A 136,967-nucleotide genomic window follows, 5' to 3' on the forward strand; every position below is an offset into this window, starting at 1 on the left:
TGGAATGATGATATTCTGGTGCTAATTAGTCTTCCTCCAAATCAAAACATCTCCAAAATCACAGAATGCCTGCCAAGCCTTTAGATTTCATTACAACGGTGTTTTCTTACGGTCAGCAACCTGTCTTCATCTACTCATTTCCTATCTCCATAAACCACACTTCCTCCTTATGATTAGATTCACTTTCTGAATAATCAGTTTTCCACTTGTGTGGAATTTTTTTTCTAAAATGCTCTGCTGCTGCACTTAGTTTTTAGTATACCTAGAGGGAAATTTAGATTACCTGAATTTAGTGTCCGTTTCAGATATAGCCAAAGGTTCAGTTAGGTTTCAAACCACCAAGAAAAGAGTCCATAGGCTTGAATTTTCCTTTTTTTCTTTTTTTTTTTATTTAAGGTTTAATGCTGTGCTTATGCCTGTGCAGGCAGATTTGTGTCCCTGGAGACCTTGGTTATTGGAGGAGATTACAGGACTGGCCTTTTTTGTGATACTCCAGGGGGAAAATGCATGCCTCTGGTCTACAAATAGAACTGATTAAAATGAACCCTGAGCTCAGGAAGAAACAGGGAGTAATGTTGAGCTCATATGTTTGCTCACCCTAATAAAATGCAGTCTTTTTTCTTACAATACTTCTCTACAAATCACATCAGTGAATAACTACTGCTTACTCTGACTTGTGGATGAGAGTTTCTTCACTCAGTGGTTTTCATGAAGACTACTGAGAACAGATTAACTGCACTAAATTTTACAGTAAAATGGCTGTTCTATTACAGTCACATGAAAAATTACAAGTGAAACTCCTGAGTCTAAGAAAAAGGCTGTGTGCTGTTTTAACCACTGAGTTTGCATTTAATTTGAGAGATTTCCATCCTTTAGAGCACACTTTGTGAAACAGAGCACTGAGTGTTGAGGTATGTGGTACCATTCCTGCTGCACTCAGCAAACTTCCTGTGTGTTCAGCACTTCTTACACTGAAGCAGTATTTCGTTACGAGGGGCACAAATCCCCGAAACAGAATTTGTAATGTGAAAGTAGGAAAAAAAAGAGAGGACTATATGTTTACTGTTTTGGTACTTTATGTAAACCTTATCACAGGAGAAACTGTAGTACTTCAGACTTGAGGGTAAATGGGGACATTATTATAACTTCGAATGAAAATACATTTTGCTGACAAGCTGCAGAATACTAGATATTCTCCAATTCTTCTGGATAATAAAATATATCTGCCACACAATTCTTTACTGTGTTTAATGTATGTCTCTTCTTAACTCACAGATATGAAAATAGGCAAGAAAAAGAAAAGATAATAATGTAAAGGTAGGCTTATTTCTGGGACAAATGTTACATGCAATCATTTGTTTCTTCCCAGCTAAGACAGTACTTATATAATTGGAAGGAAAAACGTCATAATGGGGCTAACTGGCTCCTGCTACTGAAGCCTGTGCTGGAACTGTCGTGGTGGTGCTGCTCGTGCCATGGTGTTTCCACTTTCTAGTTCAGTCAGCCAACATAACTCTACATTACAATAATAAAAAATATAACAATAAAGACCAGGGAACAAGGTCTGTTCCCTTAGCCATGGTTTACCCAAACCTCCTGCTGAAGGCAGTGACCTTTCGAAAAAGGCAGAGTTAGCAGGATGGCGGAGTGTGAAACCCTTGATCTGTCAAGGACATGTTTATATTTGGAAATAGGCCAGGGATGAAGATGAGTTCCTCCCCTATTCTGCTACATCCACTTTTAGAAGGTGGATAACTCTTAAGTGTTTCCTGAACTGCAGAGTTCTAGTTCAAACAGACCACCATAGGAAAAAGCTGGTGTGTTCCAAGGCATTAATCATTATTTGCCTGAGTTAGTCTGTGCCCTGTAGGAGCTGTTATTCAGGGCTGGTAACTCCTGCAGTGCAGCCTCTTCCCTGGTTGAACAGCTGTGGTACATAAGCCTTGTTCTGTTTTGTGCAGAGTTCCCTCAATGAGCAGTTCTGCTGAGAGCTACTGGTTCTTACAGAAAGGTTTCAGAGTTTGTCAAAACTGTTTTCCAACAAGAAAATAATTCCCTTAAATTTTTTGGCCAAAACTATTTTCAAGATGGCAGGGACAGCACAACAGTCCAGCTGGGGGAAACACTGAACCAGACAAAGAGTGTCTAAATGATGCTGGTGACTTTTTTTCATGTGTAGCTTTCCCCAGTTTAAAGCTTAGGTGTGAACTAATGATTAATCACAGATGCAAGACTTTGTGCTTTGACAGCACCTTTCCCAGAGGATGTTCTTAAAGTAATCTGTACAGAATGAGTTCACTCATAATTAACCCACATATTTCGCAGATGAGGTGCAGAAACACCACTCAAACCCATGCAGAATTCTGCAGCAAGGATAAAATCCAGGTTTCCTGAATGTCTCAAGGTTCCTTCTCTTTTCTGGTTGCCGCAAAAGAGAGTAAGTTTCAAGGCAGAGCACACAAAGAGGGAATAAACTCTAAGATACAGCTTTCACATCTTTATGCTCCTCGGACGTTCTCCACACTTGGGGGTGTAATTGTTTTGTGACTAAACTTGCAGCGAATCTACAAAAGCTTGGGGCTAACCAAGGCTAATTTTAAACTCTCCCTCGTTATCTCTGTCATCGGGAGGGTGAGTTTTAGAAGGTGCTATTTTATTTGATAGAGGGAGCAGATACAGCTCTGTTGTCAACAACCAGCTTGGTCAGAATCAATTAATCATTGTAATTACCTGCCTCAGGACTCCTTTTTGACTCGCTTTGCCTTTCTGGCTAACAAGATGCGTTACCTCAGCACAGCTTAATAACGTGCCCACTGTTGATTTACTGCTGCTTGAGGCTAGACAATTCCTGCCTGACAGCAGTTCCTAAGCCTTGCCTGTAAAACCTGTATGGCAGCCAAGCCACACATCTGCACAAAGAAAACAGGCAGACGTGTGCAGAAATGGATAGGGCAGAAACTGCTGCTAGTCCCGCTTAAGAGTGGTGTCTAAAGGACATGGTCTTCTTCTCTAGCTACTGCTATGGGAAGGGAGAAGGTTTCCATATAGGAAGTGCTCATAACAAAACTCTTCAATGCCCTTAAAACGGCCAAAACAACACAGCTTGCTGACCAGATGACTCTGCTGATGGAAGGAGGCAAAGTGGTTCATTTAAGCCTTCGGAGCAGGTGTCCCAAGTCCGAGAAAAGAGATTAATTATCTTTGGAAGACAAAGCAAAGATTCCCCAAATTAAATCTTCAAGATGTCCGGCTTTCCTTAATATTGAGGATTGTTTTTACTGATCCCTAGGGAAGGAGGAGTTGAAGGACAGACTGTTTCCTCAGACAAAGAACAAAAGTGCTAAAGTGCTTCCCTTTAATTAGGCTTTTCTTTCACAAACCCATTAGCAGAGAGTTGCAGCTTTAGCATTAAATAGCAGTTTAGCAAGGTTAGGATGACAAAGAATGGAGTATGTTTTACCTCAGAATCCACCCTCACTAATAACCCTACAGTTCTCTCTTGTCTACCATGGTTTCAATCCCAATGGGCTCTATTTATTGTAGAACTAAGTAATTCCAAAGCACTAGAGATATGTCTACCTCAGATCAAAGCAGAATGCTGCCATGAGGTTTGTCTGCCACAAATAAACAGTGAATACTGAGACCAAAGAGCTCTTAGGCTAAATAAATTTAAGTAAGTCATGATGAAAGCAAGTAGCAAATATTAGCTAGTGCTAAGCAGGTTGATATCTACTTTGATGAGGGTAAAATGCTTTATAAATGCATGTGTTTAGTTATTCTACACTTAGCACTGTAGCCATGTCTTTTTATGCAGCATAGCTGGCCTTTCATGGTTTGCAGGGAATTAAATGAAAACAAGTTATAAAGTAGACAAATAATCTTAATTTTCTACAGAAGGTGATTTGAATTCAGAAAAATGCATATTCAAGGTTGTTGAAAAAATTTCTAGGTAGAAACCTGGAGAAAACAGGTGCTTCACTGCTTCTGATTTTTGCATTTCAACAAGAAGTTTGCACTTAAACTAAAACAAAGCTTTCAGTTTCTCAGTGTTTCGAGGGTTTTAACACAGTCCTAGTAGCAACCAGGTTTATGCAGAATGTCCTGTTAGTTTCAGTGGAGCTAGAGGGGTGAGAGGAGAGAGAAGAGATTTCACATGCAGTTGGAAAATTCTTTCTGTGCAGTGTACAAGCACATATGTATTATGCTAAGCAAACTATCCTAACAGTCATTTAGGCAGGTCAGGTCCCAAAACTATTCCACGCTTGGGCTTTTCATCAGACCTGCTGAAGCTCTGCAGTATGCTGAAGGTCCTGTGGCCCAAGATGGAGAGCTGAGGTTGTAAAACATCCAGCTCTCTGTAAAATGTTTCCTACAGACACACACTAAAGTGTGATCTCTCCCGTGTTGTCCCATCAATACGTATTTACCAGGTGCTCACTGACTATCTTAGAGGGTATCTAAATGCTACTGTGGATAGGTAAACAATACTGCCCCTGAAGAACATTTCACTACATCTCGTCTATAGGCAAAGGAGAAAAAAACAAAAAATACATGAGTGTTATCAAGAAAACAGAGCTCCTATCTCTGCCTGTGTAGCAAGTGCAATTTTCTCAAGTTATCTTCCTGCACAGCCTGGAAAGCATAATTGTGGAAAAGCTGAGCAAGCAAACCTCTTCATAAATTGACTTGGAATAGTTTCACAGATCTTTTTCTCTTGCTCAGAAGGGAAAAAAATCCATTTATTCTTATCAGGGAAAATGAAATTATAACAAGGAAATAAAAGCATTAGAAGATGTCTTCCACAGGCCTGATATGAAAAAGGTTGGGTTGCAGGAGAGCTGGGGGAAAAACATGAAACAGACTGTCTTGCCAATCTAAATTAGGAGATTAAAGTTTAAACCAGACAAGAATTTCCTGACAAGAGACATCATCTGCTCACGTAACTTGGATATAAATGCTGTGCTTTAAAGTCTAAAGGGAAGAAGGATGCTAATAGCTGGAGCTGTTGAACTGGGAATGGAGGGAATGGAAGAACTTCTTTTTGGCTTTGTAATAAGGGGCCTGGAAGACCAGGAGAATCTCCTTCATTCTTTGGGTGTCTTTCTTAATCCTTTTCCACCAGTGTGACTGTGCACTGTGTGTACCAGGGTACCTGTCAAGTATCTTATGAAGGTAAAATGAGGGAGTGGCAGGAGCTGGGGAGAGCCTAAGAAGGACAGGAGTAAGTGGGGATCCACTTAATGCAATGCCTCTTACTGGAGCCTTGGGAGCTGTCAACTGCTGCACTAATGGCTCCATCATAGGGCTGTTGCAACTCCCACTTTCAATCAAGAAATTTAGCTGTAGGTAAACATAAATGCACTCTTACAAGGTTTAGGTTCAGTATTAAAACATCTCTTGTTATCATCATCCTCTTGTTCCCTCACTCTTACAAGTACGGCTCTTGTCTTGTCAATCATGGATTCCTCTTTATAGTATATATACTCTTTATAGTCCACTGGGACTTCTCCAGCAACACAGTATGTAATTTTTAATTAAACAAAAATTACTTGGGCAGGTGATGTAACCGTTCATTAATATGTGGGAGAGTTAATCTTGCTACAGCAGCGCTTTTGAACACATAATGCAAGAGTGCCACAGGCCAGATGTGCCTCAGCCTGGGAGGACGTGAGATCACATACTCCCCCTCACCTTTAGCAGCAGCTCCAAAATGCTCTACTGTGTATCTCCCTCGCAAATTAAGCTGATTAATCAATTTATTTACAAATAATTAAAGTTACTATTGTAACTTGAAACAGTTTTTATATATTTTTATATATATACATATATCAGCCCACAGGTTGGCACTAGACATTAACCACTGCACTGGTGGGCAGCACAAGAGAACTGCTTTGGAGACATGAAAGAAAAGCAAATGCACGCACCTTGTTAGTCAGAGCTGGACCATCAGCACACCTCTGCATGGAGGGTGGCACCTGGTAAATATCTTGTCCCACTAGACCATGACCAGTGGGTATTTGGTAAATTCCCTGATTCTGATGGGAAGGTGGCACTTGGTAGACAGGGTCCCGTGCTACAGCATGTGAGCTTGGCACTTGGTAGATCTTTTGATGGTTGAAAGACTGATTCATCAGTCCTGAACTGGGCATATCCTGGCCAGACAGATTGTCCTGTACCACCGGACCTATCAGGAGTTTCACACGGTTGCCTGGGACGATGCCTTGCCGGCCGTGTAAGGAGCAGAGCCACCATCCTTCAAGACCTTTGGTGTTCTGTTCTATCACCGTCAAAATGTCTCCTTTGCGGAAGGCCAACTCTTCTGCACATTCGGGGACGTTATCGTACAGGGCTCTTGCCATAAGATTCTGTGAAGAAAGAAGGGCAAGAACAGCAAATGAACAAACAAGCTAGAATTTTTCTAAATTTTCAAGCACATTCTGGGTGACATGAAAAAAAGAACAGAATTTGAAAAAGGAGTGTGCAGTAAATCAAAATAACATGGAAAATAATGCAGCAGAGGATTTTTCTGTCCCAGTAGTAACTGTAGGTCAGATAGAATCTCTTTCATTGGCCTAAACAGACAAGAAGTCAGGAGAGTTCTGCACCTAGCGTTGAGGTGCTCTTCTTGTGAATGAGGGCTTGTCCCTTCATCTCTTGACACTGATTTCCATGTAAGTGTTCTCTGTGCACTGCTACAGCTAACTAGCTGCTATTTAAAATAAAACTCAAACAAGACTCTCAGGGACATAATCCAGAGCAATTTTTCCCAAACATTTTTACATTTGCAGCATCCTTAAAGACTTTCCATGGGGGTGCAGATCCCATAAAGACAGTGGGCTGGTTTTTCTTAGCTGACATCTGCAGGCTTCTTAAAGTCAGGGATCTGTAGACCACCTGGTGAGAAAAAACTGTCCTAAAATATAAACTGACAAAATGTCACAGGTTTTGAACTACAAGGCTCCTGTTTGCACATGGCTTTGTGCCTTCTCACTCTTTCTGTGAACTTCCTTGGTGGCACAGTACAGCACAGCATCAGCTTAACAGGTAAAGAGCTTCCTCCCCCCCACAGCCTCCAAACCACCACCGCATAAAAATCCCTCCAAAATAACCTCAAAGGGCATGGTTCCTCTCAGTCCCACTTTCTGTAGAAAGATCTTGAAGAGAATACTATTTAAAAAAAAAGAATGTGCCCAGTGATCCCAAGTGTTGTGGCTGTGCTACCAGCAGTACCCCTGCTAAGAAGTTTTAAGCCAACTCTGAGTTGATGTAAGACTGTGGTCGGTGATGTTACTAATGTATTACTACTAATAATAAGCACCACCTCCTATCACAGATGGAACCAGCTCTCTCTCCCCTTCCTTTGCAGGCTGGAATGGCACATCTAGTTCTGAGTAACTGGCCAAGGTATTCAGTGGAAAGTAGGCAGACTGTCTGTACTAACATTCTTGGACCCTTCAAAAAACCTATGAACATTTAATTTCTTGGCTCTCGTGATATTTCCAAGAGTGTTGGAAACAACTGCTCCATGACTGCCTGATTTTCAGTGAAGGCATTCAGCAGAGATGGTTATAAACTAATCGTAAGCACTTGAAAAAATATACAGAGCCCTGGATTTGAAGTGCTCAAGTTGAAATTTTTGGATGCAGTACACAAACTGAAATAGTGCTAATCTACCAAAAAGGATATGCAGCTGTCTTAAACATTCATCTTTCCTCTGTTAAAGGGATAGTGTCGAGTACAGCTTAGTGTTTTTATCTGTCATATTTATCCTCTTCCTTGGACATATCAAAACTTTTTTTCTTATCCCTCACTTGCTATATCTTTCCCTATTGACACACACTTATGCTTTCCCATCATCTCTGTGCTTCATCAAGACAGCGGACTTCCATTTGACCTTGCTCAGTCAGGAGGCTGTATGCAGGGCTGACTGGTGGATGGAAAAAGGGTAAGCTCAGATGTCACATAAAAGGTAGGCGGACATGCTTCTTCCAAGACATTTAGTGTTGAAACGGGGTGCATGAGATCAGTTTCCTCTTCTCTAAATGGAGGATCAGCTTTCAAATGTATGAGAAACGCTGGCTTTGCCTTTCATCAGCATCATTAATGAGGTCAGTATAAATTAAGCTCTGGCTTGGAAAACCAGGATTGCCATTTCAAACTCCCCTGCAAACAGCAGCACTGAGGCCCACCATTCTCTCTGATGTACGTCTACTCAGCTCATCAGTAACAAAACACTAAGAAACAGGAATATGGATAAAGCAGAAAGAGATTTTTGTCCATGCCTTGGCAGGACTGTAAAACTATTAGGAATGGTCAAAACCAGAGGTCTCTTCTTGAACACTACGTCTATGCTCTTGCCTTGTTGACCTGGCTGCTTAGCTGACTCCCCAGAGCTCATAAAGCAAAAGCCCCTGCCTAGCATGAATATTCCAAGTTAATCTCTTATCTTTCTACATTTCCTTCTCGTGTGTCTTTCCAAGGGGAAATCTACGAACTTGACTAGTTGAGCCTGTGCAACTCACTATTTAAAGAAGATTTCACAAAGGAGTTGTTTAAAGGAGGAAGATAATGGCTGGGTTGGGGAGGCCCAAACCAAGCAGGCTAAATCAATGATAAACGCATTTTCTTCTACACTTTGGTGATTAAAGGTATTTGAAAAGCTTGATTAGCTTTTACAGCAAAGCAATTCTCAGAACAAAGCTGGAATGGTGGTAGAATTAGAGCAGATAAAAGTTCCCATGTGAATTTTTCCCAGTTGCTCATTATCTCTGTCCCAGTGACCTTCTCACCACCTGGCACGCAGCATGTTAATACTTTCTGGATGTGCTTCAAGAACTTCTTTGCTGCAAACAGCTTCAGATTCTCATTGTCAGTGTTAACTCAGGCACCAGTATGTGAATCATACTAATTGGTTGCCACTTGTTTCACAGCAATTTCCCCAAGGCCTTTTAAACAGCCCCGAGCCATGCCACCAGCACCAGTCATTGATGGAGCAGTGAACCAGGCAAAATATTCCGCCAAATAAGGACTAGGACCAGAAACAGTATGCCTGTTGCTTGGAGCCAGCAGCAAAGGCACTGATCCTGCTAAGCAAATCTGCGTTTTGGGCTTTTCCCTGACTTCCTTCTTCCTTCACAGGATTGCTCCATATGAGCTTCAGAAACATTGTCACAGTTACTTTCATGAAACAGCAGAGTCAGCCTGGAGAAAAATGAAACTGTCACCACAGAGGCCATCAGGAAAGCTTTTGAAAACCACAGAGGTACCTTCAACCTGCTGTGGTGATCAAAACAGTAGTCTTTACTTTTCCACACATGGAAAGAAGCTCCAATCAGAGACATCTCTCAACAGTTGTGGGCTTTATCTCAACTGATTTGACAAATTTGAATATTTTTTTGATTCTGTGGGCATCACAGCCCATACCTCAATAGTCCCTGTCCTTGGTCTCATCAGCTCAGAGACTGGGGAGCATTATACAGAATTAATTTGACTTGCTCTAAAGACGTATGGATCTGTCACTCACCTGTCTGTGAAGCAGGCATCAAATAAGAACTAAAATCTGATATGAGAAGACAAAGGCACAGCAGTGACCTTTTTGTGTACGTGCTAAAAAAACCTTGGACATTTTCTAAACAAATCAGCAATAGAGAAAGGACAATGAGAAAATTATCCCGGAACTTTTCACAACTGCCAAGTTGCACAGACGTCCCTTTACATTTCTAATACAGCAAGAAAAAAGGAGGGCAACAAATTGAGAACTACAAATTCAAGTTCTGTGACAGCAGGAAGAAATTACCTGATGCTAGATAGGGGAAAAAATTTTGGTTTGTCATAGAAATAAGCTCTGCTTCATAAAATGAACATACTGACAGCTACCACCTTCTTTTAATAAGATTAAGGATGGAAGTCTCTGTTGCAGTTAAATTAACTGCATGATAGGTCTTTTCCAACCTAGTTGATTCTGTGATAGGTACAGTGGTGCCGTCCTCAAAATCCAAAAGTACTTATGGTCTCTATGCAGCTCCATTCTCCTGAGCCCCCTGTGTTATAGCAGCCATGCTTCAATTAAGGAGCACTTCTCTACAATTAATGGTTGACTGGAAAGATTCACTTCAGCTTTTGTGTCCTCAAGCCTTGCTAGCAATACTTAGGATGTCTGGAAGTGGAAGCTACAGTCAGGCCCCCACTGTGTTAATACTCTGTTACAGGCAAAACAAAAAAACCCACATTCGTTCTCAAGAGGCTTGAATTCCTCTTAACCTTGGACTCATGAGTGCAGTAGAAAGCATCTTATGTAAAATCACTGAAAAACGGAAGTTTTTCTGTCTTCTGTTAAACAAAGTGCTATCTCACTTGTCAGCAGGTCAAAGTGAAAGGGAGTCTGACCCCAGTGACTATTGCCCCAGGGATTTTAGCTTGAACATGCTGCAGCAAAAGGCTCAGTTGACTTTGCTGATGCCTTGTGTCAGAAACTCTGTCTAAAAGAACTGAAACTGAAATGGATACTCTCTAGATTAAATGCAGATTACAGTGCCCGTGGTCCCAACTTTCTACACTGGTTGAGACAAAAGTAAAGCTTTCAAGCCCTCTCTAGGTAAAGTGAACCTGGGATTTGAAACTTCTGAGTTTTCCTTTAATGTCAGTTGCAAGTCCATTAGACAAACCCTGGAAAGGTGCAATTTGTATTCTCTGCACACCTTAGATTTTTCTTTCTTTTGCATCCAGGATGCATGTCATAGAGAAACCTGACTGAGAGCAAAAGATGCCACTCTGAAAACTGTCAGTTGTTCCACTTGCAGAACCCAAACGAAAAAAAAAAGACTCTATAAACTATTTTTCTTCTCAGACGTTGAAAGAACTACATGCCAAATTTAGATGCATAAATGAGGCTTATCATAGAACAGTCAAAGGTATCTACTCTCTGCTTAGCCTACTGCAATTGATGGTTAACATGTCTGCAGATGGATAAAGACACATGAAAATACTTTGAAGAACACGATCTGATTCAGTTGGCTTTCTCTGCAGTGAAGGGAACTGACAGAATTCTCTAACGTGTAGTTTGGAGGACGAAGAGGTTGTTTGCTGATGAGGCAGAGTGGCAGAAGAGGGAAGAGGCAAGAGTTAAAGAGTGGTGGAAATATCTACTATTTCTGTTAGAGTAAACACACCCAGTGACGTGGGTAACAAGAGTGTGTGAGGTGCCCACAGCCATGGAAGCAAACACAGGAATAATAAATTACATGCTATGAGATTAAATACAATGGACTCTTTAAGGGTTGAGTGTTGCGGTGCCAAGCTCTTATGCAGGGCTGCCGACTTGACTCCTCAGCCAGCTCCACAATGAATGAATCCTCGAGGAAAAGGTTCAACCAGCCGTAAGCTCAAAGAATTTCTGTCGCATCCCTCAGAGGTGCAATATGAGGATACTGACCCCCCGCTCTGAGCTTGGCTGATGACGTGTATTGTTTTGTTCCGCTTTATCTTGTTTTTAAATATTGCTTCCTATGTGTAGAGAGTTTATGTGCAAAACAGAGCTAGGAAAAGTGCCTGTGCTCTCCACTTGAAAAAGGGTGGGACCCCTTTTTTCTATTACTGGACAAACTGTTTCTTAAAATGACAAACAGCTTCTCTTCTATGTTTAGCTAGCTTGGGAGTAGGAAGAGAGAAACAAAGGAAGGAAAGGTGGGGGGAGACACCCCAAAGGAGTGTCTGTGAACAAACCAGTAGCTTAATTTTTGTTGGGTCCCTTTTAATTACCCATCACATAATATTTTTTATATAGATTCACATCTTTTAGGTTTCTTTAAAATTAATCACTTCCACTCCAGAGTAAGGTTAAGCATTTACATATACTTGTATGATTGCAGTAGGCCCAACAGTAATGATTTGCCTGAGACTAAAGAACCGATCTGAAAACCCAGTGAAGAGTTTTATTTTGAGAGAAATGGTTTTACTACAAGCAGTACTGGTAGAAGGGAGGGAAGTTTGTGCTTCTCTTGCCTTCTGACACAAGTGCTTCAGTGCAAGACCCATTGGACAGTTTAACTTCAGTGCTTTTGAGCTCTCATCTCCTTTTCCGTTTCTCACTGTCACTGCCCCTGAAATAAAGAATTTATTGTGCTGTGCTGGCAGGGAAAGCAACTACTGAGGCACAGTAGGTAACAGGTCTATCTATAACAAGCAACTTATCATGAAGGCTACTTAATACAAGCTGACAGAGGTCACTGAACAAGACATTCAGCTTTGAAAAACATCTTTTGCTGGTCTCCTCAAAGCTGGAAGAAGACAGTGTGAACAGCAAAGGCAGTATCCGGTACACACAAAGCTGCACTGGCATGTTCTTACATATGTCCCCGTGGGCAGTGACACGGGGCACGGACTAGGAAATGGCACTGCTTGGCCATAACAGCCCCTGTACACATGCAGACCTTGAACAACTCATCACCAGCAACAATCTGTGTGCTTTTTATCTCAAGTTGATGCCTACGCAGAGAAGGCAGGAAGTGCTACCACAGCATGTATGAAAGAGCCCGCTGCACTAGCAGGGTGGCACAGTGACCGCAGACTCAGAGGGAGGACTCCGAGAGGCCCTTAGCCTGCGCCTGGCTCTGGGAACTGTGAACTTCTTTGGCTCACTGCTAATGGCAAAATAAGGAGCCTGGTCACAAATGCTCAGCACAATAATGTTTCAGTTTGCTCCTCAGGCAAAGTTCCACTTTTCAGGCCCTCTCTTACTTTCTTCCACCAAAAACAAATTTAGTGAAGATACTTCTCTGGTCAAGCGTTGCTAGGCCAAATAATTACAATTCTGGGTGGAAACTAAAGCAGTTTTCCATGCACAGATTTGGAAGGCTAGCTTTACAGCTAATGAGAGACCGATGAGCTAACAGCCTGAGCAGAGCCCTAAGGAGGACAGGTCTTCATCCACCCTAATATCCTTGCATCCTGTACATCTCTGCAACAGAGGCTGTCAGTCATGCTAAAGCACATCATGCTGCTGCACAGAGGTTGTGATGTGGAAAACCCTGGGTTTGGAGGGCAGAAAGGTGTCTTATTTCAGTGTTCCACTGAGCTGTCCCAGCCTGCCTGTCTGGCCTGAGGGGCCTGAATTTCAGAGTTTGTTCTGGCTGGGGTTTCTTTGGTAGTGAGACAAGTTACACAGAAAGTTAAAGATGAAGAATGGGAATATCCCCTCCTTAATGGATCACACTTGGGTAAGCCAAAGTAGGCACTATGGCTGTCAAGCTCTGGAATATTCACTTACAGTTTCTGCAGGCACAATAGTCCACCAGGCAGAGGGGGCAGACAGGCAGGCAGCGAGTGGACCAGCAAGGGCCCAGGCACTTCACACTCCTGCTCAAGATGTTGACGTGGTCCACTGATTCACCCAAATCTGGGATTCAAATGTGATGTAATTATGAGAGACTGAAAGCTCTCTGGTCTGAAAACACTTTTCATTTCAGCATATCTGCTCCATTTTAAGTAAATAGGAGATATTTGTGTCTCCATTTTTTTTGTAGGCAGTTGGCAAAGTAGTTTGCAAAACTGAGGCACAGCAGTGAACCTGCAAATTGGGAGGGAATCCACATGCATGACCCTGAAAGAAAGAATTACAAGGATAGAAGAGGTGTGTGTGGGGAAGTAAAAAAAGGAAAAACATGAAAATGAAGGTTAGAGCTAAGATCCTAACTGAAGCTTTGGCCTGTGTGAATAAAATACTTCATTATTCTGCATTATGTGCATCAGCTTTTTGCCATGCATGAAGTTTCAAAATGGATAGCTGAGTTGAAAAGAAAGTTTTCTGGCTCTATATCTATTAAGATATAGAACAGCAAAAGGATAATTTCTATATTAGCTGGAAGGAAAATAAGCCAGGCTTTCTTTGTTTGTTCACGTGATATTCTTTTCTCACTTGATTTGAGTTTTGGGGTTTGGGTTGTCCAGTTTTATTTTATTTTAGTTAGAGAGGATGAGAGGCATTGCAAAGGTAATCACAGAAATATAATATCACAGATGTTAAACAAGGAGTTGATTTACCCCTTCTGTTTCTGATGTGGTGAATGCTGGATGTGTTGTACCACAAAAGCTCCGAGGTGCCTGGTGAGCACGTAGGAGGAGTTTATGAGGAGCGCCAACTCCCATAGCAACCCTGTGTTTGGCGTCTGTGCAGTGAGACCCAGCGGGTCACAGCTACGCGGGAAAAGGGCATTTCTGAGGTAATGCTCCTTCGCTCAGCCATGGGGAACACCTCTGAGATTAATGCACACAGCTTGTGCTGTCAGACCACCCACCCTGTTTGGGGCTATCACCGAAGTCCCATAGGATTTGTGACAGTAACATTTACAGTGAAGCAGAGTACTGATACGCTGATGACATATCCTGATCTCACTCCCCTGCCCTCTGAGTTCTGGGAGTTTACAGGAGTGCCCAAAATATAATTTTCTTTCTGGGAACACAAACCACATCCCCTGATTTACCTTCAAGACCTATTAATATTTTGGGAAATTCCACCACACTTAACTCACTAAGTTTTCTGTATATGTTTCACCCTCGTAACCGGTTTCCTTTCCCCCCACCCAAGGAAGGGTGTGATCTAGTTCCATGACTTTAAAAGGCCTTTTCAAATCCGTCTGAGGGCTGTGTGCTTTTGTGACATCAACAGGGAGTTAAAAAAAAAAAAAAATCAAGCTTGCAAACAATAGCCTTAGAGCAAATATGATCTCACTGTGATTAAACCACAGTACATCAAAATCAAAAGGCAGATGGAAAACCTAACCTCTTTCCCTCAGGCAGGCAATTAAAAACTTAATGAGAGGAGATCGGATGTTAAATGCTTTAAGAACTGAAGAAGCAGAGCAGAAGGTGGGGGGGGGGGAAAGACAGAAAGAAAGAATCCCGAAACGTGTGTTTCGAGTTCTCCGTTTTCCATTTTCTGGCATTTGTGAGCAGTCTTCTCTCCCAGACAAAGTTTCCTTTAGAAACAACCACACCCTCTATCCAAATTTAACCCTTTCTGTGCGGCTCGGGGGAAACAATTACAACAATTACAACTTGTCAAGAAACCATAGCTGGGTAGACACTGACCCTCAGTATTGACGGCAACTTACTTATCTGATGTCTTCAGCTTTGAAAAATATGACTTTTTTTTAAATTATTTTTTAAAATCTAGAACTTAAGTGAACTGGGACATGCTCTTCTTGCCCCAAGTTTCTCAAAAAATATTCTAATAGTAGGGAAAGCCACCCTTCTCTAGCTAGTTTAGTGTCACCATCTGGGATACTATACAGCAACTACAACTTGGGCTGAGCTGAGAGCTCAGCTTACTAAAGAAAAACAAGCTTGGGAACTGGTATTTCCAAGCTCCTACCAGCCCTCAGCAGGCTGGTGGAAAGAAAAGATAGCATGTTGCCAGTGAATCAGACTTCCAGGAGAGCCAAGCCTGGCCGGCAGATGATGCCTGCCAGGTCCGGTCAGAGCCATTTCCATTCTACAGGGCAGCAGCCAGAAGTCAACAAGCCTCCCAGAACAGCTCAATTTTTGCAAGCTGATGTTTTCTGGGTAAGCATACCCCCGGAGAAGGGAGGTGGTGAGTGCATCTTAACCACCAGTGCTTAGTCCCAGGCTGAAACACAACTTTAAACTGTATTCCCGATCACTTGAGACCAGTTGGTGCAGTTTCTGGGCTGCAAACAAGATAAAGCACTATAAACAGAGAGAGAAAACAAAAGAAGGCATCTGCTTGTAAACTAGGCCATTCTATAGCAGTAAAAATTGGTTTATTACCTTAAACATTTTAAGTGGATGCAAAGTCCACAGGATAAGGGCATTCATGACCCTACCTTACTGTAAGCTGTTATGTTCAAGTCAGCGTGCTTCTAGTTATTTTGTACTTAACCCTTTGGATCAAAAATTTCCTTAAAATCACTGAATTTTCATGGTCCGTATCTTCCTCTCACTGTCTGCAACTAAGCACAACATTCATTGGAAGAACTGAGATTTACTCTTCAGATCTTTCAGCATTTTCTAAGACTTTTATCTTCATTATCATTCTGACCAAATGAATCATAGAACTGCTACTGCTAAAATTTTCAACCTTGCTGTCAATGAGGCCTGCTGAAGAAGAGGCTTCTGATGTGCTGATTACATTCCTGTAGAGTAAACCCATTCTTAAACCCACTCTTCCTTTTCCAGGCAGGCTAATCCACTCTGATTGTGAACAAAGCGTTTTTAAAACAAACACAAAAATCAAAAGGCAAGAATTTTCCTCATCCCTATTGAGAAAAAAAAAAAAATTCAATTTTTTCATGCTACGCACTTGTGTTTCTAGGACTGCAAACTAAAACTTTGGCAGTCCTGTTTCATGTCAAATGCAAGCTACATCCAACTCTGCTGTGGAAAAATGAACTCCTTTAAATTAAGACAGTTTCCACTACTGCAATGTCTAGACCAAAAGGCAAAAGAAAATGGTCACTTGCCAAGAGCAGCCTGTGATAATCAGGCAGTAATAGGCAAAGGCCGCACTCTGAGCTGCTATAAAGTGACCCAGCTTCACTGATGCTGAAAGCTGCAGCCATTTACAGGCAGGAGAACCTCTAAATGCAGCTTTACTTAGCAGTAGCCTGACCTAATAAATATTGCTGAATACATGCCATAAATATTCTTTTTGCAGTAAAATCCCAGATGACTGTCTGATCAAGCCTACTGAAGACTTGGCATAAAGAATTTTTCAGGGGTCAGAGTACTGTTCTAACACGTAAATGTCCACTGCTTTCATGGATGCTAAGAGAACATTACATAAAGAAGCATCTTGTAAAGTGATTTGCACATTTACAATTCCAAGTGTCACTGAATGTGGGCTCTTACAGAGATGTGTGGACTCTCACATTCTAATAGGTTCAGCTACTTGTCTCCATCAAGTGCAGCCAGAAATGGGAGCAGTAGAAGATAAGGGTTCCCTACAAGTGCTGCAGCTAAGGCAGACTTGTGTGTGCTCCTTTTAAGCGTTTACGATGTCATTTCAAAAATGGAATTAAACTCTAGATCTTGGGAGACAGGTGAGTTTGAGTTCCAAAATACTTACGGTATGAATGGGATTTAAGTACTTAAATGTCTGTGATAAGCTATTCCAAATAAAATAAGTAGAAATGAAAGTGACTTGACTTGGGCCCTGAAGTTACCTAAGCCCATCTATTGTATGCAGAAGGCATTCCCATGCCTCTGACATCTTTGATAACAGCAATATGACAAGTAGGAACCTCTATGCTCCTGGTTTTCTGCTTTTTTGTATGCAGAGAGACACAAGGCTGTTTGCTGTTTCCAGATACTGAGGGAACATCCTCGTCTCCCGTACTTCTGTGCAAGACCAGGACCTCATGATTGACTGAGGACTACCATGAATGCAAGCTCCTTGCAGGAAATAGGCTTCTTGCCTCCTGCTGTTTCTAGCATTGGCCAAAGCAGTCAGTAGGTACACCCACTCCAGTTTTGGTGCATGGAAGTATGATTCGTGAGAATTTCCCCTCACTTTCACTCGGGTCATTAGACGTACTTGGTCCTGCTGCAAGGACTCTGGTATTTATAATGGAGCACAGGCATTCCAGTAATACAAATGTTTCCCAAGACACTAGCATTTCAATGTTCACTGATCAGATACCAATGCAAGTATCTTTTCTAACCCCCTTTGTTGCTGTGCTTGAGACTGTAAGAGTCCAAAGACGAGTTTGTATGGGGGAACTGTGCTTCAACACTTAACGAGTTCACAATAATGCTTCTCCAAAGTCTCTATCATACATTCTGCAAAGTAGTGGTTATTGGTTTAGAAAGGCTGCAGAACTCTCCTGAAAAGTGCTTGCATTTTCCCTTTGCAGAAGACGTGTCCATGAAGTCTTACTACTAGGAATTTTTCCTGCTATCTGATCTGGTAGGTCCCCCTTGATGAGGTCTTTTGACAGTTTAGCACTGTTTGGAAATAGCAGTGTTGAATCAAGAAACCTCAAGGCCAAGTAAGAGTCTAATGTGCCTGTAACCTCAAAAGCATGAGTAAACCCCCCTAGATAAGTATCTAATGCCTCTTGTACTATTTAGAGACAAACTGAATTGGAACTATCAAAGAAATAAGGAAGACTGATAGTTCTGCTTCCCCATCGAATACTAGGAACTAGTGGACAGAGACAAATTAGGCTACCAGCTTCTCAATTTTTACATGGTCCAACACTCAAAAGCAGTAGGTAGCATAAAAACACATAAGTTTAGAAATCATGCAAAAAACTTGCATGCTGTTAAGTCTAATGCTTTGTGATGGCTCTTCTTCCTCTAAAACAAGTCTTATAATATCCCTAAACCTGAGCACCTCCATCTGTAAAACAGAATTAACAGCACTTTGCTATCCTACAAGACTTTGGGAGGGCAAATGAATACTATTGTGGGAGTTTCTCAAATACCCAGGGGTACTGAGGCACTTACCTCTATTGAGGATACAAATACATAAATCTCCGGGGGGGATGGGTGGAAGGGGAGGGAGGGGAACACAGAGGCCACAGTGGGGAAGAATGGGAATCCAAAAATGACAGTGGCCCTCCAAGCTTTGTGAAGGAGACAGTCATTCTGCTACATCTTACTAGTGCTGATGCTGATTTAGGCCTGAGCCTACCAGACTCTGGCCACCTCACTTCGTACACAGCAGATGAGAGAAAAATCATGAAGCTTTCATTGTAAGAGAGACAGCACAAACTTGGACAGTTTTTCCCCTTGTTGGTTTGTTCCTCTAGTACTACATTTTACAAGGTTTTACAGTTCCTATTTACTTTTAAGTTTGATTGTCTCCCTGTGATTGATGGGATACTGAAAAAAATGAAAACTAACAGGAGTGAGGAATAAACGAAGCAGAGAGGATTTGGTTAATAAAGTACAGACAGTTCTTTTCCCTTTACATGGTCCAACACTCAAAGTCTTTCATTGCCAGGGTTACAAGCAGCTTTTCACAAGCATTTCTGGTTGGGAATATTGTATTTCTTCCCAGGGACACTATTTTGTTTGTCTTGGCGTGCAGACATTGTAATCAAGTCTATATATTACAGGACTGTGCCTTAGCACAAATGGCAAGCATTTCAAACCCTATTTAGGTTTCTTCCTTGCCCAACAAATTATCTAAAAATAGATAATCAAGACCTCATACTTTACATCTACGTCATTCCTTTTGGCTTAAATGAGGTAAGGAATGCAGGGTTTTTTTCCTCTTCTCTTTCACTAACAGTCTGAATGTTTTAGTAAACAGATAAGTCCCCCTTTCTTCCTCCCCCCTCTTATTTTGTCTTGCTTGTGAACAGCCAACAAGCTACAAAAGCCCTGTTATGATAATGTCTTCTTCCTTTTTCTTCTGTTGCACTTTTACTTTTATGGCCTGAGATAAGAGCATTGGAATTGCTGGCCAGATATATCCTCTCCAATCCATGTTCTTCTCTGATCATGATAACCCACTCGTATTTCTGTTCCTACAGAGTATATTATAGCTATAACTGTTCCATCCTTGGAATCACAGTCTGGGATTGGTTTCAGAAAAGGATGACCCTACCTTCTGGATCACAGAACACTGGAATGGCATCCTGTGAGAACTTGATGGGATGCAGTTTCGTGGTACATGGAGATTTAGCACAAAAGCAAGCTGTTGTCATTAAAGAACTGAGGTGTTGTCCTATTACAACCACACCCCTACAGCAACTAGTTTCTCAAAGTAGCTTTTAGACAATTAGTACTGAAACATGCTAACAAACAACATAAATATTTGTTATGCTTAACCTTCCCTATCTATCCATAGCTTAGTTAGAATCACTTTTGTGTTCTCCAATATTTAACTAGTACACGAATGGTAGATTAGACCTAACCTGGGGTCAAATTTGTTTTTGCTTTAAACAGTCATGTCAATTCTGAACTTGCCTAAATCCTTGAGGATTTTCCTATGGCTTTCAGAGGGTTCAGATTTGAGTATTAAGTTGGAAGAATGTGTAAAGAGTGAGATGGACAAAAGAAGCAACTTAGGTGAAGGAACAGAGAAAGGGAATAAGTTTTGAAAATGTTTGAATAAAAAATGGGTAGATTACGTAGCAGAAAGGATTTCTACACCAGAAATGACCTCGGATTTAGTCACGCTGAAAGCAACACCATGAGTGATGGAGAGACGTATTCAGGGTCTCACCCATGAATCAGTTTCGGTTCTGTCATACTGTTAATACTCTAAACTATAGTAAGAATGTCAATTATTTCATTAAAGAAGGCCTTATGGACTATCACAGTGAAAGTAAAGAATGACAGGCCCCAGCATAACACCTGGAGCAGTTAAATAGAGTTGAATCTGCACCTGGATGCTAAGCCTCTGAAGTGATGGTATGTCCCCAGGCATCATGTGTGCCATGAGCGCTCTCTGTTCCTTTATTTCATGTATGAAATATAAAAAATAACATTTTTGTTTTCCTATAGGAAGATGAAAGAAAGAAAATACAGAAAGAACAAATACTGAATGAGCAGGTATTTTCTTTACATAATTCTCCAGGGATAAGAAATAAATCTAAGGATGTTTGTTACCGTTCAACAGTGTAAATAACTACTTCACATTTACCAGGGAAAGCAAACACTCTAGTCTAATGAGAAGGTTTTTGAGGCCAAAACCCTCAGTCTTTTTTTTTTTTTTTTAAATGGTTGTTTTTTCTGTGTCTAGCTTTCTCTATCTAGCATTACGCAATCACACACCCAAACCAAAATTCTCATTCCCACCAGACAGGGCAAAGGAAACATTACAGAGCAGGGAATACTTCCCCCTTTTAAGCCACCTTATTGGTCCCTATTCTTTCAGTGCCACTGGGCTACATAGGACACGAGATCTCCTTTGCAGTCAAGGAAGGACAGGCAGCGACCTGACAAGAAATCAGGACCATTCTTTTGCTACTGTGATACAAGAGTTGCTTAGCCATGGGCAGTCTGAAAGCAGTTGCTGAGCTCTGGACTAACAGCAACACCGCTCTTCTACCCTCAATGCCTGATGTAATGTGCTCAGAGTAGCAGCTTCTCTAAGCAGGTATAAAGTCTACCTGACCTGATTAGAGGCAGAGTAGATAGGAGAAAAGAGACGAATTTGATCTCAGACTTCAGATCAGTCGGTTGTTCGACATACAATGGAAAAAAAAAAAAGAAAGCCATCAGATCCAGATCAAATTTTCAAAGTTGTGGATTATCCTTGTTGATACACGTCTTATACAATTTCTTTTTTCCTTATAATTCTTAATCACCATGATATGGAGAAAACCATCATCAGCTTTGAAAATTTAATTCTGACCTTTCCCAAAGTTTGGGTATATGATATCCAGAAAGCTTGGTCTGAGCAAAGAGATTACAGAAAAACATGAAAATATGTGCATATTTACAGAGATATCACTTGTAGTTTTCACTCTGTCCTGGTTTAAAAGCCTTATACAATGCTATAGCATCAGCACTCTTTTACACTACACTGCCTAAATTCAGTAAAAGGAGATGGACTTCACTTCCAAAGCAACTTAGTCTCCAAGTAAGTATATAGCATGCCATTTCCAAAATCACCTTTTTATTGATGCTGAAGTTATTTTTGGCAGGGGAAGGAAAGTTTTTTCCTTCCCTCCCTCTTTTTTTCCGATCACACGAGATTACGGTATGTCTGTACGGTAATCTAATGCCCTGCGGCCAATTCTGTACCTTACCCAGACGTTTTTGAGTAATATTAACATGAAAGCCTCTACCTTTGTGTCTTTTGAAGAAAAAAAAAAAACACCCATCCCCCCAAAAAAGCTCCTCGAAAAAAAAAAAAAAAAGAAAAAAAACCCTACCACCAACCACCACCACCTCTGGCAAAAGGTTGCTAAAAGCGATTATTCAGTAAGTGGGGATAATGGAATCTAATAAGGGGGCTAGGCTACAAACTTTTTAAAAAAAATGTAAATATTTTTTTCTCTCGCTTGTGAACCATCAAACAGACCGCATCGCAATAAGGAAACATCCCCAAAGGGCTGGAAAGGGGGTGAATTACTTCACGGGGAGAAGCGGCGGTACCTGTCCCAAACCGCATCTGCCCATCGCGCACCAACCTTGTGCGTTTCCCGCGATCCCGGGCTCACGCCGTTATCCAGCGCCAGCGGGAGAGGCGGGGAAGGGAGCCCCCTTTTCCCCCCACCACCAACACCCCACAGCACCCGGGTTCCCCTTTCGCTGCTCCCTCGTTTCCCGCGGGCACCCTCCTTGGCGCCTGGGGGACAGCGCAGGGGAAAGGGATGCCCGGCCGCCTCCCGCGCACACGGCTTGCCCCGAGAGGAGCCCCGAGCCTTCCGCCGCCCGCCCAGCTCCTGTCCGGTCCAGTCCAGTCCGCGGCCCCTGCCAAGCCCCCGAGCCCACCCAAGGAACGGCGCCCGGCAGCGGCAGCGGCTCACCTTGTACTTCATGGCTGCGGCGCTCTCCACCATTCCCGCGGCAGCTCCTGCCCGTCCCGCCGCATCCCGCGGGCTGTGCCCGCCCCGGCCCCGCCGCGCCGCCAGCCTGCCCCGCTCATTTGCATAGCGCCCTCCCCATTGGCCGCGACGCGGCGGGAGCGGCCACGCCCCCCCTCCGGCCCCGCCTTCCCGCCGCTGGTTGGGGAGAGGGCAGAGAGGAGAGGGTCGGGGGTTCGGGACCGGGCTCGGCGGGTCAGGCCCCTTCCCAGGGAAGATTTAGATTGGGCATTAGGAAGAATTTCTTCATAGAGGAGGTGGGAAAGCATTGCGCTGCCCAGAGAGGTGGTGGAGTTAGCAGCCCTGGAGGTGTTTAAGAAATGTAGTGCCACGGTCTAGTTGGCATGGTGGCGTTCAGTCAAACGTTGGACTCGGTGTTCTCAGAGGTCTTTTCCAATCTGAATGATTCTGTGATGGTGTAAACCTTTTCCATCCATCCCTTCCTCGGCCACCTTTGTCACGTGCAGTTTTTGGAGGGCCTGAACACTGCCCCATTCCCGTCTTTGCAATTATTTTTGTTCTCATTTGTACCCAGAAGATGATCTTTTTATCTACTACTGCTCAAATCAAAATGCCAAGGGTTCGCTTTGCTTGGCTGCTATTTAAACACTGATTAGACACCAGAGGCCAAGAATGCTTTAATGGTCTAGAGATGTCCATAATGAAGAGTGACCATGGTAAATACGGATTATTTGGAAGAGAGTAATAATTAACTCTGGTATCTTGGGGGCAGGAAAGAGCAGGGAAAATAAAATGTGTCATGATCCTCCATGCTTTTTAAGCCAGATCCCTTAATCAGGCATGATTACTACGGTGCACATAATAGGAACCTTTGTGTATGGGACATACTCCAGCTTGTTTAGATGAAGAGGATATAAATTCTCTCCTTTTTGCCTGGGCTGGATCTTACCCAACATTTCTAGGTCACAGATGGACTCAAGGCTATTTCTGGTGGCCTAAGGAAAAACAGCAAAGAATAAGCTTGTACTACCAGATTACAAACATAACTACATTCCATAGTACATCATTATCCTTAAATTCACTAATCCTCTAGAGAGGGATCCTGTTGCTAAAATGGCATTTTGACTGATAAAGAAAGTTATACTTCTATGTGCAATCTCCTCCATTCTCTAATTACCACATAAAATATGTGGCTGTACTGTACAAATTTACTAAATGAATACAAAAATACTTTCTGTCATATTCTTGACTGCACATGCCCTAATAGCTCATTGCTGTGAGCCTCTGTCAGAACAAAAGATGTCTTAGTAATTAGTGAGAAGAGTGAGCTCCTGCTTTCTGCCATGCAGAGCGTGCCACTGTGGCTGGGCTCCAGATGCAGTGCTGTTGCTTCACCAGCTCTGACCCCTCGTAGGGGGTTTTCCCTGGGTCTTTCTTTCAGTTTTTGTTGTTGCTATTGATTTTTCTGATTTCTCAAGAAGATATGTGAAACGGATAATATTTTATATTCACTGGGTTTAGGGCAGTGTTGTTTTAAGTGCAGCTTCAAAATAAATTTGGGTACTTTCAAGAGAAATAAAACCCATTTGTATGCTGTGTCCTTAGACACTTTAGTTAAGAAGAGAATTCTTCCAGTGATTACGTATTACCAGCTTACTCTTAGGAGAGTGTAAATCTCTTTGGAGTATTTCTTAACTGAAGATTTAAGAATCAAAGAACCTTTGATTTTCTTTTTGCGTGTTTTTGCCCTTCATACTGCAAGGAGAAAATTTCTGCTAAGTACAGAGGATGCAATGGCTAAGGTGTTAGCATCCAAATCCAATTCCTTGAATTAGCTCTGCATAATCTCCTTCTGTGGCACGATTGCCATGAAGATAAATGGATTAAAGATTGTAAAACCACATCAATAAGAACCAGATAAGTACTGGAGAGAAAAATAAGAAAAGTAGCATCATATTTCTAACTTCACCTCTATTTAAATGTAGGGTGCATCTGGTTCCCAGTCATCCCACCAATAGTGATACTTTTCTTGTAATTGGCATTTTTTCATAACACTTTACAATCACATTATGAAACCTAAGCACATTCAAGAAGCTGTGCCTTCTGCTTTTGTTTTAGCTTGCATTGCTTTTAGTGTGTGTAAAAAGTCTCTGACTGATTTTGATATGAGGTAACAGATGTGTTAATATGAAATTCTAGTTGGATTGTTCCCGTGTGTATATTGTTTCGCCTTTATCTCTCTCCATAACTCATATTAAAAACTTTTACTTAGATGCCACTGGAATGACACTTTGGACACAAACCCACAAGGTCTACTAGTGTTCATAGCTGTACTTTACAACTCTGAAGAAGCAGATGCGAGAGCTGGTATTTTACATTGAGGAAAAAGGCATTGCCATCGCACACCACCTCCACAGTGCAGTCCCACTGCTCATTTTACTCGTGCACCCTCCTTCTCCCTCTCTCACCTACTCTGTTTACTTTGAGGGGGGGTTTAATTTCCCCAAGGGTTGTGATCCTGCTTAGTGAAACACTTCTAGCAGAGCTAGCAGCGTGGTGGAGCTCTGTGGTCTATCACGAATATCGGGAATTAGATATACCTTGAAAGAGAGATTTGTGAATGTGATCCCCTGACCTTGAAGCATTACTGTAAGAAGTCAGGATTGCGGCAGGCACATTTGTGGTTAGCGCAAGCACTCTGCTGCTTTTGATGACCTTGTTTATGTCCATGCCTTTACTACGTAATATTGTATTTCAGGCATAGTATAGGAAAGTTTTGAGTTAGTTGCGTAGGACAATCAGCTCAACTATATAATGGAACTTGCTGATGAGAAAGCCGAAACCTGGTGTTACTGATGTCTGTGTTTTAGAGGCAACTTGAGCTATATTGCCAGGATTTATAACTACAGGGTCCTATTGAAGTTCTCAGGAGGGTAACTCATGTAATGTGTCGTTTTGCTTCGCAGAACAGCAATGGCTTGATTCACGGCCTCATATTTTATTCTGCTGCAGTTCTAGCAGAGTAGCAAATAGGTTCTGTGACTTTGTCTTGTGCTCTACCAATGGCTTTTGTTTGTTTCTTTGCTTTTGCTGAGGGCAGTTAATATTACCCTCTGCTCATTTGGGCAACCTACTGCTTATGTCGTTCTCTCATACACCATTCCTGCTAAGCTTATCTCTTGCTTTATTTCTCACTACGCTGCTGCTCTGTCTTCCTGGTGCCCTCCTGTTTGCCAGCTGGGCTTCTGGGGTATTTGGGGGATGGCAGCAGGAGAAATGATAGGGCAGCCACAGGGGCTGCTTGTCAGCTAGGCTCTGCGGCTGGCCTGCCACAACCCTTGGTGTACAACATGAAACGGAGCTGTCAGCAGGCTGGGAAGGGAATACCCGTTGAAGCAAATCAGCCAGCTATCACCTTGTGACAATTGATAGGAGAACACGAGACAGATATCCTGCTCTGAAAGGTTACTCAAACAAAAATCCCTTGTTCCTGTTTCCCCATTGACACAATCTGAGAAAAGAGAGACACAGCAGAGTGTCTCCCTCACAGCTAAGAGAGTCCTTTCAGGAAGGGTCTGTGAGCTCTGTGTTTGGGAAACATTGAGCTGTCTTTTTTTTCCCCCTTCACAAAGCCCTAACTATCTCTTGGATAATGTTGTGTGGCATCTGCATCACTTCTTGCTGTGATACTTGGCCAGGGGTTTGGAATTAAAATTAATTTAGTTATAGTGCCACTGCGCTTTATGAGCAAAAGAGTCATTATAATTAGCCTCATGTCCTGCCACCTCTATAATGCTATCCAGGCTGGTTCAGCGGGTATGCAGGGGATGGAATTTCTTCGGTACTGAATAGTTTTATACACAGAATGGTGGAATTTGCTTACTTGGACAAATCTGTTGAAAAAGATGAAACGCTGCTGTTTCCTGAGAAGAACGTCAACAAAAGTTCACCACTGATGTGGACAGGATTCAGCGTCTGTCTGCACAGAAAGGCTCCCTCTCCCATCTCACCAGGAGATAATGCAAAAAAGATTTCATTCTCACCCAAAGAAGGGAATATTTTGCATTTCAGCAAACCAAAACAAAGTCTGATCTGTTTTTCTTTGACCAGCAAATGGAAATCTTTTCAAGCAAGTGGTCTATTCCATTTAACAGTAACAGAAGTCATGGCAGGCAGAGGGACGGGTAGAAATTGCTATAGTGGTAAGGTTTAAATGCAAGGGTCAAACGGTGACAATAAAAATTATGTAGAGAATTATCCTTTTAAATTTGACAGCCCTTTGCCATTTTACCTAAGATCCCTTTGAACCACAGAGCTATCTCACTTGCCTTGCTTTAGAATTCTACATTTTTTTTTTAGTATATACAAACTAATCTTACAGGTATCCTACCTTTTCTCATTATGAAACAGAAAAGCTGTTCACATTCTTGAGAAGGGCATTTTATGCAGTGTTTCACCAGGAATCGCTCATTTAACTTTGTAAGTCAACCTTTGTAAGGCCCTGTTTAGTGGCCCTCCTTCAGATAAAGCAAATAAATGCAGCTCCCTCTGTCCTCTCTGTTTTGCTTCAAATGCCAGCCAGAAAGAAACATACTGGTGTACTCCCACCCAAAAGGTTTTGAAAGTGAATCCAGCCTTTGTTAGCTTTAGAAATCATGGAAGGCTGTTGGAATTTAGATATTCTGGCACTGGCTGTCACTAAGCCACCAGCCTGGCTCAGTGAATAAAACCTTAAAAGTTTACTCAGTTTTGGGGTTTTTTTTTTTGGGGGGGGGGGGGTTGGGTTTTTTGTTTGTGTTTGTTTGTTTGTTTGTTTGTTTTTGGTGTGGGTTTTTTGTTTTGTTTTGGTTGGGGTTTGTTTTGTTTTGTTTTGTTTTAAAAGACAGGAAAATAAATACCACTACAATTTTCATTTCTTACGAGATGCAAGCGGGCACCTTCTCAGGGGAAAATGACCACGGAAAAGGGAAACAATGGAATCGCTATTAAAACAGCATGAGGGGCACTCTCACTCTGGTGAAAGGAAAGGAGAGAATGTAAAATCAAAAAGAAGTAAATTTATCTCTGGTCCAGTGCAGAGCACTAACTGCAGATGAGGATGGAAAGTAATAGCTTTTTCAGGTCCGTGCAGCACAGCAGCTCCCCAGCCATCAGGCTGGTGTGGAGCACATGGGTCAGGGGGACTTCATGTTCTCATCAGCGTTGGGAGGAATGTGTGGAAGACAACAGCAATTGTAGCTGAGCTGTCCCATGCCCTTTGCAAAGCTGAGGCAAAGTAAGAGCTCTGCAGACCTCGGTATGTACACTGGTGCAGATGACATTGGTGAGAGGAGTGGTGGCAGAAGACCTTGGCTTCTAGATGGGTGCAGGGCTGTGACAGACGGGATCTCCAGTGCTTGCTTGCGCACAGACGGGGGGTGTTGGGAGGGGAAGAGGAATGTAAAGTATGCAGGGAAGACTGGAGAGGGAAAAGAATGTCAGCATGGAGCACGCACTGGCCTATTCCTTCCAGAGATACTGTCAAAGGCTTATTCATTTCCCAAACAAACAAACCAGTCTAACAGTCGTGCTCGCAGACTACATGCCTTTATTTTCCCCTCCAGCACTGAATCTTTTTAATAAATGGGTTAAAAAATACAGGCTTGCTTCCAGACGTGTGGCGTGCATGCCATTCAACCTACTGATGCCAAAAAAAAGGGGTTTTTTTTTGTTTTTCTTAAGAAAAACAGAAATAGCACAACTATGGAGACTGCAAAAGGCTTCTTTTCTCTCTGGTTCACAATTGTGCAGATGAAATATGATAAATGTGATATAGGGAGGTTGCTCAAGAGGAAATGTATGTTTAGATATCACAGCTCATTTAAGATTAAAGGAATCCAGAATTGGAACCGGAATTGTCTCAGACAGTTGAGAAACTTGGGCACAAAGCTTAGGCATGTTAAGCTTTTCATGCAGTTGTAAGAAGTTGTAGTGCTGGCATCCAAAACCGCAGATCTTTACCTGAACTTTCTACTTGAACTTTCCCCAGTTTGGGTGAAACTCCGTAGCTGAGATTTTATCCATGTGGATCATCTTACATTATGCCACCAGGTATTAAAATTGTTAAAATAGGAATGAATTAAGTAAGGTTTTTCTTTTCTTTTGGTTGGTTGATTTGGTTTTGGGTTGGGTTGTGGGGATTTTTGTTTGGGTTTTTTTTTTTTTTTTGGTAGAGGTCAACCAGCACATCCCAGCACTATGATCCCAGTTTGTAAACAGGCTCTTTTGAATACATGTGTCCTACACATGAGGTTTGTAGGAACAAAGTCCTGACCCAAATAGCAGAAAACCCACCTGCAAAGGAGTTTCTTTATGAAAGTAGGAGTGTGAGTGTGGACAGTTAAGCAGGAAACATTGGTCTGGAGTATAAAGGTTCACTTTCCTGTGACATCATGTTTGTAGTCTAGAAAGGTAAGGTTTTGCAGACTAGCATCAGTAACTTTTTTCTCAGTAGATGTGATTTCTCTTGCCTCTTCACGTGCACACAGAGTAATATGCAGCAATTCCCATCCCCAGAATCTTTCTCTTGAACACAGCAGTGCACATCTGTGCTCTTTCCAGTTTCTCCTGTCTACTTTTCCTACCTGCCTCTCCTTCCCCTCCTCCTGCTTTCCCGGTCCTGCAGTTGGCAGGGTGGAGAGCCCCAGTTCAAAGAACATGTTAGCACTTCCCTTTGAACTTGTGTGGAAGGAAATTACACAAACATGAAGCTACAAAATGGTGTATAAAGAGGAGTATGCACGGAAGCCCTTACACATCTATTAGATAGATTTAAAATTCTACATCAAAATCCTTGAAATCCCATAAACCTTCTGTGCAGAGCATTTCTGTGTCTTCATCTCAGGGAGTGAGGATGGAAGAAGCTTTGTCTAAATACTCTCTCCTTCACTCTGATTTGCAAAATGCACGCTATTTAATTTGGGAAAACATCAAAAATGACCCTAAAATACAATCTCTCCTTACTGTAATTTGTCCATCAGTTTTGCAAATCATCCAAGGAATTGTCCTGTGATTGGACTAGCCAGCTGTGTCCATTTTGCTTACAAAGCTTGTTATATTTGTTCTCTCTGGTTTTAGGAACCTTTTGTTGCATATCTCCCACACTTCTTTTAGCAAAAGTAATTTGCTGTTGTTATACTTTATATCTTCATCTTTTCCCTCTCCCCATCTCTCACCAGCGACTCTTTCAGACCAAAACCATTTCACTCTGGTAAGGCTGTCAGCTCAGTAGTTGTTCATGAGCCAGCAAACAGTTTTTTTCCAGTGGGAGGAAAAGCAAAAATAAGAATTGAATTAAATGAAAGTTTGGGATTTAAAAAAAAAAAAAAATCATTCCAAAGGGGAAAGTTCTGTTTTGGCTTTACCATCAAGCTTCCCATGAAATTTCACCTTGGAGGTGTTTTGAAGCTTGAGGAATTTCAGGGAAATTTTGTTCTTTTGGAGATGTTTGAAGGGAGGATATAAGGAAAGCAGTCATCTTTTCTCTCTTTTGTCTCAACCAGATTTGTGGAGGTCAGTTGATAACCATAACAACAGAGAACAGCATGTGAAATGTCTCACACTGTCTACTTATTTTTCTCTTCTTTGGGTGTTGGTGTTTAAGCTCTCATCTCATACTCAGTGAAAATTTGCATCTCCACAAAACTGCCAAAAATGGTTATCTTTGCTGCCATCTAAGTCTGTTTATGGTCTACTCTCCCCAGTCATTCTTTAAAGGAAAATGACTGATTTCCAAACCCCTCCTCCTCTTCTGTTATTTTTAACAAGCATTTCAGTCTGACGTCATTTAAAGAAAAGATCATTGCTTTACTGTGTGTTGCAGGACTCTTAGGAAACAATACTAGAAGACAAGGAACGTGGGAACTCTGTTCCCTCTCTTTTCCATTGCTATAGTTTACAAACTCTGAATTCTTCCAGCAGTGGGGTAGCCAGAGATGGGGTAAAAAGGACAGAGTATGTACCCACTGGCAAAGCTTTCCTCAACTTCACTGGGACCAGGATTTGACCCACACTCTGTAGCATCACAAGCCTTAAGCTAAGGACTTAACTAGCTCCTTGTAGCAGACCGTCTCTGCTGAGAGAGGCAGCACTTGCAGATAACTTGACTCTCATGAGTATCTGCCACAGTAATTCTGCTTGCTTCAGTCTGGACACTTACACTTGCACAGCTGATTGAAGTAGAAGTCTTGGGATCATATGAAAGGAAGTCTCCGCACAAGTCTTTGCTGACCTCTCTTTCAACACCTCTCTTCTCTTCTTCGTCAGCCCTTTCCCTCACGTCCCAGCTGACTCATGGTGTTTGCTCCTGAAGTCTGATGAGGGCTTGAGTCATAAGAATTGAGACAAGGATTTGACACCTCACATCCTCAGAGTTCAGCCCTGTCTGGGAGCTCTGAAGATTTGTCTCCATGTGTACTTACAGCTTTTGAGGAGGGGCTTAGCTCATTTGTTGTGTCATAAAGTTGTGGAGTATGCACATCTGGAGGCCATGAGTCAGGGTACTAGAGAGGCTCTCCTTTATCTTCAAAGTTTTGAGATAGAGTGGTTTGGCTCTGGCTCCCTAGACCTTAAGTAGGCACTGTAAAAGGACCTTAGTTGTGCTTTCTGAAGTAAGTCACTGTAGCACCACAGTGAGCACAGCTCTGTGGTCCAGAGTAGCTCCCGCAGAAGTTGTCGCTTCCAGTGAAAGACCGTGGTATGGCTGAGCGTTTGTCCAAAAAGAAGACCATGAAGGATGTATGTATGCATGCAATCCCCTCTCCTTAGAGGGGGGAACTCCTTAGAACATAAGCAGTGGTCTGGAATGACTGTCTAGTGGTGTAACCACTGGCTAAGGCACATTAAAGTCAAAGATGTGCTGAAAGAGCAGGTTCCAGGGATATACGTGTAGATAGAATCAAAAGGTTTGGACTAAAGCCAGTGGCATAGGCTCCTTAGGCTGTTCTTATTATTTCATTTTCCTTATTTCTCAGAGATGGATATTCTGGTGCAGAGATCAAAAGTGGGATAGCATTAAGGAATGCAAAGTCCCAAATGCTGACTCCCGACCTAAGCACATGGGTGAGAGAAGTTTGTCAGACCAAGAGGCTTTTATAGGAGCTGGAACCACTGTGGGGAGGAATGGAGGGAGACTTTTCTTTAAATTTGTGGGAAAAGGGAAGAAGGGCAAGAATAGAAAGACGAATAGAGAAATAGACTCTTAGTGATCAAAATAATGAGAGTGAAATAATCAGCAGCATCAGGGATACAAAGCACCCCACACCTTATGTGGATCAGTAGAGATTATGGCCTTTTCTGTCTTTTGAGAAATCTGTTCCACTCCTTACTTTGATATTTAAAACATTCTGCACTTGATAAATAACAAAAAACATGGTTCTTAAAGACTGAACCACATTCTGGTAGCAGCCAAGATAACTTTATGAAGACAGACAAACTTGTGTTAAATTAAAAAAAAATACATATCACGCTAGAAAGTTATGTAAGATTCTATTTTAGAATCATCTGGTCCTAATTTACTAAACTTACTACCTCAGAGCTAATGCCAAACTGCTACATTTGATTTATAGAAATACTTTAGCACATTTTTCCATCAGGCTATTGTAGAGTTTTTTTATTATAGTTAAAAATGCAGACTTCTTTAAAGGAAAGGAACATTTTTTAAGAGCTTATTGAGAGTTTCTCAGAGGATGCCAGTAGACATGCAGATAGTAAACAATGCTGTATGCTTAGGAACATTCCACTCGATTTTCAACTCCTTAACCAACTTTTTTTTCTTTGTAATTGGACGAAGCGATCCATCTGGTAAATGGATATTTGAAAACGTCCAGTTTGTGCCAAACCACTTCTCTTAAGCACAGACTACATTTTTTTCAGGCAAATATTTAAACAGCAGCCGTACTGTGATGCACTGCTAACCATTAAAAAAACACACACAAAACCCAGACAGCGGGCAGGGGGGGGGAGTCAGGGTGGAAGAAAGCTTAACAAATATTCCATTAAAAATCTATCTAAAAATATCATGCTAAACAAGCCTCCTTTTTCCCCTTTCTCTCCCTGACTAGTTTCCAAATGGGAAATGACTGCTAAGGAGTAGAACCTATGCTGGGTGTTCAGCAGAGCGACTGAACACGTGCTAAACTTTATGCACATGCTCAAGTCCTTCCTTAGTCATTTATATGTCTGTGCTTCACTGAACTGGGCTCTTGATAACTCTTTGTCTGCTTGTGCAACCAAATTGTGTTCAGAAGAGTCAGTTTTTCAGTCTTTCTGAGAAGTCATTGTGCTTTTTTTCTCCTGCATCCAACTTATCCACAAAGTTTGAACCATGTGCAGTGAGTTCTCAGATTTATGGATATTGGACAGAGCTCTGGTTCAGGCCCTTCTCCAGTTTTTATTCATCTCAGTGTACTGATCTTTGGAATCCAGAAGTGCCAAAATGCCCAAGCAGAGGGAATTCTTCTAGTATTTCCAGCTTGTGCAGAAGCAGGTGGTATGAGACATCACCTCCTCTTCTGTGGCAAATACAGACTAATTCAGATCTAATCTAGAAGTCATGACGATAACTCTTTTTAAGAAGTCCCCATGCAGTTACCCAAATCTGGCACTCCCTGATTTAATTTTGATACCTCTGTTTCCTCATCCATCTCTATATGAGATTCAAATTCAGTGTCTCTTGATGTCACACAATCAACTAACCAACTTCAAGGACTTTAACTTAAGCCATGTTTTGAGTCCATAAACTTTCTCCCATTTTCAAGCTCAAATCTTTGAGTAATTTTGCAACTCAAGGGAGTGATATTTTTTGCCTTGATGCAGCAAGACACTGGACTCTTAATGCCAACTTCAAAAAAAGCATCAATGATTTTAAAGTGTCTGATCTCAGTAACAGTATTTCCAGATCAGCTGGGTTTGCACAGCTATTGCTCCAGTAAAAGAATGAGAGTCTGGTCCTATCAAAGCTGACTTAAGTGTGGCTGTGACTCCACTGTGTCATCACTTTGGTGTCGAGATAGAGAAGACTTTGTCAGCTATCACACTTTTACAGTGCCAAGACAAAATTCATGTCTATTTTGTAGCCATGAATGCCTTGCCAGTCTGCTGGTTTGTAACAGCCCAAGATTTTAGGGCATTTCACTTTTGTGAAATAGGTTACTAAACTGTTGTGGGGTTTGTAATTGTTGCTATGGTTGTTGGAGAAGGACAGTCGGAAAGGGGCACTGTGTTTGTTGCCCAACATGAAAGGCTCCTGGCTGAGAAAATTTCCCTGCAGCTAATCAAGTACAAACTTACTGAATCTTCCCAAATTCTTCTGTGATACAGATGAATGAGAGCCTCTCATGAAGAAATGGACTGACATGAAAGGGAAGGAGGGTAAAAGGGTTGCAGCCAGGAAAAGAAATGATTCAGCACTAGTTTCTGAGGGCTGGCATTTGTGTTTGCAGGTCAAAGTCAGTGTAAATTTGTAAATATTCTTCTATGTTCTGCTCTGGAAAGGAGATAACGCTGCAAGACAAGCAAAGAGCTTAGGTATAAATTTATTTTGACACACCATGAAAATGAGACAATTGTGTGCTAGCTGGTTGAAGTCCAGAGATGTCACCTCACATTATTGTCATTTGTTGAGTGGTTGCCAACGTTTGTCAGTTTTCACAGCCCCATCAATATAGAAGAATATTTCTGGGGCTTCTCGGCAGTCTGAAGAAGAGTGGAGCTTTGTTTTTCGGGAGCTAATCCCCTTAAACCACTTCCTCTTCCCATTGGAGTGAGGTTTTCTTAATGCCTTTTTGTGTGTTTTGTTTTGTTTTAATGACCAGTGCTCTTGGGGCTGTTTCCAGGTCTCCCTGAAAGGTCAGGTCTGCTTTTTTCTTTGCTTGCCATTCATACGGTGAGTAGCAAGTGCTCCTCCTGTGCCCTTCCCTCAGGCTTTGAGGCTGCTCTGTTTCTGACCTGTTTCTGTTTCTGATCCTCTTTGAGGATGATAGTAGATATTTCATCATTTCAGTCTTTAGAAAAATGAAATATTGCCCTAAAAACTTGTGAATTTGTGACACTTCTTGCTATTTGTCACTACTGCACCCAAATATCAAAACAAGTAAAAAGTGCATCTGCATATTTCGACCTTTTCTTTGCATGGTGATACAATGAAAGACATATGATGTAGAGAGGAATTTTTCCACCTTAAACTCTGGACAGCTTTCAGCTGTGCTTTAATGTTTGTCTTGGAGGGTTTGTTCTGCATTTCAGAAAATGAAAACAAACGTGTGTGGCCTGTTTATTATAGTCATGGTTGTAGATTTCAGATTTTGTGAGAGCAGGTGCCCCCAGATAATCTACAGTATATCGGGCATGCCATTTTTAAAGATATATATGATATAATCACTTAATAAAACTACCCATACATCCTAAAGACTGTGCCTGTCTTTGACTGGTTCAAGACCTTGGTGGTGTTGAGAACCCAGAAGCTGCGCTGAAGCTGCTTAGTTTTATGAGTGATTACTGTCTGCTGACACCAGTTGATAAAACTTGTGCTGAAGTAGCTGGCAGTTGCATTCATATTTGTAGGGTAGTAAATCTAACTACATGTAGAAGGGGCTGCTGGACCTTCACTGAATCTCCTCTAATATATCCTTGCTTGTGTTGTAGTGCTCCAAGTAGCACCTAGCTGGATTTCCCTTGCTCTATGGCCTTTGTCATCCTTCTCCTCAAAAATCAAAGTGGTTTGGGTGTTTGGTTCACTTAGGCATGTGAGTGTTGAGTGCTAGACTTTCACATATAACTGTGGGTCCATCAGAGATGGGACTGGGTTGCCTGCACATGGAATCTATGGACAGGTCTGTTCTTGTGGTACCCCAGCTGACATACAGTTGCAGCTCCAGGAAGACAGCAGTATTCCATAGGTCCAAATGCATTATACTCACCCTTACATGGATGCCTGAGAACTGGGGGCCTGAGCCTTTTGAATCCAGCCCCTGAATATTTATTGGGATCATGGCCAAGATACCTGAACACAGCAAAGCTGAGCTGGGATTTCAGACCTGCATCTCCCTGTCCTCAAATTGTTTCTTCTGGCAAGAAACAGCCATGCAGAGGAGAAAACACATAAAATAATAATCATCACATCTTCAAAGTATGTTTGAGCTGTTTCCAGGTAAAATTTTGGTCCAGGAATTCTAGGAGCAGGAAAGATTTGGTAGTCAGAGTAGTAGTAGTAGAAAAATCTGGGCCAGTTTCTGGTTCCTAAGGTTCAGCCAAATGAAAATTCATCCATTGTGAAATTGTCACAGCCTGCTTGCTTAGGCGACCGTGACCTCTGCCACTTTGATCCTGTAAATACAAAGTGGCCTCTTCCCTGGTCCAGCGAGGAACAGAAAATGATTCATTGCAGTCAAGCATCTCAGTGCTTGAAGTAGCCAGTAAGTTTTTCCCAGGACTTCTGAAAAGCCTGCTCATGTAATAGAATGCACACAGAAGGCAAAAATACCATAGAGGGAAACTACTCTTTCCAGTTTTCTGTTTCAATTAATTTGTGCCATACTAAAAGACCCTTAAATCCATTACTGACTGATTCACTCACTTATGCATCAATATCCTGCTCTGAGCACCATTAGTCTATCCACTGTCGCTGCAATGACAAAATGGGTCTTTTTGGTTTTATAAAGTGAAGTCACACCTCACACTGGGAGTTTCTAGGTCATACGCTTACATTCGGAGAGGATGTGGTTTTCCTGTTCTGTAGCTTGCAATACAAAGCTGCACCAAAATGGACTCAGAAAGCTTGCTGTGTAGTGCCAGCTGTGATCAATGCTTCACTATTATTCTTCACAAAGAGGTGAAATCCACTGTTTTAGTCCTCTGAACTGCAGCTGGTCTACTGGAAAGGCTTGACTCAGGTTTAGCTTGCACATTGGGCACAGTAGGACATTAACTAGAAGGACAGGAGGACAAATGAAATGGAAATATGCAGCGCCATGATTCTTGCTCAGTACAACAGACCCTTACTTACTCTTTGCTTTGGCTTCTGCTCAGATTGAAGGTGCCACCACAATAAATCTCGACTCTTTCATCCCCTGTGGCAGCCATCTAACTACACTGCTTCCTATCTTGACTCCATACCCACAAGGCTGCCCTATATAAGGAATCATGATATGCTACCTTTTTGGTTGCCAAGCATCTACGAAGTCCTGACCAGTCCTTAAGACTGAGCCCTCTGTCTTTGGAGTCTGCACAGGGCTTCACTGTGCTTCCAGAAGCTACTTTCTGCAACCAGTTGCGAGAGGCTTAGCAGAGTTCCCAGGGGCATGGAAGAAATGGTGGTGGTGGAAGAAATGCTCCTTAAACCAAATGTCAGGGAAAAACAAATGCAGTGGTTCTCCTGAAGCTTCTTCCAGAAGGGCTAGTTTCTAGGAACGTTGGACTAGTTCAGCAGGGACTACCTGTGCTACAGAAGAAGCTTTATTTATTTGGTCAACCCAATCCTGCTAGATGTTGTAGCACAGAAAAGAAAACTGTATTTCCTTTTTTGCCTGCAGGCAGTCATCGTTCATCGTCAGTGCAGTTATATTTTCAGGAAGGGATACACTCTTTGATGGGATCTCAGCAATCTTTGGGTGCTTGTACATGAAGACCAAAGGTTCTCTGTCCTCCTTTCTTATAGATTTGCTAATAAACTGAGAAGAAAAAGGGTTTGCCACATTAATGATATTCCTGCACTCACTGGTGAACAGTGGAGCCTTTTGTGCTAGATGCTGATGATAGCCCTGATGTGACGAGGAGATATGCACAGCTGTGCAACTAAAACATCCACCAACATCCTGTGGGCATTTGCCAAACTCACTGCTGGTAGCCAGAGGGCCAGTGCCTGCTCCTTGATAGATCTATGGCAGCACCACATTTGACAGAACTGGAACTGCTGAATGTGGTCAGCACAGAGTTATTTACTGCTAGCACTGAAACCAAGTTTCCATCTTTCTTCTCCTTTGGAGAACAAAGGAGGAAAAAGAAAGCTTTATTATCTAAAATCCTGAAAAACCATAGTTTGAAACTGCTACCAAAGAAAAGTTTGAAGGAAATATTTGCCAACCAATTAGCAAACTGATATTTGAGGACAAGCTCTTGAGATTATTGCACAATTCCTGGTCTCTGACACGATAATGAAAAAAACCCCACAACCCTTCTCTAAAACTACCACCTAGGTACAAATCATGATTTCATTTCAAGGAAGAGCTGATATTAAAATAACAAGACCAATTGTATGTATTGTAATTTAATAATCTTCCAGAGTATCTCATGTATACCTTAGTGGTTTCTCTTTTTCTCAAAAGAAAATACATAGAGCATAATCATCATACATGGGTTGGGTTCTTTTTACCATAAGTATATTTTGAGTGTGAAACGTGGCCTTCAAAACCATTTACCCTTGGTCTTGATTAAATCTGGATTCTGATGAGTTGCACAACGATGTCAAAATGGCTTCTGGCCCAAGCATCTCGTCATTCTCCTGGTATGGCTGGAGACCACATGGGGTAACTTCAGAGACAATAGCTATTAGTGGATCTCATAAAGAAGATGTTACTGAAAAATTTCAGCCCATACTGGGAAAAACCTCCAAGCTGAGTCAAGGTAGACTCAGTAGTGTGGAGACTGTGAAAGCAAAGGGCCAGCTCAGGGAATTCTTGCATTAACCCAAAGGAACTAAATACATTCTGCAGCTCTTTTTTTTGTTTGTTTGTGTTTTTGCTTTTGTTAAACACAGCCTCAGGTCTGCTGAATCATTCATAACATTCAAAACCAGAGAGTTCCTAAAATCTTGCATTAGTAGAATTTTCACAGTGGATATTTCAAATCTACTCATGGCAGCATGCAATATTTATATCTAATCTGATGTTTGCAGCCCTGTTCTGCAACTGTGCAGCTTCTTCCTGGAACACTGAAAGAGCTTCAAGGGGCTCCCACTCATGAGTGGATCTTGTGGTTATTGAGCCAGGCCCCCAGTTTAACAGCGAGGCTTTTGATGTGCTAATGTGTGAGCATGTCTCTTCTCTCGGAGGTCTTTTCCAACCTGGTTGATTCAGTGATTCTGTGATTATTGAAAGATTCACTTGAAGAGCTAGAGATTCTAACTTAAAAGGTACCCTCCTGAGTTAGGAAAAGCAATGGCTGATACTTTTTTTGTTTGTTTGGGTTTTTTGTTTGTTTGTTTGTTTTTTGTTTTTTTTCAAAGAGCAGCTCATAGAATTTGGTGCCAAGTGCAGACTGAAGAATGACTGTAAAAATTTCAGGTTTGTCCCTTGGCTTAGTGCAAGTCATCCTAGTTCCACTAATTTGAATGAATCAACGCACATCTTCACCAGCTAAGGACCTGGCCTTTTGAAATGGCTGTGTGAAATGACCTTTGCTTTCACATCATACACGACTGACTATCCATTGATTTGCACTGGATTAAGTTCCAGTGTCTTTCTACTAGATTGCAAGAGGTACTACCTCTGGTGTACGCTGCTTCCCACCTTTCAATTTCTTCTACATAAAGAATCAAGAAAAAAAACGTCTTTCTTTTCCCTTCTACTTTCATTTAAATCTTTGACTTCTGTAGTTGTTGCTAGTCCTCTGCAAAAGGACAAAAATCAGATCAATCAGAGACACAGAGGGTTCTGGTTGGAAGCTCTCTCTATTCCTTTATGGGATGGGCTTCTGGCTGGCTACTGAGAACAAGATTGTCCCCCTTATCCCCTTATCCCCTTTCCAAAAGCTGCCTCTATGAATCTTACCGTCATTGTAGTTCAGCTTTTAAAGAAACAGTGGATTGATGTGGAGAAATTTAACCTGGTCTCCTTCTGGGCAACTGAACAAAGGAAGATATGGAAATGTCAATACTGTCACCATTTTCTCTCTGTAGGTTTTCTTAAAAGCTGGGGCTTTGTTTACTGAAAGTCATTGTTCCCTACTTCTTGGGCTCCTTCAAAATGTAATTTAGAATTGCAATTCACCTAGCAAAAAATTAGTATTAAGGAGCTTAGGAATTTCCCCTTGCCTGTGCAGGTGTTTTTAGAGTGGGAAACCTTCAATTGTCCTGTAATATGAACCACTCACATCCAACTGCTCGTAGTTTTGCATCTATATTCTGTTGTTCTTCTAAAGAGATTTATAAATGGCTACTGGTTTAGGACACAAAACTGTTTATTCTTTTTTATCTTAAGATATTTTTTCTATGAACTAAATTAACTTTATAGAAATTATTTTCTACTTCACTTCTGAAGGAAGCCTTTAAAACAATGAAGAAAAATATTCCTTCTGTTCTGTGCTAGACCCTTGAATATTGTATTTCCTACTGATCTTGCCCTCTTATATTGAAAATGCAGGTGGATGAGAGCATAGCTAGTGACTGTAGTATATCAGATTTTTGGTATATGAAATCAAATGAACATAGTATCCAGACAACAGTGACACAATGTCAAATAAATTCTGTGTATTCAAAACAATCTGTATACTGCAGGTAACAATCCTGAGGCAGATTAAAAAAAAAAGTGCCATGCTTTTTACATGGAATTGTTAAAGTTTTGCTGGCGGAGATTTTAAAATAAAGCCAAATGACCCTTATTTCAATGTAATTATTTAGTTTCTGGGGAGAGAAACAACATGTTTGTATTTTGGAGTATTTCTACCTGATTTCTCTCCTTTTTCTCTCGTGTACAAAAGGAGGGTGAAATCTGGGATTTCTGTTCTGAGGAAGCACCCAGTTTGCAGTTGTGAAAACAGTACAGATGTGTGAAAGTGCTTTATTCCCTTTGTCTTCTAAGATTATAAAAATATTTTCCTGCATATTTAAATGACAGAGAATAAAACCTCTATAATAACTGGAGGGGTTCTCTATTTTTATTTTTTTTTCAACACATAAAGAAATGTAAGCTCTTGATCTACTTCTCCCTCCTGCAGGAAGCACTTGGACTTCTAGCACCTCTCATTCTTCTAGGTCAGTATTGTTATGAGCGTCCATCATTGTAAACACCATCCACTAGAAGACTAAAACTTCGTGTTTATTACTCATCACAGTTTTGCTTACAGCTGAAGTAGTTTATTAATTCACATGAACAAAACAAGACTAAGGCTCTGTCCCATGACCTAGCAGAGCATTTCTTGCTGTCTCAGGTAGTGCTGTAAAGGAGACTGTTGTGAATACGATCTCATCTAAAATCCAGGCTGCCATAAAGGAGGTAGCTGGAAGCATTTTCAGGACACCATAGTTCCTGGTATTCACCCATAGAAATGCAATAAAATATTTTTAAATACATATGAATCTTCCAAAACTTTGGAAATTGGAGCAGCTTGCTTTGAGAGTATCCATAAATTAAGTATCTCTCAGACCTGCAAACCACATCTGTTGCCAGAGCTTAATCCCAAATACTAAAAATGCAGAAAAAGCTGGCTCATAAACGGTGCAGGGCTACTCTTAGGTGCAGATAGATCATCTCCTTTTGCAAAGTCCCCGACAAATCCCCAACATTTTCAATATGCAAAATCAACTTGCAGCTGCATAACTGCTACAAAGGGGATTTCTGCATTGCAAAAAGATGGTTTCCTTGGTGGTGTTGGTTTATCTACATCAAGGGCTTCACAGGCAATTTGGAATTTCATCTCACTGGGCAAGGCTCTGAATGAGCTACCAGCCTTGGCTCCCTGGTAGTCAAGAGTTGCGAGTGTCTTAGGTTCAGAGAAATGGTCATCACATGGTGCAATTTCTTAGAAATATATAAATATATATATATATATATGTACATCCCTTAAGCTTGCATTTCCTTAGGAAAGCAGGCACATGCACACCTCACCCCCACAGGTGCACACAGATACAGATGGGCATTTTGTAGATTGATTTAAGAATCAGTTTGACAAGTTTAATAAACTGTACTGATCCCTCGGGTGCTGTTTTGTCCTGTGGCACACTTATATAAGCTGCGCTGGTAAATGACTTTCGGAACTGAACATGTGTGGTTGGTGTAATACTTTCAACATATGTATTACTGCAAATCTCTACTTCTTTACATGGTAACCAGACTTGTGGGTTTGGGAGTACTTTTGCATAACTTCTATTCATGGAGCTGAAAATCTCTCCTCTTTCTGCATAATCAAGGTTTGACCATTAAAATGAGAACCCAACAAAGAAGGTCAGCTTTTAACAGCCATCCATTATATGAAATGTCCTAATGTTGTTTCCTATTCCCTCCCTAGATAACCATGATGAATTTTTAAGTACTTTTTGTCTATCAGTTAACTCATGTTTCATCATATAATTTGTGTCTGTATTCAGGTATTTTGAAAGTTGACTTCTTGATTGCTTTTGGGTCATTTACTCTATGTAAGGAAATGAGGGTCAGACTTTTCCACTTGTTTCTCAAGAGTAAGCTCATTCTTCTGTTGCTGCCAGACTGTTTATCCTGTGCTTGGTAGGACCAAGTTAGACTGTTCAACTAATGTTTAGTTCCTCTGATCCTTCCAGCAAGTGAAATGTGCAATTCCTCAAGTATTCAGTAAGATAACATTATGAAATCATGTATTATTTTTTTACCAGCCAGCAGATAAAATGACAGCTCTCCTTGTGCTCTGGAAGTCATTGTGGTGGCCTCTTTTACAAGTTTTGTCAGCTTAAGTAAAACAAATACCCTACTCATTTGCCCGAGGTCACAAAATAACAACCAGGCATTTAGTGTTGTTATAGGGAACCATAATTATTATCAATTACCAAGTATGCAAACGTATTTTGTTTACTCAATGGATTTAGTCCTATTTTCATTCCAGTCTAATTAGAAAGCTACACGGTAATCTCCAGCCTCAGGCTTTTCCTACCCATCCTTGACTTATCCCTTCAAAATAAACAAAGAGCTGCCACAGCCACAGCAAAGCACCAAAAGGAGGCCTCATACACAGTGACACAGCATTAAGAGATGAGGTGGGTTTTTTTAACAATTTCCTTTTATTTTTCTTTGAAAAACTGTTTACTAACTACTAGCTTCAATGGGAAGATTTAACTTTGAAATTTAATTTTAGTATTTCTATACAAAGTTAATATTTTCTTTCATATATGGTGGGAGAAGAAGAAAACTTGAAGCAAAGATTCATTAGTTGACTATATCATGAAAAATAAAATAAATTCTTTGAATATAAAGTACTGAAGCAGGTATCTGAATGAGGTTATGGGCTCTCCTTACTTGTATGCCTCCGAGAGCATGTTAGATAAACATGTATTGGTGTCAGCTCACAGATTTCAGACCCTGCCTCTGGGCAGAAAATGATAGCAGCTGATCTCATGAGGTCTCTTTCAGCCCTAGTTTCCTAAGATTAATTTCCAGTTATACAGGAGGCTGAGCAGTGTGAGTCACTGAACTTAATCCACTACTTCTGGAAATCAGGGTGCCCACCGAAAGGTACGAACAGACCCTCCATTTGAGAACGTGCTGCTGTGGGAGGAGGTAGACCTGGAGATGAGAAGCCACTGGCAGAACCTCCCCAAGGTGGAAGCTGTGAGCAATGCTATTCACAGTGGGTCTTCCCCCTGGCCTCTGTCGGGGTATTAGGGCAAGGGTTCAAAGGGAGTCTGCCCACTCTTCCCTAGGGAAAACAAAGAACTGGCTGGTCCTAAGGTTTGGGTTTCTTTCTCCCTGCTGGGACTTGGTGGATATCTCTGAATGTTTGTTATTCTATCCCAGTTTAAGTGAAGGAGCAGAGTGGAGTAAGTCCATGTAAGTGAGAGTGTGGGAGGACCCTCCTGGATAACAGAACTGGCCTCCTAGGAGTTTGAGAAACTAAGGTCAAGCACAAATTTGTTTCACATCAGACAAGGAAACATTTGAGCTCTCTCTTCTGGTGTCTGAGAAATAAGATTTAGCCATTGGCCCTCTTTATAAAAGAGCAGTATAGTCCTCGTAGCCTCTTCTTGTGGCATGTGGTTGTTGTGAAAAAGACTGATGTAAGAACATGTATTAGGCACAAAAATCCTAATAAGATGTAAGAACATGTATTAGGCACAAAAATCCTAATAAGCAATTTCGAGCTAAATGAAAGAGAAAACACAGTTCAGTGTCTTCAGGCTGAGGTTCTCAGGCTGCAAACCACAGACTTTATGCAGAACATGGCAATCAGGCACCAAAACCACCCCCACAAATCTCATCCCATCAAACTGGGGTGTGTTTATGTTTATAATTATGGCTATATTTATATTTTAGATGTAAACACAAACAAACCTCTTTGGCAAAAGAAAACATCTCATTGCACAAACAACACTTCTGTCAGGAAGAAAGGGCCCCATACTATAGAGATGGTCACACCACCTGATGTGCAGCCAGGAGGTATTTGATACCACAGCAGTGATGCTCCTGTGAGATTTTGGGTAGTTTTAGGTAGATTAGATTTTGAGTAGTTTAGAAGTTTCAAGCTTCAGTGAAGGGCAAATGGGCTCTCATATACATGTCCTCATGTTCACTGTTGTGTGCGTGACAGCACATGTGTCTTAGTTGCAGGATGGATGTGTTTTATGGGAGAAGCCAGAGTGTCTCATGTCTACTGACAAGGTTATGTAGCCAGACTCTGGCAAACAGTCAGACTCTGTCTCTCTCTATCATGTTAGTATTTCCACTCAGGGATATACAGTGGCTTTAGGACCTCAGGAAGACATGTTTGTGCAAATTACCAAGCAATTCAATGATATGTGCATTCCAAGGGCTCATAAGTCAGGCAGAAAAAAAACCCAACTCAACAAATTGCTCAAAGGAACTTGTTTAGGGTAGCAATTTCCTTGCCATATTTTAGCTCTCTGTCTCCAGCTATTCAGGCTGTCTAAAATAAATCACTGTCTTTTTTCCTTCTTCTTTTTTCCTGAACAACGGGTGAAGTGTGATCAGTTTGTTTGTGTTCTTTTTTTGTTGCTGTTTTTAATTAATTCTCCTTCTCCCTAAATCCAACCAAAACCTGTGACTGTTTCTGTTGACAGCTCTGCTCTAAGTCCTTAACATGCAAAAACTTTCAACCAGCTTAAAGTACTATTTTAACCAGGAGAAGACAAAATAGCTTAGCTGTTTTACCCACCACTGGAATGTAACACAAGCCATGCAGACAAGCCAGGCCTCACATATTAAAAAACATCAATAAGAAGTAAGATCCATTCTGCCTTTAGAAGCTATGGATTTCATCCTATGCTGGAAGGATGTTTAGTTCAGACTCCTGTTAGGTGGCCTCATCCCAGACAGTGGTGAGTCCATAGAAAATCATAACCAGTTGTGGGTTGTGTTTTATTTTTACCAAAGCTGTATATATTTCCCTTTGAAGGTTGGTGAGGAGCACGCTTTATTATGCATGGTGTTAACAGCAGTTCAAAATTTTAACTCATTTTTCATATTAAAATAAGAAATAGTGTCCATGAGAGCTTCAGGCCAGCTTTTTAGCTACAAGCTGCAACTCTTTTTATCTCAAATGAAATAAAGGCACTGCTTGGGAGCAGGAGACCAAAAAGATGTTTCTAAGCTAAAAGGCAGACAGAATAAGCTTGGCTTGTCACCAAGTTGCACTGAATTTGACAAATGAAATTTCATTAGAAGTGCAGGGGCGGTTGTGAAACTGCCAGTAAATAACTGTCTCCCCAGAGTCTCACACTTTTTCCAGAGGCTATTTTCTCTTTGGACTCTATTCTGTCATGGACAGTATTTTAAAAGCAAAAACCAGAGCTAAGCATCAGCATTAGAAGTTAGTAGATAAAAAAGGTCAAATGTATTTCTTCCAGGAGCTACTGGAATTTGTGCCATTGTTTTATCTTTTCTTTCTCCCTTACACTTTCTCTCACAGTTGTTACCACTAATGGGTCCAAGCCAAGGCCATGAATCTAGACAAACTTGGGAATGATTTCAGAGCTAAACTCTATAGCTGACCACTTTCTCTCCAATGACCCACAGCAAAACCCAAATCTGTCACCCTGTACTCTGAAAGGCTTGGAGCTGTTTCAGACCTGAATCTGAACTTCATGGCTGATGACCATCTCTAGTCATCATCTTTCAGTAATCCAAAATATAAATGCACATCATCATTCATCCCACCAAACCACATCTGTGCACGAAGCTACTTTTACCCTCTCAAGGCATTACAAAACCATGAAGTATCTCTCTTGGCTGTTACCAAGCAAAAGAAAAGGGTTCTTTGTCTTATTTCTCGCTGCTTCTGTAAGGGAGGCTCTCTACCCTTTTGGGCTCAGGGATGTAAGGCACTTAATTTCCAAGCAGGAGGCTCTATCATGACAGTGTGTGTTTTCTGTAAGGATTAGCTGTTGAATTTATTCTTCTGTACCATCTCTTCACTGCTCCTAGGCCAGAAGGTTGGCAGAGATGGCCTTGACGACGCAGCTTCTTTTGCTCTGAATCTGAGGCAAGAGGTCCAGTGATCGTCCAAAGTGTGGGAACGCAGCTTTCCTGCGTGGACGCTGTCACTTGTGAGTGACCGAGACTGGCCGAGGGACCACCTGAGCTGTTTCCACAGGAGGGTCCCCACTCAGCGACACAGTCTGTATCTCTTACAAATGGTGCTCCAAAGGACGCCCTACTTCTGAAAACACATCTGTCTCTCTGTGTTGTTAGATGCAATTTTGATCATGCTAGAGGTGTTTTGTAAGTGAACTCATTTCTTCCCTGCATGCAAGGGAAGAGCCAGCTTTTCTTGGTAAAAGGTAAAACCAGGTGTATGAACCCCCCTGTTTCTGAAGTGCAGCAGTGTCCTAAAAGGGCCAAGAGATGAAAAAGGAAGTGTCCTCCAATTAATTTTTTCTAGTTTTCTTTTGAAAAACTTGACACCATGTGTTTTGGGCAAAATTAATACCTGCTGCTGTCAGAAGAGCAGAGCTGGCATTTCAGGTCCTTAATTTGGTTGCTAGTTTAATTTGCTGGGAAACAAGTCCTGCGCATCACATGCTTCAGCTGATAAAATCAGCAGAACTTTACTACCTTCCCTCATCAGCCCATGTCACTGATGTAAATGGAAGTCATTATCATGACAGTTTATAGGAAGAGGATTTAGAGTACTGAGATAATAGAACACTAGTCTTGGCTTTTCCAAGTTTCTTAAGGCTATAAATGCTTTCAGAACTAATGTGAAGAGCATATTTCCAGTGCAGATGAAGCTGAAGGACTCAATTTTTTGGTACAACTTCTGTTTTTTAGAATCTTAATTAGAACTTTTAAAAATCACTGATAACCTAAACGTCATACTACTGCTTTTAGCAGAGGTAATCCTACGTGACTTTCCACAAATCCCTTTTAATTAGCCTCTTTCCCAGGGTGTGCCATGCCAGCAGATGAATAATGCATTAATCTTACTGTATTTGCAGCTGATTCTTTATTCTTTCTCTACAGATGGAGTTTTACTTTGAGGCCTCATGAAGTTACAGCTCACAATCATCCACTGTAAAACCCATTCTCACTCTTAAGAGTCCAGTCACATTTTGTGAGGACAGGGGGCATGATCTAAAATAAAATGTTGCAGATGATATTGCACAAAACATCACATGCGATTGCACGCAACATACACCGCGCTGCCAGCAGTCCTGCTGCTTGAGACCAAAAACTGTCTCTCATGAAATCTGAATTTACAAGTTGATTGTAGTGCTATTGAACATGCTAACAACTGCCATACCGCTGTACGAGCTCACCCAGGAGGCAGTGCTAACAGATCCATGAATGATACCAAACGGTGTAGATTGCGACATCAGATAGACTTTTTAGCCTTGAGAATTAAGAATTTATTTATGGCACTTATTATTGAGAAATAATACAAAATTGGTCACATGAGAAAAAAAAATTCCCATTGTCGCACTTGATGTTCACCATTGTTCTGGATAGAAGATAGCTGTGTGCAAGAAAACTTGGGGACATTTAGCCAACTAGATTTGCTAGAAAACATGCCCTGCATAATTTGCACCCACTGAAAATTTGATCCGAGTTTGGGTCATCGGTCAGATGTTAGACTGAAATGTAACATAACTTTAGGGAGGATCAGCAGAATATTAAGCTTTTTGTTTAAAATATTACTGTCTATGTTCTGTGTCAACTACATCAGCTGCTATATATGGCACTATGAAATGCCTTTTGCAACTGATCTCAGTAACATTTTCCCTGAAACATTTTCCCTGAAACTTTCTGTTGTGAGGGGAAAGGTAATGAAATAAGTAATTACACTTTTACTGTCTTTGGGCGTTATGAAAGTATGGTCATGGGGAGTGAGGATGGCAAGGTTCCGGGCAGCAATTGGTCACATGGACCATGGGGAGCCTGGAAGGACAATGATCAATCTCTTTGTTCGAGTTTATCTGTCCCAGTGGTAATCTGAGTACCAGCACATATTTGATGGCTTTATAGTGAGCATGGGTTAGAAGCCACTTGAAGGGCTATAAATTTTCAGATCTGAGGAGTCCATTCCAACTCAGCATATTCTATCATTTGGTGATATTCTATATAACTGGTGGAGGTAGGGGAGAAACTTCTCCTTTGGGGAACCTGCTAAGTTATTTGCATCTTAGCAAAGCAGCTGTTTTTACATGGATTAGATGGACAGGTAGTTTTTTTTCAAATATGGTTCCTATGTACTCCAGCTGTCAGGCTGGGTAGGGAAGCTCTGTCAGATGGTGAAAGCACACTGTGAAAGAGATGTGGTAGTAACTACTTACAATAGCTCTATAGATACTGTATAGCTATTGCTGAGAATCAGGTCCTACAAGACCCTACCAGCGCTGTCATTTGCTGAAGTCCATGTAAACGGAGGGTATGCTGTACCTGGCAGAATGGGAACCTGGGGCACCTGTCCTTTGAGTAGCAAAGGGGAAAAGTCAGGGAGCAGGGAGATCTGATGCCAAAAAATCTGACACAAGCTCCAGAGAAGATCTTCAGCTGTGGTATTTTGCATTGTTTCCTGCCACATTCTGGGGGCCAGAAAAGATTTCTGAAGATATCTGCTTGATAGAACACCCATTGCTTGTTTTAATTAGCTTGGTCTCATTTTTAATAGGCACCAGCTGAAATTTTTGAGTGGGATTTTGCATGCATTTCAGCGTTAATGCAGAAAGATGGGCCTGACGAAGTTCAAGCTTGCATCCCAGATATTGCAGGTGTAGTTCCACGAATCTGGTCTGGTACAGCATACGGGGAGCGGCAAGACCCAGCCAAATTAAACTGTGTGGGTTGGCACTGTCTTTCGTGTTTCGCTTGAAAGACTTAAAACATTTAAAAGCCATTTAGATTTCTTTTTGCTCATCTCTATTTAAAGCTGCTGAGACCTTCTGTGGAAAGCAAGTAAGTATTGCCTGGAGTGGATAGCTTTTCTATTAAGAGAGAGTTAAAACATGTCAGCAATCTTTGACTGATAACAAACAAATCAAGCTCTACTTATGTTCCCTCACACAGAGCCTTTAAGACTTATTGACATGCCTGGAGTTGAAAAAAGCCAAAAAATGAGCTGTGATAATGGCTTGTAAACACAGAGTGTGGCCACACCTTGTAGTGTCTGCAGCTTAAGGGAACAGATCTGCCAACCTAGACCTGTCCCTAAATGCCAGGAAACAAATCACTGGTAATAAAACACAATGGCTGTTCTCCATCTGCAATCAATTTCTGTTTAACTAATGATGTTAAGTGGAAAATAGCCACAGTCATCTCTTATTAGGTTCTTGAATAAACAATGGCTGTAGCTCAAGTGCTTCATTAACAGGGAGGGAAGCAGTCAGCAGTACGTTTTCCAGGTGTCTGTAGCTGCTAGGGTTTATATAGCTGTGGGCAGGCAGGCATGGTTCAGGTTACTGTCATCATCCTTTGTGCGATGAAGGGAAGCGTGCCTCCGTTTACTGCTCGGCTGGATAAGTAGATGTGCTTGTAACCACAAGGTAAGCTCTGCAACCCAGTGAGGAGACTAAAACCTTCTGCTATTTGTAAATGGCTTTGGGCTTAACAGTGAAAGAAGTCCAGTGGGGTCTGGGAGAAGTTCTGGGGCTCTGGGAGGAAATTACTGAGCTACGTTTATCTCTAGGCTCTCATACAAAAAGCCTGAGACAAGCCACTTTTATGTGTTTCCTATCTCACCTTGGGCAGGCTTGGGATGCCGCTGCTGGTGGCATTGCAGTCCCCCCGAGCAGGCCAGCTGCATATGGCTAGGACGTTTTTTCAGGTTCAATAGCAGAAAGAGGTTCAAGATGTAATGTTGGGATCAGGGCCAAAGGCAAAAGTTTTCTAAAGCTGAAGTTGATGATATGACTGATTTGTCTTGCCAAAAGCCATACACAGATAAGACCTCTCAACTTTTCTAGGTTTAAGGTTATTCACTCCTTAAGTTATTTTTTTTGTGCCATCTATAAGTTACAGAACCCAGCTCCCTTAAAGTGGAAATTCTGTGCTATGTATGCATGCAGGGCTTGGCTGTTCCCTTACATCAAAATGCCATGCCAAATAAATAATCATGAGCATACGGAAATGTCATGAATGAGAGAAGGGAGAAAAAAAATAAAATTAAACAAGGCTCCTTAAAAATATTCTGGGAAATGAACAGACATGGTGAGCAAAGACAGTATAATTTGTAGGTCAATGAGTGAATCTGTTCTTTAGTGGCATTCTAATGCTGCCAATAAGGAATGCATATATTCATGGGACTTGGGTAGATGCTAGAGCCTCTTGCTTTAGTATTAAAGCAAATAAAGCTTTAAGGTGCTTTCAGCGAGCCCCTTCACTTCTTGCCTGCTCTTTGTTACTTTAAAAAAAAACAAAACAAAACAAAAAACCAAGAAAAAACAAAACAGGAGAATTTCTAGAGAAAAATATTTATGTTCATTTGGGGCAACCCAAAGCCTTTCATTTGTTTTTGTTGTGAAAGGCACATGTTTACCCTGGGTCTGAGCCCAGCCTGCAGGTGCGGTGGCTGGTCCTGTCTCCCTGCATGCGCCAGCTCACGTTCGGGCGCCTCTCAGGGTGGCCCTCGGGGTGTCCTGTCTTGCTGCGCTCCGCTGAACTGTTTGCACTGCTGAGTGTGTTGTAGAGCCGCCTTTCTTGTGAAAATCTGAGTTTTTCAGGCTTAGGTTACATTAGAGAAACTGTGAAAGGAAGGTGCTTTTTGTTTTGGTTTTCTCTTAGTGCTTTTCAGACCTAATGGCTTCAGGCAGTTCAAAACTGAGAAAAGCAAAAGGGGTTTTTCCCGGGTTTCTCTCTGGTGTTCTGACTGCTTCTGACCATCAAAGCATTGGTTCCAAGCATTTAATGTTGGCCCTAATCTATTCCAGCCCTTTGCTACTTTGGATACCCCCCATCTCCAGTGGAATAGTAACGGTGCTCATGCAATTGGGGTTTAGGTAAAATAGCTATCAAAAAAAATAGGCTATATACTGGTTCAAAGACTGTTTACTTTGGTTGTTTCTTAGGTGAATCCTAGTGATCCCAATACACAATTTGGTAACCTCCCACAAAAGTGAAACAAAACAACTAGAGACTGTCTTTAATTTCCCAAGGTAATATTAAAAAAATTTATGAGGAGTCACTGGAAGAGCCCAGCCCTTAAATATCAGGTTGCTCAACAGCTGATAACCATGTCATCTAGATGCCTGCTCTCCCTTCTGCACTTATCCTTGATAATTCAGTGGTACCTTCTCCAGTTGGTCAAGGATGTGTTAATCCATAATGTAAGCTTCAGCTAAATCTCTGTATCTCTGTTTCTCTTAACTCTCCAGTTGGCTGGAGGTGGAGATGTGCCTCACTTGCATTTTGTCATACTTGGAAAGGAGGGAGGACTAAAGCTGGCTTTAAACCTGTACCTGGCTGCAGTCTAGGAGTTACTGGGTTGGATGCAGGCATAAAACAGAGCAGGTTTAGGCTTTTTTCCACACTTCGTTTTGTCTGCCAGCATCCCCTGAGGACTGCTCTATTTTGCATGAGGATTATCAGGGGATCGACTTTGCGCTTATGAGTTGTCCCTGAGGCCTTACTGCTGTGTTAAAGAACCGCAAATGAAGGAGCTGCTCCCAAGGCCAGGCTTCCCTTAGATAAACTGTGGTGAATGCATGTTGATGAAGCAGTTACTTGCACAGCACATGGGAAGCAAATGGAAAGAATATAAAACTCCCTATATAACTTATATATTTTCTGCCCCCACTGCTAAGTTAGTCTAAAGCTCTTTATTTTTTTCCTTAAAAATAAATAAATACAAAATCTAAGTACTTGGTATTTTCTTCAAGATCCATTACAAGGTACTCTGTTTTTCTTGCTACTTCACTGGACGCGATATCTAAATTTCTCTACAGTGATTCTTAATCTAACGATCTGTGCACAACGTCTCTGTAATTGGGTATATTTCAGGCAGTAGCTACTTCAGGCCTTTATCTTTCTTTATTTCAAAGGAGATGAAAACAAACTATCTCTGTCAACTGGAGGTAGAGTTTGTAGATGGAAAATGAATGAAAGTATTATTAATGGCATGATATGTAATCCCCAAAACCCAGGCTGGGAGAACTGCTGCTCATCTGAGACGAGTTTTAAAACCTTTAAGGCAGCTTGCTTTCCTTGTAAACTTAGGAATTGGGTATAAATACGTTTTACTGCACCTTAAAGTACAAAACAAAACAGATGGTTGAAAGGTACTGTGCTCTCTTGTTAACTCTCACCCTCTTTACAGGGACTTCTAACTTTCCCACTCTTAAGGTCTGAGTCTTAATAAAGGTGTTGACTGCAGTTTTCCTCTTTCCTTGGCAAGGGGCCTCTCCCCTTGCTAGCCTTTGGTCAGAAGGCTACTGAAGCCTGATTCAGGACTTTCTGAATGCCAAACCTGTGATTAGGTGTTGTCTGGAAACCCTACCAATTATGCAGGGTGTATCTCTTCAGCTGGAAGCCAAGGATCTAGTGCAGAAGGTCGGGGCCTGGGCATGAGTTGCTGGACAAGTGTCACAGAGCAGCTCAGTTTACTGTAGTGCAAAGCACCAGGGAATGTGGATAGAGAATCCAAGATGGTATGTCGGGAGAGGATATCCTCAGGCATGGCATGTTGTGTGCCAACCAGGTGGATAGGTTTTGTTGTCTGAACTGCAGAAGCAGGCAAAGCACTTAGGACTGAGTTAAAAAAAAAAAAAAAAAAACCACACATATTTTTCTTTAAAAAAAAAAAATTAAAAATTGAATGTTGGAATTCTTGCAAGCTGTGGGAGCTCAAGGGTCATCGTGGAAACCAGCACATATTCTTGGTCTTGTACTCCAGAAAATGTAAGCTGGCAGTGCTGGGCAGTGGAAGGCTCATATGGATAAAAAAAATTAATACTGTGTACTCTGAGGGGCTGCTTGTCAGGAGGGTGGTGCTTGATTCAAATATAACTCGACTGGGGGGTCATCTGAGCCTGCAGACTTGTTTTAGCTTGTTGCTAACTTCTGTGTATTATTTCTGCCATCTGCCTCCAGATAAGCAGCTAAGAGGACAACAGTTTAGTTATGCAGCTCTCCTGAATCCAAGTGTGGACTGGCTTGTGCACAGAGAGGAAAATGTTGCCCTTGCCCCACTACTGTGCAGGCAGAGCTTAGTTGTCTGTTTTTTGGAAGATGCTAGTGTTAGGTACAAGTTACATTTCTCTGGGCAGGAGGGCTGAAATGTATCCTGCCTAGCTGAGACGCTGAGAGTGAAGTGTCTTCAGGAGCTTATTGAGTCTAACACCAGACTGGAGACAAGAACCTAGTCCCCTTGTCTTTGTTAGGTGAGGTTAGGATGCTAATGCCTCAGATCCTTGGGTGCAGGGCTGGCTGGAGAAATAAAACCCTGTAGCACTACCATCTGTAAATCCCAAATATGCAGTTGGGGGATATGGTGGGAGGGGACATCTGCATGGGTGGACACCGAGATAAATGTGATTGCCCCATTTCCACGGACTGAGGATGGAGTGACTTCTTTTCCATCAGGGTGACTTGGCATTTTGGGAAAGGTGCAGGGAGGTGGTTTTGGTCAGTTTCTGATAGCAAGAAAAAAGCTGTATCTGAATGCTGCTATCTCTTACCAGGCACACTCCAGATGCAAGCAAGCCAAGGTTCCTTATTTGACCTCAACTTATACCTTCCTAGAGAGAAATGAGGAGACTCTGCAACTGAGAGTCCTGAGTAGAAGAAAGCAAAGTCTGCCACAAACATTTTTCTAGCTGTTGTAGTAGCAGAAGAGAAAGGAAAGTTTCTGCTTAGTAGAAGAAAGAGAGTGCAGCTAAAACCTTGCTAAACATAGGGAGATACTTGCTACCTTTCAGCTCCTGCTTACTCCCTGTGATTTGGCACCAGTCCATTCTGCCCACACAGTTTCTTCAGTAGGACTTGGCTTTGCAAAAAGCTCCTTAATCCAACACAGAAAGGTTTAATGCAATTGCATCCAGCACAGTCCTATTTCACTTGATTTAAATGAGAAAGTTAAATCTCAGTCTAGACAGAGCGATCTCTAGCTCCTGTGAATCTTGCACCCTGCAAGCTGTATCATCTATGAGTATGTTTCTTATTTTCCAGGCGAGCCCAGGGGATCTGCACCCCCACTCCATAAAATTCCTGTCTGTGCTAAATTGCCTCGTAGCCCTGATTTATACCTCAATAAAACACATCACGAGAAGGAGAAAATGTTTAATTGTATAACTGACAAACTTACACAGGACACATTTTTAGTGGTTATTTATGCACTTATCTTCTTTAAAAGGGGTATAAAGAGCCATGACTCATTTACAGTGGGAACAGCAATGGGCGAGGAAAATAAATGTGGTGAAGGGCAAGGATTAAACCCTAAACTAGTACGGCTTCTGGAAAAGGACCTCTGTTAAAAGATTCATGGAAAAATATGAGGACATGCAGGTTGGATTTGAGATCTTAAGGTATTTCAAGAAAACTTTGAGACTCTTCCTGTCCTTTATCAAATGAAACCAGAAAAAAAGACTTACACTGGGGCTGTTTGATGCTGGAAGTTGGAAAGTGTTTCTTTTTTCAAAGCAGTAACAAGAGGAAAAAAATCTTTTATGTTTCTTATGGAATCATCAATTCCAAGTTCTTATTTGATTTCTTTCACCCAGACCCCTTTCAGAAGTGCCTGGTGTATTTCTTTTAAAGTAGTTTTCTCAAGAATTAACACAATGCTAAAGACTGGGAGAGGGATGCAAGCCTTGCTTCAGTGTTCTGCTGCTAAGTTTCTATTGGCAACCATGTCCTACTGACAAAGCACCCTGGCAGCATCTTAAACAAGTGTTCAAGCAGCACATGCAAGGTGAGACAACTCTAGGATGATGAGAAATCGGTACATTACTGGGAGACCAGCATGTTTTACTTAATTACATCATAAACGGGCTTCCTTATCTTTCCTATTGCCTCTGTAAGAATGTAGTTTCTACAACTGCTCTTTGGGTGTCAAAGCTAAGGAGCAAAGTTAAGATTGCAGTTCAAATCCAATTTGGTATCATTACTGATAAGATGTTTATAATGGCATGGAGTTTGCACTTCGTTCTTCATGACATAATTCTTGCCTCAAGGGCCATCTAGACTTCAAATGCTGAAGAGTAGGTGTGTGGTAATGCACAGATATGTCACATATTTGTGTGTTAGGCTGACAAAAAGAAGAAATACTTCATTAAATGTGTAGGTCAGCAGCATTTTTAACCTCCTTGTCTTTCACTGTCTAAGCCCTGAGCCTATTTGCCTTACCTGTGGCGTTGCCCTCTCCAGGGAAACTTGGCTGCTATGGTGGACCAGCAAATGGGGAGTGTGAAGTTTTTGCAGGTTTCAGAGTGGTGGGGCACGAGGCCTCCTAAAATGTCTTATACTCTCTGTAGGAGATGCTGAATTTTTCCTGTTGACATCTAGAAATTTCCCTTGAATATGAGAAATGACCAGTGTGATTTTCAAAAGTTCACCTCTAATGGCAACATGGACTAAGTTGCTCATGTCTTCATACTTATGTGCTGCACCCCAATAGGCTGTACCAAACAGCCTATTGGCTGAGACATTATTTGCCTTCCGCTTCTTTCCCAGAGAAAATCCTCCTGGCAATACATTCAGTGAAAATCCATTTACTAGAAAGACTTGCAGCATTATCCCTACCCAGGATACCAGCTCTTGCTAGCTTTGATGCTATGATTTACTGCAAGCAAGCTTAACAAGGAGCACTCTGCCTGGTTTCTGAACAATGTGGGTGTTCAGTCAGCCTCTGAGAAAGAGAGTATTTTCTAGTGGAACTGAAAAGAAAGGCAGCTACGCTTCTATTAAAACAGCTTTTGACTTTGCAGAAAGTGAAACTTACCATTATCCAGTGTTTTTGGCTTCCACCTACAGTATGTTAATTGAAGGAACACAGGAGCTTTGTGCAGCCACGATGGTTATCTCCATAGGAAATCCAGCATTGTGGTTACGCTGACTGGTTTTGTGCCTTCCCCAATTGTAGAACTTCTTTTCACTTGCAGGATATCCTTGTTCCAAATATTTCTTCACAGACCCAAGTACTTTTTTTTCCCTCCTCTGAAAGAAAAGGTCAATGAAACAGAGATAAGCAAAGGATGAAAATGTCTTTCTGTTTAATTTTTGTCCTGCAAATTCAAACAGTTCTCTTCCACACAGGGTTTCCCTGCATACCCCTCCTTATGGTACACAAGACTGTCCTTGGGGGGAAAAAGCTCTGATTTGCTCCAAAATATGATTAAATAACTTTGCCACTGTCAGCAGTATGTGTTTTTAATCAATGGCATGACTGTTCTTATATCCCTGTTAAGGTCTAATGAATTTTGGTAGGTATCATAAACTGATATATGCTTCATGGTCTTACTTCACTTCTCCCAGTGTATTTATCAGGGAGGCTGATATCCAGAGCTGTTCAATAGCTCTGGAATGCTTATTTCAGCAGTTCCTTCATCTGCATATCTGTGGCCTATGTTGCAGGTCTGTGCTGGGGAACCAAAAGGACAAACAGACCTCATCTGGGGTAAAATCATCCACTTTGTAGGCTTCGCCAAATAAGCTTTGAGAGAAATGCAGCTGGTAAATCAAAGCACCATCAAATCACAATTTTGGTTTGAAAATACAATACTTTATGAGTTTGAATAACTCGGTCTTTTAAAAAAATATTTTTGTTACTGGTCATATTGGGACAGTGTCTAGAGCCAGACCACCATATAGATTAGGCAAATCTAAAACAAAGGGTTGATCTCCACACTAAAGATCTAGCTCTAAAATTAGCAGTCATGCTTTCAAAGGTAATTTTTTTTTTTAAACCTGCTTGTTGTCCTGATAACATAAACAAAACATTGCTGAGGCCCCACCCTTATTCTGTCTGATAAAGGATACAGAAACCATCATCATGCATGGAATTTGCCTCCTAAGCATTAGGCGTGTGGGTGACTGTGCACTGATGACCAGTTCCTCAGTGTGACTTGAGACACTTCATGTTTCAAAGACTGACTTGAACTACATGGAAAAAAACCACCAAATGACTCATGGGAGTTGTCAGGAAATAGCTGAGCAAGCTTGTGAGAAAACTGTGAACTAAAGGAATATGCAAAGAGTTTATGCCACGCATGAGGGTGTGAAGTTTTAAATGGGCTTAGGGCATGGCTGCAGTAAGCCATTACGTAATCCTTCTGGCATGCGACGTGCAGGATGAGCTAGAGGTTGAGTAGAGTTACTTGGCCTTGGGATCTTTTCTGTTTGCCAGGAGAGCCAATCTGAAGGAAACCTTGGAAACAGAGCACACTTTTTTTTCAAGAGCTTGGTAACTTTCACTACTTGTACTTCCAAATCCAGAAAAGTGGTTGTCGCAAATCACTCCTTCTCATGGCTTGTCGGGGGCATCTCTGAGATGTGACAGTGGCTACTGCACTTCAGAATGCTTTCACTATTCTTTTGGTAGCATGTGGAGAACTCACGAGGCATGACTTCCTTCCTGCCCCAGTTTCTTCTAGACAACATTAATGCTTTGTCCAAATTTGTGGAAGACATGACTGCACAAAATGACTGCTGCCTTAAAGTATGCTCCTGTCATGGCACTAACAGCTGCCCCCACTCCTAACCAAAACAGATTTATAACAAAGGCCTGAGTAAGCTGTAGAGTCCTTCAGCTGACAGCGAGACTGCTGGTAAAGGTTGCACAGCAGTCTCCTTTCTCTGCTCCTACAAATGAGAAAAACTGATGTCCTGGCAAAGTCTTTTCCTGTCTGTCTGGGTCTTAAGCACAGAAGCAGCACTTTCCAGGGGGGGAAAAAAAATTATATTTTTGTGTGCAAATAGCAGCTGGCTGCTGGTTGTATTTTTTGGTGTTTATTCTCCCCATTCTTTCTGTTCCCTCAACTTCTAAAAACTTTTTAACGTGTTAAACCCAATTGCTTACCCCTCATGAAACTTACTGAGGATTTAAAGAACAGGATCAAAAACCCCGTATGTCAAATATGTCAAGCGTCCTGGGGGATGAAGTGGACAGAAGTGACTTGTTGTCCCAAGCCCAGTGTATTTAGCTCAGTATGCATTTGGAACTGTGATCAGACATGGGCCAAAGAGTTTGGCCAGGTAACAGACAACTTCAGAGGACTCTTCACCAAAGCAGTATGTACTGCCGAGCTGCAGGACCACTGGTTTTGGCTTTACTTAGTTCATCTCTTTCTGGACTGTGTTTTGTAGTACCTTTAGCAGAAATTTTGCTCTCCTCTTCCTCTTCTTCAGCCCCTGTGGTGTGACCCAATGCACTGCTTGTGACCCTTCTCCTTGGAGCAGAGGGCAGGAACCTTACTTCCTTCTCTGTCTTCCCACAAACATTTTTTTCTGCAAGGTGTGACCCTGAGCAAGGGCAGTCTGTGCCTGTGTTTTCTCCCTTCGGGTGAGTGATGGTCAAACAGCTCATGCAGGGTCTCTTGTTCCTGCTGAATTTTCATGTCTCCTGTGGCTTGAGATCCATACAAGAGTAAAGCAGAATGGCCTTTTGCTAAGGGCTTTAAGTAAGAAAGTCTTTTGACATGTTATTTTATCTGTTGTTATGGGGGTTTCGCCCAAGAGTAAGGCATGAAGCCTCCTTGTGAAGTCACTAGAGCATTCATTGCTTTTTTACTTCAGCGACTCTTGAAGGGAGTTGCATTACTTGCCATCATGTCAGGCAGCAGTAACCTCATGCTAAATCCCAAGAACTTCAGAATGATAACTTGAGCTTTCAGCCAGCACTTGACTTCATAGCTTAGGCAACCAAATAGCACCCCAGAGGTAAAACAGAGTTTCTCAAATCAGTGCTCTGAGATCATTACCCTTACATTTCAATTAATATCTTCATTCATTCACAGTCTGAGGCATACAGAAAACATTTGTTTTGCCCAAATGGTACCAAGAGCAAAATTACCCTCCCATGATCCATTTGGTTTACCGGGGTAAATCATAGTACTGAAAATGATGGAAAGACAGATCCAATTAAAAACCTTTTTTAAATAAAAGCACTACAGAAATTCTTGTCAAAGGCAAACATAAAATCTTAAGCTCCCCTCCTCTAAAGAAGGACAACATTGTACTGAGAGGGCTAACTGCTGCTCTGTATACTGCATAATTTTACTTTGTACCCTTTCATAGCAATGAGCAAAGAAAGTAAGACACAACCCCTGTGCCCTCCTGATCTGCCATAAGGCATTTCCCCCCCTTTCTCTTGCTCCATAATGAACAAATGCTCTGTGCCTTTGCTTCACAAACAGGTTATTTACCTCTTGACACTGAATTCCCCTTTTATTTGGTATGTTATTTTCATGAGGATATTACAAATGTTGTTCAAGTATGAATGAAGTGCTACAGGAAGTTAATTGGTTTCTAATTAGGAGAGCAGCCTGAGGAACAGGCTACAGAAGCAGTCCTTGTGACCTGAACAAGTAACAGTGAGAGAGCAGGCAATCGTATGAGGACCTGAAGCGACTTGTAACAGTGACTTTGGCAATAGAGTCCACATTTTCTGCATCACAGAGGGGTCTCATCTTTGACAACTCTTGATATCAGGATTCCAGCTACAGTCATTTTAGCTGGAAATAGCCATCTAACGTGCTCTGTTCACAGGGTAATGGATCAGAAGAATTCTTCTGGCTAGATGCAAAAATGCAGAGGAAGTGTTGGTAGCTGTGAAGAGAACTGGGAGAAGTTGGCCAAGGGATAGATCATAGAATCAAAAAAGAGTTTGGATTTGAAGGTACCTTAAGATCATCTAGTTCCAATGGCCTTGCTATGTGCAGGGACACCTTCCACTAGATGGCTGAGGCAGAAACCTTGATTAATGTGTGCTGGTTTTGCTGTTCAGAAAGTACATGAGAGCTGAGATTGCAGAGGTGCATTGAATTTAAACTACAGAGAATGTACCCCGATTCCTGCATAACTTGCAGTGAGAATTGCCTGATGCTTCTCGCTTGGAACATCCTGCCTGAAGTTGCTCACGGCTCTGCCAGGCTTTGACAGGTGGTCTGATGGCTTCTGGATCAAACCACAGGCAATGATCCTGTAACCAGTCCCAGTTCCTTGAACAAGACCCACTTCTGATGTGGCTCCGTGGGACAGGTCTGAATTGCAACTTTACCTCCCCATAGACCATAAATACCTCTCAGTCTATTCAGCATTCTGGAGAGTTACTGTTTGAAGAGCATTGCCCCAGAGGTCACCCTCCTTCAGGGCTGTGTTTCCTTTCTCAGCAACAGGCTACAAACCTGCTGGAAGCCATCTGCCTCACTTTCTGTGAGGAGGACTGTAAAGGGAATAATGATGGGTTATTGCACTATCTCTAGCACAGAGATGTAAAAGTTACTTAAAGAGCCCATTTCACAAGAGAAAAATCTGTTGTTTCACTATATTTATCTTAAAATATTAAGAAAGCAATACTAGAAGCATCCTATTAATGTTGTTTTGTGGTTTTTGATTATACTAATGGTACTTTGAAAAGTTAATAAATGCCAAAGTCAAGGTCACCTGTATGACCTTTACTTGAGTTTTTCATAGAATAATAATAGTTTTCTCCTTGTCACTCAGCTTAGTCAGTCTCTGTTTCCTTTTCACGCTGTGTGCCTGCATGCATTTACTGCATGTCCCCTTCAGACCCAAACCTACGTAGTTGTTTTTATGTTTGGCTGTCGGGTAGTGCTGCTATTGTAGATGTCCATGCAGTGTTTAAATTCCTAGTGATGAGAGGCAGTTTTTTTGGAAGGAGCAGAGAAGCACAGAAAGTTAACTCATCATCATCAAGAGAAGGATGTACTTCATCTGCCAACAAGCATCTCATCTGAGCCACTTCTCAATGGATAGGGAAAGACATGCTTAAAACCTCTTTTCAGATGAAGTGTGCTACTTTCAGTTTACTTTTGTTAGTTTTGTTTTGGGAAACAGTAAGGCAAAATGTTTGAATTTTTGATGATGCTTGCTGAGAATTATTTCCTGACTTTGACCCAACTTTGCTTGCAGCTTATTATACTGAAAACCAGATTTGTTTAAGGTCAAAATGAACTGTGAAATTGAGGAAAAAATCCCAAACCTTTATTACTTGTAAGTAACCATTTTTTTATGCTACCTGATTAATTTAAGTATAACCCTGTGCTTTTGGTTCTTGTTGTATGTACTTACTGTCCTAGCACAGTAGGCCAAAAATGTTTCAGTGTCATTAACTGGAAGTAGATGAAGTATCTATTTTCAAAGCAAGGCAATGGGCATTTTGCAGGAACTGTGCAAATGCTATGGAAACTTTTTTTGGTACAAGAGACCATGACTTTTCTTTCAACAGTGTTCAGTAATTTAGCAGTATGTTATGACTTTTTGTAAAAAGTAAAGCAGAGGTCTACCAGACCTCTACTTTCTAGGGCATAGCCTCTGACTATTGCTTAAAATATTGGCACTGAAGCAGGTAGAGGATTTATGGAAAAAATAGTATGTGACAAAAGGCATGTGGGTGAGGACTAAAGCTAAAAAATACAGATATAAAGGCTATTTGTGTAGTCTGAGCTCAGAGTACTTGACTTTGTAGCTATAGTGTTCTTTTTATTTGTAATAATTTTTGATGCTGGGGTGCTGGACTGAGATGTGGCATGGAGAACTGACGTGCGTGCCCATATACATGTGTGCATGTGTGTATATATATATATATGCATATTTAAACAATATGTACTGGTATGAAACCCATGCTGGGTTATTCTTCTGACCTTTATTTTGTCTGCGTGGAGACAACTGAGGGAGTGGGGACTTAGACCTTCTCAGCCTTCCTGAGACGTACGACCCAGCAGGCTGATGCAGGACCCTGCAGTACCAGCTGAACGTGGCATGCATGATGCTGCTTGGGTTGATAGGGGAGCTTCACTTGGGCAAGGGAGAAGAGCAGTTTTGATGGCAGCCTGTGCTATTTAGCTGTATTCATTCACCAAAAAAAAAAATAACAGCGGGCAGCACGCGTGCTGCTGACGGCAAGTGTTGGTTCTGGCATGACAGGTTGCAGCAGGATGGTAACTGCCTTGCCTGAGGTTAGCAAGAGGAAGAAAACAAACCCAAAGATTAATTTTTCTAGCCCTTTGCTCCTGGAGGTGGATGAAATTTGTTTGCGTTTCCACGTCAGATGGTGACGGGGATGTTGCAGCTTCGTTCCACGTGGCATAACAAACGCTGCTGACACTCTGTTGACAGCGTGCTCTGTAGCTCCTGAGTTGAGCTCTGTCAGCTCCCTGAGCAAACTGTGCCAGGCCTGTTTTTAAGTAATGCTAATTCAGTGCTCAGGAAAAAACAAGCTGGGCTAAGTCTTGGGAGTGTAAGGCAGCTTTTTTCCCATCTGTTGCAGAGTTGTAGGGAAATGTTGGAAATTCTGCATGGGCAGTTATAACAGATGGATGTACTGGACTGTTTTAACTTTCAGGTATTAGCTGTTGCTTTGCGCCTTTGCAAATAGGGAATAATGATGAAGAGATTGATAGGTGTCCTGGTTTGGGCTGGGATAATTTTCTTCCTAGTAGCTGGTAGAGTGCTGTATTTTTGGATTTAGTATGTAAATAATGTTGATAAAACATCGTAGTGTGTGCTTACCCTAAGTAAGAACTTTCCAGTTTCCCATGCTCTGCCAGCAAAGACGTGCACAGAAAGCTGGGAGGGAGCATAGCCAGGACAGCTGACCTGAAATGGCCAAAGAGTTATTCCAAACAATACAACATCCTGCTCTGTATATGAACTGCGGGAGTTACCCAGGAGGGACCAATTGCTGTTTGAGGAGAGGCTGGGCATCAATCAGCGGGTCACGAGCAGCTGTGTTGTGCACCACTTGCCTTTCTTGTTTTGGTTTTTTTTTTTTTTTCCTCTTTGGTTGTCTCTTTTTCATTACAATTTTATTATTATTATTTTATTTCAAGTATTAAACTTAGCTCACAGTTTGTTTTCTTTTTTTTTCCCCAGTTCTTCTCCCCATCCCACTGTGGGGCTGGCAGGGTATGTTAGTGAGAGGCTGGTGGTACTTTTTGGCTGGTTGGGATTAAAGCACCACAGTAGGGATCATATATTGCATCAGTAAGCACTCAGTTTTCACCAGGCCATGCCACTTTCACATCACACTCTGGGAGGTACGAACTGGTAGTGGAAAAGCTGTAGGCATGCCTAGCTGCCAGGGTTCAAACCCATACCCTTGCTGGATGAATTGCCTAGGGAAGATTATTACACCTATATATGTACTTGCTCCTGGGCAAAATCTATAGACTCACCTTATCCCACCCGCAGTGCTACAAGCACGGGCTTTGCCACCCACCGAGTCTTTAAAAGTGGATGGGGGTAGGAGGAGTTAAGTGTCATGAAACGGGGTAATAAAAAGGCTAATGAACAGCAAGCAGAGCAGACATGAGTTAATGTAAAAGTAGAGTAAGTAGGGTAGTTAAAAGCTAAGGAAAAATAAGCTTGGCTGTCCTATTGGAAGTGCATGTATCAGCAGGAGTCTGCATGTTCTAATTTAGGTGAAGAATTAGTCATAGGCAGCAGAGCAGAGCCTCAGGGGGGTGCAGTAATCTACCTCCTGGAGGCCCCAATCTTTCTATCAGCACGTCAGAAGCTCCCCTGGTGCCTGATGGAGGGCAGATAGTCATCAGCCCATATCCTTCTCCAGTCTCTGGCTCACAAACTCAATTTGTCAGGGGCTAGCTTGGTCCCAGGCAATAAACAAACAGGAAAGGTTGAGATGCTAGTGGAGAGGAGCTGCAGGTACTTGTCAGGGTCTGTGTGGGCAGCTGTTAGGAGACTGGTGTTCCACGCCGTGCAAGCTTGTGTATTCGGAAGGGGGATGGGAACACTGAGTGGCAGCAGTGGCATATGGCCATGATCCTTGAGGAAATCATTGTCACAGACTGCTCTTGCCTATGTGAACATAACCCAGAAGGGCAGCTGTGATCCTCTGCCTGACCGTACACTAGCTTGCACTTGCTGTGTGCTTGTGCCACAGGCAGGAGAAAAGGTTACAGGTCAGTAGCTCAGTTTGGGTTCAAAGCTGATGCTATAAAGAAGTGCCTTTTCCCACCCACTCACTCCTTCAGTTAGCGATTATGAATAAACCATTCTGCAAGACAAACATCAAACATTTAAATTTATACACACAGCCCTCCCGAGCTGGAGACTTAACTTCCAGTTCCTCTCAGGTCTGGTTGCAGCAGCAGGTGATGACGTTGCCATGCTGGTGTGTCCAGCCCCTCTGCCAGTACCTACTGCCACTGTGGCAGGCTCTACAAGAGAAGCAGCATCCTTCCCTCTGTCCAAGGCAGTCTGCAGCCTCGCACGCTGACACCAGCTGAGGTCAACGCCAGTGTGAGGGGGGACACTGGGCTCTGATGTGTGCGGCTGAGAGACATGCTTCAAATATTTCTGTTGTAGCAGTAGTAGCTGAAGTTTATCCAGCCCTTGGCAGGTCAAGAAGCAGCTTTCAGCCCATAGGGATTGCAAATTGCTTCTGACCTTGCCTGTTCTACTTCAGCAGTTTTATATTATGGGAGGTAAAGTAATTGCTACGCAGACCTCTTCCCCAGCTCTGAGGCACACACTTTGTCATCCCTGCTCAGAAAGCATGCATGAGGGGATATCACTGAGATCCAGGCCCTCATCCTGCCTTAAAAGCTCTATGTTTTTGAACTCTTGTGGTTCTCTTGGTCCATTTACTTCCCATATTACAACTTCACTTCTTTCCAGTTCCTGTTTTTATTTGTTTTCTCCCACTTTCTTGGGATTTCTTGGCTCCCTAAATTCATATTCTAAACAAAGCCTATAAGAAAAATGAGTAAAACTAGGGCAGAGTTTCCAAGTTTAAAATTTATCATGGTTTTCTATGAGTAATTAGCAATTGCATTGCTTCAAGAGTTATTTTTACAACTGGCATTGAAAGCTTATGATGACGTGCATGTCTTCTTTGGCAATGATGCATCACTGAATTAGTAGTTATAAAATGTCACTCAACCAAGAGGAGGAAAAATAATCTAGTTAAAAAATAATCTAGTTTGGTTGTAAGATGCTGGGGTGTTAGTGGTTTGGTCTAATATGAACTTTCTATGGGAAGGAGCATGAAGTTAGAACTATAAAGAAATGTAGAAAGTACCATAGTTGGTGGAATAATGACTAATCTCATCACTTGACTAATTGACAGTTTTAAATTTTTTTTATATATATATATAAATATAGTATATTGACTCCACCACGTGAGGTGAACTGGGAACCTCGTAATGGCTCTCCTGGTTTTGCACCGTGCCAATGATGACTTGCTCTGCGGCTCTGGCTTGAGCGCTGTGGCACAGGTGGATCGAGAGCCTACACTTTCAGACAGTTAATATGAAGAGCTGAAAAGCAAATCAGATGAGTAGTCCCTCCTTCTCCTTTCCCTGCAAGACTTTACAACTACGTTGTCTAAATATGTTCACAAGAGTTGAGGCATGAGTGATCAAGTGAGACAGTGGAACAGAATTAAACACTGGTTTCCATGCATCACAGCTGAGCTGTAGGGTACAAAGAGAACCACAACATCCTCAAGTTTTTCTTTATGCAAACCTGTGAGTAATTACTTTAGTACTCTGCTAAACTGTGCCTCTTAAATAAACCAGGCAAATGAAGAGTTAAGTCTGTGGATCCCTTCTAAATCTGAACTTGAGCATGTCAGCAGATCATTCAGCTGTAGTTTTGTTGACCAAGATGTTTGTCACCCATGCTTAGAGCATGGTGCTAACACCAAGGTTGTGCGCTTCACTCCTCTATGGGCCATCCACTGAGGAGTTAGCCTTGATGATCCTTGTGTTTCCTTTCCAACTCAAAATATTCTTTGAATATTTTGAAGTCTGTGAAATTAAATGAATATTCTGTGAAAAATGCCTGCCATGATGACAGGATATGTTATACATAGTACAAAAGGGGCTTGCCCAGCAAAGTCTATCTCACAAACTCTCTGTATTGCAGTGGAGTAGCTGCCTTTGACCAAATTATCCTATACTTGCAGGCTGGCAGAAGTATTCTGGTTCCCTCCAGAACTGTGAATAGTTTTCCATGTGAGGTTGAGACTTGCTGGGCTATCTGAAAAATTGTAACATTAATGGAAGGGACTTCTATCCAAGATGACAGAAGTTTATTAGTAATGTGTCTCATGAGATGAGTGACTACTAATGAAGTCAATTACAGTTTGAGCTGTCAGGACAGTAATTGCAAACAAAAGGACTAGTTTGGACTCTCACGTGTTCAAAAAAATAAAATAATCCCAAGCATACGTTTTTATTGAAACCAAATGTGTTTATGTGAAGGGCAGGAGTTACTTAAGAAAGATACATATTTAAATGTGCATAGTTAAGTGTCAGTTATCAACTACTCATTTGAAGCCCTATAAATAGTACTTCGTTCATATTTATGTTATGATGCGGGTATGACATTTGGAGGTTAACTTGGGTATGCTTTCCTCTAAGCACCAATCCAGTTCTGCATCAGGAATATCAGTTCATTTCCTTTCATGCTTATTTTCTCTTGGCTTACTTGCAGCACTATCAACTAATCAGAATTTGAAATTTTGCCAAAGGGTAATTGTTTTCAGAGTTGGAATACATACAAAAACACCACTGGTGACATTTTTGTCATTCATTTTCGCTCTGTGTTTTTGTGGTTCTTTTTTCTTCCCCTAATCACAGCGAGTTATATCCGTAGATAAGTATCTTCTTAGCATACCAGTTAGATGGTCATCCAAGCCCAAATGTATATGTCAGTTTTGCTGTCATAAAGAAGGGCATACCACTTGGCAGCAAATGCTTCTTCAAGTTCAGAAAACCTCTGACATAAATGTGTGTGTGATGCATGTGCATACATATATATATATATATACATAAGGGGGTTTTGGTGTTTTGAGGTTTTTTTCCTTAAGTTCTGGAAACTATTTTCCCTAAACTCCAACAGTAATGAAAAACACTTGTCTGTAGCAAGGTCTGTGTTGTTGCATGGGATGCTTGCCTGGAATTCTCTGGCTTGGGGGTCAGATGAGCTCAGGACACAGACAGGGAGGTGGGTGTGGGGTGGCAGGCGGGGTGAAGACTCACCAGCAGGCAAGCAGGGCTGCCAGCACCATAATGAAATGTGGTGTGTGAGGTGGCTCAGCAGCCCATGCAAATAATCCTGATATTCACATTTTTCTCACCTACAAAAGCAACTCTTAAGAGTTTAATGCTCCAGCAGCTCTGCTGCAGACTGTACCACCTCTAGGAGAAGGTATGAGGAACTTATGCCCAACCTTGACTTGGGCCTGCTCCAGGGGAATTCATCTCATGAGAGCCCAGGCTACAGTTCAGAGTGGAGCTGAGACTCTTCTCGCTCACAGTGGTGCAAATCTGTTGTCATTCAGCAAGTTGGATAATCAAATCAGAATCTTTCCCTTGCCCAGTCAATAACTCTAAAATGTAGTCTTGATGGCTCAGTCCAGTGGTGTGCCACACAGCTCTGACCAGGAGTTGTACGTCCTCTGCTCCTCCTGTGAGAAAGACCATCCCTTGCCCCTGGGATGTTCAGGACCACACACAGCCACACTCTTTCTAGTGGGAACAAGAACTGTTGTACCTGTTGCTCTGATTTTTGAGCCATTTGGACAGTAAGTTGACTGTAGAAGAGTAATTTCCTGCTTTGTAGCTACAGATAGATCTGATAATTGATGACTTTGGTTCACTGCAGTGTAGTTGTGCAGAACTAATCTGGGCAGGACCTCGAACACAGTGTTATGTCTTCAAGTAATTCAATGGAGGAAAAAGTCACCTACTGGAGCACCGTGAAGAGCTGTGGTTTCCCTGTTCCAGAGATCTGCCTATGGAAACTACGTGTTTAGTTGCAGTGGAAACTGATTTCAAATGGAAAAAGTCAGTAACAAATGAAAAGGAAGGATGGCTTTTGGTTTGCTTAGCTTAGCTGACCTGGTTGTATCCATAAAAGTGTGTGGTTGCCCTTACATGTAACAAATGGGAAGCAGGTCTAAAATACCAATTCCTAATTTTTCCCTGACTTGGTGTTTTGGTTCTGTGAGAACCATCTTCCTTAAGAGGAGTGAATCCCATTGCTCATGCCAGCTCTGTGAAATCTGGCAGCAGATTCAAACCTTGGGAGAGAGGACATGGATTTGCCTTTCATCAGGTGGCACATTTTTCAAATGTGCTAAGTGATTAACACTGGACAAGAGTGGGATTTGTAACCTTCTTGTGGCCCTGGTAGTGCTCAGATGCACACAGGGGCAATCAGAAAGCAGTTTCAGTAAATCTGCTTCAGTCAGCAATCTGCCAGCTGTCACAAACCCATAGTTGCATATTATCTTTTTTTTTTTTTTTTTTTTTTTTTTTTGGCTAGACAGATGACAGAGGAGGAGATTGTACATTTAAAGGAGTTTTATGAGAGGTCATTTTTTTTCTGGTAGCACTGGAACGTGCTTTTCTAAACGTGGAAGCTGTGGAGGTCAGAGGAGTCTCTTCCTGCTTTTGCAATAGCAATAAGTTTCAGTTTACAAAACAGTTTCCCTGGGACACGAACACAAGGCATTTGACAGCCTTGTTAAAGATAAGCTGTTTGGGAATATTTTTTTTCCAGATCACTTTTATAACAGTTATCAGAACCCTGAAACAAGAAAAAAATCACTATATTTTGAAGTGCTCAAAGCTTAAAAAAAAAAAAAAAAAAAACAAATCAATGGGGGAAAGAAGGGCTAGGTGTGTTTTCTTTTTTTGTCTATCTAGATTTTTCTTTAAAATGATTCCCTGAAAGCCTCAAATATTTTCTCCCACATAGAAGAATTAATTTTAGTCCAGTTTATTATTCAGTAGTGAAGCAGTATCTTCCAGGATAGATAACTTTGTGAATGCTCTTTGAGAAGGGAAGGAAATCTGACCCAGTCAGTCTCTTAGTGGAACAGCTCAAACCAGAGCCCTCTCCAACATGATGTTATGGGTACTTACTTTCTCTCTTATGCTTTCCAGACAGCACTCATAAAGTAAAAGGGATGGTGTCTCCAAGCGGAGGGGTGTGGGGAAGTTTGTGCTCTGCAAAGGAGTACCAATGAATGTGTGAGCAGGTACCTGGAGGCTGGACAGCATGAAAACTGAGTTTTGTTGAGCTGCATCCCAATCCTACCTCCATTGCTCTCTTCTATGACTCTAGCTTTTTCTGAAATCTTCACCCCACAGAAAGGGAGAAGAGACCTCCCTGGGGGAGGTGAGGGCCCAGCTGTGCCCACGATAGCTGCGCCCAGACCTTCTTTTGCCATGCTGAGGAACAGGATGTGTTTCCCCCACACACCCATGAAGATGCATATCGGTAAGGCAGAGCATCTTTGACATCTCCTGTGATGGACATGAGGCTTTTCAAGTGGGCTGCAAGGGCCTACAGGGTTTTCCAATAGCATGGGATCACCAAGTAGGACTGAAATCATTCACCCTCCTTACCCACTGCTTGTCCCGCAACCACCAGTGATGCTGTGTGGCCTGTAGGACTGCTGACACTGCCAGTAAACGGGCTTGTAAATAATCTGGACAAGGTCCTGGGAGACACGATTTGTCTGATACAGAAGTCTGTACCACTTCTTCTGGGTTGGAAGTGATAGAGACTGACCTACTCTTCTGTTCTCCCACCTCCCATAGGACTCTATGTCCCTTTGCTTTGGTGCTTTATTCCTCTCTGTTTTCCTCCTTCAAAGTTTTATTGTTACTATTTTTACACCCCTACACACACACTTTCTGCTGCTCTTGTGTTTTGAGAGCCAGTGATGAGAACAGTCACAGCCTAGGACTTGCTATGAACAGAGCTTGAGCAAATCCATTGTTTGCTGCTATCAAGGGCATCTTTGTTATTCATTTGTTCCATTGAAATTTTTAACTTTCCAACAAAAAGTTTTGGAGGATTATCTCAGAGGTGGAAGCATGGCAGTAGAGCTGCTGGGAAACTCCCAGAGGACTTGTGCTGAGAAGACAGCATGGACTGGGTTGAAAGAGGCTTTACGTAATAATTCTTGCTCCACCTTCCCCTGACACTTCAGAGGAGTGGTCCTTGCCTTTTCCTGAATTAAAAAAGGCTAACCAAAGAGGTCCCTTCCAGCAGGTCAGTGTGTCTGCTGCTTCGTGATAAGCGTGCTTTATGTCAAACTGCTTAGGTCAGTGCAAGTTTTCTCTGCCCTTGGGCCGCTCTCCTGTTGTGATAGCTGCTGCTGCCCTTCCTGCTGGGAGTGGGTATGCTCAGCAAGGGGGGAATGCCATGGCAGGTTGTGGGAGGGGAAGCATATGACTGACGAAGAGGAAGAAAAAGGTGAAGACCAAGACTTTGTGCAAGACCCCCTCCTAAATGCCTCTTGATCACCCCTGGTGCCTCCTGTTTAATTCCAGGAAGTCCTTAACTCTTACCAAGTCTCCCAGCTATTGCTGTATGCAAGAAAATGGTGCTTAAACCAGTTGCTGCTGAGGCGTGTGGAAACCTTGAACTGATCTTTGATGGCTTGACTCTGTAGCCAGCCAAGGCATAGTTGATCAGCTCTTGAAGGTTGGTCATCCCCAGCTCCGTAAGCTCTGTAAGCTAAGCCCAGTGAGCACATCGGTGCGGAATGGCTCCATGCTGCAAAGGCTGTTTCATGTTGTTTTAAGCTCAAAAGCTGGAAAATTCAGAGCCAGCAGTAAATATTTGTTCCACTTTCAAAGCTGAGCATCAGGGAGCCATTCCTTAAATAGTGGATGTCTGTTCTCTGAGCCCAGATGTGTTTATAGCATGAGTCTTGCCAGTGTTTTCCTTTCCTCCTGCTACCCACATGTATGTGTGTGCAGGTTTCTATCCATTCATCTTTACCCTTTAAAGCTGGTGTGAGGGGTAGCAGCTGTTCCTTCTTCAATACAGGTGGCAATAATATTGTACAAATTGTCTTCAACCCTAATCAGTAAGGCTTGCCACACAAGTGATCCTATTTCTTGCCAGAAGCGATAAATTGGACTCAGTTTTGGGGCAGATGAAATGTTAGACAAAATACATTAGTCAAAGACACTTCAGAGTATCAGTTACTTTCCTGTGGTATGTAAGTAATAATTCAGTTCTTAAAACCTTCCACCTGGATTTGGAAGGTCACCTGAGCTCCTGTTGCAGGCATTTAGCAGTGAGTTAGTGAGGTAGCAGTGAACTGGTAGATTGGACCGTGTTACCATTTATGTAACTAGAAACAGCAGTAGGCTCCAGGCTGGAATTTGGGATATTGGTCTTTATTAATCCATCTAACTGAGTGCAGGCTGGGATGTTCCTGCCACTCACTGTCATCTTACACAGGCAGCCCATCTCGAATTACCGCAGCTTTATCCATTCTTTAAATAGCCTAAGATGGGCAGATCTACAGTAATGACAATGCACAGAGATGCACCAAGCACAAAAGGACATCTCCTGGAGGTCAGTTGTTCCTTCTCTTCCACCTTCAGTGGCTGCCTTTGCCCTAGTGTGTGCAGTGGAGAGGTTATCCTGAATGAACTAAAGGAAGCAAGAGCTAAGATGCTTAGGAGAGAGGAGCTTTTTCTTTCCCTGATGTATCTGCCACCTTTCCTTGCCCTAAGTTAAACCTACTGCTTCTTTCAGGGAAAGAAGGTGCTGAAGAGGGGCAGTAAGGTTACCCTCTTGTTGCTGGTGACTTGCTCTACAGTGCTGGCAAAGGGATCTGTCAGGTTGGGCTTTGTTTAGACTTAGGTGCTGCACAAAGCTTAAAAAATGATGTGGCTTGGAATGATGGAGTTGCATCACTTCAAGTAAACTCAGTAAGAGGTTGATGTGAGAAGGGATAGATTCCATCTGCAACTCTTACAGCAGGTTTCTTCCCCGACCATAAGAAGAGCAAAGGTGAAAGTTCTGAGAGTTGAAGCAAAGTTTTCTACTTTTATTTTTAAAGCAATCATGCTTGTACTTGTGTGTAGAAATTTTCTTTCTAATCCAGGAGAGGAGACAACATGTAGAGGAAGTCAGAATGGCCAAGACAACAAAACCACGGTTTTTTCTACTTCAGTCTGGGAAAAATCATGTTCTCATTTGCTGCACCTCTACCTCCACCATATTTCAGCACCACCAATTGGAAAAGAATCAAGTCAATTGTCAAGATGCTTAAGCCAAAACAGCCAGCTGAGTCAAATAAGGAAAAGATGGGAGTTATGACTTAAACAGTTGAAGAGTGGGTGGTAATCTGATAAATTCAAGGGCAAATCACAGGAAAGCCAATACAGAGTTGAAGTTAGAAAGGGATTAGAATAAGGTAATAAAATTCATAGTAATCAGTGTAAAATTATCTTGTGAACTAATTGCAATGCAATTTTGGTAGATGCTCACTGTTTGGTTGATAGAAGTAATGTTTTGATATCTACTTAAATATACAGCTATTAAAATTTTAGTGAAGACTGTGATTTTGTTCCACATGATGTTCTGAGTAAAAAACAAACCAACATAAGGCTAATTAAATGCATTAAATTAATTGCAAGCGGGCTAATAGTCATACTTTCTAAAGTAATTGTAAATGAGGAAGGACTCAGAATCGATGTTCCTGAGAGATAGACCAAAGGGCTCATTCTTTGAGGCCCTGAGGATCAGAGTACTCAGTTGCTTGGATTTGGACCTGAGAACACATAGTATCTCATTAGACAGAGACAATGCTGATGATGCAACCAGTGATGAAGTAATAAAGGACAATGTCAAGGACAGGATTGTTCTTTAGTATTGTCTGCTATACTAAACTCATCCCAAAAAATGTTTCCTTAAATCTTCAGTCAAATTCAAGGTGCTTGCAGACCAAATATGGGCTTTTAGAGCCATGCTATTTGACTGAGAGATAGTGTTTTGGAAACTAGTGACTCAGGCTTGTTTATAATGGATAATCCGCTAAACACGCATTCCCTGTGTGACAGAGTATACCTGAAAGCAAATGCTGCTGTATCGGATTAGAGCAGATTGCTGAGTAAAGGTCAAGGAGGTGGTATTTCCATGTGTACAACATTAATGAGACCATTTCTGAAATGTTTACACTTTTAAAAGGGTTTTGACAGATGGGCAGAGAACAGAGAATGGCTGAGCTGCGTGAGCATAGGTTGAACTGTGCTGTCTAATGACAGACAAGAGAATCTCAATCAATTTATTTTGTCAAAAATGACATTTTGTATTCGTCCAGTAATGCTTGAAAGCAGAGAGAGAATTAATAATTGCAAATTTTCTCTGGGCATTGCCAGGGTGTCACATGCTGGAAGTGGACAAATGCAGATTAGAAAATGGGCTGCTAGAAATGCCTTTTGCTTTCAGTGTCAGCAACTAACCACTTAACTCAGGATGCAGGGCTTGCCTGTTACGTGAAGTATAAGAAAGCACTGCACCCATTTCAAAAAGAAAGGTTTCTGGTGAACAAGAGCTTGTGGTAAAGGCACAAGTGTTGTGCTAAAAACGCTGTGGCTGTTATAGTTCAGGCTGGTCAGACTAAGTGAATTTACTAGTCTCAGCAGCTCTAGACAGACTTGATTTCTCCCATCTAATTTCAGCAGTTTGGAGTAAAAACACTGGATGCCTGGAAACAATCAAGTGTTCAGTTGTTGCGGGCAGAGGTGTAGGGAAACTCTGTGGTCTGAGCATCTCAGGTGAAAAGAGGAGAGCAGGCAGTGGATGTCATCTTTCAGCCTGCCGACTGAGTATGAAGCTCACTGCCAACAACCACCAAGCAGCCACCCAAGTACTCTGAGTTTAGCTCAGTTCCCCTGCTCACTCAGTGCCATTCCTGGTGTCTGTTAAAGCAGGCAGTCTGCTTAACTTAGGGCTTTCCCGTGGTCTCTTGAGGAAGGGCGTCTTGTGCTTGAAAGCTGTAACATGTGAGAAGATCCAGCAGAAGGGTCACTGGGGTGATTCTATGGTAGCAGTGTGGGGACCTTAAGGGAGGAAAGGGTGACCATATGGATATTTTGTGGTATTCTAGTGATTAAATTCCCTGGAGAGAGATTAAGCCAGACTTTGGGTCAGAATCTTGAGTCTGCGCAAAACACAAACAACAACCATCCACAGCCTGGGTGTTGCTATTGGATTTGTTCCACTTCTGAATACTGCAAATACTGAGTAAAGGTGAAGCTTTTTCATAGTTTTTGAGCAGCAGTCAGCCTTTCAAGAGGGATGTGGAAGGACAAATTGCTTAATATGATGCCTTAGGCAACAATACACAAAGGAAAATACCAAGATGACTTTCTTTTGGGCCCATGAGGATCTGAATATTTGTTAACTTACAACTGTTTTTCAAATTGGTTATATCCTCAGAATATAAATCCTACAGAACACAATATTAGGCAAACTGTACATAAATACATTAAAGGCTGAGTGGTAACAGACATACTGTACCTATATACATAGTACAGTCTATATCAGGATGAGCTCCTTGGTCTTCTGTGGGAAGACCCAGTCCTATTGGTACAGCAGGAACCTGGCAGTGACTGGAAGTATGGGCTTGTATGCACATGAATCAAGATTAACCATCATCAGCTTTCCTCTGTAGGTGCAATAGGAATGGAAATGTTAGGCATTTGGCTGCATTTGAATGTAAGAGGAGGCATTTTATGGTAGTTACCATGCAGCCTGCAAAGCTTTTCCTTGCTAACTGAAAAGAGTAGGGTAGCAGGCACATCTGTCTTCATGGTAACTGCACTCTGGAGGGGGTGATGTGTGGTGGGAGTTTAGTAGGAGTGAGAGGTAGGGGTTCACTAATCTTTCTGAAAGCAAGACAAGAGTTGAAAGAGAGGCACAGAGGGTCATTACTCAGTGTAGAGATAATTCTCTTAAATGAGCTGTCTCTATCACCCCAGAGGTCAACACAGACAATCTATGAACTTGTCTGGCATGTGTGAGCTGCAGTGGTGTAGTAAAACATGTCTTTGAGTATCCATTCTGTGTGTGAGTGCTTGGTACCTGAAGAAGCCTGCTTAAGGTACAATAAGCTTTTGCAGCAAAAATACACTGAAAAAGCCTCTTGATTCCTTCTGTAAGGCCTTCCTCTTACTTCCAACACAAACACTGCAGAGCAAGGTTCTTTTCACAGGTAGTGCAAACACATCACATGTTTTTTTGAGGTACTTTCACTTCTTGGGAGGCTGGAAGAACCTTGACTTTACATCCATTTGCAGCCCACAATAATTTCCCAAATGGAATAACCATTGCAGTCAGAAGAAGGACTTGTGATGTTAGTATGACTGTGTCTATACTGGGGCCTTCCCTATGACCAGATTTTAGATGGGGTGATTTTTAAAAGGTATTCATTTTTACAGCTGTGATAGAGCCAAAGTACAGAGGAGGTTTAAGGACTGGGGTCCTCTGTATCTTCCTTTCATAGTAATGGCATTGCCCCCGACAGATTTAGAAAAGCTTGTTTTGATGAACTCTTTGTTTGCTTGGCTTGGCATTCCCAAACACTGTGTCAAGCTTCCACAGAGCTGTCTCAGTTGGGTCGGTTGGGGAATTCAGCTTGGCAGTGCTCAGCCAGCAAGTGGCGTGACTCAAGGAGAAGATAATTGCCTTTATTTTTTATTTTCCCTGAGTAATTACACAAGAATTGCAGAGCTACTTTCCAAAAGTTGGAAGAAGTGGTCTGAAATGGATTTGACTTTTCTGTTGGGCGTGTGGGACTCGAGATGTGATGCTAAAATTGTGATAACTTTGATAGTGATGGTAATTGTAATACTTTCCTTTGGGTGGGAGGTGTTTCTAGATGTGCAGCTCATTCATTGTGCGTTTTTCTGTGGCTACACCTGCAGCACAAGCCACAGTTTCTTGTGTGATTGCTGTGAGCTACTTGGAGAGCAAGAGTTGGGGAGTCTGCTCTCATACCAGCAGGAGGAGAGGGGAGAAACATGCAGGGAGAAAGCTAGATGCAAGACCTAACCACTCAACAACCAATCTGTATCAGAAGATTTCCAGAGTACAAAGGAGAAGTGTCTTGGCTGCCTGGAGGGACCTTTATGGCTCACGCCATCTCTCTTGATCATCTCTCTCCCATTTTAACACTTTCTCTCCTGAGCTCCATTGTGTAGACACCCAGGTGTGAGTGCCTGGAGGTGTCTTAGTAAACACAGGAAGAAGGGAGTGATTGACCACTATAAAATTAAGTAAAATAAAATGAAAACACAGACAGTGGGAGCCAGAAACTTAACGAAGCAGAAAAGAGAGGGAAGCCTGATGGGGTGGTTCACACTTTCTAGTAGGCTGGCGTATTTGCTAAGAGAAAAAAAGTAAGATTTGAGCACATGGCATTTTTTTCAGACCTGTGTACTTGAAAGCTTGTCTGTTTTCTTAATTTCAGTTTGCCTAATGCAAGATATTGCTTCTGTGAGACCTGTTAGTCATTTACATCCTTGGAGTACTGTGGCTCTGCCTGGCACTGGGATGCTGACAGAGAGGTCATTTTGCAGGCATTTGCTAAGGGATAGTGGATGCTGGAAGGATTCTGGTTTGAGCATTGTTTTATTTGTGGAGGCAAAAATGCTGAAGACCTAAGAAAATAAGTGAAATGAAGAGGAAATGAAACCTTATTCTAATTTCCAACCAAAACATATTACTGACCAGAATAAACACACTGTCAGTGTGTGGGAATGACAACGTCTTTCAGCTTTGGTCGCTCACTCTTTTCTGGGATATTTCCCCCCTCGAGGTGTTTTGGGGCAGCAGTCAGACCCTCCTCCACCTTTCTTCACTCAGGTTCAGCTTCTCTGCCAGCCGGGTTTCTATTTCAAGAGGTCCCAGGCAGCATGAGCTGGTGGCTGCTGGGAGCAGCAGTTCCACCCTTCATCCTGTGCCACCTCCCAGGCATTTGCCCAGCTGGAGCAGAGCTGGCCACTGCCCTCCTCACCCTCCAACAGCTCTCTCCTCCTATGTTGTTATTTTTAACCCTGACTGGAGTCTTGATTCGCTTCACCCTGTGGCCTTCTTCTGCCAACAGAAACAGACTGTGAAATGGCAGAATTAACCCCAGTTTCTTCAGGCTTCCCAAAGCTTTTCTTAGCCTGGGCAGCTCATCCCCATCTGCTGGAAGTATCTCCCCTGGTAATGTGAAAGGTGGCACAGCCTTTTCCACTACGTCATATAAGGACAGGCTCATATTGCCTTTGTTGTAGGCTTGGGAAGAAACCTGGCACAATACACCTAGACTTCAGTGAAAAGTTATTGGATCCCACAATACAATTTGTTGTAAGACGTGCTCGTAGTCAGGTATTTTTCTCCTCAGCTTTCCTCATGTTTTTCACTATGAAATTTCACTCAGTCTCTTGGTATCGTCCTCAGGACCATTCTATCCATGATAGTCAAGAAGGAAAATTTATTCCCACAACTTTGGGATTGTAATGCTTATTTATTTGGAATATAACTCTAAATTGGAAAATGCATCAGAAATGTATTTCTGCATGGACTTTTTATATTTTATTTCAATCTGACTACACTGACCTCGATAGGCTTCAAGCATAATCCAAGCCCTGCTGAAGTCAGGTGACTTGGTTCCTAACCCTGTTAACTGTACAAGTGTGCACTATATGCAGCTGGAGTAGTCAGATTCCCTTTGTCATCAGGAAGAGAGTAAATGTGTTTTGGCTCTAATCAGTCTGACCTATTTTAGTTTTCTGCCTAAGTATGTAGACTTATGTCTTTTCATGGACCGTAACCGAGTTGCCAATAATGAGTTCAGGTTTGGATATCTACGTCAGCTGATGCCTACCCTCAGACTTTCCAGTTACTTCACGTGGCTCCCTACCAGGTCTTGTCAGATCAGCATTTAGTCATGACCACTCAGGTAGTTATAGCAACAATCATCTTTAAGTAAAGTTCTTGCCTCCGAAGATCCTTAACTAAGTGGATATGGTGCTATTAGAGAGAAGGCCCACAGGTTATTGTCATTTAACTGCCCTGTGTGAGTCATCAGTGAACAGCTGTTCACCACACTGCTCACTGATGGTTGTTTCTGTACCTTTAACGACAAACAACAGTTAACATTACAATAATCTCAGAATAATTCAGGTAGGAGAAAGGACCTTTTGAACCGACCTAGCCCACTCCTAGCTCAAGGCAGGGCTAGCTATGGCTTTGCCCAGTTGATCTTGAAAACCTCCAAGGATGGAGGCATCATGGTGTCTCTGGGCAACATGCTCTGCTACTTTGGCTGTCCTTGGGGAAAATGACTGTCCTCACATTGTCAGAAACTCTCCTGTTTTGATGTACAGCTTTTGCATCTCATTCTCCTGTCATGCACCTCTGAAGAGCCTGAGGCTATCAGTGTCTTTCCTGTATTGGCGAGGGGGGTGGGACGGGTGAAACTGGACACAGTGTCTAGCTCTGCTTTAGTGAGCACAGAGCAAAGGGGAATAACCACTTCACCACATCTGCTGACTGTGCTCCTGCTGGTGCAGCCCAGAGCTGTGGAACTGTCATTGCTGCCAGCGTGTGCTGCTGGCATGTGCGTAACCAATTCTTTGTCAGCATTTCCGCGTACCTTATAGTCACCAGTTGCTCCCCAACCTGTACTGTTTAATTAGTAGGGTTTGATAGAACCTTTCTCTGACTGAGAGCGGTGGTAAGAAGTAGCAGTCAGTCTTATTCTTTATCATTAGGTTGTGCATTTAGTATAGCTTTAAAAAAAATCAAAAGTCTGTTGGTATTTATTGGGAATAGTTCTCTAAAGCAAAATGCTCGCTGGGATTCATTATTTAGCTGAATCCTGATGGAAAAAGAAGTATGAATCTGATGTGTGAACTCCCAACAGCTGCCGTAAAAAGAACAGTTGGTTCTGTTTCTGGGAGATGCTGGTGCTGTTTGTAATGAAAGCTGTGAAGTGCTCAAGGCTGACTGTGTACAGCCTTTTTATTTTTTTTTAGCACTTCATGTGCACGATGTGCACCCACTGTTGAATTCACCCTTGTGACTCCTTTGTGAAGTAGGAATGAGCTTCACTCACTATTTAAAAGGGAGAAGCCGTGGTGCAGAAACCCAGACACATCTGACCTAATTTTAATTGTCAGAAAGTAGACATGCAGTCCCAGGCTAGGAATCCACAGTCCTTCTAGAAAGAGAGAAATGGGTCCCTCCAGGGTTTCCTGGATTTCACCTCTTCCCTACTTGTTTTCAGGGTGAGAAATAGGCTGTCTGTTTTCACTGATGCTGGCAGAATCTGAACAGTCAGTCTAAATTATTAGTATTTAAGTGAGACTTGGGGCAAAATTCCTAGTTAAAGCTAAGCCTTGGCATTATGATTTAAGTGGTTCTTCCCCAGAGTAGTCACAGAGAACTGAGAGTGCTTCTAGGTTTTCCTCCAAATCAAACAAAGCCTCCAGACCATCCTTTATGTTGCCTGAGGGATGCCATGGAGATGGGGGGGACCAGGCTGAGGGAGATGGCAAACAGATTATTTTCTTCCTTCTCTCCCACTCCCACCTTTGGCAGGACTTTTGCCCTCCACTGGTGTTGGCATGGATTTATTGCTGCTGGGAGATGAACAGTCAGTTGTACCTGGTGTTTCCATTCCCATCTCCGTGCATCTGTGTACGATCCTGGCAAAGGGGACAGAAACTGCCCTTGCTCCTGTTGAAAAGGGACCTAAATTATTTTGCTGTGGAAAATGTTGCCTTTTGGCTGCCACAGTGTTTGGAGGTATTCCAAGTTATTGCAGTAGAAATGGCACTGAAATATCCCTAATTTTCTCTTCTGAGTCAGGATCTTGACTACTAATTTCAGTGTCACAGTCATACAACTAAACCACTTGTTTTCTTCAGCACCTCTGCAGGCACCTGGACGGTGCCCAGCTGCTAGTCAGTTTTGGTGGGGGATGGAAGGTTTTCCTTTAGTACAGTTCTGGAGAGATAACCTGAACTCTTGTGTTGGGGGGGGGGAAGCCCCATATGTATGAAGCACAGAGCAAAATGACAGCCCCCTGAGACACAAACTACTGGGCTTATTTCCAGTCCATGGGAATCCTGGCTGGCTTACACTGTTCACAGGTTTGAGTAGAAGAACACTTCAAATGAAGGAACTTTAATACTGAACACAAACATTTTTCTGTGTGTTGGAGAGCTCTCCTGCACAGCCAGCTCACATTAATGAGAAGTGCTGAGGGTCCCAGTCCTTCCTCAAAGGTGCACTGGTGCTTTGGTTATAAGAATTGTGAAGTAACCTAAATGACAGCTAGCTTCAATTAAGATTTAGTTTGGAGACTAAAAGCTATCCAATGATTTAGTCTCAGGGATTAAGGAAAACAAAACCTTACCGACGGCTGGATAAAATTCACATTCTTTTCAATTGTGATCATCCTACATCAAGGAAATGTTTGAAATGTTGGCAGTCTCCTACGATATGCCTGTGAAAGTTATTATATTTCTTTAAGTAATTTAAGAAAAAAGAACCAAGAGCTATAGCCCAAATGTGTTATATAAATCCTCATTTTTACAAAAATAGTTTGATTGATGTCAGGTCCCAGTGGGTGACCTTTAAAAGAGACCACATCAAATGCAGGGGCAGAGCTGCAGCTCTCCACCCCCACACTGGCTCTTCTCCTCCTCACTTCTCTTCACCAGAGTGCCTCTAGACAGCTATGTCATCTGTAGCCATAAAATAAATTGAAGAATGTCTGTCTCGCTAAAGGCGAAAAAGGAGGCATTCTCTCATCTCCGTTGAAGTGGGCCACATCTTTATTGGAGCTACAAAATGAACTTTGTACCTGCATGGAGGCTTAAATGTCTGTAAAATCTCCTCCATCTCCTCCCTCACCTCAGATCAAGGCATCCTGTGTTAAGAGGGATGTTTTTTGTGAGGCCTGGGCAAGGAGTTATGGGAGTCCTAACTCTGTGCCACCTTTAATTTGCTGTTTAATTGCTGTAGGAACAGCATCATTTGCTACTCCTGCCTTTCAGCATCAAAGTGTTAATTCTGGAGGAAGAAGAAAGTTTGATTTTCAGAGAGGCTTTCTGAAGCACGACTCCTTGAAGGAAATATGTGTGGGGATAGTTCATCATCAGTAGTGCTTCTTACCCTGATGAGTATTTATGCTGAAGAATTCAGCCCAGCACTGAGGGTGTGCAGCTCACAAGATTGCTGGACCGTATCAGAACCAGGTTTCAGGGGTCAAAACACACCATTTATTGTGGTAGAAAAGTCTGCGTAGACATTTTCTTTCCTTTTTCTTCAACAACAGTGGTCTGTTTGGTTGCAGCTTTGAGTAAGAAGATATTTTCTGTACCGCTTTGAATAACAAAGGGGAGTAGAAACAATCAGTGCTATCATTACACAGGGGTGTCTTACTTTTAGAAAGACATACAAGAGTAATGTAAGGCAAAATGAAGTCCTGCTGAGGTGTCCTGCTTGACATATTTAGAGGATGCTGTATTGGCAAACAGGAGTTCTTCTATTCAGATGGAAATGGCACTGGTGGAACAAACTAGTACTCAGAGGGAGGTCAAGTGTAGTGACAGAGGATTTGTCTACTTGTGGCCTAGGGACAAAGAGGAGGATAGGGGTGTGAATGCTTCATGGTGACCTATTCCCCTATGGCCAAGTTCCTGCACCAGACCATCATATGATTGCCTGTCTCAACATGTCATGTGAAGCTTGTAAAGGAAGAAAGGACACGCTGGTGCCCAGCTAGCCAAGGCAGCATCTCTCAACCCATGAACCTTGATGACAGAAGTAATTTCTTTCACTTCAGATGATTTTGTAAAGTAAGATTCCTTTTCCCTTCTTTATTTCTTCCCATGACCACGTGAACAAATAACCTCTCCTCAGGTGTTCAGTCCCTAGTACTTGTCACCCTCTAAGACTCCTTTTGTCCCTCTCTAATGTCAGACAACCAGCAGGAGGAAGCTAACAGATTGACAAACCACTATAGAGAGAAATGTCACAGAACTTAGACCAGCTCTGGTTTAAGCATCCCTAAAGGCCACAAAATCCTTTGGACCTTTCCCTGTTCGTGTTGAATGCATGGATATTGTGGTCATTTCCATAACAACAACTAAGGTCCAGAAACCAAGATTAGGCTTCCTATGAAATTAGAAGACCATAGAATCACAGAATGGCTTGGATTGGAAGGGACCTTAAATATCATCTAGTTCCAACCCTCCCTGCCCTGGGCAGGGGACCCAAGAGTGACAAAAAGACACTTGTTTGGATGTCATTTTGGGCAGAAAGCCCCATGCAGTTTAGACACAGGACAAGAAGACCTTGATCAGTAACAGGGTGGAGGGAAAAGCAAAAATATATCTCTGGTTTTGTTCCCTGTTTGCTTCTTACCTCAGGGAAGATGTCTAAGCAATATATTGAGAGTCTTTCCAACAAGAATACCGGGTGGATCTATTATGGGGCATATTGCCCTTCCAGCTTTTTTTGTCCTGCCGTATAGACACAACCAATGAGTTTTAAATCAGAGGGATCACAAAGACTAATTGAGAATCATTCATTTTTGCCCTGAAATATACTTGCCTGCCTAAAACTTCTGTGAATCTGTTTAGAGCTCTTTTTTTTATTTCTGATTGAGAAGAACTGTTGATTTAGACTTGGACAGAATGTCTGAGAGTCAGAGCACAACCACTAATGCTCCAAACCAAGTAATGGCATATGTTGCACCCCTTGTTTTGTCACTCACAGGCAGAGATAAGTCTCTGCTTTTCAGGCAGTTCCCCAGATACTGTTAGTGTTTTAAGCATTTGATATTCATGGCATACTCCTTGGGTAGGATTTGATTCATTCAAAGTGTTTTTTTCACTGAGCAGCAAGAATAATAGTTTCCAGTTTCAATTCTTTTAAGTACAACTTCAAATTCTCTTTAAGATGCCATTATTTGCTTAAAATATTCTACTTCTGGAAAAATGTCTTCCACAATAGTATAGTAAAGCACCTGGAGAATGCTTTTCTTTGAGAGAGAAAATGTGAGATAAAGCTAATGAAAATGATCTTGCTTTTAAAAAAACAAGCGGTAACCTACAAACAAAGATATTCTGAGTAGTTCTGGAATCTTAACTGCCGTTATCAATTAATCCACTTTAATTATGGGGGGCAAGCTCTCCAGGAGCAGAGAACACTCTTAAGTTTGGATGTAGGAGAACAGGCTAAATACATAGTGTTTTGTGTTAGGGGATTGCTGACAGCAATCAGTTTGTTTTGTGTAATAGCCCCTTCAAGTTTGTGCTCTCTGTGGCCAACTGTGCAGAGCAAAATGGTGTAGTGGTAAGAATAAAAACTCACTTTTGGGGAAAGGGTAGGCAGAACAACTGGCAGAAGGAATTCATGGGGACTGTTCAGATGTGATGGAGAATGCTATACTTTTCCCAAACTACTTCACCCTTCCTCATCTCCCTTCCTGCTTGAAAAACCAGATTCCTCCTTCCCCACTTGTACTCTTCTCACTTTATATGTCACAGGCCTGAATTTTGAATGCTCCTGCTATCAGGTGTTGTGACTCACCCACATTCGAAGCTTGGTCCCTGCACGTTCATTTATCTCTATCTGGGTGCAGGCAAGCTCTCTCAGCCACAGCCCTGGCTCTTCCTAGTGGGAAGGTTAAAGTTCTTCCCAAGAGGCAGTGTGGCTTGTCTGGTGAAACACAGGCTGCTATTATCAGCCTCATTTTGTTTTCCTGAGAAGCAGACAAAAAAAATTTCACATTCCAGACACTTAGCCTCAGCAAAACACTCCAATGCCCATCCATTGCTAAGCTTTGCCTACTGTTTGTACAGTGCTTTTACCTGTAAAGGTAAGGGGGTTTTAACTGACCTTATGAAGCAATGTTGCTTCAGAGGAAGAAGCCTCAGCACTGAGCTGGATTTTCTTTCTGTTATTTCCTGGCTTAGGGAAGGCTGTCATATCTGCAGCTGAAGGATATGGACTTCAGTGACCTAGAGGGAGGTTGCTGAGGGATGTTTTTAGTGAGGTTTGGCTGCTACACACGTGTCTCCAGCCTTTCCTTGTCTTCTTGGCTGAATATAGACAGGGGAGAACGGTTCAATGCAGTAAAAATTCACAGTTGTTGCAAATTGCTTAGCTCTACTTACTATACAAGAATTTTATCCAAGTTTTCAGTGTGTTTTTCAGTCCAGGAAATGATTACTGCAAGTAGTCCAAAAGAGGGCAGAACAGCGTATTTTCTGCTTATAGTACACAATGTGACCCAAATCATATCCTTTTGTCATATCCCGTCACACCCTGAATGGTGTAAGTCAAAAAGGCTGGGCTGCCTGGGGCAGGCCACCATGTAGTATTTCCTGAGTACTCATGCTCGGTCTCTGTACAGTCACAGAGCAGTTGTGAACAGCTGCAGAAAGTGAAAGAGAGGGGCATGTACTGCTAACACAGCTTTGTAGTCGTTATTCAAATAATGTGTGCAGATGCTTTCTTACTAAAACTATTTTTTTTTTGCTTCAGAAATCAAATGCCACTGGTATTAGAAAACAGCTCACCCAGCACCACAGACTAGCAAGTAGCAATTATGTTATGTTCCTCCATGACTATGAATTGCCTAAATAAAGAAAAAAAGTTGTGATGTAAATTCAACCACAGGAAAATATGTAGGCTAGAAAGCCTCAGAACAAACAGGAGGCAGACTATGGTGAAATCTACACTTGCAAAGAATGATCTCTTTGGGCTATCAAACCCTATTTTCATTAGACTTGAACTTTCTCACATATTAAACCTCTGTTTAGAGAACTACCAGTTTATCCTGATGCTTTCAGGACTGACTGAAGCATTTTTTACTGTAAATTCAAGGCTAAAAAAAAAAATCTGAAACTTCCTATTTGATAAAGCCAATCAGTGATATAATTAAGAGCTAAAGATATGTCTGGTAATTCATAGCTTGGAATAAGGATATTTTTTCTCCAGAAGAGTTTACAATGTATTTCCTCTTGGCAAACAGTAGGTAACATGGGTTTTGACCCCTTCTTAAACAGGAGTGGCAACTCTGCAAATAAATTCGCTGCTATCAGCCAACTTCCTTATTTGCTTTTAGACAGGAGGTAAGACTTCTCTGATTACTCATTAAATGCATCTTCATTAAACAACTTAACATGATCCGAGCAGTCCAAGGAGGTAAATTGCAATGGTCAGTTATCACACAGGAAAAAGTGTTTCAACAAGCAAAGCCCATGAGAGTAAAACAGCAATTAATATGACCTTTAATAAGCACAGAACAAAAATCAATTGGTAGGGCTGTTCAGAAAAATCAAGAAGGTCAGTGCATATCTACATGAGGAGGGACCAGACTGTTTATAGGCTTGCAGGTTCAGGCATAGCTGTTAGACAGCATCACCTCTCCAAAACACCAGCAATCACAAGGGAAAGGTTTTGCCAGGCAGCACTTACCTTGCCAGGGACGCTGTTCCTGATGCTCTCCACTCGCCCTTCTTGTTGGGTTTCTTGTGTCCTTGCTAAGGTTAACACAGTCCAAGGAAACCACATCTGCCCATTGGCTCCATAGGGAAGGCTTGGTCGTAGGAGTACATTTTTACCCTGCCTCCCCTCTTATTTTGTAAAAAGAGAGAAACCACAAATGTTTTTCTTCCTGTTTTAGTTATTTCCTCTCTGCTTGGCAAACCTTGTTTCTGACAGGGTCTCTCAGATATTTGGGCTGTGTGTTCCTTGCATCAGAGAGCCCCCAGGGACAGTTCAGTGGTCGTCTGTGACTGTCTTGTAGTCACCAGATTTAGTGGAGCTAAGGTGGGTAATAATTTCATTCTATAAGGGTGATTTTTTACATGGCAATCCCGATTCCTGAGGATTTTTTCTAACATTTTTACAGTGCTAAAAAAGAGTTTTGTAGCTCTGGAAAGTGAGATCCAGGTAAGGGAAAATCTAATCAACGTAGGAGAAAGTCACTAGTGTCCATCATGCAAATAATACTCAGTAACTGATCTCTCTGTATTGGTCAGTACTGAGGAGTCTCTAAACTTTCATTGCATGATGAAGCATGGCTGAAAGGGGAAGAGAGGACAGGAAAAAAAAGTTATATAAATTTTTTTGTCGAGATAAGATCTAAAAAGCTCTGTTCGTGAGTGGGGAAAAATGAACCAGACCTCTGAGGTTAAAAATGGTGGGCAGGGGAGGGAAGTGGGAAGCACCAGGGTGTGCTGGGCTGCCAACAGTAAGGCTGGAGTTATCAAGAGAAGGAGAGGTACAAAAGAGAAAGGCTCATTTATTGCCCTTCAGCTTCTTAGTCTCAGCGCACATGACTTCAGAGTGTTGTACTTGCTGAAGCAAGGGGCAAGGTTCTAGAAAAGGTAAATTTATTAATTTCTATGTGCCTCACAATTACAAAGAAGCCACTCAATATGTCCCCAGGTCTCTTCTGTTCCAAAAGTGATGAAAACTGATTTGATCAGCTAACTTACGAAGAAAGTGTTGTTTACATCCTTATCTTTATCCAAAGCTCTTCTGTGTTAGTCTGAGCTTTTCCCACCCATACTTTTAACATATTTCTCATCTCCAGACTAATCAGCTGCTCACCTATGCAAACACGGCTGTTACATTGCCTATGAAACACTTTGCCAAGACCAATCTTCGTATTAGAGATAGGAGGACCCAGACCAAGTTCTGAGCTCACTAATGACCAGCAGCTGGTCATGCTGGTCTTCTTCCTAAAACTTTATATCCCTTGTGCTTCATGATCCAAGCTGGCTTCAGGTCCTGTCTCTATGGCTGCTTCATGGGTGCTAATTCATTCTGAGGTGACAAGGTCAGGACAGGAGTTTCAGGTCCATAAAAATGTGATGCCTGCCTTGTCCTGGTCCAGAGGGTAGCAACCTGGCTAAGGTACCTGCTCCTACAGTTGTAGGTATGACCATGTGTACCAAAGGGACTTGGATCAGCTTCAGCCTGGCCACAGAGCCCATTAGCTGAGCTTTCTAGGTTGTGATCCCTGCTGCACTGGGCCATGGCGGCTGAAGCAGGACCAGGCTCTAGCAACAAGGACTCCTTCTGCTTTTGCACCTTTTCCTCTTTGGACAGTGAACCAGAGCCTGCAGGTACTCCAGTGCCACTGGGGGCCGTTTTCAGAGGGCCTGCTTCCTGCAGAAATGAACCTCCCTTAACAAAGACGGGAGTTTGCAGACATGTATCAGGGCTGCATGTGGGTGTTACCTCCGAAAAAAACAGCACAGTTAGAGAGAGTCATCAGGTACTTGGAAACCTTAGAAAATCCAGCTAGTTTGACTGCATCAGGCCTGAACAGGCTGGATTTGTTATTCTGATGAGGTACAAGTGTTATTTTCTTAACTTGCGCAGTGCTCTGGGCAAGCTGTGACATATTGACAAAAGATGCCTCTTACTGATGAAACACACTCATCTCTTTGTAGGCATTTATGACCCTTTTCATATTAAACCATGCTACACTTGGAAGATTGCTGTTTTCTGTGTCAGTGGAGAGGGGGAGCATTTGCCTGATCCTCAGAAGTCTCATCACAGGTTAGTAAACTCCATCCTGTAGCTGCAGATACAAAATCCCAGCCTTGGATAGATGCTCCTGATGCAGTCAAATAATAGATATCTTACAAGAAAGGCAAGGAAACGTGTCTGAGGACCCTCTTTCACCCAGAAATAAAAGGTTAACTTCAGATGAAAAGGAATAACCAAATGCTTTTGCTGCAGTGTATTGAGCACAAAAGTATAATTACTTTGGTTTTCCCATCTCTTTCAAGTCAAAGGCCATTCACAGCTTCTCATTTTCCTTAACTGGACCAACTAATGCTGTGTGTCCAGATTGATACCAGCTGTGTGTCTCGTTATTTAAAATGGACATGTAAGTCAGTTTGTTCTTCCACGTATGAAACCCATTATTCTCCAAAATTTTTGGCTGAATAATAGTTCCAGGCTTAATTGACCCAAAAAGACATTTAGCAATCCTTCCCGATGGCCTCCAAGTTAGTAAAAACACCAACAAGGTGTTGCTCAAACACCAAAAGAAAACAGACTCTTCATTTCAGGCAGCTTCAGCTCATTTTAGACTGCATCCACATTACAAACATCAGCTGCTGCCCCATTTTGGCTTGCAGAATCTTTCCCTCACAGAGGGTTTCCTGGTATAAACACCAGTGACTTTACTATTGAAAAAATTGCTGTCTGTTAGTTCTTTTACTTTCTTACAGCCTACTTGCATTGCTTGGCCAAAGTTGTTTACAGAGGTATTCCACATTTAAAAGAAATCCTTTCCCTATTTAATACTAGTCCAACAGGTCATTTTATTCTCCCAAATAGTAGCTTGTAACCCCTGCTATAGTCATCTGTAATAATTTTTTCCAAAGTCCAGTGGCCGTCTTTTTCTATTTTCCCTGATACATCTCTTGCCAAATCATCTTCCCACAGCCCCATATGTTTATAACCCCCTTAGATAATTAGTGCCTCATAATGCCTTGACTCATCAAGTTCTGTCTGAGTTTCAGCCCCCAGAGCTGTCTCTGTATCTGCGCCTCAGTTCCTCGGGAAAAAGTAGTTTTATATAAATTGCTTTTACATAGCACAGTTGTTGCATGAGACATGACATGAAACAGACGTTGCACAAAATGACACAGAAGGCTCAAGGACTCCTGTAATTGCTCCTTTCCTATTTTCACTACCTCTGGAATGTGACTGTCATGTCAGGCAGTGCTGTTTAGCCCCGCGCCCCTCTGAGCCAGTGTCCAAAGACTACGAGCTGCTCCTGGAGCACAGCTTAGCTAATTAAGCTTAACAGAGCAAGCCTCTCGTTGTGGCTTGTTCACATTTTTTCCTAAGGGGGTTGCTTTGTCATAAATTGACCATAAAATGGTGAAGCGTGCAAGCAGGTTAAATACTCAGGGAGAGATGGATGTGCCACCCCACTGTAAGGTAGGGGTTCACAAAAGTGGTATAGCAGGTTAAGGCAGTGGACTGAAAGCCAAAAAGCTTGAGGCTCTTTTCTCAGCTCTACTGTGAAGTGTGATCTCTGATAAGAAATTCTGTCACCCTTTTAATACCTTCTTTCTCCTCTTCTACTTGGCAATATAAACTGCAGGGTCTCTTTGTGTCAGGACTGACTTTTGGTTCATATTTTTTTCATCACCATTAAAAACTGCTTCCTCCCCCCCCCGCCCTTATATTAGATGGATACATTTATAGTGATCCCCAATACAACCCTTTGAAAAATGACAGCAATAAAGAAGAAGGAACTAGTGAGACTTGGTCCTGAAAAATAGGAATTATTCTGTGGGTGTCTGCATTGGCATCAGTGTGTATCAGTGAGCTCTTTGGGGCAACTTCCCTTAGTTTTCCAGAAAAACTTGTATTTCAGACAGTTCTGTTCTTCAGGGATTTGGGTCTGACTCCACAAAACAACTTAGAAAACCTTTTTCTATTTCATTGGAACAACAATCCACGTTAACAGTATCCCAAATGTAGAAATATTGAAACTGGGTACGAAGTGTCTCCCTCTCATTTCCATGCACTGAGGTAATTTCTTTGTTGAGGGTTTGAAGCTGATTTGAAGCATCAGCAGATACCGAAAGTAAGCCCATCCACTAAATTTCAGCTGGGCTTATGTCAAAATAATGCAAAGTGATAACTCTCACTGAGCTTACAAGTGAGGCTATAATTGCTTAAAATTGTGCTCAGGGCATTAGAGATTTGCTGGAAGATTCATGGCCCAGAAGGAACCTTTTACAGTAAATCTGGTCCCACATCTGGTTTGACATTGCAGTCTGAAAATGGGTACAATTTAAAGAGTTTTGTGTCTTGCCAGGAAGGCTGTAGCACAAAGCACTTGATATGCTTTTCACCCAGTGGAAAGAGACTATCCCAGACTTGTGTCAGTTTGGATGCTGACTAAAGTGGTGGCTCTGAGGGAAAAGACCGCAGTGGCTTCTGGGTGTGTTTTACAAAACTGAAAATACGTGTCCAAGAGGCAGATTCTGGGCATGGTCAGTGTAGTTGTGTTGCATAACACGCAGCTGGGTCATGAAAGGGTAAATCAAATCCTTTCTGATGCACCTCGGTGCCAGAGTGAATTAAACACAGGAGCAATTTGCTTGAAGCAGTGCCAGTGGTGCAGAATCCAATCTCCACTTCCCTGGGCAGCTGCTGCATCTCACGAATGAGATGGGTCTGGGATCAGTGGGAAGGGAAGGCATGGGACATTGCAACTGGCCTGATAGATCCAATTCAGTTGTCCTCAGAGTCCTGATTCACCTCCCACCTTTGGGATGCTTGCGGTCAAAAGAAATAATAGAAATAATTTATAGTCAGCTGCACTTTAAATTCCCTTTTTTTACTGCTTCTGAGACATGACTTTCTCTCAGGACATGTAGATTATTGCACCAAAATTTCTGTGAGATACTTTGTTTATCTGTGCTAAGGTTGGATTGCTCAACACACACTTAAGTAAATAATGTAAACCCCAAGGACTATCTTTAGCTACTGCAAAATGTTCTCCATAAAATAGTGAAGTACGTAACTGGCATTGTTTGAGCAAGAGCTTATTACATTGTTCCAGTGTTTTTTAGTCTAGTAGGATGAGGGCAGAGCAGTAGATACTATCTGGGAGTAAAGCACTTGTCCTTTTTCTGGGGACCAGGAAAAACAGCCAAGGCTGACCCTGAGAGAGTAGCAAACTTGGCTCCAAGGATAGCTGAGCAATGCACAGACTGACGTGAGTGTACATTGTTCTGACAGGACAGGGGTAAGCAGGGTGGTTGGGAGGCCTTTTTGAGGAGAAATGTCAGATAACAGTGTACAGGGAAGAGAAAATGGGAAAGATGTAGATGTGGCATGCGTTAAGGTCTGTGGATTGTTGACAACGGACAGGTGTTCAGAGGCAAAGATTGGTTTTGGATGAAATATCCTTCATCCCTCCAAAGCTGCATTTCTGGGGCAAGACTGGCATAGGGGGAAAGAGGAGCTTCAGAGGAAGGAATTGATGTGTCAGCCTGAGTGTGACTTTTGGAGTCTGCATGCTTGTTTTTTGTACACAGGGGAAGGAAAGATGTGAGGGTACTACTTGTGTACTAATTGATCACAGGATCATCCTGGGTCACTGACATGATCTGCCATTAAAGAAAGGGAAATAAATTGCCAGGTGGGGCATAGAAATATCCATGACCTCTTGTAAAGAACCAATAAGATGTTATCTAAAAATCTAGGCACTGACTTCCAAGCAAAATAAATTCAGGGACAGATGCAGACACAGGTCACGAGGTTCATTATGTAGATGATGAGGGGTTGTTTCTTTGTTAGGAAAAGGTATTAAAATGTCTGATGGTTTGTTTAGCTTTCCAAAACAAAAGCTTCAAGGGGATATGATTGCTATCTATACATACTAGAAAAAGAAGAGAGCTGTTAAAGCTAAAGGAGAACTCTGACAGAAGAATAAATGAACCTCAAGTGCTTATGCCAGCCCTGAAAGGAGACCTCTGCCCACAAGAGCAGGGAGTATTAGTGTGATAAAAACAAACCTCATTTGAAGGTGCAGATGGAAAGGCAGTGTATGACCTGGGGCTCTGAAATCCTTTCAAATGGGGATCTTGTGTCCTCATTTGCAGCAGGGTTTACAATATCTGGTGGTGAGAACAAAAACTTTTTAGTTGTTTTGGGCAGTTTTACACAGTAAGTATTTAAGATCTTCCCTCATGTTTCTAGTACCTTGTGCTTGTACAGGTCTGTGCTCCTGTGCAAAGAGCTGTTGAGTGCCATTGCTCTGACTTACCTTTGCTTTGGGTTTATTTGGACAAGGGTAAAAGTCTGCCTTGAGACTGAGCTGTTGGTTCATATGGAGACCAGCTGTGAAGAAATGGAGAACTTCTGTGAGAGGCTGAAGTATGTGTGAGGGCGCTTGGAGCAGTTTGTGGGTTGCGTGTCTTGTTAGTCTTTGCTGTTTATTGTCCCATTGTTTAAAATTAATGGGAGTTGTATGTGTCTTGTAAATGACCATATAGGATCATTTCCAAAAGTCTCTGTCCATTTATTTCTCTCCAAAGTGGAAACTAATGAGATCTGCAGAAATTTTTCATTGTAAATAAACTCCTTGACAAATATTTGAATGTTTTTGTTTTATAAGTTAGTTGTAAATATTTTTGTCATTGTTCAATTGTTACCAGAAATAACTCAGCCCTGGAATTCACTCCCTGATAATATGTTACATCTTCCTGGAATAACTACATTCCAGAGGTCACATTCTGCAAATAGCTTTCCTAACTTAAATTACTAGCCAAATAGTCTGAAGGATCCTATATGACTGCTATTGCAAAACCCAGCTTTCCTGGTAGCCATCTGTATTTAATCACTTTCAGAGATAAAAGTTATGTGCAGTGCTTATGGACCCATGCTTTTCTTTTGAGAACACATACCTGCAAGTATCTTCATTATTCACATTTTATGTTCATGTGAAAGGTGTTCTTATCTCCCATTCCCAAAGAACACAGTGGGGTACTGTTAATACTGGCTGTTCTTTGTTGTAAAGTTATAGTTTGGCAATAGCTGCAGTATTATCACTGTGGTGCTGTAAAGAAAAGAGGACAATGTGTTTGGGCCTTGTTTAGAACAGAGCACTGCGGTTTTCATATAAGTTTTTTTCTGTAATTTAAGAACTTCCAGGCTTAGTAAAATTTAGAAATCAACTGAGAGTCTGCAAACTGCACAGATAACAAAAAGAACAGTTATTCTTTAACTTGTAGTAAAGTTATTACTGTCCTTAGAGCAGGACTCAGCAGGATGAAGGGGTAAAAAGAGATGGATGGGGAGCACAGATGGAGTGATATTCTTCAGAGGACATTCTTCTGAATTTAAGAGAACCATTTCACCTTGTCTCTTTAGCATGAAAGACACTCAATTTGCTAAAAGAAAACTTTACAGAACTAAGGCCTATACACCCTTTCTCAGTTATGCCACCTAATTCTTACAGCTCTGTGAAGTTAGTGAGGAAACTGGAAGGCAGAAAGACATGGCTTTGGCACATGGGCAAATGTGGCCTCTCAGAATGGAGTACCACAGAAGGGCATCAAGCAGAGCAGAGCATCAGTAATTGAAAAAAATACAGGAAATTCTTCCTACAGTCTCCTGGGAAAAGGACTTACTACGAGATCAGAACAAATCAGTTATTTCTATTTTCTTCTAGGTAAAAAAAAAAAATCCACAATCATATATCCTAACATCCTATATGCTAACAGTAAAACAGTGGTATGATCCTGTGTATTTGATAAGAAAATAGGAAGGTGAAGGGTCCTTCTAAAACAGACAGTAATCCTTTTTTTTTTTTTTTTTTTTTTACATTTTGTGTGGTAAACACTGAGTCAGGCAGCTTATCAAAACCTGCAGTATTTTGACTGCACTTTTTTGAGTTTGGGAGCATATGATGCATTTTTTTTTCCCAAACAGTAACATTTTTCTCTCTGTGAGATGTTCATAATGCAGAATTTTATTTAACCAAACCCCTGATTTTTCCATGGGAAACCATTTGCAGTGGCAAAAAGTTTCGTTTCGGCTCAAAGAGTGGGCGACGGAGGAGAAGGACACACAGCAGGAGGATCAGGGACCTAATGCAGCCTCAGTCCCAGGAGGTGCTTGTGGGGGGATATGTTCTCCTTGCAAGGAAACGTAAAACAAGGTTTTAAAACCTTGGAAGTGTTTCAAAACAGCAAGCAAGTAGCTACCAGAATTCAACAGCTCTCTGGTGACCATCATGTTCCTGAAGCTCTGCTTGAGTACAGCATGACTTTATACAGCAATTTATTTTTTAACAGCTACAGGGATCGACCCCATGGAACAGTATCCTTGGAGCTGGCACTATGCTGTCTCTGAGCCTGTGAGGCCCCATAACTTCTCCCGTTACATCCTGAGATTGCTCTCTTTGGAGAGCCCAGGCCTGTCCCACCAAGCTCAGGGGGATCAGTTCCAGTGCAGCCACTGCCAAACAGCTTTGTGGGGCTGCTCAGGAAGCAGTCCCTGAAGCAGTGAGGTTTGGACTTCCTAGTGGAGGAGGATGAGGGACCAGCACTGGACTGTGTTTCTCAGAGAAGGCAAAGTGGACCAAGACATCAGGAGAGATTTCTTGGTTGTAAACTAAGGCTTGTATTTGAATGGTATTGCAGGGCAATACACATTGGACTCGAAGTATGCCCTGGGGGGCAACCTAAAGTTAAACCTTCAAGTGTCCTCAGAATGTAAAGGGGTCTCGGGCATCTGCCTCTTCCTGATGGGGAACAGCTGGCTGAAACACTAAGGCACAGCTTGGTGTGAGGAAGGGTTTTCTGCTTGGTGGGCCAGCAAGCATCTGACAAGCGGGAATCTTGTGTTCCCCTCTTGTAGTTGCTGTGCAGAGGTGCAGTGCTGGATGGCACTGCCAAACCTGCTGGGACCCTGGACCACCCAGCATCATGGCTTATTGTTGCCAGACTATATGGAGCAGTCACTCATCAGTACATAGTTGCTCCCCATCAGAGAGTGACACACAGTGACATTTGGATGTGATGGGTAGGCCAGGCCCTGCTTGTTCAACCAAAACATGCAGTGCAGGGTTTATGCTGATTCCATGCTTTTAAGGTGGCTTTGTACTGATGGCAAGGTCTGTTCTGGCATAAATCTTGCCAAGGCAAGGGGTACCCATCCGCTATTTTTAACCAACTTGAGATAGCAGAATGAATTTATATTAGATCAGCTTTTGCGTCACGTGTCCGGGTGGTTTCCCAAATGGGACTAGCAGGATCTAGAGAATGTACTGTTTCTCTTAAACAATGCCCTGCCTAAAAAAAGGCAGGTATATTGATCATCTGCCCTTGTAGAAAGGATGAGGAAGAGTATAAAGAGAAAGAAGAAAGTTTGCCTGTCGGGGATTGATAATGAAGTGTGACTCACAGCCAGAGAGAGCTAACCCTGGAGTGCAGCCCTGGCTCTCCCTGCAGGGCTTTCCTTTGCTTGCAGAAATGGTGGTAAACCCTGGATGGAACTGCATCTGCAAAGGATGAGGAGGGCAGAGGGAGCTTTTATTTAAGGAACCTTTCCAGGAAAACCATCCCACGAGGTTATTCTTTTGCTGTTCAACAACATACATTACAAGAGAGAGGGAGTACAGTATTCTCCAGATTAGGGAGGAGGACTTTGTGTTTTGAACTGATTCAGAGGGGCCCCTCTCAAAGACTTCAGAACAACACTAAAAATAGCTTACTCTGCTAGTACCAAGGAAACTTTTTTTTGGCCAAGAAGTTGCAATCCTATTTTTTATGCCCACTGATTTTAGAAGGGAGAGTTATATGTCCCTTTGTGTTGGGCCTCTTTCTGAGTAAAGCACATTAGGAAGATCAAGATTTCTTTGTACTTTGTTTGAAGAGCTATCAAATAGCAGCAGTATCAGATAATGTGGATTATCATTTTATAACTCTCTACAATTTTATGTGTTTTAGTTACTGGTACAGAAAGAGTTCTGTGGGACATCTGAGTCTTAAAAACAGACACTAATTAAACAAGCAAAGTGTGCTGAGATCTCTGTTTTCCTCAGCCGTATCAATAACAAAATTCTCTCACAGGTCAACACAAACTTCCTCCTCCCCCTCTCATTTGAGCTGTGGGTAATGAACAGTGTAGTGTTTTCATAATCATCTGATTTATGTAACAGCAGGTACACTCAAAACAGAGAAATAATTGGGCCAGGAAATTCACGGTGGCCGTTCCAGTAGCTTTCCAGAATCCCTGAGAAACCACACATCAAATCCCCAGCTTCAGCTTTACACGAAGAAAGCTTCTTTCTCCCTGTGGATCAGTGTTGTTATGAAAAAAACATATAAAATCATAAATAGAAAAGGTAGTCTGTTCAGGGCAGTGTAGAAACATATCCAAGCTGAGAGTGACCCCACTTCATATACCTTCCTGTAGGTAAGGACTGGGAGGAGCATTAATGCCAGCTGAACACACCTTAGAGACCCGAAAATCATTGACTGCTTGCCTAAAGGAATCAGGAAGCCTAACAGCTGACAATAGAAGCATGGAAAAGGGACTCTAAATCATGATCAAGAATACGCCCAGATTATAAAATGTGCCCATATATAGAATACAGGTGAAAGGTTGACAATTTCTTTCAACAACTTTGCTCTTCTGTCGTAAGGGTATTTTAGCTCCTGTCTGGACAGCCAGCTCTGGACTGGGTGAACAGGGTTGTTTTTATGTTCGTTCTCAGTTGAGTTGTTGGCTGCACACCAAATATAGTAACCCAAGAGCTAAATACAGTTCTTGAACCTTCGTCATCCCTTGTCTTATTCATTCCCTTCTTTGTGGTCTGTTGCACGCTCTAGTACTGGGTATTTAACAATACTTGACGTGACACAGAATACTGCAATATTCCCAGGAACAGAGCTCTCCGAGGCATGCAGTGCCAGTATTTGTGCTCCTTCTTGCTGTACTGTTCCCCAAAGCAGGGAGATAAGAATGGGATTATCCCATATCTGCAAGCTACAGGCTTCTCAGACCTTTTTCTCAAGCATCCAGTGCTGGCTAGCATCAGGGACAGGATATTGACCCTTGTTTCCTAGCAAGTCTGGCAATTCCCATATTTCCAGGCTCTGGACAGAAACAGACTGTTTTCTGCTAGAGGGGGGCTCATATTTCTTGCCAATGCTGACAGTCAAATGCTGCTTTCACATTCTCTCTTGCTTCTAATACACAACCTCAGGCTGAAGGTCAAAGGGTAGATCCTGGATGTTCCCATGCAAGGAAAATCAATTTAGATTTACAAAAGACAGAAGAGTCAGTGCAGAAGGTCACCACGTTGCTCTTCAGGTTTAGAAATTTGAACAGGGGAAAGGAGGAGTATGAATGAGTATGAACTGATGGAGCAGGATTGCTTCTGAACTGGCAGAGACACAGGCAGAAGGGCCATCTGCAGTAGAGACTGACTTATGCCACTGTGACAGGCCCTGGACTATCCCAAAATCTCATAAATATTTGTAATTTTACCTCGCTTCATCCCATTGTGAAGCAAGATGTCCACCAAATTTGGATTTCAGGTCCAACCTGAGACTTTTATTTTATGGAGAAATTTTAAACCAGATCACTTTGAATCAAGAAAAGGACTTGGACAAACAGAGAATGACCTGATTCCTCACACCAGGATGAATGAAGATCCTTTTGAGCTTAAAACACTGGGATAAAACTAAAGTTCTGCTCTCTTGGTGTATCAGGGTAAATCTGCTTGGCTTGTAACAGAAAATTTGCCAGAAATTAAAGCAGAGAAATGCTCTCCAAGGGCTTTGGGGGTGATTCTTTGCCTTATAAAGATGCTCAAAGCAAGAGTCACGTAGTTTTTGGAGGGGCCAGGGCAAGTGACTTTGAATGAAAAGCGACTCTGAGGGCAGTGTGTGCCTCCCCTCGGCACGCAGTGTGTGAAGGAGGTATCGACCCTCTCTACCTCAGCCCCTCACTTGTCTTTCTGCTTTCAGGCTGGTGAATGCACTGGAGGGAGTCAGACTGCGTACATCTCACCAGGATGTGCTTATAGCTTGTGTGAGGGATGTTGACAAACTCATGCTGCTCATTGTTGCATTGTGTTCAAGCCAAGCCTCACAAGGGCAGACAGACCGTTGCTTCTCTGAGAGGTTAAAGTCGTCATTTGATGAAAAAGCACCCAATGAGTGAGTTCCCCCCTTCCACCTTTTTACATTTTTGAGCACTGCTCAGTAATATCACCATGCACGGCTTTGAATTTAAGCACCAAGATCCCTATAGATATAGACAGCTTGCAGTTTTTATGCATACAGCAGAACATGACAGCTCCCCAAGGGCCAGACCAGCGCTGCTCTTTTCATCTGGGGGCAGATTCTTCCTGTAGAGTCTAATGCCCCTTCGAATTGAGCAGGGTTACATCAGAAGCAGAGTATGAATCAGGATCTTCGTTTGTCTTTAGGCATTTAGTTCATATTTGGTGTTGCTATAAATAGGTTATTTGGCTGCAATCCTTATTTCCAGATTTTATTTTTATTTTTTTAACCTCAACTACGCTTTTTTAGATCGCGAGCGTGTGATGAATCTAAAAATGTCAGACTTGGAATGGGAAAGGGCAGATAACTGAAGCATGGCTCACTCCTGTCCCAGGGTGCTCACTGCCTGCCCAGTGTGGGCAGAAAAGGGCCAAATGATCAGTCTTGGCACAGTCACCAGGGATTGTTTTGAGTTCCTAGGAATTTAACCCTATGACTTTGACCTTTGACAAGAACACTTAATTATTTCCAGCTCTCCAACCAGGTCATAAACTGGCCCTTTAGAAAAGTTTCCTGCTTTCAATAAAAGACAGCTCTCGGCTCCTGCCATAGCAGAGTTTATATTCTTTGAATGGAGGGGCTTCTTGAATCAGCGGGATACTATGGTTGGGTTAAAGAGTTCAGCATTTGGTTTTGTTTTTAACAGTAGATGAATCTGTGCTCCAAAATGCCATCCTGTGTCCAGATTTTGCATCTCCCAGACTTTTTCTTTTGTTTATTGTTTCCCTAGATGTTGGAATTTGAAATTGTTCCTTTGTGAAACCAGAATTTGTCTACAAAGTCAGAATAAAACCAATTACATTCTTTTCTTATTTTCAGGACATATATATGTATGGATAATAATCAATATTTTTTTCATCCAAATACGCAGCAGTGACTGCCTGGCACTCCTGTGAGCCTTGATGTTTCGGTAACAGTTTATGAGTGTATCCCTTTCCTTGGCTGACACATTGAGCTGCATATGGCACACTTTCTGTACCAGGTAAGAGAAACTTTTCACCTCTTTCTGTAATACTCTCCATGCATTCATTTTGTCAGGGGGACATTTCTCCTTCAGTCCAAAAGTAATAAATGCAAAATGTCAGTTATGCCAGACTATTGAATAAATTGGAACGCAAGACTCCAGCTGCAGCCTTAATGAAGAAGTAATTCATCCCATGCTTTCTCTGATGATTTAGGTAAACACACAGACCTAAACAACTATGGTGCAGCAGGGAGTAGAGACTCTGCCTGGCAGCCTGGCAAGGCTCCTGCTTCTTGGCAGCCCTCAGACGAGCAAGAGGGTTTTGTGCAGCGCTCCGTGCGCACGGCACTCCGGGTAAGGAGCTATTGAAACCAACAAAGCTTCACTTAAATTGATGGTAAGTTTTAAGAGAGAATGTAATTCTGCCTTCCCACTTAACAGCTTTACCAGTAAGTTGCTGCTTTTTCCTTACATGGGGATGTGGTTGGTGGGGACATTCTTTTAAAATGAAAAGGCGGCTCTTGGTACCAAAAACCACTTGCCCACATTTCCAGCGTGTAAGGCAGCAAAACAGAGCTGAAAAACAAACTTATACGGAAACACCTATTTTTAGATCGATTTCCCAGCTTTTGCAGCCCCAGGATCTACCTACGGGATCTGAGGCAGAGCCCAGTGTCCCCTGAGGGCACTGGAGCTGACCCAAAACATTCAGTTCAGGTCCAAACCTTGTTTGTATCTGCCCAGGTGTGAAGCCTGGGGTCAGATCAGAGTGAGGGGTAGCTTGGAATGCCTGCACCCCGGGAAGATCTGGCCAAGCCTGAGCTCCAACCAGAAACCTCTGGTGCCTCCATGCCCTCAACTCTGGATTTGGGATCACTGAGGTGCTGCAACAAGCTGCAGAACCCCCATGAAGGTAAAGTCTGTGAGATGTCACTGAGGAGAGAAATGAACAGCACACTTTCGTTGCCGTGCTGTGAGGAGGGGGGAAATAGAAGTGCATGCATTGAAGATCACCGGTGGTAGTGGCTGCCTTTTGTGGGTTACAGAATTAATTAATTTAGACAGTAGTGTCATTAAACTTGTCTTGAAGATCATAAATCAGCTGTAAGCATCGTTCCTGCTTGGAGGGAATGCCTCATGCCTTAGAGAAGGCTGGAATCCTGCTTGTGACCTGGGAAATTCCAGCCCTTACCCTGCCTCTTGGAGGCTACCAGCTTCCAAGCTGGAAGCTTCCAGCTTAGTTAACTGTGGGAATGAAGCCATAGCTGAGCAAAAGGGGAAAAAGAAATCAAAAATAAAAAAAGGTGAAAAGCTTTACAGGCCACAAGCCTTCAGGAAAAGGGCTGAATTTCAAGATAAATCCATTTGGCTCAAAACACAAATGACATGTTCGTAAAAAGACATAGAATCTCAGTTACTGGAAATAAAGCAGCGATTAGTGGCACTGCTGAAGTCTGTGTCTTGAAAGGTTTGTCTTTTTTTTCATACTTTTGTCCCTTCACAGTCTCCTGCCTATACACAATGTCCTGAAAATGCCTTCTGCTGCCTTACCCTCACCAACAGCATTTTGCAGAAGATGAATTGCATATTCTTTCCTACAAGTCTTTTCTTCAATTCAAGCCTGCAAATGATTGACTTTTTAAATTGCAATTCCCTGCTGCCTGAACCAGATTCTCACCCAGAGGCTACTTTATACTGCTCCAGCAATGCCAAACTGCTAAACTGCTATTGTGGTATGAAAGAGACCTGGACATTAAAAGGAACATTCTTTCATGTCTCTAGAATGTTTTCTATATTCTACAGAAGTACCAAGTATTCTGTTTTCTCAAAATAATAATAACAAAAAAAGCGCAAACTCACCCATAGAATGTTCCTACTCCCCAAATATACCATATGGTATTTTAAATGTCATCTTTCAGAGCCCTTCTTATTGAAAAGCTAGGAAGTTTTATGGAATAAATATTTTCCCCATGAGCTTAAGAAACCAATGTGTCGGGCACTGTATTTTTTTAACACTTATGGTGTGTTAGACCATGGTCTTTTGTGGTTAGGTATGACATCAGGCCACCACAAAGCCATACCAGGAGAGTCTTACAGGGAAAAAGATGTCAACTTAAGAGCTTTCAACATTCAGGGGAATTCAGAAAAGCCAAAACCTGGGTATGTAGAATGATCTGTTGTTATTCTGACAAAGCTAACCTGAGATGACTTGCAAGCCTACATAGTTATAAGAAGTTTTAAGGAATAGATAAGGAGAAAAGAATTACTATTTGGATATTTTAACTTCATGAAAAATATCAGAAAGGCAAGCCAGCCACTGCCCTCCCCTTACCCTCCAGTGAATACCTGATCATTCACCTACAATATGCAGCTCTTGGTGCCTGCTTTGCTAAATGAGAGGCAGCCAAAGTTGCTGACAGGCACTTGGAATCTTGGTGTACCTGACCTGCTACTTTCTTAATGTTTCTATTTATCCCTTCCCTTTATCTGTTATTTTCTTTTCTTAATGCAGCAATGCTTAGACCTTTCAGCCAGCATCATTAAGAAACACATAAGAAAAATAAGTTTTCTTGGAAGACAGATCTGCAAGAGCAAGTGCCAAAACACTGATGGGGAGCTGGAGCACAGTGATGCCTCAGGCTGGCTGCAGCTGATTTAGGTGGGGACGGAGCTTAAGACCCAAATCTGTGTGGATATAATCTGCCATGTGGGGTTTTCTGTTTTTGAGCTGGTTGGTGGAGCTGCCCCAGCTTGTCATGGGTGGAGAGGGATTAATTCCTGCCTTGTGCTCATGCCATAAGTGTTCTTCCACACAGAGTAGGTGGGGAGTCTGCTCTACCTCTGCAGACACAATCAGTTGTTGCCATGAACGAAGGGCCCCTCCAAGACATGTAGCATAGCTTGGGGGGAAAGCAGGTCTTGACCGCTGCGACAGGCAAGCAACCATCTACAGAGACTTGCATCATCTGCTGAGAAGTCATTGCCTCCATGGAGCTCCCAGATCCCAGAGCTGAAGAGGGGGACTTTAGGTTGTTTGGATTTTTTTTCACAGAGCAAACGCCTGCAGCTTTATTTGGGAATTTGGTATTTCTATTTCTAACCCATAAAAGCACTTGTCTGCCTGTAAGGTTTTCTCTTTTTTCTAACTATCCTAATTGAGCTACTGAAAATTATTCCATCTACCTGTAAGCCTTATCTTGGCTAGGACTTACTCCATCCCTTTCCCATCACTTAGCAGCGTGATTCCCACTGCTGCTTTGTATGGTGAAGGACAGAGGCAACGTGTGAGATATCCTGTATCTCCAATAAGCCTTGGAGAATTAAAGCTATGAGCAGCCTCATACTGAGGTGTGCACATGCCTGCATATGTAAGAGAAGTTGTCTCAGATTGCAAAGGCAGCTCTCCTATTGGCATTTCTTAACTGGTAAGTCCTCAGCTTTGTAAGCCAAATAATGTCCTGTTAGCACTGACTCCCATTTAGACATGCAATATAATGCCTTTGAAGGTACAGATTTATTGACACATTTTTTCCTTCCTGAAATTGAAAGGGTATAAAAGGAATTTCAGATTCAAATGTATTTTATAGACATTCTGCTACTCCTGCTTCATGGTCTGCTGTCACCACTGTGCCTGTCCCTACCAGAACAGAGAAACAGTATCAGATGCAGCAGACAGAGCTGTTTCACCCCCAGCATCAGGGAATGCAGTTGGTACCAAGTTTGTCTAATTTCCCTTTTTGAGAAGAGACACATCTTCTACACCAGTGTGTCTTAAGTACTGGAAAATACATTAGTTGCTGGGGCTGGTCATACATGCAAGACTGTTTTAGGTGGCAGTCCCTTGCTACTGGTTTCTATTGTAGCATACAGATTTGGTGTCTATAATCAGTCAACTTAGCAGTATATTTTTACTGAAAAAGTGTTTTGTGACTGTTTTTTAATTTTTTATCTTTGTAATTTTTATGTAACTGCTACAACCTCCTATTCTTAATGTGGCTTTTCTTTGTGATGTGCAGCTGAGATGTATAAACAAAGTTTGTTCAGAAACAATTTTATGTGACCCATCAGGCCATTCAGACTTAACCAGTCTGCCTCGTACTTTGAATACCAACTATTCACAGAAATGTGATCACAAAGAATATATAGCTCAAGAATTCCTGTGAGAAATTTTTAGGGAAATCATTCTGAATTAAAAAGTCAGATTTATTGTTCTTTTCAGCTGTTTGCAGACAATCTACAAACTTGATGAGAGAATGAGTTTGTGGACTTCATTACATGAAATTGTAGCGATTATTAAGTCATATCTAAGCAAAGTAGACTGTGGTTATTAAGTTGAATCTAAACAAAATGGACTGGATTTTGACTTCCTCCTCCTGTTATTGTCCTAGCTAAAAGACTTGTACAAAAGCAGTGATAGCAAATGTCACACAGTGTTTCTTATCAATCCTTATACAGGGAGAGGAAAAATTTTCTCATAAGATTTTATGTTATTCTTTTTTTAGATTCGGCATGTTCATAACATAATAGAAAAGAATATCAGTTCTTCTGACTACACATGGGACAAACCCCCAAGAGCCAATCCACTTGTTTTGCTCTCCACTTTGAACTTCACAATAGCTTGACACTAGTTCAGATATTACCCTTTTTAATTTGCTTTAATGTGCTCAGAGATGGTTTTGTTATTGTTGTTGGCTGTTTATGTGTTGGTTGAGGGCTTGGAGGACTTCTGTGCTGAAAAGCTCTGACATAGGTCTACAGCCCTGCATTGTTCCCTGTTCCCACAGCCTGCAGGAGAGCTGCTGAACCCAACCTGCCCTGCTGCTCTCCTGAGTGAGTAGTCACGGAGGGAAAACTGGGGCTGTAGAAGGTGTGAGGCTTGAAAAAACAGAGGGATCATATATTCTTTGCAATATGACAGAGAAATAAAGTAGAAGAAGCTCCTAGGTGTGCCCTCATGTGCTGCACCAAACAGTGCATCCCATAGCTTGACTCTAGATTTTAAAAGCGCTTTCCTGAGTGGCACTGGGGAGGGATCTTCAGAAACACCTCAAAGCCACGGTTGCATGTTTGCTTGCTCCAAAACGGCCCCCAGCTTGTGGAGAGGCAGGGAAACCCTGTCAGAAACACATGTGTCTTTAGACCCTTCAACAAGGGCTAAATACTCACCATTTGGTTAGTGTGGCATTGGGCTGGGCATGCCTGTCCTTCTAAGCCCTTGAGGGCAGGGAAGTGCTGCTTCCTTCCTCCAGGTTCTTGCAAAACACCATTATTAATGATTGTCAGATACTTATCAGACAGCAATAAGGAACTTTTCCAGGAAAAACCTTTAGTGCACCTTTTCTAAACAACCAGATGATGACAATATCCATGATTTTCAAAGAGAGAGGTGGTTTCCAGAGGCTGGCAGCTGTCCTTGCAGGTGCAGGAACTATTGTGGGGAGCATAATGCCAAGCAGACACAGCAGGGAGGCAGCTTTGTGTGTTGTCTGCAGGTGATATTGTTGTATGCAGGTGGAACAACACTAAAGGAAGAGTTTGTCCTAATCACAGCAGAACCTTTGGGAATTATTGGAGTGGTAAGGTTCCTTGTTCTAGCAGCAAAATGCTCTCTCTCCTGTGTTCTGTGACAAAGACAGAATAAATATTCTGGGCTGAGAATGATACAAAAGGGGCCCTTAAAAGTTGTGCAGTCCCTGGCTTCAGGCCTTTAGCAAGAAATGTCTTCAAGCTGTGTAAAAGGAGTTTAAATATTTTCTATTTAACCTCTTTTCTTTGTCCACAGTCTTCTCATGACTCCAGCTGCTGTATTCATGTGCTTCCCCATCTGGAAGGGAACCAGGAACAGGGCAAGTGAGTTTGTAAGCTCAGAGATTCCCTCTTACAGCACTGGAGAGCAGAGTGAAAGCATTAGCGAAAAACAGCAGTGGCTCTTCCCTGGGTTGTTTTGCCTGCTTTTGATATGGTCTTACCCCAAAAGCTGACAGCTGTTAGCACATGGATTAACATGGTGGTGATTTTACATTACTAATGGCAGGTTGAAGTTTCTGCTTCTGACTGGTCTAGTTCATCAGAGCTATCAAGAAAAGCAATGGATGAAGGTGAAGTCCTTGAACTCTGCATTGTCTAAGATGTGACTCTTGCATCTACTTATATTGGTGTGCTATTATGGATTATAAGCCTCTGATGGTAAACAGAGTTTAGATAAGTACAGCTAAGAAAACTGATAATGGCCAGAAGTAAAAAAAAAAAATCAAAGTTATTAGTTTTCTTTTAGATGAGGAAGTGTTGTCCTTTTCTCTGATGCTGACAACTTTCCCTGGTAGAGTAGCCAGCCTTTCTAAGAGTGTAAATATGACCGTCACTGTATCAAACCTATATTTCTCCTACTTTGTATATTAAACTGTGTGTAAAGGACCTCTCATTTGTATACTGCCCAAATATGCTAAATCTCTATGAAGCTGGTTGAAGGAAAGATTTTACAAGTTATTTTTCAGGCAGTTGTTGGCTAATTCTGGGTGCATAAAACATACAGAGCACACAAGAGCCTTCCATCCCTCCGTTGCTTGCAAGGAAGATGGACTTGGTGTTGTAGAAAAGCATGTTTTCACAGTGTAAGCAACCTGTGGTGCTGTTCACATGAACGTGGTTTAGAGGAGGAAGTATCTTTTTGATGGTTTTTTTCAGAGTCTCCCTCTAAATGGACTTCAATTTTCCATTAAAAACTTGTGGTAAGAATCTGAACTGGAAGGGATGGAAACAGTAAACTAAATTAGGCAACTTTGGGCATCAAGTGAAGTAACACCTGTTGCAGTACCAGTGAAGGTCCTGGGACAAACTTATTTAAAAGGAACATGGAGAAATGGAGCACCTTGCTTATGTACTGCAATCCTCCACCGTCACCACCAAGAGCTTTTGTAATAAGGACTCTGTGAAACAAAGCAGTCACATTTAAAAGTTCTACTGGTAGTTCTCATGGAATTTCTTTAGTTATTCTATGTTCCTGCTTTCAGCAGTTGAGGAGGACAAATACAGTAGACCCATCCTTCACCTCTTCACCTCTCAAACGTTTTGCCTGATAGCATTTTCCTCCATTTTCCTTAGTGACAGTGGTCTTGGAAGAGTCTGCCCCAGAGAAGAGGTCTGGGTAGAAGAAGAGTCAACTACGATGCAGAGTATGGGGTATTCTTTGAAGCCAAGGTTGTGATAATTTGCTCTATCACAGTTTGTGCCTTCTCCCCCAAAGCTCTGCCGTATGTTGTTGTGCTTCCACTGGCCCATAAGCTCACAAACCAGCCCTTCACTGGGGAATGCAAACAGATGGTCTCTTCCAGTGCCTCCTCCAGCCTCTACAAGGCCCCTGTGTCCTATGACATTTCTGTTGCAGTGTTTAGCAGAAGGATCATATGAATTTTATTTAGAATTCTGATAGCAGGTAGGATGGGGCCATTTACATGATAAGTGCTGGCTCCCTGCCTGATGGACCTAAGGACTAATTACAGCAGGAGTGATTGGTTTTGGTTTAAACAAACAGATTGTCCTACAAAAGTTTTTTGTTTGTTTGTTTGTTTGTTTGTTGTTTTTTGGTGTTTTTTTTGTTGTTTGTTTGGTTTTTTTTGTTTTGTTTTGTTTTTTGGTGTATATTTGATAAGGGGGGAAAATGAATAATTAGATGTATTAGGTTTAAAGAATATTAAATTCAAAGCACAAATCTGAAGTTGAAACAACAATCTTCCTTCCCCACCCCAACACAAGGGAGCATCTGGATTTCTGGACTGGAAGGTCACTGGTGGGTGACAAAAGAGACTTCTGTTCTGCCCTTGGCTGCACTTCTTGCTTGCAGGCTGAGGATCCTCAGGCCAGCCTATGTCACCGTACTTAAAAAGGGAGTGTAATGATATTGACCTATTTGGCAAAGGGCTTTGACATCTATCTGTGAAAAAGAGCTGGGGATGAACCGCCTTTGAAAACTTTTAATATTTCACTTTGGTGCGTTACTTCAGCTTGGCAAACGCTACGTGCTAAATTTGGGTAGGTTTTAGTGTTTGTGATTCATTCACAAGGAATTCCAGACTTCTTTAAACTCTTCCCTTATTTGTAGGTATTTGCTGACTAGTTTACTAAGTGGGCTGTTCTGAGGCTGTTTGCTACACTTGACACCACTTATCTGTTCATGCGACTGAGTCACGCACCACAAAGTCTTACACTGGTGTGTGGAAGTTAATATATGGTAAACGGAAGCAAAAGCCCAGCCTTGAGCACAACCTTCAGCTTGGAATGGTGGGGTGAGAGCTCCACCTTCCCACGTCTGGACTTTGTTGGTGTGTGAGTCAGGGCTGACTGAGCAGGCAGCAGTGGGATTTCTGGCTTGATAACAGTGGAGGACAAAGAGGAGCTGTTATCTGGTGAGCACGCAGAAGTACTCTCTGTGCAGACAGGGTTATTGGCATGTAAACTCATGAGCTAAGCACTACATGCAAAAGGTAACTACATACAAGGGTGCTGAGAGCATTTTGTTTGTGGTTACTTCCTTGATAAAATAATTCGCAAACTGTGACAGCTCTTTCCTTTAGCAATTCCTCTTTGAATAATATTTCTAATCCATATTCTGGAAAAAAAATGGAATTTTGAGAATATATCTCATTATTTTGAAACCTCCTGCAGGGAAGAGAGATGCAGTTATAACCTGCTCATGCTTTGTCTTAAGTTGATTTCAAATCTTGTATGTGAACACACTGATCTCAACTGGTACCCAGAGTGACATCTTCCATGAAAACACACAGCTGTTCCTTAATGGGAGATTAGTGATTTAAAGGTGTCTTTTTCTTACTGTAATTGTTTTCTCACTAATGAAACAGGCTTGTGCTATGTGCTGTCATTTACATTACAAATCTTGTAGTGTAATAAGTTGGTACTTTTTTTTAAAGAAAACATACCCTTAAGTTTTATTCATGTTTTTTATTCTGGTTATTTCATGGCTTCAGAATTTGTTGTCCAAGTCCCTAGTTGCTGCAGATGTAGATAAAGATGTGAAAATCTGAATCTCTTAAGGCTCAGGAACGTGACAGAAAATAGGACTCCAAAAGGTCACACACAGTTCGGTTCTGTGGGAGAGGAGAAGGTGAGGAGGAGGAGGAGGAGGAGATACAAGAGCTGGCACACGATATGTGCAGCTAACACTGCTGTCAGTGGGGCTGCTGGCACTGTGTGGCTCTTGGGGCTATTTGGAAAGTTTTCCCTGTAAGGCTCAGAGTCTGAATTCTTCCAGCCTTGTTTAGTCTTTCTGGGCTCTCTTAAAGGTCAGCTGGGAGAAAACATGAATTGGCTCTTACAGAGGGAGAGTCTCCCTGTTTGGCAATGCAGGGAAAGTGTCTAAAGCATGGTGCTGTGAGAGAAATTAGCTGCTTCTGTTTGCTTCCTTCACCGGTAGCAAATTTTGTTCCCTGAATGAATGAGACAGACTTAGTGCTGATTTTATTCCCAATAGTCCTCAGTCGTCAACCTAGAAATGCCTCCAACTCCACACGCATCCCTTCTAGCCCACAACTTTTTCTGGAGCTGATAAAAAACAGAGCTGATGTCATGGGCTATTTTTATACAGTGATGTCTAAAATACTTGATTTTTGTAATAGTGAATGAGTGCACTATACTTTTTCGTAAATTATTTCAATTTTTTCTTTCTATTTATGTAGATTGACAAATAGATGAACTTAGATGGAGCAAGTTGTTTGTTTGGTTATTTTTTCAAATTATTTTGAAGTTCTTAAGCCCCACTTCCACCTATGTCTTCCTTTCCCCAAGTCTCCATCAACAACAAGCACCAGGGTAACCCTGCTAAGGACAGATAGAGCTCTCGAGATGGTGGCCTTTGGTCTCAAAATAACAGCAGGTATTTTTTGCACTCTTACAGCCCCAGTCCTGAGCAGTAATTGCTACAGTGGAGCTGGCACATTCATTCACTGTCCCTGGAGGAAGATGCTGTGGTCCTCTCAGCTCCACATCGTCATGCTGTCCTAGCAGCTGTGATATGCCACCAAAATTTCATGGAGAAGTTCCTGAGATGGTGGCGAAGAGAGTGAGAACTCAGGTGAATAATTGTTATTAACCATGTCAAATATAGGCTGGATACTTTTCCAGTTTCTAGTTTTCTTCTTCTTCAATCTGCTAAAGTGTTTGGGCAGACAGTCTGTTCCCTGTCAGCTCCCACTATTACTTTTTTCCTTAAGTGTAGTATCAAAAGCCCTTGTACCTTTTTTTTTTTTTATTTGTATATTAAGAGTAGCCCAGTCTCTCCTGCTGTGTTTACATTTCTGCCAGAAAATCATGGCTTCTGTCATGCATTTGGCACCCTCTTGCTGCTCACTAGCAACCCAGGTGGGCACAGCACAGCTTCTTAGGTTTGCCCACTAGTGTAAAATGTGTTTTTTGGCAATTCAGCAATTGCTGGTCTGCAAAACTGAAAAATAGAAGTTTGCTAAATGGAGCATGGAATGCTGCTGAATGCAGAGCTGTTTAAAAGAAACTCTGAACTGTAACAGATGCGGTACAGGTTCTCTCTGTTTTTGTATTTTAAAAGTCAAATCAAGGAATTGAAAATGTTTTGGATTTTATTCAGACCCTACTTTAGCAGCATCTGCCTTGCCTGGGGGAAACAGTTCTGACTAAGGTGGTAGGCAAAGGGCTCTTTTCCAAAAGGATTTAGATATTTAATATAGTTTGAGATGCTTCTGTCTAAAAATAAAGATCCCCAAAATCTTTATGCTGTCCTAGGGAACCTGAAAACATAACTCTAGGCCTCTAGCAATTATATCAGAGCTCTGCATGAAATGGTCATGGCTGCTTTTTAACCACTAAGTTTTTTAAGGCGATATAAAAATATTCATAATTCTTTATCTCTCAAGTACATTTGAATTTGTGAATCTCACTTCCCTAGAGAACATCCTGAGCAGCTAACTAGAGCATATCCTGACGAGGTACTCTTTTTGTTACTACTCTTCCAGGCTCAAAGTAAATTACGTGTGTGATTATGAAGGTAAAGACTGATTCTACCTGTGTGTAGTGGTTAAATACTCATTGCAGGGCACAGCTCTTACTCTAGGGGTTGTGAGGTTTATTTTCCTAAGTCTAGTGTTCAATGAACTGTTCAGTTTAGAAAGGAACGAAGCAGATTCAACATTTGGGTCCTTTCTGCATACACAAGCACAAACATACTCTAAAGGCCAAGGTCCACGAGATTTAGCTGAGCAAAACGTTTTGAGACAGCCTTGTTCCACTGCAAAGCCCGTGCTGGCAGTAAGCACCAGCCTGCATAATAGGAAGGAAATACTCTTGTTGCCTGCCTATAAGCAGGTGTTGCATCAGACGGAATGTTTTCATAAACATAGTGTCATGCTTTGTTACATCTTCGTCATTTAAGGGAAAATCTAGGGATAATCTTCTCATTGCCATCTTCTCTGCTTCCAGCTTTCTGAATTACTTTCACTGATTTCATGGCAGGAAATGCTGATCCTGTGTTGCAATATGTGGCCCAGCCTGGAATAGTAATTTCAGTTTAAATACTCAAGGTAGAAAATGTTCCATTAATGTTTTGCGACCTAAAGGGCCACCCTAATCAACTTTTAGCAGTTTATTCTTCAAATCTTACTCAAATTGTTATTAATTAATATATGCTTTTCCACTGGTCTTCTTTATTTTTTTTTTTTTTTTAATACTATTTTGTCTGACCACTATTACTAAACCATCTGCCTCTGGAGTACGAATAATTTCCCCAAACCAGCACGATTCTTGCACATCTGTAGAAAAGTAGTCACTGAAAACAGCCACTGAAAGCCTTGGTGTCCACCAAGACGAGTGTGCTCTACTTGCTTCAAACAACACTGGGGAGACTGCCTCCATTCCCCAGATGGTGTGGGACAGGGAAGGTGGAGTCTGGTCTGGGAAAAGTGGAAACAACCTGAAAGGGTTTAAACAGTTCTGTCCACTGAGGGAAGAAAGAGATGAATCAGTGACTGGCAAAGACCCATCTGCATCATCGGGGAACAAGAGGGTCTGCAGATCCGTGATTTACACAATCTGTCACATGTACCTAGCAAAACATTATTCGGAAAAAGCAGTCTGAAAGTTGTTGCTCTTTGATTTTGACCCCATCTTGGCTCCTGAAAAGGTGGCTATGGCGTTTCTAGTTCCATCTGCTAAGAAAATACACTCCATCAGATAGGTTGGTGTAACTACCCTGCAGAGCCAGGACAAGCATAGGGCAAGTTGTGCAATTTCAGCCCAGTGCAGTTTCATTGTGGATTTAGTAAGACAATTCCTTCTCTTTTGGGAGTTTATCCTTTTGAATATCCAATGAAAATCTCTGTCCTTCATGGGCACCTTCCAACTGTGTTCTGCCTCCTCTGTATCTGCTATTTTGATGGAGCTGAGCATAAAGCTGCATGATGTGGTTGCCCTTATTTCTCTCTCCCTTTGAGATTCAGTAGCTGTTTTTATAAAGAACCAACCTTTCCTGTTCACAAGTCCAGCCCTTTTGCCCTGGAGAAGTGCCCTCTCCTCAGAGCCATGCCACCTTTGCCAGATGTTTACGTCCTCTCCCCAGGAAAGGATTACAAATTATGTTAGGAACATGACTTTTAAAACACACAACCTCTTATTAGACAGTGTTTTTAAGTAAAACAACAGGTGAGCTTGTTAACTCCATCTGCCACTCTTTTCATGGAGTACATGTTACTTAAATAAGCTTGAAAATCCTCTAATAAATAAAAATTGTTTTTGACAGGAATACCCTGAGTATAACCATGATACAAATATAAGTCATTTAAAAAAAAAAAAAAAAAAGAGCCAATAACTACCATCTGCCACTTTCTTAGTAAACATTGTGATATTATGTCATGAACTCAATTACACAGATCACCGGGGTGTGGACAACTGGTTGCTGCTTTTTAAAAGTAAGTGTTGAAATAAAACTTTGCTTTAGGTGCAGCAAATCCATTACTGAATGTTCGTCAAAGAGAACGGGCTCATTTCAGCCAGCTGTGCGTGTTCCCTTACGTCAGTGGAAAGCTGCCCGGGCACAACTAGCTTGTTTCTTATTGACTTGTGTCATTACAGGCAGGGTTAATAAATGGCACCACTTATTGTGAAGGCTACCCCCAACCCTTGTTCTGCTTTCTGTCTTTGGCCAAGCCTGTTGAAAAATGATGATAACTCTCACCAGATCCACTTTTTGGCCAAGTGTTCTCTGTGACAGGGAACGCCACAAGCCCTGCTGAGGGTATGCCTTGGGCTTGGTTTAAGAAATATGTTCATTTATTTAGAAAAAGTCCAGGCTGAATGGCTGAGGCACTACTAGTACAGAGGAGAAAGAGGAGGCAAAAGAGAATTTTGTTCTCAGGAGGAAAACATTTGGTGATCCCCCTGAAGTCTGAGATTGGAAGCTGCTGCGAAAGATTGGAAGTGGGACTCAGAATTGGTGGAAAGGTGCTTAGATTCAGTGAGCAAAGGTGTTAGTCAGAGAGAGAGAGCATGAAAAGAAAGGACAAAAATGGCAGAAAGATTCAACAAGCATTTAACAAACAGGTCCCTCCTCCCTGTCCTCCACCTCCTAAGAAATCATAGTTCATTCATTAAAGAAACAGTGGAAGCTTGAAAGCATAGAGCTCTGAGGTTTAAGTTTTGCTTGTTTTAAGTTGAGCCTTCTTAGATATAAACAGATAGAAATAGTTCTTAATTGCATACTAGGTGTGATCATGCAGTGAGCCACATACACTAACTGAACAAGGAAAGCATCTTTTAGGAAGGGAAACAAACTACAAGTCTAGAGGCAATGTGTATTGCAAATCTAACTGGTGAATCATGATTATGATTCCTAATCTATCGTTCACGGGGCATTGAATCATCTTCATCAGAAAAACTACAGAAATCTACTGTCTTACACCAGGTATTATTCAAGAAAAAAATTATCCTTTTTCAAATTATTACTGACATCAGTTTCAGCTGGCACTTTAGGAATCTTTATATATATATATATATATATACAAAAAATATATATATTTAAATACTTGGCCTATTTTGTGTTCACAGAGCATATGAATTGGACTCCTGTCTTCCTGCTTCAGTGTTAGTTGTAAATTGATATTAGGTTAGTGAAATGACTCCTGGGAAGATTTAATACCTTCTTCCTCTCTTTTTGTTTTGGCATATCTTCTTTGCCCTTTCTACTTAAACTGACCTTCTGCCTCTTACTGATATTTTGAGCAGGCGATGTGGGCGAAAGGAAACTTGTCTGTGAAAGTAGGGACCAAAATGTTTTGATGCACACAGCAAAACTCCCACTGTGTTTATTGGAAGAAGGATAAGTTCAGAGCCTGTCTCTCTTCTTTTTCGTGTTTGTTGTTGCTTTGTTGTGAGGGGTTTTGTTTTGTTTGTTTGTTTAGCAGTTTTATTTTGTTTTGTGTTTCTTTTTGGCATAAACGCAACAACATACTGTGAATATGTATCTCTTGCATTCATTAAGACACAAAAAGAGAGCTTTATAAGGTTCCCATGACCTGTTTATTCAGGAGTTGTCCGTGTTTGATGTGGTGGGCACATTGTGCCAAATTTGTTACACCTGTTTGGTTCTCAGCTGAAACCCACGGGTGCAAAACTGCAGCCTATTGTACTAAGCAGACTGGCCTCTTGGCAGGCTCATTGTGAGTAAATCATATGTATCCCTCTGGCTGAGTAAGACCTTGATGCACTTGTATCAAAGGGCTTTCTGAACTCGTTTTTAGGAGCATGATGTGAATTATATGGAGCAGGTGTGAGTGCCAGGGGAAGGCGGAGGTCGGTGTCACACTTCATAGCAGAAAGCCACCCACCATCAAGGCTGCTTTTCATGTGCTCAGCCAATATGAGCCCTACTGGAAACAGGAGGCCCTCTGAGGCTATGTGTAAGCCTGAAGGAACAGAGCAGGCTTTTGAGGGAGGAAATAAAAAACACTGGAAAAATTCCTACTTCAAATCAAGGTAATTTTTAATGACTTGTAAGTCAAGACTGCCCTGAAGTAAAAAACAATCATGATTTACAGAAATCCTCTCCCTTGCTTTCAAAGTAAGTAGGACACTTTCCAGATCAAATCACTTGCATCAGTCCCTCTCAGCAAAACAGAAGATGACTTTGTAGGGGGAGCCAGTTACAATTCTGGCACTCTGGTGCTCCTTTCTGTGAGGAGGGGGCATGTGGTCTTGAGTCAGATTATGACATGTTATAGGGAGTGAGACAGTGTTCTTTAGGGTGGCAAACAATTGCCTTGAATGGGAAACAGGACCATGCTCTGTGCCTTCTCCCCACAGCAATGCGTGGATTTGACCCTTTCTGTGCTATTGGTGCTCAGAGATACAATGTTTGATGATGCCCTAAGGCTACTGGTAGAGTGCCTTAAAAGGGACAGCCTCTGGTTTTACTTCCAAATAAATTCACGAGCTACTGCAACTGACAGAGCTTTTGCAAGTATGGGGGGAAAGTGTGTAAAGGCTGATGAAACTTTCTTTTGCAAAGCAAGTTTGAGTGCCTCCCGCTGGTTAGGGAATGCTTATATTGTACAAATTCAATAATATCAGCTGGGAAATCATTCTTGTCACTGTGTTTCCTGAGACGCTGATTTCTTAATAGTTGTTCTTCTGATAGTGCTCCTCTGTATCCAGCATTAGATGCTGAAGAGGACACCTAAGCCTGAAGTAGAAATTCCTGTGCACTTCGTGGAGACTGTATCTCTGGTCCAATGTGGAATAAACCTGAATCATGAAATCACAGAGCTTTGGATATTCATGCTCTATGAACTGCTGTGGTAAAATATTTGGATTTTATATATAGTGTTTTTTTAATTAATTTATTTATTTTTTAAACTGAATTGGCTCTTTCCTCCCTTGAGGAAAGGAAGCCTCAGGAAAATCCTGCCATGGAAAGTTTCTCCACTGTAGTCCCACTAAGTTAAAATGGAGATCCTTCACCATGACAATGTGCCTCCAGGAAAAAGTTTCACGTGTTAAATCTGACTGGTTCCAGCACGTTTTGGTGTTCAAGGTCTTTACACTCTGCCTTGAGGGGAGTTAGGGAAGGGGGATGCCTACTGTGGTTCTGACATAATGCTTTGATTTTAGCAATTGGAACTGGGGGTGGAGGAAACAGAAAAGCAGCAGTAGCAGGAATATAGTGGGTTACTAAGAGTGTCAAAAGGAGTTGAAACACTTCTTTACAAAGCAGACTTCCTGAAAAGCTGGATGATTTCTTTGCTATGTTGGCACATATCTGAAAAAAAATCTGTAAGCTTTCTTATATATTTCTGGTTACTTAAAAAATTGGGGGAAGGTGGATTACAGTGTTACCCAATATCAGTACGTATTATGTATTTCTGAGGCAGAAGAGTTACAAAATTCAGTGACAGTTTGATCAAGAAGATGTTAAATGTTGCTACCTATAAAAGGGGGGAAGAACATTTACTCCCATTTCTTAAATCAGGGGTTACATTTGCAGAAGTGGCCTTGGTCGAGGCTTTGCACTTCAAAGCTGTAATCTTCTGAACTCACACTCCCAGTAGAGTTGGGTTCTGTTGGTGCAAACTGTTCCGCCTACCTGCACAGCCTCACATGCAACAGCTAATTCTTGAACAAAACCTTCTGGTTGGATTGAAACACCTTACAATCATCAGGTAATTTAAAAAAAAAAAAATTCCTTTTCCATTTTCTCAAAGCTGGCATAACCCCCCCACAAACCTTATCGCTTAAGAATGCAAGAGAAGATCTTGGGTAATGCGCTGACACCTGCAAACCAAAACTAGTTTTTCACTTTTCTGTAGTCTTCATTTGGCATCCTTCTCTGACCCTTGATGAGAGTGCCTTTTGCCATGCATCATTCTCTTACTTGCTCTTTGCAGTCTGGAAATATAATGGAGAATATGCTTAGAATATGTCTGATTAAAAATCTCCAGCAGGGCTAATTTGAAAGAACAAATGTTACAATGGAGTCCATACAACTAATTAGCAAAAAAAAAGTGATAGAATAGCAAAGTTATAGCCATGAACTAGGGATTACTTGACATCAGTAACAGTCTTGGGATGGTAAGAACGATGGCTGATTATCCTGGTGTTTTTTTAAGGAGCTAAAGATAAGGCAGCAGAAAGGACTTTAGGCTGCTATAAGAAAGGTGAGAGCTAATGCTTTTCCAGGTTAGCATTTGTCAGCCAAACAATCTGCACAGGATTTGTAAGAAAATAAGTGAGTGCAAAGGACAGTTTGAAAGTAAATGCCCGAGGGAAGGTTAGGATCTTCATTCTTTAGCCATCCCGAGAAGAGTATGTGTGATGTGCCACCTCCACCATCAAATGTGCTTTGTATTTGTTTGCATTGCCTCCTGCTAGCCCCATCTCTTTCACTGATCTCTGTGTGAATGCTTTGGGATGCACATTTATACTTTGATGGCAGGAGTAAAAACAGGGAGTAAGGACAGAGGAGAAGACTTTTCTTGGCTAGCCTGCTGCATTCTGAAGTTCTTCAGATTTCGTGGTGGCCTGGTTCCATTCCTGCTTTCTTTTCCCTGTATGTGTTGAGAGACGTTGCCTATGATGGAAATCACAGATATAGGCTGGTTTAACACTCCCTGCCTCACCTCTGTTTAACAGACCCTCCCTTTCACCTCCACCCATGGTTTATGGTTATCTTAGTTAGGTTCTTGTGCCTCCTTTATTATAAAAAGTGGCAGGTGCTGATGGCCTACACTAAGGAAGTGTGATGTAGCTTTAAATATGATTTATGTCTTTTAGCTTTTTCTTAGGTTAGGTCTTGCATCACCTAAAACATAGTTGAAAACTGCAGCTATAAATATCCATCTATCAGAAACAAAGACTAGGAAAACTAAAAACAGTCATTTGATGCTCTTTTACTTTATCCTCAAATAAGCTTATTTTTTGGCTGGATATTTCAGATGTGCTTCCTTAGGTTCCTCCTCTGGACAAGACACTATAAGTTACACCACTCACCTTAAGTCTTGTTTTTGCAGTAGCTCCAGTGCAGTTCAGGCATTAGTTGACAATGAGCACATAGCAAGGCAGTGCTTGGAACAAAGATATCTATGACAGAAGCAAGGTCTCCTGTGTCTGGTGTAAGTGTGTCAACATGCATCTCATTCTGTTTTAACAGTGACTTAGTCAAAAGGGGGTGTGGGAGGGTGTGTGTGAATACAAGCCAGTAAACTGCTTCTCATGAACATGTAATGGAGTTCTCTTTGCTCTTTCAACCTCCTTTGAATTCAGCTTTGAATTTCAGGATTAAAGCAGTGAACAAATAATTCAACTTGTTTGCCAGGTGTATGATGATCTGTGACAATTATAGAGTAGAAGAAACATGCTGAAATGCCCAATAATATCCTCAACACCCAGCATTTATACTGGTACAGTACAGAGCATAACTGAAATGCTGGTTAACAAAACAATTAATGAAGTAATTCTCAAACTTTTTTCTTATTTTTTTCTGCTAGGGAGCATATGAGAGGTTCCTAATCATCCATGAGGTGGAGAGCACTTTACAGGAACAGGGGAGAAGGAGGAGGAGGCCTAAAGAAAAGAGTCTAGACATCTGAGCATGGAGTCATTCCTTGAACCTAAACAAAGATTTACTGTATTAGCAAGTCTCATCTAAGGAGACTACTGACCTCTAGCTCCTGTGACTCTGCTGCCACATGCCAGCCATCAGTACAACCATCTGTGGTGCTGCATGCTGAGTATTTTCCCCTGACAGAGCATGTGGAAGGCCACTGACCACCCCTGTGTGCGGCAGCAGATGATATATTGAAGAACGTGACTGGTTTTTCTGGATATAGGCACACAAAACCAGTAGCTGATATTGCAGTGATAGGCCATTCAAAGAAAGTGAACTTGGAGTAGAAGCCATTAGGAGGGCATGGACCTCTGATTTCTGCTTACAGGTGGGTTATTAGTTTTTGAAAGACCACTTTACTTCCAAGAACACCATTCTGATCCTTCTTGCCACATTTTCAGAAGTGAAAAATAGCAGATTGGGATATTTAACATCTCGGCTTCCTGCCTTCCCAATAAGATCTCTATGAATCATGTTTGTCAGTTCTCTTTCCCTTTTTCAAGAGACAGAAGCTGCAGATGTGAAAGGAAATTTAGACATGTAAATATTCAGCAAAATTTGATTGCCCTGCAGGAAGAAAACCTGCCTGACTGTCCTCAATTCCTATTTTCTGTGCACAGACTAGTCTTTTGCAGCTTCAATGCCCTTGTCACAGTTACTGTGTTGATTAGCCAACACCTGTTTGCTAATAAATATTCTAATTGTTCTGAAGTAGAAATTGGAAGTGGGGGAGGATTGCAGATCATATCTTACATAACTGTCGAAGGATATATGAAGTCTTTGATGGCCCCTTGGATAATATAAGGTATACTTGCATTTTCATTACAGTAACCATCTCCTCCTGAGCAAGGCAGAAAGCGATTTGTGCCCTAAGGAAAGTACGTGACAGAAGTCTGTGTTCTTAGAAGGCAGCAGTAAGCAGTGCCAGCAATATCCGGTAGATCAAATGTTTCTAGGCTCTCATGTTGCTTGTCTGTGAAATCAGATTCAACTGCTGGCTCCCAAGGAACTCATAACGTGAGTAACGTTCCCAGCTAAAATACTGTTTTGAAAGCCAAACAGCACTAAATGCATATTACATCTCCTTCATCACTACTGCTAGGCATCCCAGCATGCTGTTGTTAATTCCAGCTGCATTTATAGGTGGGCTCTTGGGCAATGAAACATTAATTCTCCAATGTCATTTGCTATTCTGGCCACACAGCCAATGCTGAATTACTCACATTTCTATCAGTGTTTGGTTACTCTACCTGAAGAGATTCTCATGAGCTCAATGCCTTTGTTGTCTTTACTAACTAAATCAAAAAGCAAAATAAAATTATTTTTCAGCCAAAGTCTACAGTGGCATATGGAGGATCTCTTCTTTCCGAAGAGTAATAATAAAGAATGCATGTGTGTTTCTGGACCTGCTCTACTCCTCCAGCTCAAAGATATCTATCTATCTGTCTGTCTGTCTGTCTATCTATCTATCTATCTATCTATCTATCTATCTATCTCTTTATCTATCTATCTATCTATCTCTTTATCTATCTATCTCTTTATCTATCTATCTATCTATCTATCTATCTATCTATCTATCTATCTATCTATCTATCTATCTATCTATCTATCTTTTATCTCTTTATCTCTTTCTATATATAGCATGCCTTGAAATTTGACCTTTGCTTCCAGTTCAGCCTTTAGTTGAGTCAGCAGAGGAGTCAAAATGAGTTGCAGCTGAATGATATGGAGGTCAGGAGTAAAGGGAACAAATGGTTATGCCCAGTGATAAGCTATAAGAAACAGAAGGGAAATTAGAGTAAATTCAGGAGATTGGCATCAAAACACTGAAAGTAGGAAGTTATAGTCACTAACAGGCTGTTGCTAGGCTTCTAGTATTATTATGTGAGTAACATGAAGACACGTTATGGACTATGGATAATGTATTAGTGATAATGATTGTGATGTTAATTGTTCAAAGAGCTCACTGTTTGCACTTGATGCACATCTGGTGTTATCTCAAAGGTAACTTTTCAACTTGCCAGAGAAGTCTCCATGATGCTGAGCTTATTGAAACAAAACCTGGTTGATGTAAAACCCAGTAGGCTCTGCAACAGGAAGCAGTATGGTAAATGGAGTAATTTCAGTAATGTACTTTTTGGTGGTTGTTTCTGTTTGCATGAAGAATGACATTTCAGCCTTATGTGGATCACCTGACTAAAGCCTAGGCAATACTTATGGACATCTAAGATTTGACTTATTTGGAACACTATCAGAGCACTGTGGTTTCGGACTATTCACTCTGGTGTGGAATTTCATCCTTTGTATTTATATTATCATGCTTCGTTGCAGAACCTGGTAAAAATTGAGTCTGAATGTGACTACACTCTCCAAATATTCCTCCCTGAAGCTGACCTCTTTGTATTTCTTACCTGGCTACATTTAAAGCTGCTGACACTTTTATGTAAAATTTAGTACCATCTACCTGAAAGAAAGCTGTGTTCTGCAGAAAACAAGCACAGCTACTGTAACTTATTTGCTCAGGTGGTCGTACAACAGCATATGACATTTTGTTAGGTTTTCTTGTTGTTGGGCTTTTCCAGTGAGCATCCTAGAATGAAAAGTTTGTATTGAAACACACGTTTAAGCACTGAGATTCAGTATCTCCTATTTAATGCCTTGGCAGGGGAATCTCTGTTGGACAGTTTTGTATTTCACAAATTACATCACTATCAATACCAGAGACTATAAAAAAGCAAAGTAATTTGGATGTCAGAGTCTGGCCTTCCGCTACACATATTCAAGATTTCTTTTGAATTCTTATTTGTATTTATGGTTCAGCCTGTGAAGATCAGAGTAACCAGAGGTAACAGTGACATTGAAAACCACTGGATTCAACATCAGTGTAACTTCATGCTTAGCAAAAGACCCTTATGGAGGAGTAGGACCAAAAGGATTATCTGCTCTGCAAAATCACATCCCTGCAACAGCCTGACCAAACCAAGTTCATCCCATGCATCAGAGACTACAAAACGTCTCCAAACATCTTGCAGCAACTATAAGGTCTGTAGTGAAAGATGAAACATAGCATAATGCACACCAGCTGAGGGTCTGCCTGTTAACCTTTGCCTGCCTCTCTTTTCTGGGTCTTTTACGATCTCTCCAACATTTTGTTCTTACCGAGTCTGAATATGACTAGCTTTTGCCACATTGTGGTATGTTACAAGAGGGCATTAGATACAATTCACCACTTTGAGGCATCTGGTCTTACTTATTCACCATTCACCAAAGAGGTCTTGGGTCAGTCTGGAAATCTGAGTCATGTTCTTATTTTCACAGAATCACAGAATATGCTGAGTTGGAGAGGAGCCACAAGGATCATCGAGTCCAGCTCTTAGCCCTACACAGGACCATCCCCAAGAGTCACACCATGTGCCTGAGAGTATGATTCTAACACTTCTTGAACACTGTCAGGCTTTGGGCTTCACCCTCTGGGTGAAGAACCGTTTTCTAATACCCAATCTAAACCTTTCCTGACACAACTTCAGGCCATTCCTCAGGTCCTGTCATTGGTCACCACAGAGAAGAGATCAGTGCCTGTCCCTCTTCCTCCCCTCAAGAGGAACTTGCAGACTGCGATGAGGTCTCCCCTCAGTCTCCTTTGGGCTAAACAGACCAAGTGACCTCAGTGATCTCTTCATATAGCAATGATTTTTTTCTTAGAAATCCTTTCAAAACTGCAAAATCGAAGTTTAATATAATCAGCCAGCCCCTGGCATAAAAACCAAATTGTACTTGCATTGGTCAAAATAAGAATAATACATTCAAAAAGACACAATGAGCAAAGCACCTTCCACTATGAAGCTTTAGGAAAAGATTAGGAATTTTCAACTGAAAAATGCGTTTACTCTAGGCTGTAGCCTAGATCCTCTGCATACTTTTAGATGAAGCTGGACAGAGCGGGATACCTCTGATCATGTGAAGCAGAAGAGCTGAAGGTGAGAGAGGAATTGCAGGGAGGATTCCATCCAAAATGAAGGTAAGCAGCAACCTTAAGTGTGCACCTTACCCTGGGCAAGCCTTGCAGTGGTCAAGTTTCCAGTACAGTGCCATGCAGACTGGAAAGGAGGGTGGGTGAAGGGAGGGCAGCTATCAGTCTTGGGCAGCCCTCCAGAAGAGCTCTAGCAGAAGTAGCTGCTGGTGGGCAGTGTTGACTCATTGCACCCTAGTGGCACAGCTCTCCTCAGCATGCACCATCCGGATTCTGAGAAGCACTGTTCTCCTTTGGTAGCTCTGGATTCAAGAAGGTTGTGGCCACTCATTCCAACTTCCTCCCCAGACAGACAGTCTGTCTGGAAGGCTGTGTGCCAGGGTTCATGCTGTCTCAGGGGTTCAAGTCCTAGTTAGGAGGATTTAGTTACTAACACATTTGTAATACTGATGGTATTAGTACTTACGGTACTGTCGTGGTTTTTACAGAAGCTGTATTTGTTTGCTCCTACATGAATGAGTAGAAACAGAAAGGGCAATTTTTTGTTGTTGTTGTTGTAGTAAGAAGTGGAAACCAATGCTTAAAACCTTTTCCCTCACATCCTCACCCACTGTGCTGCTTTACCCACAGAAGCTGACAGAAACAGAGAACTTGGACCAACATGCATTCTCCTCATTTTGCAAACTGACTAAGTTCCTCTTTCAGATGTGAGGCAGTATGTGTGTAAACACTGTAAGACCAAACTGTTAGCTAATCCTCTGCTCTGGAATCTGTCTGACAAAGGGGTAGAGCAGTGAGACATTTTGCTCTTGTAAGCTATTTAAGTAAACAAAATTAAATCTTTTCTTGGCCAGTCTTAAAGATCAAGTTATAAAAGCCTGAAATAGTTCTGGTGTATACATTTCCCTTGGAAAGTATCTACTTCAGTTTCTTCTCTTTGTTAATCAGGTCTGAAACCTCCATTAGAGAACAGTTTATTCCCAGCTTTAGTTAATATTTTTCAAGTGTGCTATATTTGTATACATTATTTTCTGCTCTCTCGGCTCTCAAAGATTATCTAAGGACGGGACTGCTAATGTCTACCTGAAACCACTCAGTTTTTTCCTGATGTCAGAGTAGGGACAGGAAAAATATTTGTAGAAAACAACTTCTAAATTAGCAATGACCCTTTCCCTTTTGTAAGACTCTTTCTGATTTTGTGGGTTGTTTTCCTTGAGTCATTAATTGTTTAAAAGTGGGTTCATTATTCAGTGCACATTACAAGAAAACCTGCTTAAATTCTGATGCCTTCAGGAAGTTTGTTCACCCTACGCATTCATCTTGTGTTGTCATTTCTATGATGACTGCTACCTGCATGCATACCTGCACAAATTCTACTGTACTGATTCTGATCCTTACCAAGCAAGCATAAGGTGACGAAAACGTTTGTGAGAAGACCTTTATAATTTTATTAGGACTCGAATTTTAGAGCAGGGTCATAGCAGTTGGTGCAGTCAAAAGGCAACATTGTGTATCAGAAGTATTAACATTACAGTCATTGCCACTTTGAGTCAGACCCTACATTTCCTAGCAGTAGTAAGTTTGTTTTATCTTCTTTTTCTTCCACTATTTCCACAGAAAGCAAGAACTTAGGACAAACTCGTGTACAGTTCCATCTACAAATATTTTAAGAATGCCACCTTAACTACTCATTTGCTCACCTTCCTACAGATGTGTTTGTTTTCATACCACTCAGTTTGTTATTCTCATCTCGGAATAATCTCTGCGTAGCTTTGTCAGTGCTGTCTTGGGGGAGGAACTGAGGGAGGAGTGGGAGGATGATCATTTTCAGGGTCAGTGCAGCCTTAGGCATCCTTGCACCAACTGTGATCTACACCTCTAATTAGGGCTTTGGATAGGGAGCCTAGCCTGTATTGAGTACATTTGTTTTCAAAACCTGCCTGACCTAAGGCATTTCCATGCTAACAGGTGCACATTGTTTTCATGCAGTCCAGCCTGAACTAATCCTTGAACTGTCAGTGCAGGAAAATGAAATGCAGAAGGCAGAGCTCCTCCTGTTGGGCACAGCCCCATGCAATGCTGCTTCCAGACCCAGGGTGGCAAGAGGGTGTTGTATTGTGTGACCCTCTCAATTCAAGTCCCTATCAGCTACGTGCTCCGTACAACCACAAGGCAAAATTTTCCCTCCTGAAAGAAGGAGATTTCTTATAGCAGATGAAAGAGGGCAGTGGAGCCCAGACATAGTGACTAGGTTCATCCTTTGAGTGAGAAAGCACACCTCCCATCCTCACCTGACTCTTTTTCCCTGTACTTAAGACCATTGAGTATGATCACAGTCCAATCAAAAGGGACTAGAAAAGTGCTTCTGGACAGGGTGTTAAATACTGGCTCAGTCAAGTACTTCACCATTCCTTTTCTTTTTCTTCCCCCCACCCCCACCCCGGAGTTTACAAATCTATTAAATAAAATATTTCTCCTACCTACTCAATTGCATAAAAAGCACTGTGGGCAAGTAGCCAGAACAATAAGAAAGCCACCTTGAAAGTATTTATCTCTGACAGTACTTTATACTTCTGATTTCTGTCTGTCTGAGTCTTTCAGTGCATTTTAAACTGTCCATGAACTAAACCTCACAAGTAAGGTTATCCTGCTTTTCCAGCTGGAGAAACCAAAAACCAAAGGGGTTGTAGATAGAATTAGGAGACTTCTTTGTGTTTTGAGCACTACCTAAACCCTGAGACCCACTGGAAACAAGAGGGCTATTCACAGAGCATGATACTGCCTGCTGTAAACCTGGCCATGTGATTCACCTGTCAGCATGAGGTTCGTCTAGAAAGAAATGCCATGCCTCCTGATTCTTGGTTGTGCACCTTGGTGGTGCTGCTGACTCTTTCCTTTCTTTAGAAGTAGTGTTACTGAAGAGTCAGACAATATCAGAGGCAATACAAATTAGCACTAAGAAGAAAAACTTTGGTGTCATGTTGCATCATACGTGCAGAGTTTTATGAAGTATCAAGGCCTGATCCCAAACTGTTAAAACTACCTGCAGTTCCATATGACTTTAATTTTCTTTTCCTCACTCAGGGGTATCCCCTTGTTGTATGTTGTAGGGCTGAACTGACTTTTTTTTTTTTTTTGTCTACCTTGAGTCCTTTTGCTTCACACTGCAGAGGTAGATACTTTTGTAAAGCATAGTTCTGTGACATATTTGTATGATCAACTTACTTGAACTAGGAACTAGGAGAGGAAAAAAATGTAAAGGGGATGACAGGAATTCAAAGACTTAGTAAAAGAGTTTGGAAATTCCAGGAATTCAAATGGGAATCTCACAATGGTCTTGTGACAAGCAATCTCACATATGCTTGAGGTGCTGCCAAAAATTTCAAATTAACCAGTAAATTAAAATCGAGAGTCAGATTTTAGTTTTCATGGAATTGTCTGTGAAATGGTAGGGGTCAAGGAACCAGTGAACATAAACTGATGATGACAACACAGGTGTACTTTTTTACAAAAGAAGAAGGAGATGTCCTCAAAGATACTATCTGAAGTAGACTGTATGGATAAAATGGACAATTAAGTTACATAAATCAGTGCTGCAAACATGTTAGGATAACCAAAAAATGGGTAAGACTAGATAAAATTGGCCTATGTTATAGAGGAACAAAAATACATACTAGTGGCCCTTACTGGCGGAATGGAACTGTCCCTTCCCTAAGGCAACTGAAGCTCTAGAAACACCTGTAACAGTTCTACTAAACATAATTATAGTTGTCAGATTAGAAGAAGATGCTTTAAGTTCAGATAATTCCACCATTCACAGCTGAATGTGAAGTCCACCGAAATCAATCAGGTATTTCCAGGTGACTTTTAATGGCTTCTGGGTCAGCAGCGGGAGGAACCTGCTTAGGAACCGAGGTGTTTGTGAGTTTGCAGGCTTGTGGTATTGCAAAGCACATTTCATAGCACAGCTGCTGTGGGTGGGGGGGAAACTAGAATTTTTGAAGAAATGTCCTGCTTTGTGATGCTGATGTGTCACCTCCTGTCTGCTCAAGAATACATTGATGGAGAGGGAAAGGAGAGGTGGAGCTCAGTGTAAGGGCACCACAGATCAGATACACATGTGAAGATATTGCTTTAACTGAGAAGGTTGGAGTTACAGATATTTCAACAAAACTCAGGTATTTTAAAGCTGAGTTTTCTTGAATTCTAAATCAGAAAAGAAATGCAAATGTATTGCAAATCGGGTATCCCATTGCTTATGGTTGTATGTAGAAACTGTGTATAAAGGCCTATATACTACCTGGACTGCGACATACATATGTGAGGGCTAAAAAAATAATTAGTTTAATGAAGGAACAGATTTCTCTAGCAAACTTCCAGCAGTTCCAAAACAATCTACAAATAGGATACTTCAAAACTAATAGCTTGACAATGTCCTTGCTAGCTAATGACCTAAGCATACAAGAAACCTGATGTGGCTATCACGTATCAAGTTGTTGACATGGATTGTGAGAGTCTGGTATGTTATTTAAAAAATAATTGGGGGAGAGAGGACTAGGCTGAAAGAAATAAGTCTTGCAGGAAGCAAATTTTTTGCATTTTAGCCAAAAAACCTTTTTGAAGACAACAAGGAGCAAAGGTTGTTCCCCACTTTAACTTCTGAGGGAACAGTGAAAGTAGTTTAATCCATGTCTTGAAAATGGTCAGTCCTGCTAGACTATTCCCAGTGTTTCCTAATGATAATTTTAACAGGTAATTGCCTGCTTTCAGTCAACTTATACTGCGAAACTCAAAGGATAATTTAGACTTCCTGTGAACCCTAATAACATTCTTATTCATGAGAAAAGATTCCTTTAAATGAGTTCACAAAGAGGAAAAAAAATCCTTTTATAAATAGTAGCATAACTGATATTAACAGCAGTCCTTACTTAAACCTGCTGCATGTGTCTGAATGCACATGTGCGTAGCCAGTGGGACTTTTCTATTTCTTGATTAGTCCAATCTTTCAGGCATTTTAATACATGCAAACTGTTGGCTAAAAGTCAATGTCTTTTGCAGAGAGATATTCTCTTAACAGACCAAGCAGACTCTTTTTTTTCCCCCCACAGTTTTAATTTAAAAAAAAAAAAAAAAAAGAGGAGAGATTCTAAATGCGGGTTCCAAGTATCCACAGGTATTTTGTTGAAATAACATTGCTAGTAAAGCCCTGGCAGTGCTCTGGAGGTAGTATCTGTGGGGCAGAAGTCCTGTTGGCACGGCGCAGCAGGCTGGGCAGAGGATGTTTTTGGTACCACAGCGCTCCATCTACTGGTGCTTGGGAAAAGTCTGTCGTGCACCTCTGCCTCCCTCTGCCGCCCTGGAAGCTCTCTCCAGATGATTTTTGGTGGCTTAGATCAACCTGTGAGGCTTCTTTCATGCTGGGGAGCGTTGGGATATTTATCCCGTGGTATCACCTTACTTCCTTCCTTCCTCTCCTACATTGCTGTCGTGGCATCTTCATCCATCATTGAGGTTAGGGGCTGAGATCACATTTCAGCCTTTTAAGAGCTGAGATTACGAGGCCAAGGATCTCTGAATGACCCAATTCTCAAACCACAACTAGCTGTGACTGCCAATTCTTCTGATTGAGTAGTAACTTGTGTGTGTAAATTCGCGGTCTAGAAGAGGGGCAAGTACACAGAAATCTATTGCTAATGTCGAGGTATTAATTTACTATCTGCATTTGTAATGTCTTGTCAGTGACTTGAATTAAAGGCCAAGAAAAACCCTCTGAAGTGGGGGAAAAAATGTCTGTATATATGAGCAGTGCTGGGGTTATCCATTCAGTTAAAACAGATCTTTAATTGCAGTGCCAGTCTATCCACATGGCCAGTGCTGGTTAGAAAAACTTGAGTGGGAATTCTTTTTTCAAGGGGACCAAAAGATTGTTTTGGAATTGGACATTTTACTATGACAAAAAGCTGTATTAAGTATGCAAAAATTTAATATTTGTTTCAGAACATGACAATGGAGCAATACTCAGTGTTGTCTGTTTCTCTAAAAAGACTTAAGAAATCATTTCACTTTGAACAGTATTACATTTCCAAGTGGAAAATAATTCAGCCAAGGGCTCTCAAATTGCATTTATCATTATTTCTTCAGTTTCTGAAAGCAATACCAGAAGTTAATAGCAGCTTATGTAGACATATTCTAATCTTTCTTAGAGAAACTAAACTGACCCTACTTTTCCACCTGTAAAACCAATTTCCTTTGACTGAAGTCAAGGTTTACAGCTGGCTCCTTGCAGTACTTTGCAGCTGCTGTGAGGGAAATGGGGAGGAGGAGTTACACTGGAAGGAAAGCGAGCTCATCTGGGATAAAGATCAGTCTGTGTGTAAGTTTTCAGACGTTCCTCATGGACCCTTTCACCAGCAGGGTGAAAGGCTACCTGGAATCTCTAAGCTGTTAGTGATGGCTCAAGGCTGGCTGTCAGGCAGACCATGTGAATTGTATGGGCTCCCCCTGAAATACCACACAGGAGTGGAAATATGGGGTTTGTCTGTGCACAAATGGTGGAGGTTTATTTGTGGGATTGTTTCCTCTCTCCCCTGTTTTCCCTGCAGTTACAAGTCCTCTCTTAATCCCTGTTCTGTGGAGTGGAGCAGAGCATTATCAGAGCTGGTCATATCCCCGGCCTGCCAGCCTTCCCTCCCTCTGCCACCCTGCCAGTAAGCCCTCCAAGCCCTCTCTGACACCACCACCTTCCCTGATGTCTCCCCACATTCTCTGCTGAGCCCATCCTCCCCCACTTTAAGGTATCACAGGGGTATGAAGTGGTCTCACCAGGTCCTTACAGAAGAGCTACTTCTCTTTTTTTAACCTTTAGTATTTAAGGAACTACCTTATCTGATGAAATACTAGGATCATGTTCTTCCCCCCCCCTTTTTTTTTAATTTTCTTTTTTCCCCTGCTTTAATCACCAGGGCAGTGCTGTCTCTTGTGATTTCTCCTCCCTGAGATCTTTCCAGCCCTCACTGCGTTTGCTTGCCATGCTCAAGCATCCTTAGTTTATTCCCCCTGTTGTTTGCAGTTTCAGCAGCAATCTGAGTCTTGCTGGGGATCCCTTGACATCATCGCTGTTGCTCTGTACACTGCTGCCTACAGAGCTCATAATAATCCCTGCAGAGAGCTAATAAGCTCAGGACTTCTGTGGCAACGCCTCCCAAGTGAGAGGTCTTTGCTGAGGACAAAGAAGAATTGGCTGCAATTCCCTGCTCTTATGAAGCTACAGTTTGGAGGAGTCAATTTTGCTTCTTTCTGCTGCTTCATTCAAAGCACTCTATTCCTCCAGCATGATCTCCTCCCAGTGTCAAGGTACGGGGAAATGTCACTGCCATGTACCACCCTATTTTTTTCCTTCTTTTTTTTTTTTTAAGTCAATGCTTTAACAATATTTTCCTCAATGGTCCAACACACATGAGAAACGTGTATTCAAATTTGTATTCAGCTCACCCACTAGATGATGGAATGAGGACTATGTTGACTAAATGAGATGAATTATGGCCCCCTGTAAGATGAGTCTCTGCCCGTTTATCAATGCTACACTGTCAACAGAGCTTATCCAAGTGTGTTGGTGGTGTTTGATCAGAAAATGTTCAATTAATTTAGATGTTGTATGATTGAGGTTTGACAACCCTTTTTAGCCTCTTAGGTGGAGCTGCAGTGGAAGCTGCCCTGCAGTTTTGGTGTATCTCTGTTGGGAAGGCAGCCGGTTTGTTACCCTAGAACTTAGGAAGCTCTGTGCTCCTGCACACTCTGAGCAGCTGCAGAATGATCAGCCCTCCCTGGGGGAGGCTCAGGGGGTTTCCAAAGTCTCTGTCTCTAGAGGGAAAGCATCTGCACAGCCTTGAAGGATGCTCCCCAGCAAATATTGCAAGAGTCTGCAGGCTACAGCAATACTCACTCAATGTTTACGTGAATGAATTTTCTGTACCTCGATTGTTGAATATTGTGGAAGGTGTTTTAGCAAGTTATGGACACAAGTGATTCAAAGCCAATATTTCCAATGCATTCTTCCTGTTATGGAATACAAAATACCTGCATCAATATGCAGGTTGAAAACTCACTGGGCACCAATGAAACATTATATACAGATATATGCATATTTCCATATGTGCCTCTGGCCTATCAGATTGTCTTGTTGACATCTCTCATTAGATTACCACAGGATTTACAAACCAAAATGGTCACCAAATGTTAGTTTTCCTTTTATCAGTAAGCTTGACTACACCACAATGTCCTGTGGAATATATTTGTTCTTGGGGCAATGGTCTACAATACAAACAAACTTAGGGTTGGGGATTTTTTTAAGGACATTTTTAAATGTTTGTTTTCTCAAAGTTCAGCATGCCAAAGTTAAAAAGAATGAAACAGAATAACTGTTTCTAAATATTTCATTGTATGTTTCACATTCAAACCTAAATTATATGCTATTTTCTCACTGAGCCCTACTTAAGGTATGGAATAATAACGCTGTAAAAACTAATCACTACTGCATACCAAAGGGAACTATTTTCTTTAAGGCCTGAATTATACGACTGTAAGATGGTGGGATTACAAGAAGAAGGAAAGAGAGGACCTTCCCTCAGTCATTGAACAGGGACCTGGCCAAACAGCTGAGCTCTTTCTCTATCACAGTGATTCCGTGCTTAATCAGTCGAACCCAGAGCCCTCTAGGGAGCTGTTGCCTGTGCGTTTCTCACTGCCTGGCATGATACCTACTTGCAGAAATGCCAAGCATTGTCAGCTGCAAACAAAGGGCTTTGGGAGCACTGCTAAACCAGATATCTTGCCAATAGTCTATCTGGAAAAAAAAAAAAAAAAAATCCAGTAATGGGCATCAAGCAGGATTTTAGTTGATTTATCTGTTGTGGCTCTTCATCTATAAATTTCATCTATACAAGACATACATAAATTGCAAATATATATCTATTTATATATAAAATAGATACATATTATATTGTATATTTTAAATATAAACTATATGAAATATCTTTTTATACAGGTATAAATTGCACCTATAATTATGAGTTACTTTACCTCTCCAACCCCTTCCATCAAGGATGCTGACATAAAATGATGTTTATGAAGTACTACAGCAACCACTGTTGAAGACAGGCCAGTGAAGAAGTATGCACTTTAAATATGGCCTAGGGAGGCATATTTAAGAATGGATGTGAGGGAAGATTGCTGGCTCTTGCGTTGGTAAGCACCGTGCATCCCATGCTTCGAGAGAAGCCGCGTCCAGCTGGAAGACTGTGTTCTCATATTCTAGAAAGCAAAGGAACAAGGTAAAGCATGGTTAGAGAATCAAGATTCGCTCGTGATTTCTGATGTTTTCTGACTTTTGATGGCTTTAATCTGCAGCCACACTGACCGTGGAGCTCCGAGGTTCTAAGGGACAGGCAGGAGGGTTACGCAGCATTGCCTGGTTGTTGCATCGGAATGACAGCTTCTCCGCTGCAACCCGTGCTGTCACCTGAGCTCCGGCAGCTCCGGCCTTCCCGGGCAATTCACCCTGTGTGCACCACTTTACTCATCCTGTCCCGTTTTGTCCCAGGGGGGCTGTATCCTCAGATCCCGCAGAACCAGCCGCGGAGGTACTCTCGTCCATGCTCTCTGGAGCTCCGTTTACTCATGCTGTGTGCTGCACGGTGAGAACACTTCTGTTTTCAGAATTCATATTCTTCATTGTACTCTTCTCGGATGTTTAAACACATGCAACGGCCTAAACTTTAATACCAACTTTAATACCGTGTAGTGTTCTTACTTTATTTTTCCCTTTCAATCTATATATAGATGTATGTATATGTATCTGTATGCATCTAGATTTTATTTAACACACTTCTGACCAAAGCAAGTTTCTCTGAGCGTCGACAGCATCCCCAGACTTTCCCGCTCTCCTTGAGTCAAATTATGACTCCGAATCCCGGTCCTCCGTTTGGTGGGAGGAGCGCGCTGCCCCTCGGCTCCTCCCTCCGCGCCTGCGCGGGGCTGCCCTCCCGCTGCCTCCGCTCCCGATCCTCAACTCCCGCTCCCACTCCCTCCGCTCCTTCCCCATTCCCTCCGGCCGCCGCTGGCGTCTGGCTCCGGCATCCTCCTCGCTCCCGCTGCTGCTGCTGCTGCATGGAGCCGCCCGCCTGAGGGCCGGCCCGGGCTGCCCCGCCCCGCCCTCTCTCCAGGTGATGCCGGTGACCGGGGTGACGATGCCGCCGGCGAAGCCACGGCGGCCGCTGCTGATGGAGGAGGAGGAGGCGGCGACGGGGGCGATGGGCTCAGCCGCCCGGCCCTGCCCCTGAGCAGCGGGGAAGCGCCGGCGGCCGGCTCCTCCCGTCCCCCAGGATCGCTCGGCTCCCCCCGGCCGCCGTCTCCCCCTCTCCGTCCTCGATGTCTCCTCCGCGGCGCGGAGACCCCTTCGCCGCCTCCCCGCCCTCTCGCTCCTCGCCGCCGCATCCCTCCCGCCCCGCGGTCCGGCAGCCGCCGGACCCCACCCGGCGGCGGCACCATGAAGGTGGAAACGGGGGACAACTCCATGATCAACCTGTCGGTGCAGCAAGTGCTGAGCCTGTGGGCTCACGGCACCGTCCTCCGCAACCTCACGGGTACCGGGGCAGTGCGGGTGCAGGGGTGCGCTGGGCGGGTGGGCGAGCGGCGCCGCCGGCGCGGTGGCCGCTCCGGGGCTGGTGCACAATGGAGGGCGTGGGGGTGGCGGTGGCGGTGGTCTCCCTGTGTGCCGCATGAGAGGAGGGCTGGTGTTTGTGTTCCCGAGTCCCCGCGTGTGTGCCTTCGTGCGTGTTCTGTGAGCGGGTATACGGCGTGTGTGTGTGCGCGTCTGCTGGGGCGAGGGGTCGGTGTGCGTCCAGGGAAGCGGGAGGGACCTGCGTGTGTCAGGTGTCGGGGAGATCGGTGAGTGTGCCCGGTGTCTGCTATGCCTGCATGTGTAAAGGAGCTGAGCGTATATGTAATAAAAGAGGGCTAATGGTGTAGGGTGTGTGTATGCGAGTGAATTGATGGGGTACCTGTGCGCGAGTGAAGGCTTGTAGAAAGTGTGTGAGTCTAAAAATATGTATGGAAGTCTAGAGTATGTTTGTGGGGGTGGTTGTTTTTTGTTTGCTTTTTTTTTTTCTTATAGATATATGCTCATTGGCATTTGACAGAAAGCTATAAAAAAACAACAAAAAACCCTCATAAAAGTGAACGTGAAGAAATCAGACTTCCCCCCCACACACACACATACACCCTGAATATACCTGTGGACAATGAGAGCTGTGGGAGTGAATTAGGTGGCAGATATTTTCTGACAAATAAACATAATCTTAAGCATCAAGGGTTCTTAAAGACTTACCTGTTACAAAAGAATTCTGTGAACGAAAATAGAGTCAGGCCCTCATCCTCTGTTAGGAGAGGGGAGATTTAGCTGGCTTTGGCAAGAACTGGCTTTTTTTTCTGCTCAGTCTCATGCTGCAAAATGTGTGTGCACTGCTGTGGGAGCCAAGACATACAGTGGAGAGTAGCATCTTCTGATTTTTCATTCTGTCTAGGTGTAAAGAAAAACAGAAGCTTACAACTCTGAATAGGCAGGGATTTGGTATTAGTAGCAGAGGTGTAACTGAGTAAATTCTTTCTGCTTTATATAGGAGTATATTAAGTGGTAACAGATTAGTGGAAAATTTTGAGTAAACGGTCTATGTTTTAAATATTTATGAAAATATTCTCATATTTATGAAAGAGTGTTGTCATCTTTTTTGCACTCTGTAGTAACGATGGATTGATCTATTCTTTTTTCTTTATCTATTAAAGGTGGAAGAACTATGATGAAAATAGCGGTGTAGCTGAAGTTGAAGCTGTTGCAAAAAGAAAGTGATCATTTTAGGGTTTATTATCTTTCTTGTTCTTTTAACTTTCAGGATGCTGTTTTTATTTGTTTGATCTTTGAACTTTTTAATGTGTGTCTGATGATTAAAGTGTCCAGGGATTAGTGTGGCAAACACTAATACAACTCACTTTCTGAGTAGTTATTTTTGCATACCTGCTCTAAAAATATATCTTGTACTCTTAAAGGAAAAATTTCACAATGGATTTAACTTCTCTTTGTGCCAGACATCCTCGATAAAGTTTTTCCTATTAGACCATTATGCAACATGGGCGTTTCTACAAAATTCGGTACTGAGAGTTAAAAAAACGAGACGGCTTGTTTCTCAATTCTTTTGCAATATAACGAGGGGTTGCATAAAATATTTTTAATGTGGAATAGTTTTTCTGTTTAGTTTAAAGAATATGAAAAATAATTTTTTATCCATCATAGTGTTGTTGGAGAATATGTCACTGTCAGCTGAAATTGCACTAGAGGTTCAGAATTGGTGCTTAAATGCAGATTCTTCTTCTAGCCATAACCTGTTGACCTGAATGTTCTTATGCACTGTCAACAGTCCATGACTTTCACTAGATTTAAAATCTTCTGTGTAACCTAGAATATATATTGATTTAATAATTTATAGTAGCAAAAAGCTAAATGACTTACATAAACCCTTCCTAACTACTTATCCAAGTAAACTTTGTTTAAAATCAGAAATTCTGTTGTTTTCCCTGCTAAGGAAATAGATGTATGAATGAGTTTGTCTTATTTGACTACTTAATTTATTCCCTTTTGCACCTCTGTTAAGTGTAAGAAGAAACTTCTCCAGAGTACTGGGAAAAGAAATTAATTAATATACGGTGTTTCATGAATATTCATGACTGCCTTGTGTTTACTGTTGGTCTTAAAGTTGTGGTCTGGACTGGGCTTTTAAGTTGCACAAGTAAAAACTTATCTTCTGTAGATAAAACACGTTAATTGTGTTTGCGCAAACAAGTTGCAAGATTTTATCAGCATCCTTCTTAAAAATATTTTCTGAAAATTTCAACAGGGACCTGATATGAAGTCCAACCTAAACCAGGAATGCTTCAAACCCTAACAGTTTAATTTTGGTAGGTTCTTTTTCCCCTTAGTTAGAAGCTGAAGGATTATTTTTAAACCATGTATCTAATTTAGGTTCAACATAGAAAAAAAGAAATCCTGTCTTTCATATAAGGCCTCAGATGCCCAGGAGACCACAGGCAATTCCGTTCTTGCCACATACACATTACACATCACACCCTGTGACAGCTAAAGCTGCGAGCATTGTTCCTGGAGCCTGGGCCCACCACCATGATGCACTTGCTTTCTGTCTTTCTTCCCTCTCTTGGGAGGAGTAACCATGGGAGAGGTGGCTTTTGCCTCGTTCTGTGTTACCTCCTCCAGTAAATCCCAAGAACACGTCCTTTATATGAGCTGGTTGTGTTCTGGAGTTAGGGGTAGATCAGGATTTACTAGATCAAACCAGATAGTAGCTGAATTTGAACTGAAAAAAAAAAAAAGAGAGAAAAAGAAAAACCTCCTTTCAGTATCCAGTAAAATAAATTTTTTAAATGCTACTTCCATAACCAAGAACTTGGCAATATTTCTAATAGAAGCTGCTAAGCTCCATGCTGTACTCATTTGTCCCCGATTCTCTGGATTGTCTTTGTCCCATATCCTGTTACTTTAGAGAATTAGTCTGTAATTTAAGATTTAAATGCTCTTCAGCAAAGTACTTCTCTTCCACTTAAAGCAACAAAAGCATTAGCATCTCCAAACAGCAATTGACTGTATAGTTCTGTTAACTTTGAAATTACCAGTTAATGCACTAATTAAGTAAAGAACCTGGTGCTGAAGAAAAAAATGTAGCACGTAAAGAACTGAGTAACTGTTGCAAATATAATGTGCTGTCACTTTACCTGAGTGCTTTGAATTAATAAGTCTACAGGAATATAACATTATTAGTTTTTTTAATTCAAAATTTAACACGCACTACCTTGTTGACTTAAATTTGTATTTATTTATTCATAGCACAGATACTTATTGCTTGACTTAACTCTGTAGCTTATAGCGATAGGCTGGGTATGTGGCTCAGAATTGAGAGATACTTTGTTTTGGAGTAATCACTTTTGATTTATGAAATGTTATATGTAATTATTATTCATCTGGCAAAACAAGCTAAGAACTAGAGGAAAATGCTGAAGATGAAGGACTGAGGAGGTACTCTGTATTTACTGAAGCTGAGTGGCAGTAGGACAGCATGTTCATATAGATAATATTTGAAAATGCTAGCATTCATCTATTTTGAGTTGACTTTACATTTTTATTTGTGTAAGTTGAAGCTGTTGATAGAATGTAACTTCAAGTGTTGATAAACTGAGAGTGATATGAATGTTATATAAACAGTAACATACTTTAAAAACTCTTTTTCTAAAGTTTAAGGTTGTGTATGCCTACACTAATATAAGTATGATGTGTATCTATAGAGCATAAGCATAATGTATGTATGAGAGGCATCTGATATGTATAGATGTCAAAATTAACAAAGAAGTACTCCAAAACTGCTGGGGTTGGACATCAATTGCAAGTTATTTGAGCCTTGAAGCATTCCTGGTAGAAAAAAAATCCCTACCAAAGACAAACCAACGGAAAGGAATATAAACTGAAAACATGATTTAAAATAGTGTTTAAGTGCTAAGAATTTTAAGTAAACCTGAAAAATGGACCTCACTTGGCCTGTTAGAAAAACTGTGACATCTGTGCAGTAGATTGAATGTCACTGTGCTTGTCAGGTTGTAAATACTGGGCCCTCCCTACTTTCCTGTATTTCTTTAGGAACTATGGAGTTTTGATACACATATGACAAGTTCTGGTGACTTAAAGTAATTTTGATACACTGAAAGTAAGCTCTGAAACTTTTTTAGGGTTAAGCAAAGGAAGTTTTGAAGTTTTTTTAAAATTTTGTACTTTTCATGTCTCTTTAGGGAAGCTCTGTGCGGGCACAGCTGAATAAACTAAGGGTAGGTTAGTATTTGAAGCTCTCTACCAGATACAGCTAGATCATTACCACCACAACAGCAAAGTACTCTGTATGTCAAAAGAGCAAGCTAATTAGTATAGCTGCACAAAAAATGAAATTCGACTGTGTTTTCTTTTTACCAGTACAAAGATGATTATCTACGTAAGTTTATGCTGCTTAAAGTATCAGTCGCTATATATAGGATGTAAATAGTTATACAGCATATTCTTAAGACACTTCAGTCTCATTTGCTCTCACTTGTAGGTATTGCAAGTCAATTCAACAGTTAAACTACTCAGTTATTTTTGAACAAGTGAAGTCTTGAGCATTTGTGTTCAGAGGTCCACATTTTCTTTCTCTGTCTTACAGTGACATCTCTTATCCTAACCCATTCTTTGTGTCTTTCAGCATTACTCTAACAGACTTCTTTTGAGAGTCGTCTCTCATCATGATTCAGGGGTTACATGATTATAGAACATGGAATATGTAATTCTCTGCCCTCAACATGTCAGGATAAGAATGTCTACATTGTCCTCTGGATTTACAGATCTTGAAGTCTCCTCTAGTTTGCTTAAAAGATTGGCTCTACCCCTTAACTTGTTCATCCATGTCCAACAACTTACTCTGTTGGCTTCACCACTTGCCCAGTTAATGAGCTGAAGTAAATAAGTGAGTGTGTGGAAGTAGCAGGCATAAAAGGAGTAAATAAAAGAGAATAAGAAAGGATAACTCTTTCTACCTTTCCTAGGAAAGGTGCTCAAAAGCTATTTGTCCTGTTTCAGCTCC

The 136,967-nt window shown here is 41.9% G+C and overlaps 2 protein-coding genes and 1 long non-coding RNA gene across 3 annotated transcripts in view; 2 read left to right on the forward strand and 1 right to left on the reverse strand.

Moving 5' to 3' along the window:
* NEDD9 (neural precursor cell expressed, developmentally down-regulated 9) overlaps positions 1–22,507 on the reverse strand; it is a 40,524-nt gene extending 18,017 nt beyond the window's left edge. The window contains exons 1-2 of the mRNA XM_027900952.1: positions 22,446–22,507; positions 5,925–6,365 (exon numbers count right to left, since the gene is read on the reverse strand). Of these exons, the coding sequence (XP_027756753.1) occupies positions 5,925–6,365; positions 22,446–22,478 (474 nt within the window). The 5' untranslated portion in view covers positions 22,479–22,507. The remainder of the gene's footprint in view (positions 1–5,924; positions 6,366–22,445) is intronic.
* Positions 22,508–47,638: 25,131 nt separating this feature from the next.
* Positions 47,639–105,196, forward strand: LOC114066343. The gene is made up of 7 exons (XR_003573166.1): positions 47,639–47,688; positions 98,503–98,665; positions 98,862–99,044; positions 99,392–99,560; positions 100,699–100,807; positions 101,160–101,306; positions 105,142–105,196. It is a non-coding gene; the product is annotated as an uncharacterized LOC114066343 (long non-coding RNA).
* A 26,198-nt stretch (positions 105,197–131,394) lies between these two features.
* TMEM170B (transmembrane protein 170B) overlaps positions 131,395–136,967 on the forward strand; it is a 17,802-nt gene continuing 12,229 nt past the window's right edge. Inside the window, exon 1 of the mRNA XM_027900950.1 lies at positions 131,395–131,888. Coding sequence (XP_027756751.1) covers positions 131,792–131,888 — 97 coding nt within the window. The 5' untranslated portion in view covers positions 131,395–131,791. The remainder of the gene's footprint in view (positions 131,889–136,967) is intronic.

This window comes from Empidonax traillii, unplaced genomic scaffold (genome assembly GCF_003031625.1).
Source record: "Empidonax traillii isolate 1590-97213 ecotype Southwest subspecies unplaced genomic scaffold, ASM303162v1 scaffold758:size305278, whole genome shotgun sequence".
In the NCBI taxonomy this organism is placed as follows: domain Eukaryota; kingdom Metazoa; phylum Chordata; class Aves; order Passeriformes; family Tyrannidae; genus Empidonax; species Empidonax traillii.